The following is a 137215-nucleotide window of genomic DNA, read 5'->3' on the forward strand; positions in this document are numbered from 1 at the left end:
GAGCCGAGTCTACAAAGAGAGGATTCTACAAAAGAGGAGAGCAAGCAGTAGCAACAGCAGCAGCGAAAGAGAGCACAGCCCGGACGAAAACGAACGTGTGGAACGCCGAAGACTTGCACGACGGTCTTGATTCATGTTCCATCGACCACCACCCTCGAGCTTCTTCTTGCGGTCTTGATTAGATTGATCGCGTTTCTCGACAAACAAAGCGCTCGACCCATGTGTTCAGTTCGATGCACGCTGCCGGCGTTCTCAAATGTTTCTCGCAGCAAATGAATTATCGAAAAGAAGCGATCGCCGGAACCGAAAACGTTTCTTCTACTTCCACTTCCGCGGTCCTCTCGCTTCTACCCGCCACCCCTTACTGCTTCAGATCGTGTTTTATTAGACTTTGAACGGTGCTCTCGCGACCTGTTCCACCGAGACGGAGCTTAAAGTTTTGGTCACGCGGAACGTTCTGCTGGCAGCGTGCGTGTGCACCAGATCGTGCCACTTCTTCGAGGACCCTGTACAAAATTCTGTAACGAACCGTTCGCCGGACACGGACCCCCGTTCAGTTGCCGTAAATCTCCCCGACCATTTGTCGCGTAAAACACAGTACAATGAATGGGTTTGCTGTCGACCAGTGTAATCTACGGACAATATCAGCGGCGCGAGCGACGCTCAATCGTTCGATGTAATTATGTTAGCCGAGCGCGTGCGACGCCGAGACGAATCACGTACAAAACCCTTCCGCGATCGCCGCCGGTCGCGGAAATCCGGCGGCGGGATTGCTCGACGGACGGGACTCGACTGGTCTGCCGACGTTTCTACATGGTCATCCGTACGCTACAAAAGTCATAATTACATCGTTCACGGAACGCGAGGTCTGTTGGATCGCTCGGCGTCGACGTCGCCTGCCACGAGCGATCCGACGAATTCATCGGCGCGATTCCACGCGACGCAACGTCAAATTTTCGAATTACGATTAGAGGTAATAAACGATCGTTTGCTAGGCGACAGTCGTATGGTTTGTCGGGACGCGACGATTCTATATTATATATTATATACATAAATTACTGAACGTTTTATTATCATTCGTTGCTGTGGTTACCATTATTGCTGGACTGCGGATCTTCTGCGGTTAGGGCAGGAATCAGCATACGAAGTACCGTGCGCTTACCGACGAAGGATAAGGAAAGCTTCTGGATGTAAAACAAAAGTATTGATTTTATCTTTTTACAAGCTTTTATCCTTTTATTTCGTTTTCTATGGATTTTTATTTGTAATATTTTCTTGAATTGTATGCACTAAATGAAACAATATTGCAATATAGAGGATATGTTATTCGCTTCACTGTGATATGTACTTTGAATTTAGTGAGACATATATTTGTTAAAATATCAATGTTTTCTTGAATGTTAAACGATGTGCGAAGTTTCTTAACTTTCATCGGTACGGACTATTAGAAGAACTGTAACGTTTTAGAGAAAAAAAAACACATTCTCGTCTAGTTTGTTACAATAGGAGGGTCTTTAGTTTGCACGAAGGTCCGCGGTCTATTTATTGTCCTTACTCGATTAAGTATCTAGTAAGGCGTGTTGTTGGACGACATGAGCTCGCGAGGAATAGAAACGACCAGATGGCAATGGATAGCAGAATTACAGAGAGAGACAGAGTGAGAGAGAGAGAAATTTATTGCGGGAGGAGTGTAATGTTATATAAATATATTATATTTATAATATGTATAGAGAGAAAGAGAGAGAAGCTGTCGGATACGTATATGTTGAGTACATGTGTGCGATTGAGTTTTATAAAACTAACCTTGCGTTAAGTGTTCTGGGTTCAGTTAATAACGCGTTGACTGCCGCATCGATTCTCCTGACGGAGGACATCGTTAATTTTAATGAGGTCACGAAGTTACCTTTTCGAACTTCGCGGCTCGGTTAACGGGATTAAGCGTTCTTTGCTTCTGCGTCCCATTCGAGCATTGTGTTACCTTTGAACGGGGCTCAACAAAGTTGCAACACTTCCTCCCCCTCCCGCGTCACTCTTTATACCACTTCTTCCGCGACCCGTGAAAGCCACCCTGAAATATCGTCGCGAGAGAAGAAGCTTTAAAAAATTATTATCGTGTCAGCGGAAATGACACTTCTCGCAAACAACCGCGAATTCTTCTCGTCGAATCTCTCAAGCGATCCTTGGCTGCAAATTATTTGGTCGGCGCGTGCGAAACGTCGGATTTTATTCGCGCGTCAATTTCTGTCTCTCTCTCTCTCTGCCAGCCTTATGCTGTTTTTTACGGGCTCGCTATTGCCGCAGTCTCATCGCGCGCGGCCAATGTTATATTTCGCCGAGAAGAATTTTTTTTAAATTCTCCACCCCCTTCCATTTATTTCGCGTTTCGCGCGAGAATGAATTCCGCGGATATCCGCGTAATTCGTTTACATGAACATAAACCTGGGAATAATGCTGAAAAATCCACCGCGCTATAAATCAAACGTGAACCGGTTGAACGAAGGAAAAGCGCGGCGTTGTTTCGAAAAATTTCGTGGAAAAATTTCGAAAAAACGTGGAAGGCCCACAAATTAACATAAAAATTCGACGTTTCCTACGCGTCGATCTAACGTATAATTTGTGAAAAATCACGAAATTAACGAGTCGTCGTAAAGCGTCTACGACAGAGCAGCCAACGGATTCGCTCGACCAAAAAATAAATTCCGTTTCGCGCAGCCCTTTCCGGCGCCGCTAAGTAATCCTCGACGTTAACGAACTGCAGAATCTAATTAGGAGAACATTAATTGATTGCTCAAACTCTGCCGGGTCGGCCCGTCGCGCGGCGTTCCCCGTCTTTTGAGACCGTCGGTGTAATCGAAGGAATGGAAAAGATAATTTCATTCGTTCCTCCATCTGTCTTCGACGAATCGTAACACAATCCACGCTGACCCGCGCGGACAGAGTGCGAAGTATAGTCGATCGAGGGCTGATCGTTCAAGGTCGCGGAGCGCCGTTCATCCCCCAGCGTCGTTCCTATACAGTGCCTGCAGGCGTGGCCGAAACGACGCGGAACGGGGGCGAGGTAAACCTTGAACAGTCGGCGAGGCCTGGTTCGACCATAGTTCGGTGGATTTTTTTAAAACAACGCAATATATATATACGGAGTATACCTGTGCCAATCGTAGTGATATTTTATCGCGTGCGCGCCAGTGCGACAGTCAACGCAGAAACAGTCTAAACGATATAACTATAAACGACGTAACGATAAACGAAGCCAGGCCTGAGTTACATAGGATCGTGGGTGGACTGAATCGCCGACGAGAGCGAAAACGAAACGAGCGAAAGGGTCCGAGAGAAAGTGGAACGACGGAACGCGTCTGTGAATGAATACGTGGAAGGGATGGGGAGAGGGTGCGGAGGCGTAGCGTTTACGGTGTAAATCTGTGTTAAAAGAAAAATAAAAGAGGGAGGAGACTCGCGTTCACGGATGCAAGTGCCAAACTAAAGTTTAATCGTGCGAGGCTCGTAAGCGTAGTCGATTAACCAATCGCAGACGAACTGCACCGGCAGACCAAAGACGCAATCCGCTTTGTTCGACGTGAAAAAAAAGCAAAATTACACGGAAAATAAAAATGGAAGAAAAACAATAATACGCAATCGTTCGAGCGATCTCACGGCGATCGCGACGAGTCGGAGATTTTTCTCTGAAATCCGATCTGTCGTGCGAGGACGAATCGATCGATCTCTGGTCCTCGTGGATCTCGTCTGCGATCGAGACGTCTCTCCTTCGAGTATCTAGATTACAATACCGACGGTGATACGGCCGAGGATCCAGTTAGTTTTGTTAATCTTTTTAATCTTGTTACACGAACACGTTACCGTCTATCGTGACATACCTTGTTGCTAAGCTTGCCGTGTGATCCAGGATCGATCGATCGATCGACGGATCGGACGGGTGCATGCGTGATAGAGGAATCCCCCCCCCCCCCCCCCAGACGCTCTCTGTACCGAGTTTTATACGTTTACGGCGACGAATTCAAAGCTTTTTTATCCTTCGTCGTATTACGGTGTACACACGCGCGTGCAGGACAAAATCGATGCACACAAGCACGCGCACGAAAGAGAGTGCGAAGGACGCCAGTGCTCTTTGATTCTTCCAGCTCGGTGCTGTCCGACACAATCGCGACCCATGTATCCTGGTCGAGGAAACACTGTCGATTGTTGTTCCCCGTTTCGCCCTAATTAAACACTTTCTATTCTGAAATCTACGGCCTCTCGACGATCACTATCGTTCCCGGAACAAGGTCACTAGACAGCAGGGTGAAAACATCCCCTAACGTCTAGTGACTTTACCGAGATTCCATTGCGAAATCGTTCTACCCAACAACAACGCGAACTATTCAGAAATGTTACCTTCTCTTCTGATCGCAATCGACGGATTTCGGAGTTTACGAATTCGTGGTAAAAAAAAACTGTCAGGTGTCTGAGAGAAGATAGATGGACATTTCTACCTTGTCGCAATTATCGGAGACAGAAAAGGATTTCGAAAATTGCAATGCGGACAGCACTGCGGCTCAAGCTCATTCGCAACGTTTACTTTTCTACAACGAGGCATGTAATCTCGAACGCGACCAGTTGACACGTTGCGCTGTCTAGCTTCGAATTAAATAAACTATACGGGCTTGTTTAAGAAAGAATTTCTGGCAATTGAAAATGATGCGACGTGTCGATTCGTCGCGCGTCTAGGGACTTTACGTTACGAAATATCGCTGCCAATTTTTCTTGGACGTTCACATTAGAAACGACGCCGGTAGAACGATGATTCTGTTTCGCGTTACTGTTCACGATCGACAGCGTCCGACGCGGTCACATGGAACACTGTACCTATACGATGGTTTTTTTCATTGTAAACGTTCACTCGTCCGCCCCGAGAGGCGCGAGGTGAACCGTAGCGACGTGTTTGTATAATCAGAGCATTATTACCGATGTTATTACGTGTAGATAGAAAACGGAAGTAAACGATCTTTAATCTGTTAGTTGGGAGCGGAAGAGAGTCAACGAAATGACACAGACTGATTGACGATCATAGTGCTGTTCCGTTTGATTGACGTATGTGTAACGCGCGCATTCGTTTCGTGCCAATATTATTGTTAGACTGCGAGTCAAAGTCTGATTACCAGGTAATTTCAGTGTTGTTGCGTCGACAGTCTGCGACCCCCGTTTTTGCCCCAAAAAAAAAACCCGCCTGTTGTTACGTTTAGGTAGCATTTCCGGACTCTCTTGCGCTTCGAGGAGTCAGCGGCCAACTCGATTTCTAGGGCGATCGTTGCATCGAATTGGCTTTCTCTCATCGACGAAAGTAAACGCGCAATTAATTACATTTTTCCGGATGTTCGAGAGACGCGTTACACCCCCTATCGACGGGGCTGGGCGTAATGGTAAACACGTGGCTTTTAATCATTTTATAGTAATTACGAACGTATGCATGCCGAGGAGAATGATTCTTGCAGCGGCGTACTCTTCGATATGACTACCATTAAAATACAATACAACATACTGCGATTTGCCTTTGTTTGATAAACCCTTCCCGTAATTGTCGCAATTATTGCATGTTTCATTGTTATATTTCTTTACAAAATTTAAATCAGAAATTGTGCAGACAATATCGACACTAATCATCCATCCCCTTCTGAAAAGGAAGGTTTAGTAAAATATTAAATTTCATGATATTGCAGGCATTTTATATGCACTTTTATAATGGAAAATCAGAAGAAATCCCTAGCATGTTCATAATTGTTTTTCTCATATTCTTGTTCAAATTTATTCGCTATAAACGATTTTTAATTTTATTTTCAATTGCTGAATTTTTAAACAATTGATTCGTGCCGTTACTCCTATAAGAAGCCACGTTGAATCCGGCATGAATTTTTTGCTGCATTTAAAAGCATGAACAGCGCCAGTCCATGCAGTGTCAAAACGCCGAAACTGTTGATGCAACGTGACCGACTGAGATCACTCAGTTCCAAAATCCTTACATAGGAGGCTTCCCCAAATATTATTAACAAAAACATTAATAATAGCAGAATCGAAGCAAAAATATATTAATTAGGAGCACATAATTACACAAGAGAATTTGTTGCATCGATATTGCCCGAAAATCAGACGATAACATTGTAAAGCACAATTAATTAATATAATAGTTGATCAGACTTCAAAATGCAATTAACTACATCTTGCAATGGTTTTATTTATTTTTCTCGTACGATATCGATGCAGTAAAATCTCCTGAACAATTCTGTGCTCTTAGTTTATTTTTCAATGCCCGAATTTTACCATAATTAAAGACTCAGTGATGATACTTTTCAACTACTTAGAAGACATGTAATAATAAGCAAATTTTTCAAATATCTACTTTTTAAAAAACCATGACCAGGAAAACTATATGATTTTGAGATATACATTCTATGGAATCTATTGTTAAGTATATTTTAAGACCAAGAATAATAATCTTGCATACCTAGTTAATGAGTTACTTAATTTTTTCGTCGCTGCTTTGCTAATCATATAATAACTATGCAAACCAAGTCATTGAACTAAATTACCTGATTATTATATATTACTGGCGATTAAATATTACCCTTAAAATATTTCTTCTTGCCATATATAATTTATATCCCAAACTCGTGTATGTTCAACATGGGTGATGCTCGGCACTTTCTCGCAGTCATTGCTTTTAATATCTTATCGTTACGTAACTCAGTCGACAGCAATTAAAAACAACAAATCGAGCGATTAACGCTGCAACAATTCGTACGATTTAGTTTCTTACTTTTTCATTTGTCGCGCTACTTTATGGGACTTACGATCGCTATAAAGAAGTCACCAGATTGCGCTGCCATCTCCCTTTTTGAATTTCATCTGCTAAAGGCACACAGGTTCCTATACATCCCATACATAAGTGAACGAGTTGATTAGATTACAAGCAAGTTACATTTATGAGTGGGCCTAAGAAAATGCAGTTACAATTGAATTTAATAGCTGCCGCCTGCGAAGGTATGGGCATCGGCGTAAACGGGGCCTTACCATGGAAATTGAAGTAAGTCAACACGAATCAATAAGTCATTCAGACAGAATCGGCTCGCGCGCGACGCGTTCTCACTGGCATGTTTCTCTCGCACAGGAGCGAAATGGCGTTCTTTACAACCATGACGTCGAAAACAAAAGATCCGAGCAAGAAGAACGTCGTCCTTATGGGACGCAGGACATGGGAATGCATTCCGAAGAAGTACAGGCCCTTACAGAATCGTGTAAATATGGTCCTTTCGTCGAAGCTTTTGTAATGCCGATTTTTTTTTCAACGCGTAAGCGAAACGTACGATGGAATAAACAATTACTGTTACGATAAATTACGTAGGGACCTTGGGAACGAGGCGATTGTATGTAAAAGCATAGAGAAGGCGATGGAGATGATTTCGCAACCACCGCTGAATGATCTCATCGAAAGCGTATGGGTGATTGGAGGCAGCTCTGTGTACAAGGTAATTTCATTTCATATAATCAACTAAAGTTTTTCGATCGGAAAATACAAATCTCGATTTACAGGCTGCTATGGAGTCGCCCTATTTCGGTCGATTGTACCTGACGCGAGTTAAAAAGTTTTTCGAGTGCGATACGTTCTTCCCTCAAATACCAAACGACATCGTCTTGACGAAGTGAGTTCAATTTAATTTATTTACCCATTCATGATCTTACCAATGCTTTAACCCTTCGACTACCACGTCACCCTCGTATGGATGACGAAACTTTGCCGAGACTTAAAAAATAATTTTTACAATAACCAATCTATTCAATTCAAATTTGCTAAGATATGTGATTTAGTCTTTCATAATTCTTGAGGTTATTGCGAAATGTTAACTGTTTTACTGTTTTCAGAGACTCGGAGGTTCCTCAAGACGTCGAGGAGGAGAACGGAATACAGTTCGTCTACGAAGTATACAAGAAACAATAAACGCACCCCAGCATGATAAGAGAGCTTCTATTTTTCTATCTCAGTGAACGAACCAATAAATAAATTTTATTTTCCACAATAAATTTCGACCTGTTTTCAATGCTTTATTCTGACGTGTGTGTGTGTACTTCGAGGCAAGGAGAAATACAAAAGCGTGAAACGTTTCACTAGTTACGGTGAAACTCGTTTAACCCGGTGGCCACTGCATCTGGCGTCCGCCAAGGACGTGCAGATGCAGGTGGAAGACCGACTGCGCGCCGTTTTTTCCGTCGTTGACGACCAAACGGAAACCGTCGTCGAGGCCTTCCTGTTTCGCGACTTTACGAGCGACCAGCATCAGATGACCCAGTAGAGACTCATCCTGTTCCTCGGCCTTCGAAAGCTGAACAATCGGCTTCCGCGGGATCACCAGGAAATGCACCGGCGCTTGGGCGTTGATATCGTGGAACGCGACGCACTGACAAACAAAATTAATTTTAATTTCGCATCAGTCTAGTTGACAATGTTGCAGAAAACGAACGAACGAAAATGCCTAAAAAAATGAAAAGAGAAGCATAAGACAGTGTTCATTTCGACGAAAATGTCCAACTAGATTCAACAATCGGTAACTTCACAGTAAATAGATAACTATTAGATGTCATATATTATACATAAACTGCAAATCTTCCTTTAAATTCTCATCCCCATAAATTCTTTTACAAAAGTCTAAAGAAGGAGAATTTCTTCCAGCGAACATAGATTAATCGTAGATTTAATTTTTGTTAATCTACAAGTTTAATTGCACTTTAATAAGTTGTATATACTATAAAAACACACAGATCTGATTTTTAGTTATGGCAAAGCTCAACGGAACCCTAGAATTATTATTTGACCTTGTTCCCACGAAGATACTGTTATACAGTAATTTAAATTCTACTACGATTATATTTGCATGGAAATTAGCACTTTAGTGATTGTTATTGCGTCACGATGAACCGGCAAATAACCTAGTACGAAGCAGGAAGATTGGCAATGACGGCGATACGATTAAAATTTCGTTTCGGTGCCTGATTTGTGCCCACATATTTCATTTACCTTATCGTCCTCGTAGATGAAATTACAAGGGATCTCTTTGCGAAGTATTTTCCCAAAAATCGTGTCTCCGCCAGCAGCGGCTGTTTGTGCCTTCTCCACTTCAGTCGCCATCTTTTTCCAGCATGGAGTCGAATTTAGGCGACTGGCGTTTGGACACAACAACTTTTTCGACGTAGATAAGGCAAAATTCAAGAGCAGCTTCATTTCGAAGCTAACGGCTCCCGCAACTGTCACGACGATGACATCGGCGGTTGATTATTATTCTACTGATATTGTGTACCAAAGTCTCTGATTACCAAGTGTAAATATCTATATATAAACAGTTGTAATGGCGTCGACACAAACTGGCGGGTCTTTCAAATGGTAAGATCAGTGATCTCGCAACTCTGGTTTACCTTATCTTGAAATAATATTATTCCACGTTGCTTGATTATGTCGTCGCGTAAATTTATGCCGAAACGCTTTTACGTTTTTCGCGGCGTGGGCCAAGTTAGAAAAATATATGAAATATAAGGAGAGCTAGAACACGAATGTCGATAATAAATATTATTAAATTTTTTTCAGTGTATGTAGCGGACACAGAACGATAAGCGACCGTTGAACGACCTCAGTCTAAGCAGAGCATTTGAAAAGCACAGTTAGCGAAGACACTTTTCCGACATCTTGTGATGTACTTGCTTTGCAACGGCTTCAATATTTGTTAACGAAGGTGTTTTATCAATCCAGAAAGTGGTTCGACTGATTTTATAAAGGAAATATTGCACTTGAAGATCAACCCTATTCTGAACTTTTGACTAAACTGTACGAGGATACTATTCGTGATCTTATGGGTGAGACGTGAGATTAATCAAGAGATGTCTGATAGACTGAACATCCGAAAATCGTCAGCTGCCTCGAAGAAAACAGAAAATGCCACGAACTTATGACATAACCTGGTATACCGCCCTTGTCGGCCGCTCTCAGGATCGTCTGTAAAATCTGCTGAATCATCGTCGTCGCGAGCCAAGGTAACGCAGGTATATCAAACTATAAAAACATCTTTATTTTATTGTACAGTCTTTTTCGAACGACCTCCGCATATCTTTATAAAACTGCGTGCCAGGGTGTATATAAATATCATTAGTCAAAAGGTTTATAAACTGTACGAAAGGTAACGTTGCGTCGTTGAACGTCTTCGCCGATCATTCCTTACATACATTATGGCAGTGTACTTTCTGGTTTCTGACGCGGTAGAACCAACGTGTTCTCCGCCGATTTCGCGACGGGTCCGTAGTGACCCCAGTCTTACAAGAACGCTACTTAAACGCTACGCTTGCTTATCCGTCTAGATTTAATTACATAGAAAATTAAGGCATAGGGTGTGTCCGAATGCTTCACGCGACATCGGCCGTCGGTGAACACGCGGGACCGGGCGAGCCCGTCGATTCGTCGCGTCGACGCGCTACTTAATTCTAAATAAATAACGTAACGATACTGACTACACTTAGCTAACTATGCTAACGATGGGAATCCTACGGCGGTCGGAGCAGATCGGCGTGCAAGGCTCGCTGCGAAAACGAACGCATACAATGAAGTTATGGCCGGCTCTTGTTATGAATTAAATATGACGATGGTTTTCATAGGCGACGACAAAAGCGCGTTTGCAATTGTAATTTCCGAACGGGAAACGCGGTGTTATTCATGAGCGGACGTCCAGTTAGGAAGATCGATATCGTGCTCGCAACCGATTCTATGATCCCATAACGGCGAGGAAAGGAAAGTAACCGTAAGGTGTTCCCGTGCCGCGGTCGAGTCGCGTGACCTTAGCTTAACGAAGGGACGCGGGAAACTCCGATCATCACGAGTCGTCTTCGTCGAAGTACCTGTGTTTGAGCGCTTGAACCGCGGTCAGGCGACTGTGTGGATCGAACGTGAGCAGATACTTGATTAGATCCAGACCATCGTCGTTGAGGTTTGGTATTATTTGTGATAGAGGCTTGGGTTGTCTGTAAGGGAACGCTGTCCAACTGAGGGACACGTTCTCCGGCCATTCCTCTTGCGATGGCATGCCGATTATCCTGAAAAACGATCAGAAAATAATTAAACATATCCGCAGGTTTGTTTCCTGCGAGGGAAGCCCGCAACCGACTTACTGGAAAATCCTATCGAGCTGGTCGCCCTCGCTGGTGCCTGGGAACAGGGGTTGCAGTCGACTCAGCTCAGCTAGTATGCAACCCACGGACCACATGTCTACAGGGGTCGCGTACGAACAGCCCAGGAGCACTTCGGGTGCTCGATACCACTGCGTCACAACCTGGAGATCACATGTCGTTAAGAACGGATCGCTTTATCCTGTGGGAAATCTTGTAAGAGAACAAAGCTATCGACGTACCACGGAAGTCAACCTCATCTCGAAGTCATAGGTCTTCGCCAGGCCAAAATCTGCGATCTTTATTCTACCTTCCCTGGATACGAGCAGATTCTGCGGCTTCAAGTCCCTATGTATGATCCTATGGCTGTGCAAAAATTCGACGCCTCTGAGTATCTCCCTCGACATCCGCTTAACCAGTTCCGGCGGGATGCCTGACCGTGGACACGCGGACATGTAGGACTCGAGATCCCGCTCCACGTGCTCGAACACCAGCCACAAGGTCAGGCCGCGGTCCAGCCTCTCGGACAGACCGTCCGCCGAGGGCAAGTGCAGGTAATTCCCTTGGCAGACGTCCAATAGTCTCACCTACGAGCAGGATGCAAGTTACGATCACGATCCACGCGAGATACGAGAAGAGGAAAGAAGACGAAGGAAGGTACAAGAGGAGATCACCTGTGGGGACCAAGAGCAACGAAGATATCAAGACAACGCGCATGATAGATGATGCAAGAAGACAGCAACAATGTTGTAACGCGAGGTATCCCAGAAGAGGAAGAAGACAAGGGCGTAGATCAAGAAGACAGAAAGAAGATAAGTAGGAGTACCAAGATGAAATAGTGTCTCACGATGCATGAATGATAAATGACTCGGGAAGACTGCACCGGCATGGCTGCACGAGAATCTTGGGGTAGAAGGAAGAAGAGGACCAAGGGCAAAGAAGAACGGCTGTGCAACCCAGAAGAAGAAGAAAAAGAAAAAGAAGAAGAGGAAGAAAGAGTGCGGATCAAGAAGAGAACAAAATGACGAGAGAATGTCTCACAATGTGCGGATGCTCGAATCTCTCCAGCTGCTTCAGCGTGGCGATCTCCCGCAACGTCGATGAGGGCAATCCATCCTCGGTGAGGGGTACCCTGACTTTCTTCAAGGCGACTACCTGTCCGGTGTTCAGGTCCTTGGCCTTGTAGACGGTGCCATAAGCTCCGTTCCCGATCAGCGACAGCTCCTGATAAAACGCGTCCTCGCCGAGCAACGAAGTCTGAATTTGCATGTTGCAGTCCGTCTCAGACTTCCTGCTCGAGCTGCCAGGACGCTCCTGTTGACCGTACTTCATCTGCACGATCGTCTCGAAGCTGCCGAAGTGTCCGTCCTTCGAGGATCCGGGCATCGCCATCCCAGGACCCTCCAAGCTGGTCTGGATCAGTTGTTTCGTCCCGTCCAGCGATTCCTCGGAGATCTCGAAAGGACTAGTCCCCGCTATTCCTTCCGGGATCAGCTCGACGGTGTTCTCGGACAAGGACGCGGCCACCGAGCTGGCCAGCGTCTCCGCGCTCTTCGGATCCTCGTTGCTCAGCTCCGGATCCTTCTCGCAGCCGGTTGCGCCGGAAAACTTCGACTTCTTCGGCGGCGTCGGCGACGATAGGTCAGGTCCGAGCTCGGAGCTCGGACGTCGGGACGTGCCGGCCATCACAACATTTCGGCTTCTACCTGAAACGAACATGATTGCGTCTAGTTCAACGTCACGATTCCTAGGTTTTCAATGTGATACGGTGGGACAAGCTGGAGCAATCGAAGATTTTGGACTGAATTTTTTCGGCAGATTTCCAGGGTCAATTTTTCTGGATCGTGGAAGCGAGGTTCGAAGTTCTACAGTCTAGATTATAGATTTTATGCTTTTGATTGTGATTCTAGGATTTTAAGCTTTAAGTGCTGGGTGCTGGATTTTCATACTAGGTTTTAATGCTCACAAGGGACGATCTTCAACTCGATATTTCGAAACGACCAATCAGAGATCCCTTTTACCATGCGGGAACATTGGAATATTGAAAAGTCAGATTACGGAGAAGCAAAATGAATGGGAAGTGGAAATTTCCTGCGGGTCGTATCAGAGTTTATGGTCGGAAACTATGATCCAAATTCCAGGGTGATCAGGGCGAAGCGATCGAGCGGTTTCGGCGTTAATGTACCGGTTGAGAGAAGCGTACGCGGCGACCGGAATATAGGTGAGACCTGGGGTTTCATTAAATTTTACGTGTGCGATTCCGCCGCGCCGTCTGTTACACGACATCTGCACCGACACCTGCGTTCGTATAATAGCGCTGCCTCATCGTCGTCTGCTTCCCGGAACATCTTGTAAATGCAAGAACGGCCCCATTGTACAGGCTTAACGGGTCCCTTGCCCTTTGTTTTCTCCGGCACGGTGCCGGCCGTCGTCGGCTCGCCCGAAAATTGTATTTTTACCTGGCCGCCGTCGGCTCGCCCGAAAATTGTATTTTTACCTGGCCGACGTCCATGCGGAAAATTTCACGTTGGAAAACGCTCGTTTTTACCAAACCGACTATGGACCTTCCGTCCAATTATTACTGCGTGAACGCTCTTTAACTCGCAATGTTTAATGTATTACAGTATTTAAAAACCTGAATTTTTGTCATTATTGTTATAATAATTTATCAGAGAATAAAGAATGCCAAAAAGGAACCTGAGTACTACACAATCATTTTGGTAGAGTTTAGAATATTTTTTTTATATCTTGACTAGCAGAGTTTTCAATTTTTATTTAATATTAACACGGTTTTACTAACCTTTTCTAATTCAAATCGAAACAGCATCCACATGTTTGTATAAATATATTAAATAAAAACAGAAAATGATATTATATGCACACCCACGTTTTATTGGAAATAAGTCATTAAATTAGAGATTAAGTGCGGAACATCGTTAAAAATTCCTAGAAAATAGAAATAATTTACTTGATAAGATTGAAGCGATAAACTTAAAATTCGACACGGCGGATCTTATTTCATTTCTTTCGTATTCTAAACGCCGTAAGAAAATTCGATATAGCACATAAAAAAACGAACTCCGTGTAATTTCTGTCCACTGTATTGCACGTAACAAAGAACTGGCCACGAAACGAAGTGCAAATACTTCTCGAAAATTTTTGGAACAGATTCGAGTTTCCTCTCGGGTTTCCCGAGGCGACCGACTCCGAAATCAGATGGGAGCGTAGCACGATTACGGTTGCCTCGAGCACGTGTGTTCCGTGGACTGCGGCCGGAAGAGAGACTTGCGCGCTGCCCAAAAACGAATCGCCTAGACCGTCGAAGGACAGGCAATGACGTGCCTCGCTGTGTACACACGGTGGCGAAACGTAATGTAGCTCACAACAAAGTTAAATCAAGGAGTCGTCGATAAAAACACGGCGTGTCGCGCGTCGAAGATTACGAAGACCCCGTGTTCCCGTTCGTCGGTGCGCACGAGGACCGAAGGGCCTCGAATAGGCGAGCCACGCGGTCCCGGAACGTTTACATAGACCATCGAGGGTGTAATAAAACAAGCTCGGTTATCGGGCCCGGGATTTACAAGGTTTATCGTCGAACCGCGCATTCCGGCGTCGATTTTCCGCGCCCGAGTCGCTTTTATCGCCCGAGCGTCGCTCCCTTGAATGAACTCTTCGTTTGTACAACGATAACGCTGGGGCCCCGGTCGCTCCGATTCTCTTTATTTTTCCACGGTTCCGCGCTCCTAAAATCTGTCATCGCGACCATAACCACCGACGACGGTCGCGTCATCGTCGAGGAGGAAGCCGACAGTTTGATTAAATTCTTTTATCAACTTCCTTTTGTGATAAGTTCGCCTGAAAAAAAAAGAAAGAAAACGAGCGCGAGCGGAGGAGCGTTACATCACACGAAACGGTCTCGAAGTAAAATTAACTTCTCAGCAACTCGATGGCCGTCGCGAGCCGCCTTCTCGGAAGGATCTGTGTCTCTTCTCCGGGGCTGGGGGTATCTCGACGGGACATACGCCGGGGGAAATCTGTTCCGCGAAGGGAAAGGTGAGACTTCAGCCTTGAACTTCGTCGATGACGGAGCGAAACCTCTCTAGGAATCGGGAAAAAAAAAATCGAAGCCCGAAGATAACGGCCGACTGGAACGATCGACGATAAGAAAACCCGGTGGCAGAGAGAAGCGCCAACGATCTTACACTGTAGATAAATATCGGAGCCGTTCGGTCGGACACACTTTTCGAGGAATTTTCCGGAACACTGTTGCTCAACGCGGCGACGCGGCCCGGCTCCGTTTCGGTATCTTCTACACGTGTTCGCCGCTGTTTACGAGCTATGTGGCACGGAACGATAATGGTTCCCAAACGCGTCAATCAACCGGCGACGGGATCGCAACTTAATCGTGCCCGTTAGAACGCGGCCAGTCCGGTCGCGTATGAATGAACCGATTCTCGTAAACGAGACCGCCCCACTTATCGACCTCTGCCCGTTAGTTTCTCGACTGGACATAAGGACCGTGAACCTGTTAGGCCGCGCGGCGAGACGTTGCCGTGTATGAACGACGGCTTTCAGCCATTTGGTAGCCATCGAAATCGTCGTAGGTCCTAGAGAATCGTGGGAACCTCGATGCGGTCGGTGCGATCGAACGGCGACCGAGGGCGACGTCCCGGCGCGTTTCGGGACGAAAATGGAACGACGGGGAACGATCGGGGAATTGGAAATTAGACGGTGGGGTCAGGAAACGGCGCGACCGTCTCTCGGTTAGGCAGGAAGCAACTCGTAGACGAGCAGTGTAAACAAGGAGGCGCCAGTGGATTTCGGATTATTCATGGGGTTGACACTGCTATCTGATCGGGGTCTTTCACACGCGAGACGGAACACTTACGCTCGTCCCTCCCCATTCACCTCCGACCGAACTGTAAGACCGTGCCGAAGGTCTCCGACGGAACACGCGAGAGAGAAGTTATATACGCGGCGGGTTCACGGATCGATCCGGAATTTACGACTGGCGTCGCGATGAATGGAGACCGGTTCCGGCTTCGGCTCCGAACACCGAGCCACCACCGTCTCGCGGAAAACGCGCCGGCCGATTACTCCGATGGAGCACGGACGCGATTATTGATTTATCTTGTCGCGGTGACTAATCGACTGGTCCGTCCGTTCCACGCATGGCCATTCGAAAGTTTCGCGTGTCCAACGCGTCAAAACATCTCTCCGCGTGGTTCGTTCGACGTGCTATCTCCGAGCTGGAGATCACGATTATCAAGCTGCGTCGAAGACACACGCGTACACGCAGAATTCAGTTGCTCGTGTTTCACGGAGTAGAAGATCGAGATAGCTCTTGAGATGGAAGTTTGTGTTTGCTTTACGAAGAGTGTTCCAGATGGGTCTGGAAAAGCTAAGCTAATTTGAATTTTGTTAGAGTGCTAACAGAAGGTTGCATCTCTGTCTAAAGGGTCTCGAGTAGGCGTGGCTTGGTCGCCCTTGGCTCCAAGCGATGTCCCAATGGGCAATCTATCAACGTCGAAGATCTGGAAAGGTCTAGAACAGACCGTCACTGGAAGAAAATCTAAGATATTGTATTTCTCGTATCCTATTTATTCCTAAAACCAAAATTTCCTTTGCAACAATCCAACAATTCACGATCAGCTTAGCCGCGACCAAACAATTCTCGAAGGAGACGGAGTTAGCAAGAAATCGTAATTCGACGCCTCGTTTGATTTCGAGGTGTATCACGTGCCCGACCACGTGGCCGCTGACGACGTTTTCTACACGCGCGGTTCGTAAACAAGAAAAAGAGAGCGAGAGAGCGAAGAGGTGCGGGGGCCTCCACCCCCGCCCGTGGCAGACCCTTGTCTTATCTCCGCGTGCCGCGACATTCCAGGTTCTCACGTTCCGCGAGATACGCTACCGTTACGTGACCGGCGTTCTCACGACCGAAAATCCCCGGGGGACCAACCGAGCACGACGAAAAAAAGAAAAACTCTATCCTTAACGATCGAAGGAGGTCCGAGATCGACGGAACTAAAGAGTCCCCGGCGATCGGGATCTAGAAGACCTTAGACTCCTTCTGGTTGTTCGTTCGCCAGGGGAAACGAGCAACAAGTGTCGCGTATCCTCGGTACAGGGGCTGGTGTCGCGGGTAGTTTGCTACGGAGACACGAAGACGAAGAGGAAGAGGTGGAGAAGAAGGAGGCGCGTTTGAAAGCGAACGAGCGAGCGAGCCTCGCTCGAGTGATACTCGTTTCGAAGCGGGTTCGTCCCCGAGAGATACGTACTGGTCCGACGAGAGTCTGGTCTGTTGACTTACCCAGCGGGCTAGGTGCTGACCTCCCACGAGAGAAGATCGGAGCGACGGGTAGCCAGACGGAGGCAGCAGCCAGCGATGCGCCAGGGAACAAAAACAGAAGCGGCTGGCAGGCACTCTCCACGTGCCGGAAACGGTTGTCCGCTGGGGTTCTCGTGGCCCAGGAGGCGTCGCGCGAGAGGCGTCTTTGTTGCAGAACGATCACGATCGCGATCACGATCTCGAGCACGAGCACACGGCCGACTGGCGAGGCAGCCGGTAGCGACGTAAAAGAGAGAGCGAAGAGGACGGTCGGCCACTCGCGAGCGTAACCCAACGGCGACTCGACGAATCGTTGTGCAGCCGAACCAGCAAACGTGCCGCTCGAAAACACGCTTGTAAGCGAACTGCACTGTGGACCGACCTAAAAAGTACTGACACGAGGCGACGGACACGCATACGGGCAGAGTCTGTCGCTGGCCGAACCGTACACAAGCAACTGGCAGCCTGGCTGGATGGCTGGCTCTCGAGGGGACTTCGATCGAGCCGAGTCCGCATCGACCGCTACCGACAGCTGCCACTGGCCCTACCAACACGCTCCTGCTGCTTCTGCTTCGGCTTCTGCTTCTGGCTTCTACTTCTACCTCGCCACATCGGCTTATCCGTATGCAACGGGGAGGGGGAAACGCGACCCGACCCGACCCAACCCGACTCTCGACTCAACTCGACGCGCCGCGTCCCGACGCCGAGCCGTCGCGACCCGCCGGGTCGTACCCGCGACGGTGCCGCGACGTCCACGAATTATCCACTGACGACCGGCGTCGATCGTCCAGGGTTTATACCGTCTCGCCGCCACCCGACGATCGGATTTTCGAATGACTACCTACGTTCCCGGAAATCGCGGCGCGATAGTAATACTACGGCCACCGTGATTCACGATGCCGTTTTACTCACGCTAATCCTCTTATGATGCGACTCACGAGTGATTTGTCAATTCCGAGGAATATCCCGCGGCGCGTCGCCTGTATGAATGGGTTAGAATCATAGCGGCGTCAGTACCATTTCCGAAAATTTTCACTCGCCAAGCGTTGCCGATGACCTGGCTCTTTACGGTTATTATTCTATTGCCCGCGGTCTTCCTTTCTATTTTATGACTCGAGGGTCTCGGCTCGAAAATTTGAAGAAATTCTCCGTTCGAGAACAAGCTTATACTTTCAAAGAAATATTTTTCTTCGGATAACCGTGAACCGAGTAAAGCAAACCACCGCAAAGTACGCTTTTTGAATAAATAAAAAGAAGCACAATAAAACGCTTGATCTTTCAAAGAAATGAACGTTGGCTAAAAAAGGCCTTGAAAATGTTCAGAAAAAAAATTCCCAAAAGACACCGTCGTTTCTCTGAACTCCGGACTGGGCATGAACCCTTAATCGGACTACAGTGTTTGCGCGGTACGTTGTATAAATTCCTCAGAGAAGACCGCCTTCGAGCGAGCCAGTCCGAAAAGCAGCAAGTTGTTACAATGTAAACACCTCGGCCGCACAACGTCTAGTCGAAGGAAGTTCGGCGAAATAGGCGGTACGCAACTCGGCGAGAAAGACAAACTCTGATCAGGAACGTTGCCGTAGAAAGTGCAACGTTCGAGGACGGTGGAAAACTATGAAGAAAATTTCTGTTGGAAATGGAGGGTCCTCCTAGGTAGCCGAATTCCGCCGCGTCCACGTGATCGTGAGGATTCCTGGTCTCGTTCGCTTCGACCGCACTTCCTTCGGATTGCGGCGAAGGGGTACGGGAAGAAGGAGCCGGAGAGTAGTCACGCGAGAGCGTGCGAGAGGGAAAACGAATCGTGAGAGGGAGCGAGAGAGGTCGAAGAAGGGAAGGAAACGCGGAGGATGCGCAAAATCAGAGTTCCCCGGCCTGGGGGAACGAGATCCTTCGGGAATACATACTCTCTGTATACTCACGTAGAGGAACCGCATCGTCCACGCTCCGAGCAATGATCTCTTGGGGCTACGCTCCGGCACCGATCGACGTCCTCATCCCGTAGAACCGACAGAGTCCCGATTGTCACTTCGATGCACGCCACGCGAACTACTCCTGCGGTCGAGGAACGAGGAAACTTCCGCGCGACACCACGTGGCTGTGCGTTCTATCGCGTTAACACGCCGATTGCCATCGCGACCGCTGCACCATCGACAGGTCGTTGTTCCTGGCGGTGGCGCCAGGCAGCGCAACTAATCCCGAAGAAGGAGTCCCGAGGAGAGGCTCTTTCTCTCTCCCGTCAGCCGATCAGCGTCCGCTCCGCGTCCCGAAACATGAATGGAATGCTTCCCCTGGCGGCCGATGTACGCGAGAGACGACGGCTCCGGAATGGAATGGGCCGGGAGAGTCTCCGAGCCAGGGCCGGAACATTATCCGAGGAGCCCTTCGAAGGGCGACCGCCTCACACCTAGCCGAGGGGCTCCCGGGACCCACGCTAGCCCCCTTTTACCACCTCCGACCGATCCTGGCCAGAAAATTTCCCTTGAAATTCGAGCGGCCACGCGGCTACGGACGCGTCAAATCGATCCTTCCCCTCCGACCCCCGCGCAGCCGACGAAAATGGTCGGCATACCTGCCGGAAGGTAGTGGCAGCTGAAGTGTTCAGGTAGAGGGTAGTGGTGACGCGGTCACTGTGCGACGCCCGTTTGCCGTTGCTTTCGTTTCTTTACGAGCCCAAATTCGTGTTCATTCGATCAAATGTTTTTATTAAGAAAATAAACGAAATAATATATATCATAATTTTAATTAAAAATATTAATCATAATTTAAAAAATTATATACGTCTGAGAAATATCTGACGAAAATAAAACAATTTAATAGGTCTTGAAAATAGCTAGTCCGAAATAAAAAAGATTGAACGTGTCTTCAGAATATCAAATCGAAAATTAAAAGAATCAATATCTACTCGACGCTAAGCAAAATGAAAGAAAAATAATTTCGTATGTTTTATTCGATATAGATTTAGTTATGCTAGAAAAGAAAGGCAGGCAGTTGGTCACGGCATAGTAACCGCTCCTACCACCCTCCTACTACCCTACTCGATCTATCGGCTAGTTCGAGAGCCTCCTGCATTCTGTATTCGCTATAATTTCGACGCAACTCCATAGATCGTCGATGCAGATGCTGTCTGTCTACGTTGCAACATTGCTCTCTCTGATTATAGAGAACCGCGAGGAGAAAACGCAGTTTTACTGTACTCAGCTGTGCACGAGTTGCACAAGTTCATTCCCTTGCTATGTCAGACGTCGAGAAGCAAATTACCCGGCTGGGATGCAATTCATTTCGAAAGGGTATTCTTAACCAGTTAGCTGTTTTCGACGAACACACTGGTCACGAGGAAATGACTGTACACTCAATTCTGTGTTTACATGGCAGATACGTCCCATAAAAAAACTGTGTAAAAAGAGAATTCTGTATTTCGTGTTGTTTCCATGCTATTTTTACTTTCATTTGTATATGGTATTATTATATAAGTATAATTATATTATAATAATACTGTAACAATATATTATTATTAATTGTAACTTTATTATAATATAATAACACGCTTTTCAAACGGCAAACCGGTTGAAGGATAGCTCCCGCGGACGATTGTTATCGCGCGAATTAGATTCTTCAAGACGGCGTGTACGCTAATCGAATTCCGAGAACAGCGTCGATCGGATCGCGGCGTCGCGTTTTCCCGCGACATTCCAGTTTTCCCGATCGCTCGGCCGGGGCGCCGCGGCAACGTGGGTCCGCTGATGCGCGCAGGACATTTTCTTTTTGTCGTCCAATTGAGAGATGTCCGGCGCCGCGATCAAACGAGACGTCACTGTCGCCGCGAGGACACGGGAGCGAGACGGGAAATGATTTCGCGCATCTGCGTGTGACTAAGACGGCCGCGCGATGTATAGCGACGATTATGGTTATCTCTGGTGCGCGCTGCTCGTCGCTGGTTATTCGAGCGACGGGGCATATCTCTCGTAGCCGCGTGAAAGGTAATCGCGGGATTTCTGAGAACAGGATTCATCTCTGTGACGCGTCCGACACGCGAGGCGCCGGTGCCGTCGTTCTATCGACGGACCCGTTTAACTTTCGATGAAACCAGCCCCGACGTGGATTACCCGGGCCGAGGAGAATCGCGCAACGGCTGTGGCTGCTTCGCCGCGATAAAATGCAGGAAGCATCAATAACGAGGCGACTCATCTTCCACGGTTAACAGGTTAAATACTGAGCATCGTGATGGATGACCCTCGGCTCTCGCTCAGATTGTTTGTCGCCCTGCGCGAGCCTAAACACTGCCACAGCGGTGAACCAAGGACCTACGAAACGAATTCCATAACTCACGGGCCTGGGCGAAGGTTGTTTCGTATGAAGAGAAGACACGATTGTTCGAGGTCATTCGGTTCGAACATTTGTTTGCTAATCGTTGATATTAAAGTAATACCGATAATAATAGCAGTTTTAAACAACGAATTGAATATAATAGAAGAGGAAGATTTTATTTTCAGAAGCCTATTAATATGCACTTAATTCTTGGAATAATATGCAATAAAAAGTAGTAGCTACATTCGCATTAATTAAACCATAACAGCTAAGCTCTTTCCTCAAAAAGATTTTCCCTGAACAGAGTATTATCCTAAGGATTATCCTCAAATGATTTTTTAAAGCTTCAGACTGGTTTTGTAAAAAAAGAATTATTACTGCACCGATTATGTATCAGATAATTACCGTGAAGAATTCCGCAATTATCTCAAATAATTATTTCGAAACACTCGATCTCGTATTGCTCTTTCAAAATCAAGATTCTCAAAAAATATTCACGAAACAGTCATCGCGGCGACTACTCCAAAATATGCATATGACAAATGCAGCGTCGACGTCACTGTATTGACTCTACCTGGAATCATTTACGTCTGGAGCCGACGCAGCACGCGATCGCGATGAGTAATCCGGAAAAGCGGGCGAATACGTGTTTTCCGCGAACGACGCACAGATTATCGATCTCTTGCCAGCTTGCACGGCTGATCATCTGCGCCCGGTTTTCGGCAGAAGGGATCGGTTTTACGACGGGGCTGTTAACGCTGACAGCGTTTGGGCGAGTCGATGGAACGCAGGTAGTCGCTGCCCGGCGGAAAATACGGCAATGGTCGGAACGCAGGTAGCCGCAGCCCGACGGAAAATACGGCGATGGTCGGAACGGCAGGGAATCTGGTTCCGTTATGTGCCGTATAACAAGGATTCGATGCACCCGAACCTTCTAGATGGTCGGCTCTTTGTGTTCGCCTGCCAGCCGTTAGATTATTGAAGTCGTTCTGCTTGTTCGACCATGTTCCGGAAAAACCTCTGCCGACCGAGCCGAGCTACAGTCCCATGCTAACCGAGAGAGATGCGGGTAGAAATCGCTGAAAAACGAGCCAAAGAGAAGCGTCGGCTTTCTAAAATAAATCTCCGAAGTACCCATTGTTTCATACGGCGAATATTTATAATTAGACAAGTTGGATGACGTTAAGTTACAGTTAAGCTGGAACAATAGCGTTATCCCGCTTTAACGCTAAATTTACGGGGCGCTAAAGGGAACAACGTGACGTTTATTCCCGTTTTTAACGAGCGTTATTGTTATATTTACCGCAAGTAACACATACGTTGAATAAATAACTCACGAATGTATCTTTAGAATCTGAAGGATCATGAATTAACAAAGCCGTCAGTTCAACGCAAGCATTCAGCGATTTATCGAATAGAAGACTCTTACGAAGTCCTAAGTTGAATAAATTATGTCCAATTTTACTGCGGTTCTGACCCGATGAAACGGGGGAAGTTAGAACAGTGTGACAGCCAGGTAACGTTGAAGAACAGGTGACGCGTGGTACTGGAAGAGCGAGGGCCGCATTTACCGATCCATATCGATCGCGAGATTATCGTTGCGCTTTCGATTGGCCTCGAAATTCAGTGGCGGCCACCTGGAAGCCGCGTGCACCTGGCAGGGGAGCCCTGCACAGGCCCGCACAATAATTCGAGCCACGGAGGTAAAGAGCGTGGAGGCGGGACGAGGGGAGGGCACAATGAACCGATTGTACGTCCGCAAGCCCCACGGAATGCCACGGAAATGTGCACGTTATCGCTGCGAACGCCGCGCGCGCGCGCGCGTATCGACCCCGTCGTCGGAAGGCCGTTCTCTCGATTCCGTGAGCCGCTAAAAATAATCCCGCCACTTCAGACGGCCCCCGTCATCGATCCGCTCTAAACCGCGAACCATGCCGATCGCGATCAAACGCACAAACCGGAAGTCGCACGGCGTTCCCCCCGGGTTCAGGAGCTGCAGCCTCTCGGGGACGTCGTGACCGGCGATGCACGATGAACCACTCGCGCGAACACCCCTGAACGCAGGAACCGCAGAGAATGGCGCCGTTTGTTCTAGATGCGTGGTTTTAAACGCCACTTTCGTTTGTCCGTGGGACCCCGAGGTGTGCGACGGGGCCGGCCTCGATCGATTCCAGGCACTGGCTCTGCCGGACACCGTCGACGGGGCCTTATTGTGAGGCCCCCGACATTGTTCACGTCTGAGGCACGGAACGCCTTCGGTCTCGCCAAACTAGACGGCAGACTGGTTTTTGCCCAATTTAGATCCCCCATTGTTCGGCTCGGCTTGGAATGAAAATAGAGAATACGCTCCCGGCTGTGTATTCCGGTCGTGCGTTGCATAGGAAAACGCGGACGGAGGCTGGCTCGGGCTTCGAACGGAATCTAGTCGACTCTCAAGGCCGGCTTGGGAATGCATTATCAAGCCCACCCTTAACGCCGTCGATTCTGCGTTGGATCGATCCTCGAACAATGCTCTATGCGATACGCGATAGAGAAATTGGAAGCTCTCAGGGATTTTTGCATTAATCTCTGAATTTCGGTGCATACGACTCGGTGAACTCTGCGTCCTTTGCAGAGTGCATCCAGATCAAAGATGGTGGCAACGGAGCGCTGCATTGCCGACACCAGGAACCTGTCTTTCCGAGGGACGGTCACGACACCTCCGATTTTAACGACCACGGATGCGCCCGCACCTGTTGCAGCCCGCAACGCGGCGGCGGCGTCGTCGCTTCTTGCGGAAATTCTGCGTCGTCATTGTTGCACGTCGCCGCGTTTGTGTTAATTAACGGTGACAAGTCCCGGGTACCGGTTGAATCGAGCGCAGACTCTATCGAGCTCAACGTTGAATATTTAAAGGTTCGCCGAAGCACGGCGCGCAGCGATTTAAACAATATTCTGTTCCATGAACCGGTCGGAATAATGAAACGATTTTCATTCTATTATTCCTACCCGGATGAGGATGAGTTCCCGGCCGCGTAATTTCATGGATACTTGCCCAGGGGGCTGTCCGTTATACAGAAACGCAATTTTAATTCCCCGGGCGGCGTACGCGCGCGCGCGCGCGCGTGCCCGCGTGTGCGGTTGCAACGCGATCGCTGCGACACGAGAACACCGGGAATAGGAAAAAGCCGCGCCCGCTTTACGTGAGGTCAATGGGTAAATGGAATTCTTTGGGCACCGCGGAGGAATCCTAATCGGAACCTGGAAATAGCTTGCCTTCGAATCGAGCGAGCCAGATAAGATCGTAGAGTCAACGAACCCGAGCCCCACGAATTCACAGCGTTCGATTCCGATGACCAATTAAATTTACAGCCGAGCAAGCTTCCTGCTCGGAGTTCGCGAGGCCTTCTTCGCCGGGTTCCGTTCCCTCTGATGGATCGTTCCAGCACGAAATCTCTCGCGTCAGTTTATTTCTGCTCTTTCGGGGTAAGATCGTTTAGCTCCGGCGCGCGCGCGCAAGAGCGTTTCTGCCGAGCGAATAAGGCAGCTTATCCGCCGAGCAGGAAGATCGAGAGATTACGCGGCAACCAGCGCGCGGCCATCCGTCGCAGCGAAGATCAATGTTGGCCGACCGATCGTGGAAGGCAGTCCCGCGCATTCCAGCCCGGTTTCACCATATCGAGAAACTGGATGGAGGAGGGAACGAGCCGAGAATGAAGGGTCGCGGCCGCCCGAGCCGCCCAACCATCGCAGACGTCCCGGAGAAACTTCTTTTTCCGCGAGAGTCACACCTGTTGAACTTTCATAAGCGACTCTCGCGTTAAATCGCCGTAATCGATTGCTAATTACTCCCCGGCTCTTACGCAACGCGGAGGCCAACAATCTGTTCACGGTGTTAACGAACCCTACAACCGAAACAGCTCTCTCGGCCTTCCAAGCCGAGATCGTTTATCTTCGGACATTTGTTTCCTGGTCACCTTAACTGCTCCGCGAGCAGCCTACTACAAAAACGCGCTACGTTTTCTGATCTTATCGACAGCCTCGAGTCAACGCGCCCCTGGGGGCCTTACGGACGTTTCTCTCGTTGTTGGCTAGCAGATTAAGACGATCTTGAGGGCAACGTGCACGCGCGGTTCTTAGCTACGGAACATGATGATAATAATTTTATAATAACGACCCTTTCATATAAAATTAAGAAAGGAAGAGGCAAGGGATTCTGTATAGTCCTACAACGTGAATAAAATAACTGTACTCCAACATTTATGGCTGTTGGAAGCGCGCACCCAAAATTCAGACACCGCTCGAGGCAATATTCAGCGTTAAATGCTCGACACGGAGCATAAACGAAGTGATAGTCCTCCACCGTTTTTGGCTCTTTAAAAAGACGTACCTAATATTCATAGTTTTAAACAAAGTCCTAACATTTTAGTTTCGTGGATAGTTCTCAGACAGTTTTGTACAGCTTGTAAAATTCAACGCTGAACATAGAGCATAATCTAAGCCGTCCTTCAACATTTCTGTTCCTTGGTGGCCAAAGGTCGGCACCGTTCAAAGCTAAACGCAGAGCCTGATCGAAGAAGTTAACCTTCAGCCGTCTTTAGCAGACTCGCAGCAAGGCGTACCGAAAGCAAACGACCGCGAGTACAGCAAACACGGGAACCGCGGCGAGCATAGCAAGCGTCCGGGCGCGCGAGTCGGCGATGGTGGATTAAAATGACGGAGTACCGTAGCGCAGCGAGCGACCCCTCGAACTTCGCACCTGCGGTCTCGGCCGATTCGGGGCCCGATTAATTCCTGCGTGGCTGCGTTCCACGGAGTCCCGTTATCCCCGCATGCTTTCGTTCGGGTAAACACCCGATCGCGCGGCGATCCCCGCGCCGGATTCCGCACGCGGAAAAGTCCGTTTCCCTTTCGCGACAGGACGCCCCGGGAAAGGGACAATGGACGTCCGGTTAGAAAATAGGCGGGCGCGGATGTGTCCACGGTCCGCTGAGGATCCCCGGGGGAGGGGGGGAAGGGGCCTCGAGCGGCGCGGAAGAGGCGATGAGGGACCGCGACCGGCTCGGAGGCAGCGCGGAAGAGGCGAAGAGGGACCGCGACCGGCTCGGAGGCAGCGCGGACCGCGGCGACGACGGAGGAGCGAGGCAGTGCGAGGAGATCGCGAGACCCGGAGGTCCCGAAAGAATCGAAAGGTAGGTCGAGGTAAAGCCTCGAATCGGCTCGGCGGCCGAACCGGCAACGGAGGAACGAGTTCGCGTTCGAAACGGTTGAACGGAGAGAGGACGCGGAGAACGGCACGGGGAGGTTGGGAGGGAACAGGGAGGGAAGAGTCCAGAGAAAGGGGGACGGAGAGAGAAATTTTTCGGAAGTGGGGGGGACGACACCGGAGTAGCCGAGTGGACGGCGGAGACCAGCATGGTGGATGCCAGCCACGAAGACGTGACGTATACACTCCAGAAGAGCTCGTTGTATAGTGCAGCATGGTGTGTAGCATGGCATAGTTAAAGTGGGAGAAACTGTGTATGACCGGCCTCACCGTAAGCCAGTCCCGTGTGAACGACCGTGAAGCGAACCTCGAGCGAAACTCGATCGAGCCGTTGAAGGTTTTCAGTTCTCCACTTCTTGGTGTCCCTGCTCCTTCTGGCTGGCCGCGGCGCGACGATCCGGCCGGGTCGCTCGAGCAGCACGAGGCTCATTGTCAAGGGGATCCACGAGACACACGAATTCGACCGTGATCCGCCGATTAGAAAGTCGGGATTGTCCTGCTGGCTGGGCTCCGGCGGGCGGGCCGACTCGTTGTTAATAGTGCGCGAAACGCCGCGGTGTGATTCAGTGACAGAGGGGTGAAGTGGCTCGAATAATGGAGCGTGTGCTCGACGATCGGTAAAGGCCTATCTCGGACCGGTTCGTGGGCGGATCAGCCGCGTAGGAGCGTTTCGAAATCCGCCGACGCCGAGTGAAACTTTTCTAATAAGGACACACACACACACAGGTGGAGGACCCGCATCGTCACGGTGAAACGCCGGTGTCGCATCGTCCGACGACTAGAGCCGGAGAACAAGCCAGAAGAACAGAGGCAGAAGTATCATCGAGGGATTAGGGCAGCGCGCGGAAGCCGAGCGAACAACCGGCGTGGAAACCGGTGTGAGACACCTTCGAAGCCGAAAAGCTGACGCGTACACCGGACCTAACCGCGGCCAAGTAGGTCAGCCGGCGTGCGCGAGAGTGCGAGACCGAATCGACGAGAAGAAAAAAGGCACGTCGGCGGGACACGGGGTGGAGGGGCCCCGGAGAAGAATGGCGAGCAGCCGGGGGCATCAAAGTTTCCACGGTGCTCGTCCTTTTTGCTCGGCATAGGCTCGCGATCCAAAATGGCGGCGATCGGCTGGCACCGTGGCACGTTTCACGACGATAAAGACTGGTCCAGCCACCGGCGTTCCTGAGGAGAGATCCTTGATACGTGTCCTTGACATCAGCCGCGGTCTTGATCGACAGGAGCCACCGAGGCCCAACGCTCGAACGCAACAAGCCTGGGAGAGAGAGGATGTCGGGACGCACGAGGCTCAGGGTCCTGGGGACCTTGATCCTCCTGGCGGTCGCAGGTACGTCTAGGATGCTTCCTGCAGCTTCCACCGAGCTGATCCTCGATACCCAGCTTTCTACCAGATCCTTAAAATATCGCGTGACTTCCGCCGCGTGTGGGAGCAACCACGAGAACAGACTCGGCGCATTGAAACAATAAAAGGAGCTCTTATAAGCTTAAGTCCCATTCAGCATTGTTTTCGAATTATGACGAGTTTCAGATCCAACTACCGTCGAAAGATACTTTCTAATAATTTTTGTTTAACTCTTCCTTAACCAGAACGTTGAAAATAATTTTTAATCAAAACTATTTCCTATGTTCTATACTTTCTACGATATGAAATAGTGCTAACACGCTGTATTTGCTCATCCTCGCAACTACTGTCTGAAATGAGCACATTGCGCTCGTACCTGGAGAACATCTGCAGGTTTGTGTTCAAATAGAGGAATCCCATTTCGAACATTTGAAGCGAAGCTGAGCAAATAGAATGTGTTAAAGAAGAAACTCGCTATAACTCGAGAATAAAGTCGAACGGGACATGTGTTAACACGAACTTTCTTTATTGCTTCATGCAATAGGACACCCTGTATTTTTTAAGACATGCAGGGTTGCGTTGGCTTCAGTACGAGTCTAGATTGGGAACGACGATAACCAAAATCTTAATTCTCTTAGTCTAGTTTAAATTTTACCTACGAAGTCGTGCTTCAGTCCACTTTGATAGACTTAAATTATTATTTTAGAAAAATGGTGGCACTCCAGAGTGCAAGATTTTTAAGGTCGTAGAGCAAGGACTCGTGCCGCACCGACGGTCGTTCGGCCTGCATTTGATCCGTTTGAATGCGATCCGTGTTAGGAGGTGGCTGAAGTCCCAATGACTGGGACTATTCGAGGCCCACTTTCCAAGGCAGCTCGCATGCTCGGCGCTAATGATCGTCGCGAATTACGGCTAGAAACCGCGATGGCAACGAATAAACGCGTCGCGGTGCCCCGTTGGTATGCCGGCCGGAAAATGCCCGGGGAATTAATTCCCGAACCTGTTCGATAGGTTCTTTAAAACGAGCCACGCGCGGTCGATTCTGGAACCGGTATCTTGACCTCTGTCGAAAATTTCGTGTCGTTCGGCGAGTTTCTGGCAGCGGCCGCGGCCGCGTTCCGTTCGTCTCGCCAGGCTTCCTCTGCCCGGCTTCACCGAGGCTCCCGTTGCCGACCTCGCATTCCCAGGGGACTTTGCATCCCCCGCGTGGATGGGTAATTAAAGAGATCGAGTAAACGCGCTGATTGTAATTACGCCGCGTGCTGATAACAGCCGATGATTTACCGGCTACGCGGCGCGGATACGTAAGTAGGCGTACGCATCCGGTTCCGGATAAGTTGCCCCGCGCATGCGGCCACCGCGCGGGATTAACTATTTACCATGAGAATCTTGGAAAGCTGACGCGGCGCCGGCGAAGCCACTGCGACGACTATCGTGGAAACATGAAAACGCGAAGGTTCGCCGACCCTACGAGAGCTGACCTCCGTATAAATAATTTGATAGAGGGGGACACCGCTACGAGGTGTCAAGATATGGCTAAAGTTTGGGAATTTTTTAGCAAGAAATTGCTGAATTAAACACTTAGTCTTCCTACGAAGATATAAACGCGAGTCTTAGCTTTCTTTCCCAATTCTTTTTTAAACCAAAAATCGTGCGAGACGTTGGAGTTACAGAAAATCTCGTAGAACACTAATTAATGTCTGACACAGGTATCAAGTACTGGGATGTCCGAAGAAACGTCTCTAATGAAGACGTCTCTAAAGAAAGAACAGCTGTGCTTATCTTAAAAGATAAACATCAAATGCTTCTAAAAACTGAATCAATTAACATAACTCTATGCAGGATATCTCCATAAAGTAAATCAAATATATACTCCACGAAGTTTTATGCCAGCTTGAAAAATATAACTGGAAGAAATTTTGAAAGAAATATACTTTTTGATAAAGTCAGACTTCTTGAACATCATCTTGAATCGCTAAACGTTCAAACATCGCTTTGACATTTCACTCGAATTTTTAAGAAAATAAATGAAAATCGCCTTGTCTAAATCGCTGGAGTAGAAACGGCGTCAAGCTCGCGTTAAATACATACTTTGCAGCGCGAACACGTTCGGCTCCTCGCGGAGAGTGTTAATTACGAACGATCCGACGCGAAGGGAAAACCCCGGTGAAATTTTTCGGCGTTATTTAACGCCGGCACAGACGTCACAGCTGCGTCCGAGAAACGAAACGGCAGAGGAGAAAGCTGGCGTCGGGCGCGACGCGCGTTCGTCGCCTGGCGGCACGTACCTGTTACCTCGTGATTTTCACATCCCGTGGCGAATCGCCATGCTCCGCAGCTCGTTAACGACGCCCGTATATTCGCGTCGCGGATTTCGACGTCGCTGGGTCGTTGGCTTATGCAAATCGAACGCTGTTCTTAGGACCTAGGCGCGGCTCCTCAAGGTCCCGGCAGTCGCCGACACCGAATCACGGGTCCATCGAACCGCCTCGGACGGAATTCTGATCGGTTTCTCGTCGTTTTTTTTTTATTTCGTTTCCGTGTCATCGACTCGCTTGACGCAACAACGAACCGTTCGCCGGTTATTTGCATAACACTCGTCGCGTGATCGTTAACGCGGACGTAGCGCAGGCCGACGAAGAGTTTCGTCACCGAGACTTTCGCCCAGCCGCGTTAGCCGCGAAAGTGTCACGAAATCGTCGCAACGCCGCTGCTGGAACGGAAAGTCGATTGGTTCACCGGTCAGGATTTCGTCCGGCCGAGGGTGACGCGTACTGTATCGTTCCGCGAAGCGTTCGTCAGAACCGAACCATGTGAATCCTCCGTGGTCCGCTTTCTCGCGGATCCGCGATCCAAAACATTCAGGCCAGATCCGAAGGCTCGATAAGGCTTATCCAACGAAAGCGATAGGATCGTTAGAGGAATTATTAATGGCCAATTACTTGGGCGAGCCAGACGATCGGCAACGAGTCTACTGTAATGCTGGAAGCGGATAATGGTTGTCTGAACGCAGGAAGACCATTTCGAACCGGGTGATTCGAAGCCGGATTGGAGCGGATCGATCATCGGATTCCCGCGAGGCACGAGCGGGGCAGGTCGAGTGAACGGCACCGTGAAACACACCTGTCGAATCTCGCAGGGGAGCCACGAAATGTCGCGTTCGCCGGCGAAAAGAATAAATATTGGGCTGGAATGGTGTACCGTTAAGTCTGCCGTTACCGCCTCGAGAGACGGCGCATAGCGCGGTCTACGCTTCCACGGATAAACCCCTTCGACGTTTCTTTCTTCTTGCCACGAGCCAGACGTTGCTGTTAGAATTGCGTCACGGGGTCACACGAGGCTCTAGCGGCTCTAGGCGAATATTAAATACAGCTGTTCGAGCGGGATTCGCGGCTTCCTTGCTCGCTGTCTACACGACGGGGAACACAACCGATCGATTATGCCGGCATCGATCCTGTTCGGCGGTAGCAGGGCGACATGCCCCAGATTGCCCCTGGGGGCAAGGCTCTGAGCAGAGACGTTGATTCCATCGTTGATCTCGTCGTTCGTAGACTACTTTGATATGCCATGGACTTGGCTCGTTTGATTTTGTCGAAGCTGAAGCGACGCCTCCTGGAGTATTTAGGTTGGAATATGAAGTAGGATATCCTGAGTAGATGTGGTGATCCTTGATTAAGAAATCTCAGATCTCTGTCCCATGGGATATAGCTCCGGATGGTCCTTGTCGCGTTTCCTTGAATCTTGAAGATATAGGACATGTTATCTTGACAAGCGAAGTATCTCCTGCGGGCGTGGCCCAGTGGCCCTCGACTCGACCAGGCCCAGAGAATATTCCTAACGTAGAGGGCCTTCAATGGGCGTGGCCTCGTTTCTCCCAATTTCGAAGCATCGAATACCGGCGTAATGCTTCGCGCAGAATGTTCTTAAGAGGTGTGGCTCCGTTGCTCTCGATTTCGACGGATCCGGGCTCTTGCCCCAGGGGGCAATCCGCGCCGATGCTGGACACGAGGGAACAAGGAAACGCGGCCGTGTATCGCTTGCGAGCGGCATTCCACCGGCGTAAGCCAGAGGCCGTTGCACATCGTCGTTGCATACATACCACGATCGATGGTATCCAGAACCGGTAATCATTTTTCTGGACGCGGCGCACGTAAAACACGAACTGTGTTACCTCGTTACCCCGTGAGACGCATGTTTACCGGCAGGTTCACGCGATGTCTCGTCGGTCTCCTATTTTCTCGAAGTCGTTCGGCTGCGAAGCAACGAACACTGTGCTCCCCACCAGCCGCCTCCTCCGTGGCTCACCGTTTGAAAAATCCGATAACTCGCGCTAAGTATCACGGTCGGAAGCAAAAAGTAACGAAGGTGGGATCGGAATGCCTTGTCGAGAGGATTGGATTCGGATCGTTCGCGGTGGACGTTTTATTAATCTCCGGTGATCCATTTAACCGTGGATCAGCTGAACGGGGATCCCCCGATCCAGGACGCCGGAAGATCCGAACCTGATCAGCCGCGGGAGGCTGCATTCCGGCCTCGCCGCGACAGAATCAACGATGCGATTCACCTACATTCTCACGGCGTCCCTGCTCTCGCGTCGGGAAGGTTATGGTGTTCACGTGAACACCGTTACTGCGAACGGCGTCGCACCGCGTGCGCCCGCGATCATCGTTTCTGCGACTCCTTCGCCAGCGAATCGGAAACGAAAGTCCTTCGGGCCTGTCCGCCGACCGCAAACTTCCAGTAGTCACGCGATCGTCCGGCGGATCGATCGATCAAGGGCGCCTCTAAACGACAAATTAGAGACGGGAAACGACCGCCGTGTTCAAAAGGAAACTGCCGCGCGCGGACGGTCCGACGCGATTGATCGCCGGTGCAGCGAGGATCGCTACCGTTTTCTCCGCGCCGATTTACCCAGATTCTCACGCGAGTCTACCAACGCCGGAGAAACGACGTCTGGAGGAGCAGTTCTCGGGTTCACGGTAATGTCAGCTACAACCGAAACCGTAATCTCGACGGCGATAATAACGCGTCCTCGCCGGCGCAACAATGCGCCCGCATTTCCATAATGCGCCGAGAAGTGAATTAGCTCACGCGCCTAACTGTAGATCCAGCCTCCCCGCCACGAGATTTCTGTTGCGCTACCCTGTTAATGTTTCGATAATCGGTGCTCTCTGGCATTGCTCTCCATGACATTTCGGATCGGAGAGATCCAGTTTGCTGTGAAATTGCATCCATGTTGCAATGATATGTGTTTCGACAGAACAGGTGATTCTTGGTTATATAGTTCACTGTAGAATTGAAAAGGAGCTGGACCACTTTACTGTTGTTGAAATAAATTTAAATCGATAACTATATAAATAACAAAATGAATTAGTAAATAAGTAAGTGTATAAATAACTAAATAAGTTAGTAAATAAAAAGGTACATGAAGCAAGACAGACATAAATTGCAGCGGCGTTTCAACGATGTTCCTCGAGGTAACAGCGTTCGAATGCTTTTAATGAAGTTGGACATGCAGTCGATGACGAGATAGGCAGTTGAAAGTAGCCATTAACAACACGAGGAGAATTTTAAAAAGTTAACTCCGCTGCATCGATGATTCTTTTTCTGCTGTTTCCACGCGAGTCGGAGAGGGAGCATCGAGAGCACGGTGCTCGCCGGGTAGAACGGAGCACCGGTTACCTTAATTGCGATCGCGAGCGGGCATTTGTTTGGAAATCATGTCGCTCCGTGCGCCGTCTAATGAGCAATTAGCGGATTAGATCCACGGAAATGAAAATCGTCGTTTTGCAAGAGCGTCTCTCGCGGCCAAATTGGTCAGCGTTCCATCACCTCCGCAGACATCGCGATCGCAAAAATTGATCGAACGCGCGGTTAATTAGCTATCGGCTTTGATTCATTTTTAATGCCGGCATGAACCGCATCCCAGCTGGTAATAAACTGCGTCGAACCTGCGTGATCGCGGAGCAATTAATTACCTGGAAGTTCATCTACCATAAGACACGAATCCATCGGGCGTGCTACGACGGAGCGCAGGGAGGAGGATTTTCCGCGATTGTTTTCAACGGCGGAGACTCCGTGAGGCCGGAATATATTTCGCGAAACTGTCGCTGAAAGTTGGTGAAAGGTCTCCGCGGCGAGGAAAAACGGCGCCGCGTTATAATGTATGCGTGCACTTTCTAGGGAACAAAAGCTTTTGGCCGGCGACCTGTTACTTTCGTCCCGGCGACTCGCGTTCGTTCCAGGGACCGATTCGGCGATCGAAATCGTGCCGGCCGAGACCGCGGCGCGTTATTCAGGACAGAGTGCCGATCGTCATTATCGAGCCGCGGGGATCTATACGCCGGCGGCCGCAAGTATGTAGTTTCACTCGTATTGCTTCGCGCGTCGCTGAATTGCTGCATGGAGATCCCCTCATTGTTTCTGCGGCGTTCGCCGCGGAATTTCAATGCTGAAACTGTAAATACGCGGACGACAACCGTGAAATACGCCGGTGCACGCGTCCGCGAACAGCTCGCAATAAAAGTGATATCGGGATAATTGTAAATACCTGGATCGCGCGAATACAGGCTCGCGAAGATCCACGGGGAATCCGTGGATCGTCCGATCGTGGAACTCGTGGATCGCGGCTCCACTCCCGGACGATCAAAAGGAATTCATACAATGTCGATGAACCTTTTTCCCTCGTGACAAGGCGGAAGAAGAGACGCGGAGATCGAGAAAGGGCACGGAGAGTCCAGTACAGATGAGAGGAGAAAGAGAGAGAGAGAGAGAGGGAGACAGGAAAAGAGAAAGAGTAGTAATTTCATACGCGTCACGTCCACGGTTGGTCAAACCACTCGATACCGGCCTCGAGAATGTCAACCTTTCGAGTACCGTTTGCCTTCCCGATCGGCCATGGATCTTCTCGATTTTTTGCGACTCTCGATCGCGACCCCTCCACTCGCTGATCGATAGCAAGACGTTTCTTGCGGTTACCGTAAGATCGGCTAAGTAAACGATCGATGCACGGTCCGAGCAATTGCGTGACACCCTTTTTCATTCACATGTTAAGACTTTTCTTTAGAAACGCGAACGACTGCGAACTGTCCTTGTTTTATTCTTCTTTCGTATTCAATAAAAATGTAATATTGCGAGCCTAAAGCACAGTAAAAAGCTAGAATTTATTTACTTCGTTACCACGAGCTCGTTGAAAAATGTATGAATACGCTGAGTATTGTATCAAGCAGCAATTGTTCCGCGAGACGTTGCCTCGGTATTGTTAGAAATCGAGAACAGCCAAGATACGCCCCTCGACGCGCAACCACGCCCACTCGGGCCATTTCAGATACAAAAGAGCAAGCCCTGATTAGAGAAGGGTTTCTCACGCGTGTTAAGAGGGTCTTGTTACACCGTCTAATCGCGATGCGATGATCAAGCAGAATTCAAGTTGCCCGCGGAGCGATTAGGGGTCTTCGGTGGCCGATGAGGCGTACCATCGTCCTTTTAAGCGACGCTTCTTCCCCGGTGTGCACGAGCGAGCGACGAAATTTATGCGGCGGATCGCTGATGGGATCGCTTTTCGCAGGTGTGTCGGCCATCCAAAACGATCGTACGTTCTCCCGATCCACCGCCGAAGATATGATCCTAAGTGCGAGCGGGTACACGGGACCGGAAAGGACGTCGAGCGTGCTGCATCGCGATGGATCGCCGACTTTCCACAGGACCGTTCCTGCTTTTCAATTAGAAAGCTCGAAGAGCGTCTCCGGCTTCGACAAGAGCGACGTCAGGTTCGAGGACAGCAGGCACGAGGAGGCGATCGACGAGCTGACGTCCTCGAAACATGTTGATCACATCGACGGGAACAATATAGAGGTCAAGCCTGGGGAATACTATCGGTGGGTCCATTAATCTTCTATCAAACGCGATTTCTGCTGTACAGGTTGTGTACAAATCGCAGAACTTTTGACAGAACTGAGATACAGAGATGATTTCTGTCATATTAAACTTTAGATATTCTATGATAAGGGGAAATTATAGAGTACAGTTCTCGACATAGAAAATTTATTTTGAATCTGATTTTTCTCCATAAAATATTCATACATCTTTTATGATATGCGATTGGACTTTTCTCTTGAGTTTCAAATATTTTAAAAAATTTTATGACCGATTGACTGTATGTATTTAATTTATTCGTATACATATAATGGAGAGAGAAAGGGAATACATGCCCATCCTGAATTACATGATATAAAAAGGTCTACATTTTAAAATCGCTAAAACATAATGACATATCAAAATGAATGAACCAAAATTCTACTAAAAATATCAAATTCAACGTAAATTTCGTCGAAAACCGCCCTCGCGACATTCCCTATAATTTCCTCTCATTCTAGAACGCTTTAAGTTTGATTAAAGAAGAGATCATCTGCCTGCCTCGTTTCTGTCAGAAGTTCTGCCATCTTGACGCAAACTTGGTAATGTTTGCCGTCCGTGTCTCGAGGATTATTAATCGAGTAGTTTGCTCATGCGTTCCCATTACCCTGTTCCCAGCAGAATAGCGCCTACGACGAGCGAGTCCGTGTCGGGGGAAGGACAAGGGGCTCCGCAGGGACCAAAACTCTTGACGGAGCCCCATCAGCTGGTTGGAGCGTCGCCCCAACGGGCACAGTACCTGCAGGCGATCGATCAACAAAGACAGGCTCGACAAGAGATCCCGAGGATCTTTAGCGAGCATGCCCCGCCGCCGATCCTGCAGACTGCGACTCCAGGTCAGCGGCAGGCGAACCCTGACATCCAGGACATCATCACCGGCATCGTCAAGCTTCTAAATGGCAACGTGAACGTCGCCGCTAACACTGTCAGACCTCTACGACCGATCCAAGCTACTAGGTCGGTATATACGCGCTTCTAACAGCTGTCTGTTAGTATCTAATAGACATAAAATAACAACTGTGTGGAATAAATACTATTAATAAGTCACAGATCTGATATTTGCTAACGCGCGATTTCTTTTTTCAGGATCAACAACAGAGGACCACCAAGGATATCCGACGTTCCACCACTGCCACCAGATTTCGACACTCCCGGAATGAATCCTCCGCCACCTCCACCCGATCACCCTTACCCCTTTGAGAAACCACCAGCTCCGGAGAGGCCATTGGTCAACCAGTTGCCACCGGAACGACCTATTAGACCCTTCGTCAATGGAGTCCCGCTGCCAGAGCAGATCGTGCCGCAAGGAAACCGACCATGGAACTGGAATCGACCTGGTAACATCGCCTGATCTTGTCTCTACGTGATTTCTGTCTCCAAAATCTGATATTAATCGATGGTATTGTGTTTTCAGGAGGTAACAGGCGACCGGTTCCACCCTATAAACCTCTACCACCGTCCTTGGACTCTACGTTCCATCGGGAGAAGGACCAGGACGACAAGTACCCTGATAAATCGCAATCGAATCTTCATCGCGACGAGTTCGCCGAGACTTCTACCAAAAAGGAAGAGAACGATCGCAACGAGGCTACGACGAACAGTTTAGAGGACACGACGAAGGTCCACGAAGTGACTAATCAGGACAACGAGGGTAGCAGTTCGGGACAGGACCCCTTGAAAAATCATCAAACCGCAGTTAAGGACAACAGGATAAGCAACGAGAAGACACCGACGACTGGCTCGGAGTCTAGTCAATCGAACCAGGTGTCTGACGGGAAGCACGAAGAGGCTCCGAAGCCCGTGATACCCTTGGAGATCAAGCCGACGAAGTCGTCGAAGATCGGCGGTCAACACCAGACCAACGGGAACCAGGAGAACGAGAAGTCGACGATCGCCAAACCGTCGATTAAACCGTTCGCGACGCTGAACATAGAGACCAGCTCGTCGGTCCAGGTGATCGAAACTGCGACAACGAAGGCTGTTGTTCAAACTACAGGATCTGCTAGCAACAGCTCCAGCAATCTTGCCAGTGCCCCGAGCACCATAACTCTGGAGCCCAGCAAATCGTTCCACTTAGAAAGTTCCGCGAGCTCGTCGAGCGTTTCAACGGAGAGTCTGCCGCCGACTTTCACGAAGGCTGTGTCGACCACGGAGAAGACTATAGCGCACACGCCTGTAGCGAACACGTTCACCAAAAATCCAGGTAAAGTATACCCGAGGGAGAGTGGATCTTCAGCGGCGGTGATATCGCATTCGATCTATAATGAATGCATCCGGGCCGGTCTCTGGGGAGAAGTACGGTTAATTAGTCTCCTTTGTCGAGCTCCTGGCAGCCGTCATGGTCAATTAATTTCCTTTGTAGCCCCCACGGATCGCTATGCCTACCGACCCCGACCTGGAATTGTTCTCGACGACACCTTGGATTACACAGGACCCCAAGGACTGGCCACCCAGCGACCCTACCCACCGCCGAGACATCCGCCTATCGGTGATATTTTTGATGTCACGGTCTCGGCTATCCAAGGACCCGGCGGTGGAGGCTCCGGTAAACATTCGCACGATCTGCTGCACAGAATCTAAGACCGCGAGAACGCTTTAACGACACCCCCCCCCCCCCTTTTTGCTTTGCACAGGCGAGGGTGTCCGCGTGCCGGTAAACGGCGGCGGCGCCGACGTGATACTGACGTCCGCGGTCGAAGGTCAGGGTTTCGTCAGCATCGACGGCAAGAGGACCTACTTGAACCTGTTCGAGAACTCGGACAGGACCGCGACCCAGGTGCAACCGCAGCCGCAGCCCACAAGGACCCAGGCGCCTGCTGTAGTTGGCACAGGGTCAGTGGAAAAAGCGGAACTTGGTATTCTCTCGATAAGCGTCGAACAGACCTTCACGATTGCTGTCCAATGTCTCGCGCTAATGCGAGCGAAGAAAGACACTTTCTATGAAACTTTTACTATCTTGTTCGTCACGTTTTTCTAATTATAATGACACGAAACACGATGCAATTACAATTGTAATTAATTCGGTAATAAGTGAGTTATGGTGTAAACGATTAAGCGAAATGTGGAGCAGTTGAGTCATTAGAAGAATTTCAGGACAGTCATACGTTCTCGTCAATTTAATGAAATTAACGATAGAAGAAATGCATTTTTATTTAACTATCGTTCCTTGCAATTGATTCGGTCAATTTTTATTTTTCATACAGATATGCGGGTTACTTATTACACAGATACTCATTGTCACTAAAAATGATTAAATAGTAGAGTTAAAGTTGGGACAGTTATCGAGAGAATACTGTGCAGAGGTTGACAAGATAATACCGAGTCTTGATCTTCTCTGTGTCTTTCCAGATTCGCAGTGCCCCAGCCAGATCCTCCGACTGCTAGCCCAAGACCCACAGGCCCAATTAGAAGACTGACCTTCCACAGAAGGCCTACGCAACCCCCGGTCAGAATCGACACTTGCATCGTAGGAGACACGAGCACTTGCGACGTCAGCCAGCACGAGGCCTGTGCAACGGTACAAGGAGTATCAGCCTGCCATTGCAAGCCAGGATACGCGAGGTTGCAGCACTCCCTGCCTTGCAAGAGTTAGTATTCCTATGCATTCCATTTGTTAGCTATTCTCACGATCCAACTTCTCTATTCTCTTTGCCATCGAACAAGTTTTTCTCTTCAGCTATCTGATGCTAATTATCCTCTTTCACAGGGATCATTAGTATCGTGGTGTCCATGAGAGTGGACAAGATCTATGACAGAAAGGTGGTCTGGGATCGAGGCTTCACTGACAAAGACTCCGAGCCGTACCAAACCCTGGCCTACGAAGCAAATCGAGCTGTGAGAAGATTGTTTATTGTTTAATATCGATGAAGGAGTGGAAGGTCTCGCTGAGAGTGGACGGTTAAAAAATAAAATAAAATTTAATTATGCTCTATGCTTTTCAGATCGAGTCTGCGATGTCGATGACGCCGTTCTCGGACGAGTACATGGGCTCCTCGGTGAACGGCGTGTACCAAGGAGACGTGAGCCAGGGGCAGGGAGGCGTCTTCGTAAATGCAACTTTGAAACTCACTTACGAGCCAAGAACAATTAGGCCAAGCCTGGCAGGGGAGCTGCAGAGGCATCTGCTCGGCGTTATTCACCGTAGGAGCAACAATATCGGGAACAGCGCCCTTTACGTAGACAGCCCACCTGGATCTATATCGAATCTGCAAGGTCCGCGTCGACACGCATTAATTGCATGCCCCCGACGAAGCCGGCTAACTAACTTCGTAACATTATATTCGCAGACCTCGACGAGTGCGCCTCGTCGGAGTTAAACGACTGCCACTCGTCGGCGACGTGCACCAACAACTGGGGCGGTTTCACCTGCGCCTGCAACCCGGGACTGAAGGATCCGCACAAGGACGACGCGAACGAGTCCGGGAGGACGTGCATTTCCTGCTTATCGACGTACTGCAACAATCGCGGCTCGTGCTCCTATCAGGGCGACCATATGCAGTGCACGTGAGTGTATTAATATCTGGAAGGGTCGCCGAAGGGCTCGCGAGACTCTCCGGCTATCTTCGAGCCAGGTTCTTCAACGGTTTCCGAACGGATCGATTTATGTTCCGCAGATGCACCGGGAATTATTATGGGGCGCAGTGCGAGGTCGACGGAGAGGTCCTGGGTGTTGCAATAGGAGCGTCGGTAGCAGCTTTAATAATTATAGTTTTAACGCTAGTGTGTCTGGTCATGTGGAGGTAACGTATTCGCATTTAGAAGGCTCCGTTGATTGAACGAGTTTTGTGTTAACAATGATTTGCGTTCCAGTCGAAGGTGGTCGAGGGAGCAAAAATCGGTTGGATCACCGGTTTATGGGTATATCCAGGGTGGCATTCCCGGCACCCTTCCTGGGACTCTAGCTAGGGTGGGATCCGTGGGAACTCTAGCCTCTGTTAAACAAGGACCACCCGCCAATCTGCCGCCCTACATGTGGGCGCACTTTGGAGACCACATGGCGACGGCCAACGTCTATGCGGTGAGCTATTCTCGGTGTTCATGTTGTAATATATTTATTTAAGAGACCAAGTCGTTTAGAATCTACGTATATATAATTATAATTAATAATAGTATATATAATTAGTAGACTATAGACCCTTGTGTATCTATTCTGGTCGTAAAAAATTTTTAAATTGGTAAATCGAATGTAAAGTTCGAACTTGGGTCTCGGTAGTTATTAATCTTCGTTCTCTGGTCCCAGACGGAGCCCATGGGCCCCACCAGGCCTAGTTCGGCGGTGTTCGGCTACCCTCCCATCAACGTCCACGGAACGCTACCACCTGTGCCGTTGCCAAGACTCCAGCCACCTTTGCGATCGAGACAAAGACACCAGCCGGACCCGGACAGCTCTGACTCGGAGCCTCAAGACAAGGACAGGGCCGATCTGATCCCTCAGAGCAGCGGATTCCACGTGCCCAGGCCGAAGTCCAGGTCCTCCTTAGCCGTGAGTGTCTCTTCGATCCGATGAACGGCCGTGTACCGTCGCGGATTCTTTTTTTTTTTTAATCGAGTTCCACCCGGTTTCAGAATCAAAGCGGAATCTACAATGACGTGGAGTACGACCAGGGTGACGTGCACCATTTATCGAAAAACAATATCCCGATGTCCACTTACAGGCCGTACTATCGAACGTGAGAACCGGGGCGAAACTAATTTAGTTATAAATCGGTGACTTGTACCAGTTTACTCGAACGAAAAGAACCGGCGGTGTCGGTCCGATCGGACTTGCTTCGCCGGAACGGTTCTGTGTTGTGTTAATAGCGGACTCGCTTTAAGTCATTCCCGGCGTTACTTAACTCCTAGCGATTTAATTGTTATTATTATTATAGATATTTATTATCTTGGCACTATCGAGGTACGAGAGAGAGAGAGCCCAAAAAATGCTGTTAAGTTATCGAGCGAAGGTTGCAATAAAGACGGCCTAGTATTAAACGATGGCTCCTTTTGATTACTACTTAGTCTAACGCTCGTGTTTGCAGAGAATTATTTATGCATATGATCGTCTATCGTTCTACTCGGTTATCGAGCGACGATTCATGGCTAGCCGTGTTGCGTAAACCGTAGGTATTTAATCGACCGAGGATCCTTGTTGCGCGGAGGATCGAAGAGGACAGTGTGCGACAAACAGTATCGTAATTCACCATGTAACTTCTGTAATTGTACATTATATATATTTTTGCAAATTGAATACAATATACATTTGAAAATTCATGCGCGTCATCGTTTCCCTTTTGAAACTCTCCGATGCCCAAGGTGTGTCGTCGTGTCCGAGCTCGTGCTCGGTCGGACGCCGGAAATACTGTGCGCGTAATGAGCAAAAACGTTTAAAACCACTTTGCACTTGTGTGTCTGTTGTGTGTATGTAAGGTATGCGTGTCTCCTCTTTGTGTCTCTTTGGTAACTTCAACAATCGAGTGACCCGTCGCAAGAACGGATCGTGTCGATCGAAAAATCGGTTTCGCGCGTAAAATAGTGTAGCTTCCTGCGTCGCTTGTTAACAATGACACCCTACCAAGGATGAGGAGAGAGAGGACCTTGGAGCACGTGACGATTCTTTTACACAGAGTCTGCAAAAGTACATTCATAAGATTTCAAGCGGAGACGAACGGAGTGCATCCATTTATTATTACAATAACTTGTCGTAGACTCGAAAGACGAAATTTATAAATAGTTTTCTTCATCCGCCGTTTGTCGCGTTCATATATATTTATATATATATATATGTATATATATATATATACATATATATATATTTTATATTTTGTGTGAACATGCGGGATAAAAGATTTGTGATCATCTTAGAGTCATATCGTAAATGTATATCGCAGAATGAGAATGATAAGAAAATACGTCACCGAACGTCGACAAATATATATGTATATATAAAACATTGTATAATTCAACATTTCTCGGCTAAACTCTCTTACCGTATCGAAATTGATATAATATATATATATCATTAAATATATCAATAAATATGAAATATTGATAAATATATATATATATATATGTATATTTAATAATCATCATCGCCGTGATAATGTTAATAATTTCATCTGATATATTTAGCAATATCATGAACGATAGAGAGAGATTAGGTCTTTCTGCCCTCGTTTTCCTATCTCGTTCACGAAGATATGAAACGCTAGAAAGATCGGTCCCGGGTTTACCATATACGATAACAAACGCCGGCGTGCCTGTTCCTGCGCAAGCGACGAGGATTGTTCCCGGTGCTCGATTATTCCTCGGTGATCACATAAGTTTCCCGAAGGTCGCAACTAACCGCGGGGCACAGTTCTCCCTCCGTAAGCGTCCCCGGGATCACCGGCAAATAGGAAACGCACGGCCCTCCCGCGGCAGACGAATTCGCGGATATCACCGGCGAGGGAAAACTGTGCGGACGCGAGTCGAGAATTCGAAACGTATGTCGATGATCAAAAGACAAAGAGAACTAGTGAAAGATACTGGAAGGCAAAGAGTGGACGAACTCTTAAACTATCGACGAGACCGGCGGCCTCGGGTCCTCCCGTGATTCGGATTCGAGAGACGAGCCGACGGCGACGGTCCGGTTTGCGTTCGCTCGTCGGACAACATTGTCGGAGAAAAACGGTTCGGGGAAGAATGATCGCCGCCGGAAGCGGCTCGAAAGAGCGTCTAGATATCGCGTAACAGCGGCGAGTAATAGCGACAGCATTTTCTATCTGCAAGTTTTTTTTTTTTTTTTTCGTTGTTCGCACCCGGGAGCCGGTGAGATACACGCGTTCGTTGACTCGTTTTGAAGACGATCTTTTTTCGATGTGGGCAATTGGTCGTTCGGGGGGCCGCTGCTAATTAAATTACGTTCGCGGTCCCCGGAATCTCGCGGACCGACTCTCGGCGGACCCGGTCCGGATACAATACGGTTTGAAGAGTCGAGACGAGCGAACGCGCGGTCGGTTAAGCATTCAGTTTCGTAGTATACAAACAGTAGACAAGTATAGCTTGTAGGTATTCAAAGTAGAAAGTGTAAAGTATCACAAGAATTACAATAATCGTAATAATGTTACGTTATCTCGGAAAGATCAATATATGTACCTGCCCGGTAAACGTTTGTGGATCGATTGCACGGTAACGGTAAGCGCTTTTCGGCCGCGTCACTGTGTCGGAGGACGCGCGCTTCTTTTAAAACGGTGTGTTACAGGTTGCGAGACGGTCGCGACGCGACACATGTATCGCCGAGGGGAAGGCTGCTTGGGAGCTGAAGGCCCCAGGCCACGTCCCCGGGTGTGTTTCGGAGCAGATTCGCCCGTTAAATACAATCAGTCTTTAGACACAATAACGATAACGATACAATATACCATCGATGGAGCAAAGCCGTGACAAGGATTCCTGTTCACGGGCGGCAGCGGCGGACCGTGATATTTCTGTGCGTACCTCTATGCGAGCGCATTACGCGCGAATAGACGAGAGGACACTTGCGAGAGCCACGACTGCGAAACTTGGAATACGGTCGGATCGTAACTCGGTAGCACACATTGACGGCGACGGAACGGTCTCCGTCGACGCTCTGCAAAAAAGACTTTTAGAACGAGGGGTGGGGAAAGGAGGAGGTATATCAGCATAGCCTGGAAGTATAACGAGCAAATACTTATGGCGAAGACTTTCGTCGGAGGGTGAGAGAAAAGGCAGCGCAGATCACGATTTAATTTAGCGCGCGACGCGGACGACGCGCGGTCCCACTTTGCTTCACCGTCAACTGTTTTTGATTTACATTTTCGCGGAACGCGCTGCGTCCTCTGACACCGGACGAGAGTCGATTCTGGATCTCGATTCTTCGTCCGAGACGCGGCGAGGAAGCGCGAACCGATCTCTGCGTGCATCTGCGCTGCGATTTTCGAGCGGCAACGATCGTCACCACGGAATTTTGACCAGATTTCTCAGCCCGCGTATACAGTTGTGCACGCACCTCTAACAATTCCCTTTAGGCCATGCGACTGATTTTGACGACGGAGATGACGTTACGTCGAAGCGAACGATCGTTACCCTGCGGAAACTTACTTAGCGGTACGCTTTACGTCGCTTACGGCTGTGGCGTGCGGTGCGCCGGTGCGATCGCGGCCGGCCTATGATACCGGTCGAAGAATTGCTCTAAAGTCAACACGATCCCGGAACCGGTCCCTGGGTCGGTGTTAATAAAGGAATCCAAGTTATTCTTGCACGCTGGAAGTGTTGCGGAACAAAAGAAACAAAGATTTCGTCAGTATACTGCTGGTAGAATCGAGATCATCAAGGCATGCGCCCGGATTGCCTCCTGGAGCACTGTGAGCTGGGAAATTGGCGCAGAAACGGAGCAGAATTTGGAACATGGTCCTAGATCGCTAAATCGGACATTCGTCTTCTTTGTCAGTCGGTGACTCAACCCTTTATTTCATTGATACTTGCACTTCCTTCGTCTTCCATAATAGAACAATTCAATTTCTGTTTTTCGTACGTCTTCATTTACTTTCGATTTTGCAGAATGCAAGGGGTGCAAGAGCTTAGTCTTTAAAGTGCCAAACAAGGATACACCCTTGCTTCTGTTCTCTGTTACGAATTTTCCAATTATTTCTTACAAAATTTGTATAACTCCTTTTTAAACCTTACGGAACGATATTAATATTTTCGGCATTAAAGGGTTAACATTTCTGAGCCAACTTCCGATCTCCCGACACCGTCCATACAGTCTTCCATCGCGAGATGAGGACGTTGGTTTATGGAAAGCGTCGCTGCTGCCAGGGGCGATCCGTGGTCCCCATGAAACATACTTGGTGTTGAGATCGGCGGGTAATCCGGCGGCGTCTTGATCCATGTGCCGTCCTCGCGTTTCATGTGATGCCGATCGGACGCGAACTCGCGCAAGTACACGCTGGCTGGCACCACCCTGAACCTCCTGTGATGCTCCGGTTGCACCACGTCGTCCGACCGGTACGTTTCCATCGCGTATTTCCAAAAATGCGTCGGAAACGGCAACGCGCTATCTAAATCGTACACGACCGCCCTTTCGTCGGGTGCGTAGATTAGGATTACGTGGTAGTCCTACGCATAGAACAGAGAAACACGTTGTTGGTTCGCCGGACCATCCCGCCACATCGTCGAAGAAGCACGAGCAATGTCGCAACGATCAGACTGACCCAAACCACGAGCTTATCCTCGTCCTTCCCGGCCCGTTGCCGCCAAAGTGGAACGCTACGCCAGGGGTTGCTCACGAACGCGACATAGCAATGCTGTAATTCCGATCCGTGCCTCGTCGCTACATCCTGACACAGCTTCCACACATTCTCCTCGCTAGAATGACACACGAGATCCTTGCTCAGGCAGGGCCAGAAACTGGCGCACAAGTCCCCCGTTCCTACACCATCCACGCCTTTGTCCCAAATTATGGTAACTTATCCGTACGCTCCTTTCGGATAACTTCATTGCAATCCTTGATTTCATTTAACTCTACGCGATTTATTTTCTCTTCGCTTCCTATGACTCAACTGGACGAACCCTTTGTGTTGCAAAGCTAAGATAGAAATTAACAACTGGACGGCGGATCTTTACGGATCTTCGGTTGCAACAGACACGAGCCAAACAGCAATGCCTGGCTTTTAAAATCATTTCAGTGAACCGAAAATACTCCATACATATTCTCAAATTCTTATTAGTGCTTACGTTAAAATTCTACAAACTTTAGGGACGAGTTAATCTAAATTATTCGAACGCGTTTTATAATACAAAATTCAACAGAATTTAACTCGATTCGAAATTCTCTTTCATAAAGCAACGCGGATGCAAATGATGTGCAAATGGTGTGCTGCCCCTTTGAATTCTCTCTCACTTGTTTCTCTTTTTGAAATAAATTGTGAGCGACTACTGAATCAGCTTTCCTACAAAGACATTATATAAAAGTAGCAATATCGATCATCTAAGGGTTGCAACGAGAGTATGTTCCACGTGTACCATAATCTGGGACAGAGGGTACTTATTCTGCTGGCCTAGAATTTGGGCACGGCTGAAAGATCGGCCGGTTAGCAGGTGAAGCACGACGATGCGACAGCGATGAGATAATGACCGAGAGCACACCGACGAAGAACGATCCTCTGCCGAGGCAAATGGTGCGAGAAGAACCTTCTCGCCGGCGTTCTCCGGAAACGCAGGTGTTGCGAGAGCCTGGGTGGTGAACGCAGGTGGAACGCATATGCAAGCGAACGTGCTGAATGACGTCGGCACGAAGCGAGTGGCATGGATATATTGTGGCCCGCGGATGATCGGTGACACGCATGGTGAAACGAGCACGTCGAAAGCTTTGTGGAACGTCGGATGTTAATGAGGGGCCTAGATATCGGAGGCGGGGCGATTAAGATATACAGCTCTGGCCGGCGTGTTGTTTGTGCGGTATCGTGTCGTGCGAGAATAATCAGGTGGCAGCATGCATTATTAATCGAACAGTGCCGCGTATGACCGTATGTTCTCGCCGATAACGTGGGGGTGAGTAATGGTGGTGGATTTTAGCAGGCAATGAGAGAGATGGAGAGAAACAGAGAGAGAGAGAGAGCGTGAGGAAAAGAGAGACAAATGAATGGCGCGCGGGACATTTGAAAGCCGAGCTGGGGAGAAACGGTGCGCGGTGATTCGTAGGTATTTCATACCGTTCCAAAGATGGCGGCAGCATATCGCACTGCCGTCTCTCTACCACTGCAGCAACGTATCGATCCATCAACCGGGATGGTTACCGCAGTACGACACGCGTTTATTCGCTCGAATCGATATACGATTTCTCGGTGGAAAGTCGAAAGTCTTTCGGTTCGCCGGTTGGTCCACTTACCAGTAGCAACTCGTGTACACGCACTCCGCGGCTTTCGGAAAAAGCTGCACCAGCGGCTTCGTGTGCCCGGCCTCGCGAGGCTCCACGGCCATTCTTTGTTTACAATCTCGGATCGTCTACGGAAACCACACCAGGTAACGTCCGACGATTGTTCCTCGTCGGTGGTCGACGGGAAACGGGGAGCTGTGCTCGTGTTGTCTCGTCGACTCTCGGTGGTATCGTTAAAGCGTCTGCTGGGATTCCTCAGCCGGTGAACCGCACGCGAATCATCGTCGCACCGTGTCTGCACCGGACGATCAATCTCTCGGATCTCTCAGCTTGGCGAACTTAAATGGTACCCGTACATCCGACCAGTCGAAACAGCATTGTTTAACTGCCGTCTGCGAGCTGCCGCCGTGCCGCCGCTCTATGTGCTTGTGCGTAACTGCCTACGTCCGAGTAGACTGTAGCACCTGGGACGCTGCGGCAACACGCACGCGCCAGGCAAGTCGATGATTCAAATCACTCGACTCGCAGCACGGAAAACTTCGGAAAACTCGCTCACGCGTTTTATTCCGGAGAGCGAGAGAGCTCCGTTTCGTCGCACTCCTCTATTCAACCGACTATCCTATTTCCAGGAAACATCCTATCGCCGCCGAATCCTCGGGCGAGCATGGCGCGCGACGCCATTGCTACGGCACTGCGAATGTCTCACAGATGATAGCGATATCTAGATCCAACCGAACGATTCTACCTCTTGCTTCGTTCTAATTTCTTGATCAAGGCTTAGACCAATTGGATTGTAACGGTCATCCTAGGAACATCTTCCTCGCTGAGCTATATAAAAAAACCTCCCCTTTTAAGACGACGAATTACAGATGCCACAGGTCTCGAACATGACCTGGCATTTTACCAAGCGTAAACAGCGAACAATAGAATCCTTTCTAGTATCTTCTTCCACGTGGAAACCAGTTTACCTCAGTTTTGCATATTCTAATACGACTATCCTACCGTACTGATTCCGGTCTTTTTCGGCTACCTTCGAGCTCGGGCGATCGCTAGCTGGTTAAGGGTGTCTCATGCCCTAAATAAACAAACAATTATTGCGTATCCTTCCACGGTCAATTATATCGCTCGTCGCCGAGTGGGGACGTCGCAAAATCGATTAAGTGTATCACATATCTAAAGTTAGTCGAGTCACGACTGACCGTGAACTTTGAGTATCGCAGAAATATATTACGTGCGTCACGCCGGGAGAACCAGTTAGCAGCTAGGGTGGAAATTCGTGGCCATTGCGCCGGTGACCTCGTCGACCGTGGTTTCCGTTCCTAGAAGACAGTCCCTCGACGTTGTGTATTCGTGTTCCAAGGGTATTTCGACGGTAGAATGGCGATGAACGCCGCCAGGACGGTTCTCAAACAGAGGCAGACCGCTTTGTTGATCTGCGATGTCCAGGAGAAGTTCGCGAAAGCGATGCACGACTTCGACAAGATCACGCAGAACTCGGTGAAACTGGTAAATATGGAAAATCCAGTAACGCGTGCACGGTTTGCACGACTCAATGGAATTTAGACCTTCGTATGCTTCTATACTTAACTTTGAAGGTTACCTGATAAGTTCGTGCACACGGGATGCTATTCTTGCCCATTCGAGAATATTCAGCAAAATATTTTAAAAATATCACCCGCGATCCTTTTACCTTGCTTACGAACCTTACCCTCAAAGTAGAATTTTGCGACTTGGTCTATAACATGCACTGTCATTGTTTTAATGTTATCTTTGTTAGGTTAACGCATGCTTTGTGTTCAGATAAACGCAATGAAGCTTCTGGAGGTCCCCATACTGGTGTCCGAGCAGAATCCAAAGGCTCTCGGCAAGACTATTCCTGAATTCGACATTTCTGGTGTTAAAGGACCGTTCGCGAAGACGAATTTTAGTATGTGTACACCAGAAGTGAGTAAACATTAAGAAATATTTGTGAACTCATTCTGATGGTCTCTATAATTTTTTGTTTGGTTGACCTTACAGATAAACAAGGAACTAAACACACTGTGCCACGGTCAGAAACCAGATGCAATTATCCTAATTGGTCTAGAGACCCATGTATGCATAGAGAACACAGCGATAGACCTAAGACAGAGTGGATTCGAGGTCCATACTGTAGCTGACTGTTGCACTTCGCGTACTCAAGAGGACAGACTGCTGGCTTTGGAGGTAGAGGCATTTATAAGTTGCTATTACCCTAGAAGGTGAATATTAAATTAATTTCCTGCTGGTTTACAGAGGATGAAAGGAATTGGATGCCACATAACTACCTCAGAGAACGTAATCTTTAAACTGCTGGGAGGTGCGGATCACAAGGAGTTCAAAAACATACAAAAGTTGGTGAAACAACCAACATTGCCCACAGGACTTGTGCCAAAACTGTGAACTGCCAATAGTAAATATTTTATTGTGTCATAATTGGCCATCGGTACCTTTAAATTCAATATTTTTATAGAAAATGTACAATAATTAAGCATTGCATTAAATATAGATTTCTGGGATCTATTTTTATTCAAACATTAATACTCTTTGGTGAAAAACAGAAGCACGCAGCAAACAAACCAGACTTATAAATACAAAACAAAGCAGATCTAACAATTCAGTTCTTTCCTGTAGAACCAAAGCCACCTTCCCCTCTCTCTGTATTATCTAAAGACTGTAATTCCTCCAGTTCAGGATAATTAATTTTTTCGCAAATCAATTGTGCAACACGGTCCCCTGGAGAGATCTTAAAGTCCTCATTACTAAGGTTATACAGCACTATCCCAACGTTTCCCCTGCATTAAAAGAAAAAATATTTAAAATAATTTATACGAATTTAACGCGCACGTGCACAATCGTCCTTCTAGATCACGCCATTTTTTTTCAACCCTTTCACGCAACATTCGCTTCAGATACACAATTAATCGCTTAAGTAATCATTCCTCAACCTTAATAAATATTTGCTTTTGCGAACTAGTTAATTTCTCTGGAAATAATTGTTAAACAACTCACCGGTAATCTGCATCGATGACGCCACCACCAACGTCGATGTGATTCTTCCATGCCAGACCAGATCGTGGAGCAATCCTTCCATAAGTGCCTTCAGGAACTTCGACTTGTAAGTCTGTTTTGACTAATTCTTTCCCATGAGCTGGTAATACGTATTCGTACGCACTAAACGATTCAAGAAAGTATTAATCATACTATTCGCATTACCGGCTTTTAAGTTTAACCTACGTACCTTCTCAAGTCGTAACCGGCTGCATGTTTCGATCCTTTAGAAGGAGCAAAAGCTTTGTCAGTAAGCTTTGCGAATTTTAACACGTTTGCACTGCTCATTATCGGCATCTTGAAGCTTTACAACCTTTCTAGGCAACGTTTTTAAGCAGACTGTGAGGACAAAGGGCAACGGTCTTCCTTGTAACCGGCTTCTTTTCCCGCGGTTTCCCTACAGGTTCCAGCACTACAAGGATTGGTTGAACATCTGTAAGATTTTAAACTGTATTAAGTTTTTGACAAATTAAAATAGAAATTAACGTGATAAATTCAATAATAATCATTCCTTTGAATATCCATATTTTTATACAGCAAAGAAAACGTTTTTCTCATTGCTTTAGGCACAAGTACATATTCGCGCATCCGGTCCGCGAAATTTGAACCTTCTACCCTTATTCTTTCGCGTAGGATCAGTATTTAGTAAAGTTTTAATTGATTATTGTCAATGTTAATATTCAAATGCTATTCAATACTATAGCATACATCTGGAGTATTGTTATAAATTATTGTAAAAACGTTGTATCCTATTATAATCGACGGGCGAGAGTTATTATGCCAAACCAGCACAAATTATTATTGTACCTTGAAAGATCCAATCAATGATATACATCAACAATTGTATGCATTCTGCGACTTATAATACAATTGTTGTTATTAGAATGATTGGAATAATTCGATCCTAACTTAGACGTACCTTCTTTATCTTTCCGTATATTCTTCTGCCATTTTTTTATCTACGATAATCTACATTATGGCGTAGAGGACTTGATAACATTTTTTGTCCACAATTTAGTTCCAATTCCTACCACCAACTACGTGGCCATCTCGTTCTGCTTCGAATCAGCGGCTTGGACTGTTCATGACTAAAATGGTTCCCATCTCTCTCCTACATATTTTTCATGGTCACACTAAACTGCAAAATTAATTAAAAGGAATTAGAATTTTATAGGATTCTTAAAACACCCATTATTACCCCCATTATTACCCCTAAAAAAATATAACAATCAAAGTCTTCATGGTAAGACGATGTTATATATCCCCCTCCCCCTTTAGGTATTTATATGCGTGCATGCGATACAGCTGTGTAAATAATTGGTAGAAATCACAGCGTACCAGATAATTTTCGAAGATTATCTCCGAGAACCCTTTCTTGCAGGCTTTCGAAGCATTAACGGTTTCCAAAACGGGTGTTCTGGAGGTAGGTCGTTTCATAGATGGCGTTTCCGTGAACACCTGTTTAGTGTGGTCAGCTTCTACACGCACCTCTGTCCTTAAAAATCGTCGAATATCGCTCGTGCTGGAAGATGGTGGATCTAAGCGACGGCCCGTTCGAGTACAGCGTCAACAATGTTGTCTTCGTGGTGCCTGGGATTGTCGTCGTCGGTCTTGCCGGTAAGAAATCACCCAGAATACCGCGGCACCTCTCATCCAACGCTCGTGTAACAGCCTCTCCAAAACATATGGTTTCCCGTCAGGACCTCGTAACTGTATCGCATCGTCTACTCCGGGACTTCGTTTATCTTCCACGATCTATATCCGATATAGGATTTTCCTCCTCGACGTCATCTTCCTCGAGTTTCATTCAGAAAAACGTGGGAACTCTTTCGAAAATTGCCGACCGGCACTGTGCGATGACAAGTGCTCCGAGGCAACAGGTTTACTCGATTAGGTCAAGCATCCGAACACGTGATCCGTATTCGTAGATACGGGCTGATAAGCTTAAATTCGGGATTAGGGAAAAGTCGAAACCATTTCGAAGTTTTTTTGACAGTACCACATAGAACTATCGGACGCTAGATTTCCCCGCCGCCGAGTCGTTCATTTCTTAAGAAAGTCCAGGTGAAAGTATCCCTAGAAAGGGAGTCGTTGGACGGTTTTGCTTCGAATTAGCGACGCTTCGTCGTCTTAACGAGCCACGTAGCTAGTTTCTGCATCGAATCAAGGCCCGATGAAAATAATCTTGAACCTGGGGGGCAGCTTCGACCGTTCATAGCCGAGTTGGCAATTAGGGTAACGTGGCGTCTGGGCTCTCCCCGGTACGTCGCACGAGGATGCGTAACGCGCCTGCCTAACGCGGTTCACTCTACACGTTGTAAAGGTCATGTAACGTCGGTTGTCTGGCCGATTCGTGGCCATCCGACGAACACGTTGGAAGAGGCCACGTTGGCCCGACGCTGCACACCCACCAATGAGATAAGAACCAGCTGCCGAGTCGGCCAATCGGTGGCCGTGTGTCACCCCGACGTTTATCTTCGCGCGAAACACGAGTGATCTTTCCAGTGATCGATCATCTTCCTCGGGAGCGAAATCGTTTCCGTCGTGTTGCGGCCCTCCGACATTTTACCGACAATTTGATCGACCAGGTACGACAGTGACTCAGTTTACGATATCGAGATAAAGACCTAGATAATCGAGCGAAGCTACTCGTCGCGAAGAAATCAATGTAACGATACTGTGCTGGCATTATTACTCGCCTTTCCAGCTTGCTCTTCTTCCTTTTGCAAAGAAGCATACGGCAATTCTTTTTGCACGAAAAAAAGAATAATAAAAAACGTTATAAATTCGATGCCTAGATCTTGTGATAAGAGAAATTCTAGAGCTTGTTCGCGAAGTCAGTTTTCCGATGATATTGGACACGTATCCACATCATTGTTTATCTTTTCGCAAAGAACTACATCCGATATCGAGATCGCTTGATAAGGAGCCTTCCGGATGAACAATAAGATAAGAGGTATTTCTGTTAGGAAACAATCGGATCCACGTGTCGATTGTTGTTCTCGGGGAGAAGCATATGGCGGCAATAGCGTCAGTGCGAAAACAGCGTTATCTAATCATTGGTTTCGCAGTGTGGGTCCTTGAAACGGTCGCTGTCTCGAAATCTCGTGTAATCGGACGGTGTTTCTAATTAGGATGTGGATGACACTGGCGAGCGGTCTTCAGGTGGCAGCGTCCGCGGTGGATGACGCGCCGGAAGTCACTGTCGAGGACTCCGTGGACCCTACCGGGATTCCGGGGCTCGACAAACAGCTCCCGACCCGGGAACAGCTGCTCGAGATGCTAGATTCGATGACAGGCTTGTCCGAGGAGGAGAAGAACAGTATCAGGGACGACTTACTAGAAAGTCTGCGAGTGGAGAGCTCGGGGCCGCTAGTTGGAAACGACTTGACTATGCAGACCATAGTCCTGTTGTCCCTGCTGGGATTAGTCGCCCTAATTTTCGGTAAATATCCGCCCGGCGGCAGGTCTCGTGCCAGGCGACGCAGGCTCGGTTAGGGTAAATTCCTCTGTCGACCTGGTTTCGTTAAACTGTTTACCAAACACTTGTTGAGCAGAATTTTCGGTTGGTCAGCAGCGTTGCATAATTGCTTGGTAAATCGGCACGGACAATTGGTGCCATGCTACTCGTTATCTAATCGTCCACTTAACCGGCACCCGTCAACAATCATTAATAATCTTCGCACCTCCTCGGTGGAACATTAGTCTTTAAAGTGTCTTCGAAAGGTCCGCGCGCTTAGTTGAAACATGGAGCAGATATTGAACGCTTTGAAGAGCAAAGGCGTGATGACGGATGGCCTTCAGGAGAGGTTGTCCCAATTTTTACCGGACGAGGCCAAGGAGAAGCTGTTCCAGCTCTTCGAGAAATTTAAAGCGTTGAACGCCGAGGAGAAAGAGCAGTTCATCGATACTGTGTTCGGAAAGGTGCAGCAGTCCGTGGAGCAAGGAATGGAGCTTGAAGAGAGCCCCTCTTTTTTGCACACTCATTCGTACACGATTTTCATTTTCGCGGTTCTTCTGATAATTTTGGTTATCGGTACGTGCGGCAACCTTGTGACGGGTTCTGTCCCGGCTTCGTTTCCCTTTCGATCGAAACCGTTGCGGCAACGTTGATAATCGAACCGATCGTGCTTATGATTACAGTGTTCTTCGTCTACAAGCTGTTCAAGTGTCTGTCGGAGCGGGAAGCGAAGAGGGAGGAAAAGAAGAGGCAGAAACAGCTGAAGAAGAAGAAGTAGAGGGAGCCGAGAAGTCGCGGGTGGAAGATCTACAGGGCGACGCGTGTTCTTAACCCGTTACGGAGACGCGTCGCATTGTTTCGAGGATGCTCGCTCTTGGCGTACGGCGCGGGACAATTTTATTACCGATTTATTCTATTTTGTTAAATAAAAGAATCTATTTATGAGTAAATATCCTGTTTATTCGACGGTTCCATGAAAAAAACAGGCGCCGCTTGGCACCGGAGCAGTATTTATTGTGCCGCTTTGTGACGTACATGGCATACGTGGAAGTTCCTAGTGAAATTATACAGCATGCAGTTCACGCGATCGAACTTCCATTTCCTATTAAAAATACAGAGACATCGGTCGGCTCACCGTGAACGCGGCGACCAATCAAATTGTTCCAGCCGATCACGATAAGAAACGATTTTCAGTATCATCGCCTGTCTCGCGTCACCGACCGATCCTAACTTACGACTTAACATTTGGTAAATAGATTTATAATACTTGATACGAGTTTTCCCAGAACCTCATTCACGAGGATGATTTTTTTTTCGTAACCCTGCGATTTGTACTACGGAACAGAGTGAACCGAGAGATAGACACCTTCCTTTCTTCTCGATAATCGTTCCCGTAATTTCCCTAGATAATTGTCATAAAGCGGTAATTAAAATAAATCCTATCGATTCGCCGTTGACGAAAGGAAAGCAAGGCACTTGTGGCTTCTCTACGATCGTTCTGTCCTAATTAACGAAGCGCCTTATTTCGCGAACGCCACGCACCTTGGAGGCGCGTCAATCGTTCGCCACTTATACGTCTACGTAACATCGTTTATAATTTGTAGAAACAATGAATATTACACTTTGTGTAAACGGAGATCGTATTCACCGGCGCGCGGTCATCGATCGATGTAACATGAACTAGCGACGATCGGGTTCACGTCGCCGGTGAATAATAGTTAACAACAACAATAGTTCGTAAACTAAGCTCGCGGAGTCGCTATGTGGCACAAGAATTGAGTAACCGCGGTATAAATATCTCCTAAATACCTTCTTTTTAACCTGAAGTTTCGCCTTACACCCTACGAAAGAAAGTTAAATCGAGTTTAGTGGAAAAAAAGTAATACATATGAAACGTATATGTAATACATAATAGAATACGTATTCTTGGTAGGACGCCGCGCTTGTTCACCGTCGTAACGTAACCATGCCGAAAGCTTTCGATGAGTATTAAGTGAAAATTTCATGTTTCCCCATACCGTCGCGGTGTTCATGCGATAACCAAGATGCGCTTACCAATGCACAACCGAATTCGAATACGCGATTGAGCAGATCTCTGTGCGCTTACTCGACACACTTCTCTCTACAACGAATTTCTTTCCTTTCTCTTCGAATCACAGATACATTTGGCAATGTGAGACTCATAGGAAAATTCTACAACCCAATTACGAACGCGACGAGGGCTTTAGCAGGAGCTTGTAGCGCTCGCTCGCGTTATCTGCAACAAAGAGAAGTCATTAGTGTTATGATCATGGGAAAACGAAACATCGCACTATGAGGTAAGAGACACCCAAAAGCGGCTTAAAGCTATGTGTCTTAATATTATTAAAAAATAATATTCTCCATTTCTAGATCATTTTTTCTATGCACTCGCGTTGATTAAAAATATATTCTGTAACTTATACCGTGTTAACATGACCTCATATACAAAGCCTTATTGCAAGAATGAAAAATTGTGAATATAAGAATATGATTTCATCCTGAATATCTCTGTCGCCGCTTTTGGTCTCTTTCCGCCCACGGCGCGCCTCCTAAAAGCGGACCGGCTTACCTTTGATGGTCTCCACGAAATACATGCTCTCGTCTTTCATGTTCGCTACTAACTCGTCGGTGACCAGAACGTGGATGCCCTGTGGACCGAGGAAGAGCACCGAGTGCAGTCTTTCGTGCGGCAAGTTCAGTGTGTTCAGCAGCTTGTTCATCAACGCGCTGCTGGTCAGACTGTCCAAGTACGCGACTCTCCACAGGGACCCGTTGTCCTCCAGCGCGAAGTACAGGGTCAGCTTCGGTCCGGGTGCTTTCGAGTGCAACGCGTTGAACAATCGAATCCCGTCGACCAGCCCGCAGATCTGTATCAGATCGTCTCTGGAGAGTCGCAAGATGTCCGCAGCTGAGAAGCTGGCGAACGTGGACTCGAAGGCACCGAAGCGTCCTGCGCGGAGCCACGTGCTCATCTGTGCGGCGTTTGCGTCGGGAGACAGTTGAGCCACGCATGATGATCCCTGTGCAAGCAGACCAGTCGGTCAGATGTCGAGTCGATCGACCGATCAGGAAGAGGAGTCTTAACCCTTGAGGAAGATTAGCGAGGAGACACGAAGAAATCGTGGATTAATGCAGGATTGTATTTGTGAAGAATAATCTGCGACAGCAAGATTTAGGGTACCAGAACAGCGAAAGATGAGTCTGAAGAGTCAGCTAGGGGTATCGAAGTCAGAGGTTGAAAAGAGAGTGAAATTATACAGGGGTCTTGAAGCAAGGAGTTGAAGAGACAGACTATAAAGTAGCGCAGGATCTTCGAGTCGTTAGTGTCGATGAGTGTTTGACAGGAATCGAGTTAGGGTATCGGAATAACGAAAGGTGAGTATCGCAGAACATCGAAGCAGGATGACGAAGAGACAAGAACGAAAATTTGCATAGGATCTTAGGATTGAGACGAGATGATTCGAGATTGACAGGACCAGATAGGGTATCGCAAACGTGGGTGATCGGCGAGGTAGCAGTGTTAAATAACCGGGGTTGATTAGGGTTCACTTGGAAGAAAACAAACTTCGCTTTCGATGCAGGATTGGTCCGGGAGAATGGCCGCAGGCGATGGCAGAGCCGGTGCAGTTCCCACGTTCTCTTTGACAGCATCCGAGACTGGAACCAACGGCGCGATACCAGAATTGGAAATCGAGAGCGCCAGCGGTGCGACCACCGGCGAGGTATTGCCGCTTATGGTCGATCGTGATTGGGGTGATCTACAAGAACAGAGCAGTTTTTAAGCGGGACGTCTCGCGAGCATTCCACGATTTACATTATCCGACATGGTTCTAAGTCCAATTATCGTGCCTTTGATCGGACCCGGCCGCGACCTCGTGAAACATTTAAACGAGTTTAATGCATTCGTTAACGAGACGCATTGTCGGGAGCAGAGGCTCCGCGGGGATTGATGTTCGCGCCTCGCGCGAATTAGCGGCGGCTCTTGGACGAGACGAAAGCGATCCGGCTAATAGCGGACAGTTTAGTCTACAGGGTGGACCTATTTAGAACGTTGTTTCAGCTTCGGTGGTCGCGACTATACATAGAGAAGGTCCTGGCTGAGAGCGGCGTACCGATACCGCGGACAAAGCGCGAACAACGTCGTTTAGTCGTTGACCTTAGCAGCCGTCCATATCATTGGAGGGTTATATAAGCACGCGAGATCCGATTGGCACGCGAGCCAGCGGGATTTTCGAAGGATCTTACATGGATCGACGCTTCGGCCTGAAAATCAGCTTGGAGATCCGCCTGTCGCCGATCCTCCTCCTGTTGTCGTGGGCTTTTCTTATTGTGACGCTGACTAATCCGCCGCGCACGAGATTGCCTCGTCTCGCTCTGGATTCCGAAATAGAATGAATAAACTTAGCCACCACTTCCACTTGCCGGGGCCCACCGGTGACCGTTACCTCGTGCTCCAGAAGGTAGGCAGAGACATTGCCGCGATATTCGGCCGTGGTACGGATGGCCCAGCAGCTCTTCAAATTCCAAATGGGACAGCTCTTTGGCATCTCGAGCACGCGTCGCTTGAATTCCATCTACGTTCCCGAAACGATCGCACCGCACCGATCCTATCTCGTGCGAAAGCACGTGTCTCTCTCGAAGCCTTTCTTCCGTCTCTTGACTCTTTCTTTCATGAACCCAGCCAATCCGGCGGCTGTGCGTACTCTCGGGCAGTCCCTGAATGCCTTCCCATCCATTCGTACGATTTCTGTTGGAATTCGATCGTTCTCTCTGCCCGCGTCTCTCTCGGTGCTCTACATCTCGGGGTCACCGAATCACCTGGACGACGCCAAAGTCCCGATATCGATTCCGGAGAGATCCGTCGAGCAGCGTAGCGCGCGATCGACGACTGGCCGCGACGAATCGATCCTTTGTAAGCGTCGATGTGCCAGGAGGTGGATGGCGGATACAATCGGTCTGAATCGGATTGCTATTGGTACCTACTCGCGACCGGCCCGATCCGGATCTCTCCAGTCGCCGGCTGCTGCGTCCGCAATCGCCGCGGTAAAATTCGAAACGCGAGAAAGACCGCCGTATTCGATTCTCCCGGCGATAACGTACCCCCGACCTTTCCTCCGGCAGTGCCTTATCGCCTCTTATCGATCACTTTCATGCCCCGTGTTATTCCGACCGCGATTCCCGGCCGGCTCTCTCCGTCAACCCGTGCTCCCTTTCGGTCTGGTTGCTGGCATTTGCGAAACGGATCCCGATCGGTATGCGGCTGGTGCAACGGCCTGCGCGGCGCGTTCGCGTTCAACCCGACAGATCGCTCGAGTGCATTTTTCCTCTTGCTTCCTCCGTGTCACTCGCGACACGGCTAATTGAAAACGAAGCCAACGAAACGCCGCTGAACGGCTCGACTCGGACTCGACCCGGCCCGCAGCAAAAATGCGCGGGCAAATCGGTTTACTCTTCCCAGGTGTATCGTATTACGTCGGCCGAGATTACGAGCTTGCAAGCTTCGCGGCGGAAGCTTCTCGATCCTTCGGAGACGGAGGAGGGGGGTGAACGAGGGAACCGGCAGTTCCTCACGGAGAACGTTCAGTTCAAGGCTGAGTCGAACCGCCCTGGCATCAGCTTTCCGGCGGCCAGGCTGCTCGTCATCTGATGAAGTGATCCTGCCGCGACAGGAGCACCCGGCTGGCCAGGAACTCGCGCGCGAGCACGCGCTGCTCGACGTGCTGCAACAGCGACTCGAGATCAAGGATGCTCTCGGTGCGGCGAGGGGTTTGCGGACGAACAGCCGGAAATCGAGTTTCTACGCCGGACGAGGGCATTCCAACGGCGTGCGGGCGCTTCACTCTCGACTCGACGACGCTCGATCGATAACAACTGGGCACCAGTCCTCTTGGCTGGAGAACGCGATTGCAGTTCGTTAGGCGAGCGCTCGAAATGCGGCCTTCCACACCGAAAATTATCGCTGATACATCACACGTGCACGGTCCAAAGTGCGGGTCCCGTCTTATCTTCCGAGCGAATCTCTGTGCCACGGAACGAAGAGATCGATGCCCCCGATCGTGTCTACGATTTCCCCGGCTTTCTCTCGTTCTGTTTCGCGCTCAGATTCCGCCGCTCTCTTTCTGTATTTCTATCTCTGATTCTCTCTCGTGATCTAGGTATCCGGGAAACGGTGTTCCGGATATTTATTTTTAAAGTCACGGCCGATGCAGGGATCAGTTTCTTTCACCTCGGTCCGCAGCTCTATTCGTCGATGGACGCGTACCAAGTCGGTTAACACCAGTTGTTGCACTCGTTTCCGTGCATCGTGCACGAGAAGAGCTGCTGCGGTCGCACGTGGGACGATGATCGTTTGACAGTTGCCACTTGGTCCCTGGATCCCTGGGTTCTATGGCCGGATGCGGCTGAGGTCGCAGCGACCGACAGATTTCGTCGAGGGTGTCTCACCTTGGAAGACAGTCGCCGGTCACCGGTACAAGAGTCTATAGCATGCGGCTTCTTCAGCGGTAGATCATGTCTGCGACGATCACTGGGTACCGATTCCGCGGACTATCGTTTGGATCACTGTGTTGCTCGACGCTCGATTCTCCGTCGCGGGCCCGTCCCTCGATCCCAAGGTGGGATAGACAGAGAGCGAGATCGGCTGTGTGTGTGTGCGCGCGCGCGTGCGACAGAAAGAGAGACAGAACGACGGAGTCGGGAGAATGGAGGAACCGGAAGAGCGCTGTCTCTCGTTGGGGAAGACACCGGTATCTATCGCGGAAAGACGAACGACACGGGACTCGGTTCGGTGCAAATGGCTCGCAGTTGAACGCAGAGAGAGAACCGGAGCGGCTGCGCGGCGACGCGTGTATCGTGCGCCGTTCTCAATTTATTTGTCGTCGTGGCTCTCTCTCTCTCTCTCTCCCTCTGCCCGGTGCACATCGTTGTCGGCTCTACCAGACGCCGGCTCGTGCCAGTTCGAGCCAGTTTCGCGACTCCCGTACCGCGCCGGCATCTGACCCTCTCCTCGCCTCTCCCTTCTACGAGCCAGCGCTCCCGAGAGAGAGCCGAGACCAGTATCGTCCATTGCCATTACCATCGCCAACATGCTCCTTGCCGCCACCACCGCGCGAATCGCCTTCCCCTTCTTCGACGGATCGCGATTCATCCGCGGTGTAGGGATATCCAAGGTGAGACGCGGCAACGCAGCATTGCATTTCTACGGAGCCCGCTGCATCATGCACTGCCGACGCCTTGGCTCTACGACTATCCCATGTCTAAAGTTGGTGCGCGGGAGATGCGCTTTTATTCGCGGACGATCGCGCTCGATTTATACCATCGATCGCACCTGGCGGCACCTCCGGCGATTTTTCTGGCCAGGTTCGAATTGCGACCGACTTTTGCAAATTGCCGGCTTCTCTAAGACCGATTAAACCCCCGGGCACAGGCGAGGCTGCTGATTTAAGCGCGCCGAGAGGGGGCTAAATTGTAGTTAACACTTCGCAGTCGAGCACAAGTGGAGGCGTGGCTTTGCGTGACACGAAATGCAGCTTAAATTACAGCCGACCGCTGCACTCGATTAACAAATGTCTTGTTGCAAATGCAGACCGGACTCGGTTCCTAAAGCTTCGCTAAATTGGGGGTCGTTGTGGTCTACTCGGGGAGGGGGGGCTGAAACTTTGTTCTACGCAGAGGCGTAATAAGCGGGGGCGTGGTTTGCGTGACGCGAAACGCTGCTTAAATTGTAGCAATCGCTGTGCTCGATTAACAAATGTCTGTCGCAAATGCGGGACCTACGATTCCGAAAGTTTCGCTGAATCGGGCGTCATTGAATTCCGCAAAGAGACTACGCTGCGATCATCACGGGGCTCTCCGAGTATAAGTGGAGGCGTGGCTTCGAGTCACGAAAGGGAATTAATGGTACTTCGATCGCTCCAGAATCTCTCTCGCCTCTTTTCCGACGCGGCACGAAGGACACGCGATTTCTCATTCGTCGTCCACAGCGACTATTAATAGCGTCGGCGGGAAAACAGTGGTCCCGCGGCGAGAACAATGCTAAGAGCATCTCGAATCATCTATGACGGTGGTGGAGGCGTAGAAATTCAGAACACGAAACGAGCTAATTGTTGAAAATCATTCAGCTGAGACCGGATTAGCTTAAATTACCGGCTCGCTCGGCGAACCGATCAAGGCAGCGATTACACAAAGCCCATGGCAGTCGTAAAAAATTATCGCTCGTTTCCTGGATACGTTACGTAAAGATCCAATCGAAAAAACAGCCGACATATCATCGATAATACCATTGATAACGAATGATCTCGATTCGGTAGATAAAGGGAAATAAATGGTACTCACATTGCCTCGGTTGGAGCGTAGGGGCTGCCGCCGTTCTGGGCGATCAGATTGGACGACGATAAAGACTCTAAAGAAATCTGTAATCACATCCGGGGAAAAAACCTGTGTCAATAGTCCGCTGCAGTCGATCGTCCAGATACCACTTACATCGGAGAGGACCGTGCAGTCGTAGCTGGGCTGGTACTTGTCCTGCTCGTGCGGTGGTCGCCGCAGTATCTTGTCACGGTCCTGTTTATGCTTGCGGTCCGCGCCCTTCAGCTTGAACACCTTCACCTGGCAAGAGGCGGCATGCAGACGAGGTCCACCTGGCAGCCGAGTCTCCACTTGGATCCGGAATGGCACACCTTTCTCACCACCGTGCTTCTTCGGCGTGAACTCGGTGCTGATGCAGTTCACCTGAAATCAGAACGGTTCGCAAGGTGTCAGTGTCATCCTCGACCAGAAAAGTGAATAACAATTGAAGACTAAGAGATGATTCCGTACCTTTATGTAGACGCCGACCTCCTTGGTAGGGTCCCACATGAATTCCACACTGTTGTTGGACGGGGATGGTTGACACACGTCCACCATGCCGTAACTTAGGGGAACGTCGACCTCCAGCAGTCGTTCGCCTGGTCTGGTCCGCTGCCAGGCTATCATCTGCTCGCGCTCCGTGTACTGTAGCCGCCTCTCGTGGAAGCATATGCGGATCGTCGACTGAAACAAGAAGGTCGAGTGGCCCTTTAGGGGGACGTAGTAGCACTGTTTGGGTGATGTACATCTTGCAAATGTCGGCGACTCGCGATCTCACGCTGAATAATCGTTTCCAACTTTCGTCGGTTCAGCTGAAATTCTTTCGAAGCCAGCGTGAGCCCGCTGAGTCTATCGGATGAGACCAGCACGTTTTTAAGATGTCGCTACCCAAACACTGAGCTCTTCCTGGCCGTGTTTCGTGGGCGTCTGGCTAAGTGATCAAGTACCTTCAGGATCTTTCCACGGTAAGCGGACAAATCGCCCAGCTTCTTCAGCTTGATCTCATAAGACTGGCCTTGGTTCAAATAGGTGAGCGTCTCCTCGTTGACCTTGGTCGCGATGCTGGTCGCAGCGGCGAGGACATACTGGAACCTGCCGATCAAAGGCTATCGTTAACACTTTTTACTTGGTCTTATTATCTTTTTCTATCAGCTATCGCATTACAATTACGCTTGCGATGGAAACAACTTCTTCCAATGAAATAAATTAAATTATACGAGTATGGAATTTTACTTAGGTCCTCTACGCGTTAAAGGACATTAACAGCACCACCTACCGACAGTCCTCGTTGAGCTCGTTAACGTGCTGCGAAGAGGACACATGGTTCCCCGAGGAAGAGGTCGGCGGATACTCCTCGTTGGAAGAGTACAACAACTGATGAAGACTGGCCGTGGTCTGCCCATTATTGTTGCTGTCCGCGTCGACGGGGCCGCTCGCATTGTTCGCTGGCGCCGAATTGATCGTTCTTTGCGACACATGGTTCAAACTGAAGCAGAGAGATGCAACCAGACCGATCAGTCCCGGTATCTACAGAGACTGTTCTCGGCGTTCTCAGTCGTCCTTCACTCACTACGATTCATGGTACGCCGGAGGCGGGACGATTAGATGCAAACTATTGGGTCTCATAGTCGATGGCGAAGGATCGTCCGATCGATCGACGCCGCGAGCAAACTTCTCGGAAAGTTTCACTGATTCCGCGAAAGGATAAACGCAGCTACGCGTGGGTTTCGTGATTACACTACTAATTGGCGGCAATTTAGAGAGAGACAATTTAGTCATTACCGTCGCGGCGTCGCGTTTCGCGTGGCCCTCTAGAGCATTGGCCTGGCCCCGGAGCAGCTAAGCCACGCCCGCCGCACGCAGTTCACTGTGCAGGTTCACGAAGCTTATTGAAACGACGAGATTAAAGAGTTTTTCCGATAAACAGACCCAACGAGCAGAGCTTCCCTTGGCCTACGGTGGCCTCCAGGTCACCCTTCTCGCTTCGACCGACGCGGGGAGACGGTCGCCCGTCGATACGGAATCCGCGAGCCCGTGCGATAAGATGATACTGCGTGCTCGAAGAATTGCGCCGACTGTCGGCGAGTCTCGTGGGGAGTTACGTTTTTCGCGGATCAGAAAACAGACTGGAGAACTGCAGTGACAGAATGACGCCGCCAGATAACCGCGCTCGGATTCCCGTCAGAGTAAAGGTCTGACCTGCGTGCCATTCAACAGATAGTTCCGCGAGGAGCTTCTTCGATAACGTGTTTATCGGGGCCGAGTCTCTGCGGGGGACTCTCCTGGCAAATTCCGCTGTCGATTTTCTGCTCTTCCTTTGGCAACACTGATTTTTTTTTTTAACCGGAGCCGTTGACAACACGTTAATCGGGAGGCCAATAAATCACGACTGACGCTTCGCTTTTCTGTCGGCCGACTAGCGACGACGACGTCGGCGCTGAACCCTGCTCCGAAGGATGACAGGTGACAGGCGGGGAAAAGGTCCGAGGATATCTCAACGCATCTCCGGGCTGCGGAATCTTGCGCATTGATATTACGATCTTCCAATGAAGCAGCAGCACTAGGTTTTTACTTTTCTATGTTCCTCCGCGTTATTTGAGAAGCCGCGCGCTCTGTTTCAATTCCCGAGCCCCGCCGTGCTCTCTACAATCAACATAGCTGTTTAAATAGACCGTGTTTAAAGAACTGTTTCTGCAGTGAGTTTTTCGAACAACTTATTTTTACCTTTTCGACGATCTTTTATATTTTGTATTTCTCTTTTTCCTCTCAATTTTTTTTTTTGTTGGTAAATTTTTTCAACCTTTTCACAACGAAGGTGTTTTTCCAGTTCGTACATATAAAGAGATATTATTGTATATATTATTATCTGCTAGTTAATCGTTCCAAAAGATTAACCGGCGTTGAACTCCGAACAATCAAGCATATTTATGTGCCCATGAATTTGCATGAGTTTCCGCAGTCCAGAGATTACGAAACCGCCGCGTGCTAGGTAGAGAATGCGCGAAGGAAACCGCGAATAGTTTTTACATCGACTGTGCACGACTTACTTGGAATTTTGCTGGTTCTCCGGGGATGGTGCTTCCTGCTTGAATACCGTCAGCGATGGCAGGGCGAGCAGGGCTTCGCTGCAAGTAAATCATACTTTCTATATCATTTTCATCCATGTTTACACCGACCACGCAATCCCGCGTTTAATTTAAAATCATTTATTCCTCTACGAGAGGGTACTGGATGACTTCGCGAATTTTTTACCATAAAACTACAGTAGCTTTTATGATCAGACTTTAGTTCGCTGTTTGGTAAATCTTTCCACGGTATCATGAATTTAATTTACATTGGGGGAATAAGCATTGAGCTTGCTGTCAGCGATTCGGTGCACTCTTTGTTATAGGAGTGAGAAAGAACGAAGTGGATCGAAGGAACTGAGTCATCGAAATAGCGATAAAATAGATCGTAGAGCTGTTCTTATGTCCATTTACACGTGTAAACGAGCATAAAGCTACGCGTAAATAAATACAGTTATGTATAAAGCTACGGATAAATACACGTACAGCATGTTAAGTACGTGCCAACATTAACAATGTTGATAGATGTCAGGGTTTACGCTGCCGCGGGACTTGGCAGTGGTCTCGCGTCTGATGGACCGTCTAGCACACGCGTTGATCGAGCTCCAAGTTTCTTTTTCTGCCGTGTCGGCAAGTTTTTAAAGGGCCTGGGGATCAGCAGTGCTCGATCGCGGCCTGCTCGACGACTTATTATTTCGGGCTGCGATCGAAGCCGCGGCCGATAATAACCGATAGATTCCGGTTTTTGTTATCGTTGCTTATTGATCAGGGCGCCATGACGCAATCGGTCGAGGAACGATCAAGCATAATCTATTCGGAGCACCCGTGAACGTGAGTAGGTTTCTCTGTTCGCCGACACTGTCCGGCCGCGTAAACTCGCGGCGAGAATCGAGTCGGGGCGATCCGTCAGGTACCTTTGAACTTTCCTTGCGCGTTCCGATATCAGCGACGACTCCACTTTTTTATCCCCGAGCGGCGTGTATCGTTGTGTACGAGCGTCTTCCCGCGTACTCGGAGATAGATCTCGGCAAAAAAAAAACCGGCCTGAACCAGAAACGAGGTTACCGCTTACATAAACCGTATTTTACGTAAACCACCGGGAAAAAAGTTATCAGCGATTTCCTCGTACGCGCGACGAGGATCTCTCGCGGAAATTCAGAAAATTCCGAAGACAATAGGAACGTTCGGATCGACGCGCAGGTATCGCGCGAGCGCGCCGTGGGAGGGGAGAGACGGCTCGAGTACCGCTTTGATAACGATTGAGTAGCTAAGGTCAACCGAAACCAGACCGCACCGGTTCACCGGTGCAGCGAACGAGTGTATCAGCTGCAGCAACAACGCGGCGCGATAAGACACCGCCGAAATTGTTCCCAGTGACTCTTCGTATTGTATTCCCATTAAATGATCTTTGAACCCTTTCATCGACTCACCTACTTTTCAGATATTGGTGCATGGTGCCCTCCGTCCACGGACCGATCGAATCCGACACTGACACACACGTCTCAACCGACTACACTCATGGTTCTACGAACACGGCACATTAAAATACCGATCCGTTCGAATTTCACCGGTTGTACGACGCGCACGTGCTCGGCGAAGGCTCGCGGTGCTTCTAAATAGGAAGTACGGCTAGAAAGTGGAAAGTGATTCACCGCAGCGGACTCAAAACGCCCAGAATAACTGGTTCCACGTTGGGGAACGGCTTCGGGGTTCGGACCCGGATGGATCCGCCTCGCGATCCACGTGTTTCCCGGCCCTTTTCATTCATGAAGGGACGATGATCGAAGCCGTGGTCCGTACCACGTGGTTGCCGAACGTCAGCTGATCCCGGCTAGCGCGGCCGTACCTCGCGGTCCGCGTTCTCGCGTGCGTTTGCGTTATCTGCCGGTGTGGATCGTGGTTTTTCGGCAGGAATCGATCGAGGAACGATCCGGCGAGGTGTCCGGCACCGTTTTTGCCGATCGTGGAACGGTTTCAGCGGACCTGCCGGCGGTCGCTCGACGATGTTATCGCGATCGAGATGGTCGAGAGCGATAGCCGTGCAGCATGCCGCGGAAAACTAGCCCGATAAGCATCGACCTGGTCGACCGGAACGCGCGAGCAGACCGATAAGGGACACCGTTCGGAGCACGTGGAGAAGAGAGCCGGAAACGCGCCGAGAGCAACGGCCGAGACCTTTGGATGCATTTAAGAAGATTCGAGGAGGATGCTCGGAGCGGAGGGTTCGCGTCTCGCGATTCGACCGGTATTGCGGATTCTTGGAGAGACTCGGACGTCTAGGATAAATAGAACCGGGTGTACCTCCCAGGGGAATGCCTCGGCTCGGCTCCAGGATCTAGACGCACGTGTCTGTACGCGCGAACACTCGTCAAGCGTCTACGCGTCTGTGCCCAGCGTGATTTCGCGGTGCATGCCATCCGAGCGACGAAACACCGACAACTGTGTCTGGTTCGAACCGGATTTCTCGCTCGCTCGACACACGCTCCTTTCCCACTACTCGCCGAGCACGTTTTAATCGGGATTCGATCCACGCGCGGATGCGGATCACACGGGGAACCTACTTTATCGGCTACGACTAGTTCTTGCGCTCAGTTTCTTCGTGATCGACCACTGGTCGCGCTTTAACGTTCGTCCGATCGTTTATTGGAATGACGAGTCTCTCGTACCAGTCCATTGACTCATTAAAATTCGGAGCAATTGGGCCACGCCCTCTCAGGGTACTCTAGATCATGCATGTGCAGAGATTATACCTCGGAGAATTGCGCTAACTTTGCTAAAATTCACAGCTACTGAGATACAATTATTTGAGACATTCTAGACTATCCTTTCACAAAGAATGCACTTAGTACATTGTCTTTGTTCGTTATTGCAGTGAAAATTGTCCTCTGGAGCATTGCTCTGGCATTAGAAAAATCGAGACTATTGCCACAAGTTGACGGTGGATTTTATGCAGTTATGGTAAAGATAGGGTACGAGAAATACAGAACACTGACGAGACAAGGAGAATTTACCGATGTCTTTAAATCGTTTTTAATTTATTAAAACCGTTAAAAGAGAGTATACATTTTTACTTAACTCTCATTTTATACAATTCATGTGGACAGTTTTTATTTCGCATAAAGATCCACTGTCTGGCCACAAGGATCTACAGCAATCTAATATAGAAGACGGTAGTATAAATCTGACAGGATTTGTTCCAGAGCATTGCTTCCAGGACAAAGAAATCCCTGACGAAATACTTTCCTGAGACGATTGTCAATGATGCTCGGTCGTGACGCCTGTCGACGTAGAGGCTTCTACAATACTTCCTCTTTTACGTCGAGCTGGGGCCACGAGGCGAACATCGCAGCTCTATATTGAGATTCGGAGCCAGTGAAAGAGTATTTACCTCATGTTGTAGGAGGCAACTGCAGTCGCGAGATCTGATGCTGCCAGTGCCGACAGGGACCCATCGAAATCGGCTGCCAGGTGTTCCGCCAGCTCCTCCACTTGGGTAGACCAACCTTGTCCCGAGCCGTTACTTCCGACGGATCCTGCGAACGCGGGAAACATTCAGTTCCATGTATTCTACACGGTCGAGCCTAACGGAGCCTAGCATGGAGAAGGACCGTTCAATCTGATCTCTCTATCTCTCGAACCGATTCCTATTTCCTACCACCTTGCGCGTTGGCATAATTGATGTAGAACTGATGATGCATCGCCTTTATCCTCGACTTTGGGTCCTGGAGGCTCGAGACGGCGCCACGGCGTCTGCTCTTCAATGTTACCGGCGAGTATCGTCGGCTCTGTAGAAACGGTAGCCTGGAGCTATCGAGTTCGCACCACTTCATTCTACCTAAACCACGAAAATCGACAAGGTACCGGACCGCCAGCCGTGGAAATCGCGAAACCAGGAACGAAGCGAACTCGCGACACCACCGTCTAGTTTCTTTCGGGCGAAGTACTACTATCGCTCTCGTTATTCTCTCTCCCTTTCTCTCTCTCTCTCTCTCTCTTGATTAGAACTTCATCCGCGATACGCTGTGTACTGGTCGGTTATCGGTTCACGAGACCACGTGGTCGAAAAGGCGTCGAACAAGTCGATCGAACCAGCTCCGCGACGGTTTTTCATAGATCAGTCTCAGGGAGATCTTCGGTGTAGAATCAGCCGCGATACCCCCCACTGGATCTGTCGCAACTTTGCCGCGAAATCGTGGATCGTTGCTCCCAATTAGGCGTAATCAACCACGACGTTGCATCATGCGTTCGTGTAACAACATTTTGAACTTTGGCGAGGTACGAAGGGCAGCGCGGCAAGACTCACGAATCGTAAGACATCAGTAGTGCTCCGAGTTGATCCTACACGATCGGTTAGCGGAGTAAACAACCGTTCCGTCGCAGCAGCTGCCGGATCGAGGTAAGAGGAAACTGTCGTGCCTACGACTGTGTATCTGGGGTCGTTCGGACGCGACCTCTCGCGAGATAGATCTACGCGCAGAGCCGAACGATATCGCCGACTTCGCGACCGAGTGTTGCGATCATTACGACGCGCGGACGGAATCGATTCGAGGCACGTCTAACCCATTCATTTACAAAAGATTTCAGCTGGCGAAATGGCCGATCGAACCAAGACGGGCCTAACCCCGGTGAACCTTGAAGGGAATACTAACCATCTCTTCGGGGATGCTTCTTCTCGAGTTCCGTGAGCTGTTGCAGCGGCTCTCCGGCCCGTCGTTTCAGGCCAGTTTGCTGGCAATTCGGGGCATGGTCCGAGGATGGACTGAGATGCTCCGGCGACCCGCTGTTCGAACGTATCTGGACGCCGTCCTCCGGAGAGTTCTTCGGTGAGTTGTACTTGTCCTGCCATACAGAATTTTGCGGACTGTGATATCCCATCGACGCCTACAAAACGTTCCACCACCATCTTGTCAGTTCACGGGACGCGGGCTTTTCGCGGGAGCCAATGAGATGAGACAATGGAGGGACGGACGAGCGCGAAGATGACGACGATGACGAGCGTCGGCGAGCCGAAGCAGTGGCTAGAATTGCGTCGCGTCGGTAACCCTCTCGACGTGGATTAGATGCTCGTGGTTTTAAATGGTCTGAGCCAAGTAATTAGCAATTCCATGGGACAGTTACGGTATAGGGGCGGCGGGAGGGTTCAGACGCGAGAGAGGCAGCCAATGACGATTAAGACGGCGAGGATCGACGCAATCTTTCTGACCACTACTTTGCATGTTCGTAGAATGAGCTGATTGGTGATAGAGGAGCGTGGACTTACGTGCTGAGTAGCGATGGGGTCGCATCTGTTCGGACGGACCGGGGACAGCTGCTCGTACGGGGGCGACGGCGTGTTGGGAAACCATATCGTCCCGTTCAAAGCATCTGCGCCGCCGTCCATGATGAATTGTAGCTCCATTCAACGGCCCTAAGTCCCGACGCACTCGTACCAGGGTTCGTTTCCCGTCGCACTGCTCTTCGAACGTGTCGATCGTCTAGATCCTGATCACGGTTACGGATCGTTCTCGGCGTTCGAGCGTTCGACTCTTCGGAGAACGGTTTGGTAAGGTTTCGGTTGAAAGAGAAGACGATAAGTCCAGATCCTGGTCTGCTCATCGACGACGATTCTCCGCGACGATACTCCGGGATTCATCTAGACTTGCTGTGCTCCCTTTCGACGTTCGAATCGCGCGCGCACATTTCTAGGTTGTGAAAATTCTTCTAGTTTCTCGTCTAACCAACACGTTCTCCGTACCCGGCGCGGACCCCGCAATTGCCGCTGCTGGATCCACCTGAAGGTCCCGGGACTGCACGGTGCATCACTCGACTAACCGTGAATTCAGCGAGGTTTTCGCGGCACGCGTGAGTAATCCTTAGAACATCACGAAGAAGCTGTTGTACAATTTCTTGATGCCAGTGGTCTCGCGCTGTCGATGCGTTTCCAATAGTGCGCAACCCCGCGACTTCAGGGACAAGAAACGCGAAAAGACGACGAACGCGTCTTCGAATACCATCGCCACACCTTGGCTGCAACGCATCTTGTTACCGATTTCCGTCGAAACACGAAGCCGCGGGAAAGAACGACGGTCCGCTCTCTGCCCTGCTGTCGAACGTATCCTCGATCCTTCCGGCACGATGGTTCCCGTGAAACGAAAGTCGTGGTTAACAACAACAATTGGTCACTTCGGCAAAGCAACTTCGTTCTCGATTCTGTCCTTCCGAACCTGATCGAACCTCTGTGAACGCTGGCGAAAACCGTTTACGTTATCCTCGGTAAGCTCAACGAACGGTTGCTCTCTCTCTGCCGTGGTGTCACTGGACACTTACAAAATATCTTGCTAGTATTCTAACGACTATGCCTCACACACTTGATAGTGTCTTGGTAATCGAAGGCCTTCGCCTGGCACGTCGTCACCACATTTTCAGGATCCTTCGCTCCATAGTGCCGATGGAAACAGAAACTCGGTCCCGGAAGAAAGGCGAGGCTCTGCGCCGTAAAACCAAATCGTATGTGTGTTTCGCACCCCGACGTTTCCCAAAGACCTCCGGATCGGCGGGAGGGGTGGGTGACCCTACGGTGAAGGCCAAACCAGACACTATGCTTCCGCTATTCCAAGACCGACCGACCGACCAACTTCCGGCGCTGTCTCGCTGCCTCGGCGGCTCGCTTTCTCCAAAACGGTTCCGGCGTTTGTCCAGGTGCTAGACGATATCAGTGTCTCTCAAAGAGTAACAACCAGTAGAAATGGGCCATCCAATTGGCGATCGAGACTGCAGGTGTTGTTCGGGGATCTCTTATCAAACGTCTTATCAAACGGTGCCCGATAAAAACCGCCGTGAGACCGGCAGAGAGGAACGCGATCTTCGCCGGTGGATCCCGTCGGTTCGCGTGTGACGAGACTCGCTTCAACGATCGCTCGATGATACTCTCGTTTCGTGATCGATTGCGTGGGCGTCGAAACGCATCGGCCGCTCTTGTGGAGTCACTTCCTGCGCTGTGCTCCGCTTATGCTCGCGAACTCGCGCTGCCACCGCTGACCGACTTCGAGCAACTGAGATGGGAATCGGACAGGCGGATGTCTCTCGGATCCACGGGCCTTAAGAACGACGTCGGACAGCAAATTGCGCGACACTGGCGACGTTTAAAGTTTTCAGTCGAATGCTCCGGCGATGTCTTCTGTCTAAGAACGATCCGGGTATCTGATCCAATCGCGACCGCTTGTATTAAAAGGCTGACCAATAGTGTCTACGCTGGAGGGTCGACCCGACCGTCAATTGGAACCACTCAGCGCTGATGAGCAAAATGTGACTCGGTTTACCTCGTAGAATCGTCCTGTATACGGTCACGTACTGGATTCGGATTCTGATTAATACCTGACCCCCTCCAATTGGCTAACGGCAGTGTTATCGCAGTTCGATCGCACGAAAGTTTTTCCCGAATTCACGTTCCAGCACCGAGCCGATTCTCTCTCTGTCTCGGCCCGCCTAGATATCTCGACGGAGGAGGATGACGATGCTCGCGTCTCTCGATCGTAACGTAGCCGCGTCGCAACAGATGTCTGTTTGCCACGTGGATTAATTAATCGCGGAGATGTTATCCGCTGATACCGACGCGGTCGTTTTTCGCTGGGAGCGACGGGTTCGCACGCGCTCGCTCGCTCTCGAGAGCACGAACAACAGGAAGCTGCAGATTGCTCGGAGTGCCGACGAACCTTCGGCGTCGATCGACCGCTGTATCAGCCGTCTTTTCGTTGCTTTCTTCCAGGTTGCTGTTATCGCAGCCACGTGTCCGTCTGCCCGGGGACCAACTGTTGTAGGCTCTGTTGCTAGAGCGCCTCTTTGGCTTGCGCGTGTTTGATCAGAAATTCTAGCCCGCTTTGCGGTGGGATTACGCAACGCGACGAGAACGAACGGATTCTCTGATCCGTCGTGCGAGGAGCACGGTAGCGATCCCTTCGGAGATTCGTTAACTAATGTCGCCGTAGCAGAACCTGAAACAACAAAACCAATGTACGAACGGGCACACCGACTCGCGCCGGCGAAGGAACTTTCCACGGACGAGCTCCCACGCAACGTTCATTTATTCCAATCGTTTCGACAAATCAAGTTTCTTTACAGTCGTCGCAACAGGGTCACGGCTGCGCTGAACAAATTCGCGACGGTCGAATATGTTGTTATGCTGCAGCCCGATTGCCCCAGCGGGCATATCCGTGGCTCGCGAAGCAAATAAGCCACGCCTATTTAGGGCAATACACGCGAGGAGCGAGAGATTTTCCGGTGCTAGATTTTCACTCTAGATTTAGACTCTAGGCTGAACTTGAAGGGATATTCTTGTAGCTTCAATCGATCTGAGAGCATAAAAGCCACGCCCACATAGAATAGTCTATGCGTAGAGTTAGTACAAAATCGAGACTACACCTAGCTATGAGATGAGTACTTTCCTGAGAAAAGAACCAATGATCTATACAGAAGAAATCAGGATGTTTAAAGCTCGATTTTCAGGGTGTATGAAATGTAGGAACTAGTGCTCCAAGGCACTGATTCGAGAGCAACGAAACCACGCCCACTATGCACAGAGTGTAGATGCATTCGGCTGGCAGTACATCGGAGCGCCATCCATGCAGCCGGGCAATCAACGTTCGCTTTCGTTGTCCTCGCTTCCCGGCTCTCTACTCAACCATGGATCATGCATTCTCTGAGCGCGCACATCCGTTCCTCGACGGAGAGAGAGCCGGGCCAGAGCAACGGGCTTAGAGGTCTGAAGTTTCGTTGATTGAAGTTAATTCCGCAAGGTCATTATTATAGACGCACTACCCGTTCCAACGCAAATTAAACCGTCCGCAGCTTCTGCAGGAAAGATCGCAGACGCGGGAAGGATGGTCCGTCGTAGGACCTGCGCACGTGTGCATCGTTCCCGGCGAGATCAACGACCACGGTCCATGTAGAATCGTCTAGCGGCCTTGTTTCTCGTCATCGCGCGGAATGCGTGCACGCGACGCGTCGGATCAACGAGTTTATTCGCTTGCGCGACCGCCGTTCGATGGATCGAGGGTTCGACCGGCTCGGATCCCCGTTTTAGGCGGTCTCAGCACCGTACGGGACCCTTCGGCGTCGTCCCGATCATACATCATACGTCATACATTAAAACGAGCTCTCTAGTATTCTAGCCGGCGAAAGCGCACGCACGCGAACGGTTAACGAACCGCCTTGACCAATTAATCGTCGCTCGCGTGTTCGCTCTATCTTCGAGAATCTCGCGTCAGCCGGAAGCCGAACGGTCCCCGGGCTGTGACGGTTTTGCTCGCGGTCGTCTCAAGAGGTGAATCTGCGAGAATGGCGGTCTCAATTTCCCGCGTGCGCCGTGTCATTGTGTAAAGGCCTGCCGTAAAGTGTTAACTTGCCTCGTGCACGTGGAAACCGCCGCGGACCCGGACACATCTCCATTCCCGCAAATTATACCAAGACGCCAAGGTCGTTACGTATCTCTGTCCCGTAATGGACGAACGCACGTTCGCACCACGTGTAACATCTCCTGTCTCTGATTGAAATTATAAACCGGTCGTTACATCCACGTTACACCGGCGTAGATCACCGAGCCGTCGCCGCTATCGGCGACTCGATCAGCCGTGAAACGATGCAGCGAATCGCATCCGAACGGTGCCGCGACCGTTTCGTCATCGGACTTTTACAGAAATACGAAACGGTGTCCGCGGTGTCGCTGGAAAATGTTCATTAATCTCGTGGATGAGTCAGTCGACGTTCCTGCGCGCGATTTCTTGCGACGCCTGGCGACATTCCTCTTCCAGAATGCCGCTCCAAACTTGATACCGGTGATTCAACCCGGGCACGCTGTGCAGGACCGTTCTGGAGCCTAACACCCCCGTGGTCTCGTTGGCGATTCCGTAAAATATTCTGGAGACCCTGGAATGCACCAGCGCCATGGCGCAGAGGGGACAAGGCTCCTTCAGCAAGAAGATCCAGTAGCCCGTGCAGAGATACGGTCCACACTTTTCCAAATTCTTCTCCAAATCTTCGGAGTTTACTTTCGAATTGTTCTTCCTTCCAGGATGAATTACAATCGTCAGGGGTTCTTGCTTCGGCAGAGGTAAATCAGACAATGCTTCCGGAAAGCGTAGGGGTGCTTCTTCGACGTATTTCCTTTTGAGCCACTCCTCCCTTGCTGCGTAGTTCTCTGTGCCATTTTCATCAATGAGCTTCGGAGATCGATTAATGATATGCTCTGTCTTCCCGCCCAGTTCCCAAGCTCCGCCTCCTTGAAGTTTGGCAACAAGATCCACCGCCAACATAGCTGCGTGCCACATGGGATGCAGATCGATCCTCGACGCTGCTATCGCAAGGATCCTCCCATCTTCCGGATCGACGATCACCGCGCTGCCGTTGCAAATCTTGTTCCCCGCGGCTTCCAATCTGGCAGCTTTCACGGCAACGTCCATGTACCCTTCGATCAGATCCAAATGGTTCTCTGTAAATACCGATCCATCGATCAGTCTCTCCACGTTGGGATCCGGATGGAAGTTCAGCGGCCAGACCTTGGAGGCTCGAACCGCCTGAGCTTTGGTTCTCGCAGCTTTACTCGGCACCTTTATCGTTTGGAAATCGTCCTCCAACAAATCTGTATCGAATCCTTTCTCCCGCAACGTCGTCTTCAGCTCGTCTTGGGTCATACGGTGTCCCTCGGGGGATCCTGCGGGTCTCAGAGGCGCCAGGAGGAGCTTGTTGGAGGAGCAACGCTTCAGATGACCGAATCCCGGCAGAATCGCCGATATCTTCGGTATCGCGGTCGAAATGTCTTTCTTCTGCTTGAGGAGACCCACGTAGACGTCCTCCAGCAGCGGATCGTCGGTGAACTCCGAGCTTAAAATCGGCTTTGCTATCCAGCCTCTAGCCTTCTGTATTTTCTCCTCCTTGGAACGCTTTGCGGTCGCCATTTCCCCTGAAAAGACGGTGTCTTCACTTTACGTCGGACCTTCTCTCTTGCTTAGCTAGTCTTCGTCTTCACGGAGACTGCGGGACGCGACAGGTGTCATGGGGCATCGATCGAACGGACGGACCGTATCACGGTTCATCAATTGGGACCTGCGTTGTCCTGCACACGGTTGCGATCGTACGATCCTCGGTCGAAGATATTAAATGTCGATATCGCGTTGATTAGCTGCACGTCGGCTAGATACGCAGCCAAGATCGATACGGGCCGATTAACAATCACGGCGATAGCCCGTTAACGATCCGCAGGGGACGCTTTCTCGCAGAGTAATCACACTTAGGCGGAAGAATATCCGCGACGGACGCTTTGTGGGAGAGTCCGTTGCTCGTTGCGGTGCTCTTGGTACGGCTCGCAGGAGGAGAAGCGATTTTAAATTGCTGTCAAGTTGGGCCATGGTCGGATCGATTGTCGGAGTTAGGCGCAATTGTCCGACGTCGATCCGCGGACAGAAGGAGCATAAGGTTTTTGTTGCTATGCCGGTGGAGCCGTAATCGCTTTTCAATTAGAACCGAATCTGTTCTCTGCGTCGCGAACTATAGATGGCTGATACGTGGCCATAGTTTTAGCCAATTAAAAAATGCAACGAAGACAACAAAGACAGCAAGTAGCATGATCGCGATAAAGTCACCCCAAATCGAGTTACCAAGGGTTAAAACGAACGGTAGCCAGAGAAAGTTTGGCGTTAACTGCTTCGTTCGTTTTCTCGACTATTACGGAAAACACGAGCTCGCGAGAAGCGTGTGCTAATGATACGACCACGGGCCCATTATCTGATAACGAGATAACGCCTCGAGTTGGTTTATCGAAAATTTTCCGAAACTGAAAGTTCAAGGCCCTGTAGAACTATTCGACGGCCACGTTAGGGTATTGCGGAACCGAGGAGCGATCGATGCATTAAAATTCTATATAATTCGTGATGCGTAATGGAAAGACAGCGGCGCGTTCATTCGCAACGGAAATACGAACGACGATTGTTAGGAAATGAGTTCTTAAAGCGCATTAACCGGCGGGAGGGAAATATGCCACGGTCAGATGATCTGTGAATGGATAAATGAGTGGACAGGACAGATTAAATTATAAAACGTTCATAGGGTAATGGCGTACGGCGTTCACGAGGTTATTGTTGAAGCTGGTCATTAGACGGGCAATAATTTTATTATATCAACTAATCATCGAGATCTCTTAACAAGCCACTCGATACTCGAAAATAATCGATCTCGACTCCCCAATATCTTGATCTAACGAATTTTAAATCGAACACTAAATCTACAACATGTTTACCCGTGCGAAACATCACGATAAACGAAATTCTGCTCAAAAATATTTTTCCAAAATCGTCGCGAAAACAGCGACGCGACCGTGCGACGTTTGAATTTCCCGCGCCGTCGCATACGAGCAGATGGCGTCGGTCCATTCGCGTGAAGCGTGTTCCTTATATAATAGAAAAGGAACAACAAGCGGGTGCGAGTGACGCAGCATGCGTAAACGAAGACACCACAGGGGAACGTACTCGATGATTCTAACTCGACGCCTAATCGATCGGAATTGACGCTGAACCGTCGAACCGGCGAGAAAATCGAGTTTCCGATTATCTCGGGTCGGTCTGGTTTTTCAATGGGTCCGGTTCACGCGCCAATATGTCTTCCCCCCTGGCCTTGAAACAAGACGTGACACGCGTGTCCCGCATCTTGTCAACACAAAACAAAACGGAGCAGATCGCGGAACAGGTTCGACGCTGTTGAACGGCGTTCGGCCAAGGCGGTGACACGCGTGCACACGTGGTCGTCGGCCTGATTTTTCCGGAGCTACGTCCGTAACCATAACTTCTTACCTGCTGCTGTGAGAGAGAGCGTGAACGTTCGTTTCTGGTCTTGCTCGAGCCTGCCGTTTCCTCCCGGCAACGATAGACGATTAATAGACCTGTCCCAAAAAGCTGCAGCTCGCCGAATCCTCTGATTATCCTGGACACGGTCCACCGTCACACAAATCCCACCGTAACACACGTGAAAATATCCGCGGAGATCGACGTTTAGAGGAGGTCGACCTATCGAGATTGCGAGTTATCGACGCGCGCGCGCACCCTCTGCCGGCTATTCGGGAACTATTCGAACTGGAGGAGGGAGGACGGAGTCGAAGCCGCGGAGATTCTCTTGAAAATGAATTCTGGTGTAAGTGGTGATGAAGTAATTAAGACGAAGAATTGACGCTATCATTATCTGGCTGACCGAGAATATGTTCGGTAACTGTGTTCTGTAGAATCTGGTAAGTATAGTTCGTTTATCTTAAGAACATCGTTAACTTGCATCTCGGGCACCGGTTATAGAACTTTCAGTGTACATATTCGTATTCTTTAAATACTGCGTCAAATGAATTTGTAACGTTAAAAATAGTAAATTAATTGTTCTTTTAAAAGATTACCGTATCAGATCGAAAGTTTTAAGAAAAGTGAAGTGCACCGGACATTCGATTGAGTTCCCCGAGATCCTCCCCCTGGATGATAGTGTTACCAAAATGGAGTCTGGAGTGAGTAACAGATCAGCATTACTCCGAATTGAACATATGTTGAAGATATGTTATTAACACTGTCTGTAGTCGTGTCTGTAGTTCGCTATGGCACGGCGTAAGCAGCTTATGGTTTAATTCAGCCATGTGCTGTCTTAAATAACAATCTAAAATCCCACGACTTAGCTCCAGCAATTATATTAAGAACGTATAAATAACATTTGAGGTCGTTGAACGATGAGGTACAAGATTCGATTTAGGATAATTTGAGTTCTTAAAGTATCGAGGATTTATTTATTCGTGATATAATAAAATAATTTCGCAGCAACTATTTCCCGCCGTTTCAGCGGTGTGCTGCGAGATCTCGCTTCCGCCATTTTTGTTTCTCGCGCGCCCTGAGCGTCGAGAGTACGAATTAAAATTTCTTTAGGCGGATGAACAAATTATCTACAATAAATAGAGTTTGATATTGTTTCAAAACAAATTGTTGAAACAGAAACTAAAACTTAACTATATTCGGAAATAACACTTAGCTATCTTTAAAAATAGTACTTAGTTATTTCTGAGAATAAAACATAGCCATCTTTGGAAATAAATCTTAGATGTTTCTAAAAATAAAACTTAGCTATCTTTGGAAATAAAACTTGGCTATTTCTAAAAATAAAACTTCGCTCCGTTGCAGAATGAAACAGAAATCAGCGACGACAAATCTCGAGCGATGATGCTCGCTGCGAAAAAAAGAATTGAATAATCCATTCGAGGACTCAGTAATTAGCTTATAGTTGTCCCACATTGTGGACGATCGCGTTCACATTGAGATCGATGCTAGTACGTCGAAGCGAAACTTTTATGCTCCTGTTAGCCGTTATTACGATTAGTTAACGAGTCCAGAAGACGTCGGTTATGCGATCCATAGACGTCCAACGTAAGCGCAATGATGGAAGGGTGGGGGTAGGGATGATCGGCGTGCAGCGAGGTCATTGCTGCATATGATTATGATAAATCGCGATGTCGCCCGTGGGAAATGAAAGTCGTTTGCCTTGCGCAGGTGGAAAGCAAGGGAAAAACGGGGGGAAACCGCGAGTTTCGTGTTGTTAATTACGTAACGGTATAATTGATCGGTCGAACGACCCACATATTAGGAAACCGGTCCGAGTTCGTTGAATTCGATCGAATCGAGTCGCTTGGCCGGACCAAATGATCGATGACGATTGCGCCGCCACTTAGCGGGACCATTCAAGTGAAGTTCGCATAGGTCTCGAAGTACCTCAGGAATGTGATCGCTGCGTCGTACAAGTACTCCATTTGTTTCTAAAAAGAACGCAATTAAATACAAGCTGGTTCGATCGCGATATTAATAGCTGTATTTACCAGACTCTGGACGAAGCCATGATTGGATCGCCTAACCGAGCGAATGGCCAGGCAAACATCGCACTCGCGTTCCACTGCCATTCTCTCTAACAGTATACTTAAGGCTAGATAGAGCCCACAGCCAGTCGTAGCATCGCTGGAAACGCCTTTCGTGTAATATCTGACCAGATCGTGTTCGAGTTGACGGTGAAATACTTACTGGCAGAGGATGGCGGTGGGCCCGTTCCCTCTGGCAATTGTCTCTGTGGCTTGCCACATTGTCGTCAATGCAATCGTCGACGGTGGATCTTGATATCTGCCAGCTTTCCATTCCGTTGAAGTCACTATCGTCACTTCTTGCTCCGCAGCCGGCGTCTGCGACCGAAGAAAGATCAGAACGCTCAGCTTTTCGAGACCGGCTTAGCTACTTACCAACGTGTCGTCGACCAGAGTTAGCTTCTGCATCGAATAATAATTAGAGGCAATAGTTTTCTTCGTCTTGATGTTTATATACGGCACCGGCGTGAAGTCCGAGCTCGGAACGAGCGAACAACATGTCTGAAATATGATCTACGTGAGCGAATCGAAATCTTCGATGTTAAAATCGTAAAGGATTATTGTTGGAAATAATCTGACCGGATCTTCAGGATCAGGAGGTTGCAATGAAACTATCAATTCGATTTTATACTCCGCGACCATTCTCCAAAAATCACCAAGCGTCTCGGGCAATGGCAATTGCGTCGCTATGTACTGATTCCGCATTTTAACGCCGTCGACGTACACCGCGGATATATAATCGCTGTCCTCGTCAGTCACTGGGTACCTCTTCAAGTACACCCTGCCAATTTTCTCTGCAAACGAACCACCACTGTATCGTCAACGTATCATTAGGGGCGGTAATCCGGTTAGAAATCGTTCTGCACCTGAAGCTAATTCCGGGAATCTGTTCTTGGCGAGATTGCGTTCGGACAGGGATATTTCGCTGGCGGCGGGTCTGAGAGCTTCGTCTTGCCAGATTGCCTTTTCTAGACTGCAAATCAGCTTTTGCTTTAGGTCAGCAATAAGTTTCTTAGATTTCAACAATTTTTGTACGAGTACAAAAATTACAATGCGATTGAATTACAAATGAAGTTTGACTATTTATAATGAACGTAGGGATTGATACCTCTTCTGCTGAATGACCAACCCTTTCTTCAGCTCTTCGATCTTCATGGGCAAGGCCTGGTCACAGGGCAGAGACGTAGAAATCGAGAGCAGGCACTCGAGCAGGGTCAAATGAGCCAGCAAGTATTGTTGCTTCGTGTCCACCATGTTTGCCCTTTGGCTCCTGAGAGCCACAGTCTCAGCAAACACATCGACCACCTGAAAATCCAATTTGCTGTAATATTATTATATTCGAGTCTATTTTTCGAGCATCGTTTACCCCCTCTGCGGCAGCTCTTCGCAGGCATATGTCGCAGAGGATTATGGTTCCAGTTCTGCCTACTCCTGCGCTGCAGTGGATCACAGCTGGACCATTTCCGGGTGACGTTGCCAACAGTTTCTTCATGTATGTTACCACCGAGTGCGTGGACAGTGGCACTCCATGATCAGGCCATGCAGTATAGTGCAGATGTTCGATCTGGTTAAGAAGTTATTTACGACCCATTAGAAGGCAGTGGTATTAACTATTCTCGAATTGTAGAACATCTTAGGGATTCATTACCTTTCGAGTCTCCTGTCCTTTAGTCAGGTGCAACATGCGGAACGTATAATCGGCGTAAACGGTGTGTTTGGCATTGAACACGACCAGGTCCCCGTACTTCTTCTTCTTCCCGATTTCCGGCCAGTATTGCTCGCACTTCGTCTACAAAATTCAATTGATTTGCTTGTCGGTTCCGTAGAGCGTAAACAATCGTTTGACAGAGACACGAACCTTGTCAGACTCGATCACATTCGTGAGCATGCAAATGATCAGGCTCTCCTCTTGCCAGATCATCCGCCAGAAATCGTTCACCGTAATCGGCTTCGGCCCCTGAGTCGCTATGTAACAATTCTCCTTCTTGTACCCATTGATGTAATTCGCGTTGATGTAATCCGAGTACGGATCGCCCGGCAGTTTCTCCAAAACGACTCTGTTCTCATCGTCTGGAATTCGCAAACGACTTGTCAAAGATCCGTCAGATTTAAAATCAATCGGAGGAGGATCGAGCAGGTTGCTACGCACAGGCGATGAGGTTGCTGTATCGATTCTTCGGCTTGTTCTGCGGCAGCTTGCCGTAGTCCCACGGTTTGGTCTGGCCCCTGGGCAACGGCTTCCGAAAAAAAGAGCAACTCAGTCAAAGCAATCTGCAACATAACCTGAAAAGGCTTACGTTGTACTGATTGTCCAAGAGGCCCGACTCGATGGCTTGCTTCACGTAATCCTCGAAGTCCTTCACTTTCACCAGGGAGCTGCTATTATTTTCCTTCTGATTAGAGACTCCGGAGGTAACGAGCACCACAGAGTCCCCGTACACGGAGGTGAGGCGAGTCGGGCTCGGTTCGGCAGGCGTGACAAGCGTGGTGGTTACAATCTTGTCGGATTCATGCGGTTTCTCCTCCTTCTCGAGGCTCGTCGCATTGCTAGCCAGGCACATCTCATCTTGCTCGACCACCTTCTTCAATAATTTCTTCTGCTTTCTGCGCAAGAAATTCCAAAGTACAGGAACGAGATCCATATCTGCGAGACTATGCCACGAAGCACAGCTTTACCTTCGATAGAGATAGAGACCGGCGATTATGAAGATAAGACTGACGAGGACTGGGATAAGCCAGGCCACGTCGAATCCCTTCGAGACCTCGCCCACTTGTACATCTAGCTCTTTCGCGATTATAACTTCGTCGTTTTCGTACGTGGGGTCCAGGGAAACCGCTATCACGTAAGACTGCCGTTGGTGCAGCGAGCAGTTGATCGCATCGTCGCGATACTTCGTGCCACCGACCGTGAACGGTTGTTTCCCAGCGAATTCGTGCGACTGTTTAAAAGAGAACATCGCTACAGTAAAATCATTCAAATTGTTTCTCAGCCAGGTGATAGGATTATTCGACCATCGATAGCAAGTTCTATACTTACGGGAAACGTGGCGGCCCACCACGCTGTGTCATAGCAATTGATGCGTGCCTTTTTGCAGAGGACGCGAGCAGCGTTCTCGTTATCGTTACAAATTCGCGAGCCTTTAACGACCACGTTTATCACACTGTTCGTCGTGTCGTTCAAAATCGTAGGGATTTGCAACAGTACCGTCGAAGTCTTGTTATGGACTTCTACAGTCGGCTCACTCGCGAACTCAATTGCCGAAGAAGTTTTCACACGATCGCTTATCTTAAAGCTCTTTGTACCACGAATCGTCTCAGCTACGATGTCGATGTTATAGAGAGACGACGGCATTAGGTGCAGTAGATGATCGTACCGAATTCGGTACTCGTCCACTCGATGTATGCTTTGGAAGCTGGCCTCCTGTGCGCTCGTTCGGAGGTTCGTCGATAATCGTTCTATACTTAGGATGAACTGCCGAAGGCGATGACCTGTCAACCACGGGTGGGTCCAGTTCACGAGCACAACTCCTTGAGGGAGAGCCTGGACTCCGTGGAATTCAGGTACGGTAGGCAGGTTTTCAAGGTCGTGCGTCTTGGGAGTTATTGCGTTGCTTTCCTCCGTAACGTTCTCGTTCACGGCTGACACCTTTAAATATCTCTATAAAATTCGCGACCGGGCACGTGTTAATCTTAGAATAGAAAGATATATGTCTAGGTCGATGTATGTAAAGGGCGATGTGACAGGACGATGTTACCGGAAGATCAGAGAGACTCACCCGAATTTGGCCTTGGGGTATGGACATGTTGATCATCGTACAGATAAAGTGAGGCCACAGAGCGCAACGGGCTGTTGGCTTTATTATACTTTCGCCACCGGCGAACTTTACAATGTAATGCTGCAACTTCCCGTTGAGGGGTGGCTCGGGCTCTTTCCATCGTAGGTTGTACTGAGTACAAGGTGGGTAGTCATCGTTTAATTCGTTGATCTCGTATACTTCCAGGTCCCGCACCGGTGGTGGAGCTATTCAAAAAATGATCCTATTATTGGATTATCGAAACATGTTATCTGCCAGTACCTTTCGCTGGCGTGGTGAAGCTTTTCTTCCGATAGGCATCTTGGTTGTGCCGGGAGTTTTTCTTTCGGATCACGTAGATCTTCGCTTCGTACTCCTCCGCGCCGTGAAGTTTCTTAGACAAATCGAGCGTCGAGATTTGATGGGCAATGTTTTCCGTGGTGGTCCAGTTCGCCACTGCTTCGCTTACGCCGTTGATGATCACTCTGGTCGCCAAATTGCCGGTGATCGTGGTGCAATCTTCCGGCCGCTTCCACTTCAGCACAAATCCATCCATTTGGACGTCGTCGTATAATTCGGTCGGATTCTCTGGATCGATAATGCATCGATTACTCAATGATTAGGTTGTCTAATTTACTAGTGGGTTACCAGCTTCATTGGTTTTGAACGTATGCTCCTCCTCGTGGCCGCAGAACAAGGTGCAGGCTGAGATTTTTGCAACGTGCTCAGCATACGGCGGCAAATCGTAGACTTCTATAGTCTCTTCGCGGGGAAACAGTGTCCGGTTTTTCGTCGGAGGCGTTTTGTCCCGCTTGTTGCAGCCCATATATTTGACGGTCTGAAAATTGCGGTTTAATTAGGAACACAGTCGGTTCTTTCCGAGCAATTTTCATTACCTCCAGATCGACTCTGTAATTCCTCAGAACCCCGTTCAAAGTCCGAGGAGGATCCCAAGATAAAATGACACTGTTCGGATTCGCTTTGCTCTTGATGTTCCTCACTTCTGATGGCGCTGTCGATACGAACAATAGTGTCAACCAACTCGTTAATTAAGCGTCTGTTTCTATTTACCTGCTTCGAGAGTTTTCACTTCTTGCGAAAAGTACTCGATTCTTTCCTTGTCTTCTCTGAAGATCGTGATCTGGTAACTGGTGTATGGCTTCAGATCTTGAAATTCGTGCGGCAGGTCCTTGAGAGATTCGTCGTAGATTTTGTCACCTGTCTCGCTGTCCTTCAGCGTGAAATTGTACCAGCTGGACGGACAGGAGAAGTTCGTCGTAAGTCCTTCCCAATTCAGTGTCAAGCTCGTGTTCTTCGATTCCACTTCGAAGCTTTTGCTCTCTGAAATATCGGTCTCGCGTTGACATCGAGCAATCGTGATAAAATTCGCGGTTTAGTAATGGCTTACGGTTGCAGGGGGTCGTGAAGTCCTTCCATTCGCCGAGAATAGTTGAAAAGTCTTTCGGCCACAAATTGCACCGAATACGGTACGACAAACCAGCATGCAAAGCTCCGCTGTTCCCGGTCAAATTGGTGCCGTTGTTCGATATCTGATTGTCCACGTGGATGTTCTGATCGACGTTACCTTTCTCCTAGCGAACGCAGAAAAATTATTCGTATAAATTTTTCGGTTCGGTTAATCAAGGTTGCGCTCCTCTTACCTCTAATTGAAACGAATAAGCGATTTTCACCATTTGATACTCCTCCTTCAGCGGTATACTAACGCGAATTGTCGTGCTGTCGAGGAAAAGGATCGTCGGCGGTGGAAGCGGATCGATACCTGCGAAGAACGAGTCATTTATTATTTTTTTATTTTTAATTCCTCGGTAACCCGTGTCTGTTAATTCTCCTTATTACCCAGTTGACATAACGGCGGAATTTTGTATCCCATGGAATAGTCACAGCCTTCCGAGCACTTCCCAGTTCGAATATCGCAGGTGCCCTCGCACAAGCCGCAAGTATGTCTGCAATTGTGTCCGTAGTGGTTCTCGTCGCAAGCTGCAAAACAAAACCTGTTAATTAAACTAGAACAGTGATTTTCGTGTGGTCGGTGCAGAAATAATTGCAGTTCTCATTCTAAAATTGTTACTTTTGTCGCAACGAGATCCAACGATTCCTCGTGAACAAGCGCATCCCTCTTCCGTGCAGATGATGGCGTCTTTGCAATGCTCTTTGAGCTCTAAGTCATCGATGCAGCTGATGGAACAGTAAGGACCCACTTTGTCATTTGGGCAGTTTGGGTCATCTATTCAAAAAGTAGAATTTGAATGGGCGATGCTATCTGTGGTTTCGATTAACTATTACCGAAATCCAAGTCGGCATTGACGGGATCCAAAGTGGATAAGATGTTGTGCTCTTTGTAAAAGAGTCTCTCACAGGAGACGTTCTGCCAATGATAAGGATCCTTAATAGACGATTCCCCGAATATGGTTGAAATTCGTACGGAACCTATACAAACATCCTCATCAATTTCAACTACGTTGCGAAACAGCCGCCGCAGAAATTTTAACTTTCGTCGGCCGAAAGAATTTATAAATGTGTTCGAAAGGTGTGTCGTAGGTTCTCCCCTTCAACCTGTGCCCCCTTAAAACTAATCTTCGCACCTGCTGGTGGACACGAGCGAACATTTGCTACTGCCCACAACGGATCCTGCGATTTCTGTTCGAGCTCGGAGACCATTTCCAGTTTGACCGCCGAGTACTTGGTGGACAGCGTTTTGTTGAACCTCGCGTACTGCCACGTGGGAAGACCGTGAACACTAGCATTTCCCGTGACGAAACCTAATTTCTGCCGGACCGTTCCCGTAGAAGTATCTATCAGTGACAAGTACAGCCGGCAGTCTGCGCACAACCCGACTGCCATTTCCACGCAGAAGTTGCCAGCGGTTACAGACAGCTCGGGGCTAACAAGTTTTGCGTTGTTCACAGTCGTGCGAAGAAAGTTGTCTGAAATAGACCTACACAGTGAGACGGATTCCTTCACTGTTGTAGTCGCAATGAAAGGAACACGATTTTTATCGACAGATCATGAAAGCTCACAAGTGTGAAATCGAATCAACGTCGCCGGCACGCTCCAGAAGAATAAAGTGAAACTGGTATCCTTTGCGTCCGGCTCAGCTTCGGTGTCTTCGTACGTCAGAATCCTCTTCTCGCTGTCGTAAACCGTAATGTTTTTCGTGCTCTGGTCCCAAGTCACGACGAACGTCTTCCACTCGACCGGGGAGAGCGGTACGTGCTGTTTCACAGATGACAATTCGCGATTAGGGACACAGAGGTCGAGGTGTTGTTCTAGGATCGAATTAGTCGACGAAATTACCGAATGATTTGCTCTTAACACATTGCAGTTAGCATCGCTCGAATATTCCGGCGGCTGTGGCATGCCTTTGCTGCATTTTCGTATCGCGGACCTGTCGTAAAAAGTCGGGACTTAGCGTTATTCGAAGACACTTCTCGGAGGTTTTACGATGAATATTTCCCCAAGGTTTCAAGCTGCGACAAACGCTTGCCCGAACGTTGGAGAAATATGATACAGTGAAGATGTAACACTGACATTTCGTTCTTCCATCCACCAATGATTATCCAGTAGCAACTATTCTTCTCATATCGAGTGCCATTACAGAACAGTATGTAGGCATCCTTCGGTCCCCTAACGGAGATCGGTAACGCTTCCTTACTATTCATCGTGCGAATCTTAATGTAACCGGACCTATCTGCCGCCTTGTGGTCTTGGAATCCTACGAAACGTAAACATTGAATCTTTCGCTCGCATTCGTCGATCTGTTAAATCGAACCTTCCCATCGAGAATCGAACACCGGCCCCATGTGCGTTTCTATGCTGTGTGTCAGATTCCAATCCGAGAGGGTCCAAGACTTGGTGCAATCTCTTAGGGTGTCCAATTTGCAGTCCACGAAATTCGTTTCTGGTGGCTCGTTCGGATTTTTGAAAGCTGGAATTTGTGTATACAGTAGAACTCCATTTATATGAACCTGTCGGGAGACAAGATAGTTCACGTAATCAAGTGGTGTGAATAATTGGAGTCCACTTGTTTTCCACCACTATGATTTTTCGTTCATTTCATAGGCATTCGCGTTCGCATAAGGGGATTTAGTTCAGAAGCAAATAGGCTTACACTGTGCTTTGCCCACGAAAATTGTAAAGCACAGTGCAGTGATGAACGAAATGAAAGTAGAACTCTCGTTTGAACGCATTGCTCTAATATAAATTAGGAAAACTAAGGAAGCCTTAGCTATCTCCATTGCTAGGCCGCGGATCTTATGCATTTCTAGTAAGAACGGCCGGGTCAAGTACAAAACCGTGAGGACATGAATTTTGAGGATCTGTTTATATTTCGTGTTACTTCTTGAAGCGGCTACAAGAGGATAGGCATTTTTTGCAGACTTTTCTTGCGATTAATTTCGACAATATCACGATTGCATAAACATCCGCAGACTGCTCATCGCAATTCCCATGGACAGAGCGCGCGTCGGCGTTCGCAAAGGAGGTTGACCATTGGTCGAGCTTACCATTGTCGATGTATTCATAATATGTAGTCACAGACAAATTACGGTTCCATGTCAGAGCCGCGCCGTCGTCGTCCGAAACACAGATTAATCTTCTAGTATTCGACTGCCGACGTATATCAAATTCATCCCCTCTGAGGACGGTCAATTTTCCAGAAACAACATAGAACTGCACCGCGAGAAGCAGCACCTCTACCGCGCTCATTGTCCGATCGAAAAGAACAATCGTGTTCCACTATCACCCAGAACGAACGACACGGTTTATCCTTGCGCGATGCTAAATCTTTCTAATCGCAAACAGTTGGATATTTCGTTGCGCCTCATACCGCGTAAAACGAAATTCTGCCAAAGGAACTGGACTTCCCACAAATGTGCGATAAGCGGCGTATCCGGTAGGCTGCGGACAATGCGACGCATAGTGTTTCATTCCGTAGGACAGAAGCGAAGAATACGATGCGCGTGATCTAAAATGTCTTGACTATTTGAACGCGGTTTGCGAAAGCGTCCACAGTTTTTGCAGAGTGTACCAATTTCTGGTCGAAACTGCAACTTGAATTTCAATGCGAGAAATCGATGCGTTTCTTCGATCGCCTGCCGTAAATCCGGGAGAACGGTTCACTGAATCGGACACAGTCTTCGCGGTGTTTGTTTTAATTGCCATTGAACAAATCGGTACAAAATACAGAGAGCCCAGGTACATACATAATGAGCATCGCCACTAAACGTTACACGTATATATAATCTACAAATTTATTTGGCTTCGTTGTATAATCGCATATAGACGCTTCTCTATCGCATAGACAGCATATTTTCCAGACTAGGATCTTCTTGCTTGATCAACGCTCGCGGTACCCTTTCTAAATCAGCCAAACTCAAAAAAGTACAGTCTCGATGGAAACTTCGTTTCAAACGGAGACACCGCTCTGCATTCGCAGCAGTTACATGGCACCGCGAGGTTTAATAGTACATCAGCGTTTCGAATACAAAGATCATCGGGTAGCTCAAAACTTAAGATTACAAAGTCAAGGCGACAGACGGGGGATCCAGGAATGCACCCTCCTGTGGCGTCCAAGGTTACATCTGGGCGCCAGAAGCGCGAGCAGTGCTAGCCCGGCTCCCAATAAAGAGACTCCGCAAAGTGCTCCAGCTGTGACATCGTGCAGAGGAGTGCCAGCTTTGGGAGCCTTGGCAGCAAGCAGTAGAAGTCCCGCGCAGCTCAGCGCCGAGAGTCCTGCGAGTCCTAGTCCGGTCCAGGTTTTTCTCAGGGATCTGCAAGCTCCTGCCAAAGTGCAGCAAGCTCCGCAGCCGGCCGCGCTGTCGTAATAGTACCTGAGGATCGGCATCGGATTAGACGCTGGCTGATCCGGTTTTATATATCATACGAACCTTCTGCCTTGCGTCCAGGATAAATATAGCGCCAGACCGCAAGTCAGGATGCCGACCAGCACCAATAGAAGCGGCGCGTTTCTCCTATCGTTTTTCTCCAAACCGCTGGCCAAGGTTGTGTTGGCGTCACTGTGCGGCGGCGACAACGGCGGGACCTGCGGAATCGCGTAGCGTGATTAGATCATCGCCGCGTCTTCCTCCGGTTGCGCCATCCAAGTTGCGTTAACCCCGAATGATTCAGTGCTCCGAGCTAGCTGGATATCTTGTTTGCTGGAAGGGAAGTGCTAATGCTGCTTCTCCGCAAACAAGTCTTCCAAATGCTCCGGTAGCATAGCCTACTGATTTTAGGTCATGAACGATTGCTCTCATCTACTGTAGCACGATGCATCGGAAAGGGTAATCTATGGAGTGGATTGTTCAACCAAACGACGTCTCTAGTTGAGACCTCAGGTCACGAGGAGTTTGATACATCGACGTATCAGAGATGATAGCAAACGTCACCTTTAATTCAGACTTTAGATTGCAGTCCCCTACTGTGATGTATCATCATGGAGTGTATTCACGCGACACGTGACATCGCTAACCGAGCAAGTAAAGCTAGCTCCCTTACCACGGCGGTTCTAGCGATGAACGCGCTCTCCACGCTTTGATAGCCGCTCCTCTTCTGTCCTGCGGGTATCACCTGATATCTCGGCGAACCGGACACCATGGGCACAGACTCGGGGCCGCTTTCCACGTAGCCGTACCGAGGCGGTGGATCGCCGTGACCCATCGACGCAAGGTCGACCGGGGCCGTGCCGACGTATCGCAGTCTCCCACAATTGCTGGCTGGACAGAGGTCCTGTCTCGAGGTGTTCTCTAGCAGCGGTAGACATCTTCGAGCCGAGGATTCTTTGTTGGGGGTTGAGGTCTGAGGCCCCGAGGTTGAGTACGTTCTGTTCTGCGGCGTTCCTTGTGGCGTTGATCGACTGGGGCTGAATGTACGACCTGAAAATCGAAGGTTGTAGAGGAATTGTAAGATGATTCAGCCATTCCGTCATACAATCGTTCGTTGATTATATAACGTAGGATTTGATTAGAGAGAACTTCTGCTGAACGTTTGTAAATCCCACCTGAATCTCAAGTGCAATTTTCTCTGTCTAAAACAATTCAGAGAACGTTTTGAATCGGGATAAAGGAAGTTAAAAAATTTTAACATTGAAAGTTTTTCTAGTTTCCCGGTAAAAATAGGAATTTCGAACCCTCTAAACTACCCTAAGACACATACCGGTTGGCGAGCCACCTGGAGTCACCGCCCTCCTTTGTGGTGTTCCGGTTTGACTGAAGGACTGCTGCCTTCTCGGAGAGAAAGTTCTCTCTTCCGATCTAGATCTCGGCTTCCTGGGAGTAGTCAGAATCTCGTGGAGCTTCTGGGTAGCTAAATTGTTCCTCGGCGAGATTTCGTGCGGGTTCCTATCGGGCAACGCCGGCGCGTCCTCCTCTTGCAGAGGTACTCTGCAGTAACGACCTAGTAACACGTAAAACCCGTTAAATCGAAATTCTCGTTGGCCGGCGTTAACGAGCGTCTCCCGTTTTATCGCTAAATCAGCCTCACCCTGCGGCGTGTTGATGTGTCGGCGAACAGGCGAGCCGTGCTTCGCCCAGGCGGCGTCCTCGTCCTGGAACTCTTGGTCACCCGGTACAGCGGCGTACCTTCCGGCGTTGTTCCGGCAGACTTGCATCTGCGTCTCCCTGGCATCGTCTTGGTTGGCCGCCGTTGCGGAACGCTGTTGCACCTGCTGGTGTGGAATGAAGTCGTACCTGGAGGAGCCCCTCCTCTGCAACGGGGCCCTCTGCCCCTCGGGTATGTACTCGTACCTCGAGGTTTGATTGTAGACCGGGTGATGCTCCTCCACCGGAACGCTGGCATATCTGCGGTGCGTTGCGTGGCTCCTGTCCTCCTCCAGATAGCAATACCGCTCCCGGATCCCGCAGTTTTCGATCCTGCTAGGCTCCGCCGGCCCCTGGAACGCGGGGTTGCTCTGACCTTGCAACTGCAACGGCGGTGGCGGCGGCGGCAGTTCCTCCACGCTTTGGAACTGCGGCGGGGGCGGCAAGTCGGTCTGATCCTCGGGGATGTACTCGGATTGCCGGCAAAACGAGGGGTTGGTGTAGCAGTGGACCGGGGCAGGATCCGACGCCTGAGCCATCATGGTTTATTGGTTCGTATCGCCTCTCGCGAGCGACTCGCGTCCGGCTTGATTAATGCCTTTCGAACGAGGCGTTTTTGCTCCGCTTGGCAGCCACGAGGCAGCGGCCTGATAGCACGCGTGCGGCCCCGCACAAGTAAATGGATGATTCTCTATTAAGACACACGAGCGGCCAACATTCGCGGCTAGCTCCAGCGTCGCGGTCGTTTAAGCGCGGCTTCGACGAGTCCCGATCGTCACGTACAGGCTGCTGACGTAGATGCGGGGCGACGACTGCTCCGTGGAGGCCACGGCCGGCTGCAAACTTTCCGGATGCGAAATCTCCGCTGCTTCGAACCGAAGGGGTACCGAGCGAACGTCCAGAAAGCAGTCCCGGATCTGCTTGCACATTTTCAAACTATCCTTCGCACATTTACACACGGCACATCCTCCGGCTACTGTCTTCCGTGTGCGGCTCGAGAAATTCCTCCTCCGGAAAACTTGCGAGACGCGGCTCTTCTTAATGAGGATGTCGAAGATATTCCTCGAAACGTTCACGAGAGTCCGTGGGGGCAGAGTCCAATGCTCTCTCCAATTGCGCTCGATCCGTGCTGCACGGACGCCTGCAACAAACTGCCACATGAGTTCCCTTAAGAGCAGATGCACGAAGGGCGTTTCTCCATGCGTTTCGAGGCCGGCATTGTGTGCGTCCGTGTGCCATACTACCTGAAGGATTGTCAGGGGGTTCGCATAATACGGGCCCGCTGTCCCACCGTCGGGTGGGGGCTCTCTCGGTTTTATACCGCGTACCCTCCAACGTTTTCTATGGCTACGATGCCCTAAGATGTCGTGGAATTTACGTGACCGCGCTTGCAGCACCCTTCGACGTCATTTAAACTTTAAATACCTACCGATATCAATTTTTTTTAGTTCCAATTCGCAGCGATTTTAAACTTCATTCGTGCTCTTTGTCATTGCTACAATTTCATTTTTCTATATCCTTCTTTATCCTCTTTCCATATTCTCTTCTATCCTCAAATAAACCCTGAAAATAGTCACCAGTTTCGGTAATTTCTTTATAACGCGAAACATTCGATGATACTTCACTTTCTATACATATTCTTTAACGTTTCAGGCTACATCAATTACTTTCTCGTTACATTTCATCGGCGGGTTTAATCGGTGTATAAGCTAGCGCTCTTCTCCATCGATCTGGAACAAAATATAAGATGAAGCTTTCTTCGTAACAGAACCGTGGATCGTGTGAAACTAAATGTTACACTTATAATACTTTTCGATAACATTTAACCATTAGCTTTATAAAATAGTTGTCGAGAACCATCCTTGTTTTAACGGTTCGCTCGAGGCTCTCCCGTTAAGTGGAGCGATTATCGTGTCTTGAAGTGTGCACGCATCTAGCAATCTCGACAGTCTCAAACAGAGCAGCCATTAATCTTTATTTAGTTCTATGTTCTGCAAACGAATGCGCGGTAACTAGTGTTTATTTAAGAATCCACGATCCGGTATCGAGAAAGCTGGTGCTTCTTGGGGAGTCGAAGATTTCGAACGTCGAAGTCAGATTTCGTTATCGAAGCGTTATCGTTACGCCGAGCTTCGTATTCGAAGCTGCATTTCGGTGATTCTCGGGGGCCGCGCGCGTCGCCCAGGAATCAGGAAGTCCCAAACTGTGAACACATGTGCGTGTGCGCGCGCGCGCGCGCTGTAAGAGAACTCCAGTCGAGGGCACTATAGATAATTTTCTGGGCAGCTGCCGCGACCGTTGGGACGCGTGCCCCAGTCGCAACAGCTGCTCCAACACAAACGCGTTACGATCACAAACGCGCTCTTTATCTTTCACTGTTCGCGCGCCGAATGCACCGCAGCCTGCGTATGTACCGGTGCGAGCGCGGCGTTAACGGTCGAAAAGTCATTTTAAGAAACAAGGCATCAAGCCCCGATCCGTTCAGGCGACCGGCGTGGTCTTTTGAAATCCGTCCGAAGCGGCGCGCCGTTTTCAGACACCATAAACGATATTTCATAAAAAGGGTGATTGTTTTCACGCTCCGGCGAGCCTGATTTTTCCATCGACGCGCGGGAGACCCGCGCAAAAAGGTCGAAAGGAATGCACGGTGAAAATAGAGTTTGGGGGCATAAGCGGCTACGTAGAAACGTATCAGCTTTCGTTTCGATCAGCGGCGTGCGTCGCGGGGGCTCGTTTACATAAGCGATAAAGATAAGGCCGGAGTATCGCGGACAATAAACTTAATGCTCGTTGCCGCCGCGGCGAGTTCGGCGTCTCCGATTCGTTCCAACGGTTTTGTTTTCGCCTCGATCGACCGGAGCCGTTGCTCGTTACCGTTCCACGGTATTAATCGTCATTGTCCAAGAAAGTGTAGCAGATTTTCCGCTCGAGCGATTGATCGATGACGAGCGAATTCCGCTCCGGAAGTCCGAGAAAGTTCACTTTTCTCCTTTCTTGCGGGACGCGGCGGTTTCGCCGGTGGCTGTTCTTCTCGAAATTCCCACGAGCATTCCCGCCGACGCGACGCGCCGCGCCAAGCGAATCGAGGATCGATCGACCAACGGAAGATCGATTCGGGAAAGCGCACGTGTGCGGCCGTTGACGCGGCACGCGCCGAAACGCGTGTCCCGCCCGATCCGATTCCCTTTTGTCAGCCGCTGAGTCATCGAACCTCGTTCCCGTTTTGCCAGTTAATGTTCATCCCGGCCTCGTGCCATTAATCGCGGGGACGGGGCGGAGGGTTCATCGAAAGGTTCGCAGCGCCGATGGCCGTCGAACGGTTCGAACGCAACTGCACCGATGATGCGGCTACGAGAGACAAAACCGTCCGCCAATTCCCGCCGGTCGGACAAAGGTTTAGCGAGGTACAATTGACCCGGCGAACTGTATTAATCCGCCTTTTAATTGGCCAGTAGATGCCGGCGATCCTCCGCCACCTTAATTAGCGTCGTCGGCGATCGTTTCGCAAGGACTGCTGGGCCCGTGGATGCCGAGACTTAAGCTGCCGAACTCGCGTTCCGCCGAGAAAATCGGCGGCGGGCTCACCTTTGTCTCGTTGTTTGGCAACAGCTTCGCGGAAAGGTCGACTGCCGAGCCCGTGCGCGCAAAGAATAAAGGTCAGAGTGATCCATCGTGGGACTCGGATCCCCTAAACTCGGCCTAGCAGAGAAGCGCCGACGCTTGTAAAAAGTATTCGAACACCTTGCAAATCGCGATAACTGTTTTAAAACTGGAGTCGTTGACCTGAATTCTTTTAAATGTCAATGGGACAACGACGAAAATACTATTCTTTCAGTTTACTATTACTTGGAGCGACAGAAATATAAAATCTTGAATTGTTCAATTTGCTTATCGCGACAAGGAACGAAAGTTTAAAAAGTTCGTTTTATTGATCTCGGTATTTTATGTGCATACTTAACATTCCATCAGAGCTAGCTGACTTTGCTACCAGTTGGAAGCAATTGAGGATCGTGGAATCTGTTGTTTCTTTGCGGATTTTAAAGAAGAAGAGATATAATCTTTTAATTTAATTTTTACAGAAATAGAAAAATACATATAACATTGTCAGTGATAGAGTAACAAGAAATCAGCAATTTAGGTAGCTTGACTGAACAATGTAGTTTCGAGGGAAAGATAAAATTTATCTTTCATATTTAAATTTTAAAGCATTTTTCGACTCCACTAAAAATTAAATATATCGATGTCCACTCATCTAAAGCCTAGAGAAGAAACATTCGAGGCGCAGAAATATTTGCGTTGACACCTTCCAGTGTCTCCAAGAAACCGCAGGTGCGCTAATCCTCGTAGGACGTTAGTCTAGGTCCTAAACAAACCAGCTAGATCTCCCATGCAAAGTCTAGCTACGCCTGCGATACGATCTGGCCGCGGCACATCCTCCTGCTCGCGATGCATGAGAACTGGAGCACAGACTTTACATAATGCCCGACTTATGAATATTCTGCTCGCTGACAGACCGTTTTTTCCCATCGGCACGACATCGTTCCGCGGCCGCGGAAAGTGCTGTGAGGAACGCTTGGAACAACGCGAAGGTTCATCTATCCGCCGTTGTCCCTTTCACTGCGAACCGGCCGCGTGGGAGGCCGGTTCAGGATCTCATAGCAATTTCAGCGCGAACTAGTCTTCGCGGTTCAGTCTCTTGCCGAGTGTCTCCCGCGGATAGTCTGTCCCCGTAAATTATCCGCCGGCGACTCGATAAATCTTCCGGACGATGTCCGCTTCATCCGCGTCGCTTCTGCAGCGTTGATCGCGAGAGGGCGATCGTTAACGAGCGATTAACAGCGGCGGACCGATCGGGTCGGACGCGGTGTCGTCCGACAGACCCAGAGAAACTCGATAGGAGAAGTAAAGTGAGACGTCTCGGCGGCCTTCGTGAAACTCGGCAGTGCTAATCGCGCGGCTAACTCGTGACCTATCTGCGCGAGGAAGAGCATCGCGATCGGATTAACTGGAAGATTGATCGCAGGCCGATCAGATCGGTTATTAAGGGAACCGCGGCTACCGGATCGGTGATTTCCCAAGAGATCGAGCGAAGGGGAGGCAAGAAGCCAGTGAAAACGGAGTCTGAGAAACGAGCCAGCGAGCCAGCGAGCGATCAAACCAGCTAAGCTAGCTAGCGTGCGCAGCGCCGGTGCACGCGTGCAGCGGCATAATTGAATCGCCGCGTAATCAACCGGCGTTGCATAATATTCACCGGCTAGGAAACCGAATGAAAAATAGCGACGCCGGGCCGGGTTGTTAAACCTCTGTGTTCCATGTTCTCACTGATTGGATGCGCCGCGGATTTTCGTTCTCGTTCCATTGTTGCTGCGATTACGCAACCGTCGCGCCGCGCCGCCAAGAAATCCGCGCGACGCGACCACGAGGATTTCAATTAGCTCGGTGGCGGTTAGCATAATTGGCCGGCAGCACTCGGCACCGCCAGCCAGGAAATTATTGGGGACTTCTCTTCAAGTGGACGAACGCGTCGGAATTATCACGACCAGCGAAACCAGTCTCGATTTACCTTGTCACGAGTCGATTCTCCTATCGCGCTACTCGACTCTCATTTACCTGGGCGCGTTCCATGTCACCCGGTGCGTTTCGTTCACGGTCAAGTGCTCTTTGTTCCGAAGTCGACAGGAAGCGACCGGCGACTTCCGTTGGTGGGAACCGACCGACTTGAATATGCGCGTCTAGGACGCCGTGCGACGATGCGATCGCGAGACAGGTGCGCAACTACCTCAGGCGTTCCCCTTTTGTCCCGACAGTTTCGGACAGTGCGGTGTCGGTCGTGAGTATGTCGAGCGTGGAGCTCAAGCTGGCACCGTGCTTTAGAATCCAGGCCTGAGAAGACGTAGGAGCAACTCCTAACCTAGTCTCCTAGTCGCGAAGGAGCATAGACGCTCGCCAAACAAGTCTGACGGGTTGAAACTGCCGAGCATCGAACATTGGATCAAAGATCAAGCCAAAGAAGATGAAGATCGCGGAGCTAGGAAAGGCGTCGTGCTTTTGAACCGAATCTGAAACTCGACGAAGCAACCTCGAACTTGATCTATTGGTTTGAAATTCAAACAATCGTAGAGAAGCTTAATTAGTCGCCAAAGGGCCAGAGGAAACAATGATGGAGAACGTGTACGTCATAAAGGTGAAGACGAAGCCGCCCATGTCCTCTTTGTACCCATCAGAGCGACGCTACTCGGCTTCGACAGTAGGAGGACTGTCCTTCGTTCATTTCGGCCTAGGAGCCCTTTCGTTGCTCCTGGGCAGCCTGGCGCTGTCTCTCCAAGGGCCTATCCTCTCAGCAGCCTGCTTGGTTCCCTTCGTGACAGGGGTTCTGGCTTGGCGAAGATGGTACATCGACAGGAACATCGCCATCTTCTTCTACGGCAGCTTGTTTTCATTGATCGCGGCGATCCTATGCTTCGTCGCCACTGTCTTCGACATCGCAGCTGCTGCCGAGAGCACTGCGAGACCTCTGTGGTCCTTGGAGCAGATCCTGGATCAGCATCCGACCCGCACGGAGATACATCTGAGGAACGAGACTCTGCTCAGCGAGATGACCACGAGGGAACAGGAGACGTTTAATGTCACCGACGCTTACGACCAGTTGGCGAATGTCACGCCCGGGATAGTGATAGATAACATGTCCAACATATCTGGGTACATCTTGAGAACCTCGACCAGCGTTCCGAGCGAAATGTCAGCCAACGGCACTGAAAGTCCTCCGACAACCGAGACCAAGGAGAACGTAGAACCGAGTAATTTCACCGAAGAATCCTTGGAGTCTATAAAGAGCAAAGTGATGTCCTTCTGGAAGAAGAACTATCAAGATACGTCGCATGCCAGGATCCTGCTGACGGTGAACGTTCTGGTCGCGGCGTTGCTGGAAGCATTCTGGTCGGTTCTCAGCGCCAGGATCGCGTTGAGAGGGATGATGAACCGCCTGCCGGAGTCCAGCTACTCTCAGGACGGCACCGGACAGGCTAACTCGACGGGTACAGGAGGCTTGGGGAAGAGAAAACTGCCGGCTCCGAGACCGGACATCTTGGACCACGATCGGAGACTCTCGGAGAGCTTGCAGAACCTCAGCGCTCTTCACGGTTTGAGGAATCCGGGACCAAGGCTGCCTTTGCCGGAGTCTAGCAGGGAGTTCAGGGAGAGGGTGGAGAGGTTCTTGGCGAACCAGGCTGCTCACAGAGTCGTCGAGGGATCTTGTTCTTGAGCAGAGCAGCTCGAAGACGACAACGCAGACGACGAAATCGTCTAGGAACGATGGACTGACATCGACTATATCGATCTCACACCGTAGACTAGCAGCACCTTAAGACATTGTGCAACGAACTAGTAAACTCCGTAGGAATTCCCGTCCCTCTCAGTTCGCTTGCTTAATTAATCGCGACCGAAACGCATTGTATACGAACCGCGAGAGCGAATCGGATCTCGCGGAGTCGGCCGCGATTGCGACATCGTCGCGGTCGATTCAGATACAGTTAAAGAACGGTTGTTACTCGCAACGAGTCTTGATTCGCGGTCTTCCGGGAGATCCCCATCAATCGCGATCCCAGAAAATGGTTAATTGCGATTTATTCACCTCCGACGATGAGTTGCCGGAGCCGCGGCGTTAATTAAACTCTTCCGTCGGAATCGAATTAACTGTTGCGTCACGATCGCGGATTGAACTTGAAGCGCCGAAGACGTATACATATAAAGACACGCAGACACGCTGCTTGGGAACCGTAGTCCCGTTTCCGTGCAGTGGATCTAGATCTCGAGCCGAGCAAAACTTAGCTCACAATGGATTCGGCCTTTCGTACGCGCGCATATACCTCTACGTGTTGCGAAAGTTCAACGATCGTGCAGCTGCTTGCGAAATCCCATAATCTGATATTGGCCAACGCGCAGAGCGCGGGAGTTTACCGAGAAAACCGCTGACAATAGAGCAACGCGTCTATAGATCCCGCATTCCCCGTTAAATGCTTACCTGGGCGTGTTTCTGCGACATATAACACAGCGAACGCTGTCGCTGACTGTGCCCTCCGATTCGGTCATCCAGATAATTTTCCATTCGGTCTCGTCGCGTCTCCAGCTTGCGACTGTGTTCTAATTTTGGGAAAACAGCGTCGAGAGAAGAGGGGGAACGGAGCAAAGAGTGTGCATGTGCGCGCTCCTCGAGTTTATTAGCCCTCGACGGAGTCGCCTTGAGGAGTTATGGGAACCTTGACCGACGGTTTCTTTACAAAACGAAGCTTTATTTCTCATAATGATCAGTTACATCGTTCGACTTGCTACGTAGATCGCTCTTAAGGTACACTTTATCGAGTAAACAACGTTAAACTACTCGGGCCTCAATCCACGCTCGGGTCCCGGCTAGAAAATATTCATCTGCCTCGCTGGTTACGCAACGAGCGGCTGGCAACGGCGATAAACGGTTCGACGATAGTCTAATCTGTCGTCGCCAATCGTGTCGATTCGATCATTCGCTAGTACATCTTGGTCCACCTGAATTTGTACACGGACTGTCCCGCGAAGTCCGCGCTGTTCCTTAAAATAAAAAGAAGACTCGTAGAAACGGGAATGTAGACGTGAAGGTCGGGGATCCGTCGCGAATATCAGCTGCGCCGGGACGGGTCCATCGATTTGTCTCCGTAGAATCCAGCTGACCGACCGTTGAATGGCAGTGACCGGCCAATTAGCGGATTCGACGGGACGTTCCGGCGACACTGTAAATTCGAACGCGTAAATTGTGAACGGCTGTTGCAACGATTAGCGGCTAAGTGCGAAATCGAGCTGACATCTAGCAAGGTATTGGCAAGAGTAAAGCACACGTTTGTACATGGACGTTTCTAACGAAAAGTCGAAGGAAAGGCCCTACCCCGTTACGAAGCAGCGCGACTTCCGGGTACATACTTTCTTGCCAACGGAGCGGCCTTTCCTCCGGCGTTTCACCTATCGAGTTAATTACTCCCTTTCCTCTTCACCGTGAGTACGAATTCGCTTCGGCGCACATCGATTAATGCTACAAACAACACGGGCGACATCGCTTAATTAACAAAAATACCTGGCTACGCAGGATTGCCCGCAAATTTGCCGACGAACCAGCGACGCGATCGCGACATCGTTCGCACAGATCGATTGCGCGGGCCACGATCTGCTCCCGGAGCTCGGTAAGTGGCCCCTCGTGGGCGGTGCGTCGCGGCAAGTGGGCGTGGTTTAGCGCTCCGCGGGCTGACCGGAGCCCACGCCCGGCTTAGATCCTAACGATTAAGGTTTACGCGTGTCTTACGCTACAGCACGAGAAATCACATCGCTTGCGACTCTACGAAGGACCCGGTGGTCCTACACTTCGTCCTCCTTCGAAACGCAATAAAAGACTAAACGGGCACGGTTCTCCAGTGATTCTATCTCGGAAATCAAAGGACGAGTTGTACTGTGAGTTCTGTTTCGTTCGAAATTGTTCCGCGGCTCCTTCGTCGAGCATCGGAGACCCTGTCTAGACGGATTTGGTTCTCGTGACTTTTCAGGGCCTCGTTGCTTCGAGTTCTTCCTGGACGCTGACAGCGAAGTCTCCGACACTCGGCAGACCTACTCGTAAAGCGATTACACGTTCACCGGTCGAACATTGTCGTCGGACTGCTGCTGTTCGCCGCTCTGCCAGCCAGAGTCCAACGTGGTCGAATCGCTGAGACAGCACTGAGGCGTCTCCTCCTCCTGGCTGCTTCTATAGTCTCTATAGTCTCTGTCCCTGGCTCTGTCGGTCTCTTCCACTCTGAAGTATCCCGACGTAGCTGGGCCCTCCTGAAGCTGCTCGTCGTCCTTCGACGCGTAGTACGAGTATCGTCCTTGCTGGATCACCTCGTACTGCGCGTCGGGAGCTAGGAACGGTCCTCTGGCGGTCCTGGGCTCGTCGCTATTCGCATAATTGTCGGACGGTATGTCGCCGCTGTCCGATGGCAGCGGGAGAGGCAGTCTGGACCGTTTCGACAACTGTCGTTTGCCTAATCGAGCTGCTAGGTAGTCGACGCCTTCCGAGTGCTCCGCACCTGCAAGTTCGTGGATCGTTATTCTTGCATTCTGATAGGAGAATCAGGGACTATAAGAGCAACGCCTAATTACGGTAAGGTGGTACCAAAGACGTAAGAGGTATCAAGAGTATCAGTCACTTCGGGAGGCCATGCTAGCGTCACACGTTATAGTAAAATTTGAGGCTTAAGCCACTTTTCAGCTTATCGTGATGTTAGTTATTTTACAACCTAAAATTCCGTAGTTGAGATACTGCTTACATATAGATTGGAAACAGTTGACCACTCTAGAACCGGTCATTGCAAAATTCAAGCGTTAGAACGACTTCTAGTCGTCTTTGGATCCCTTGCAACTTGCTTGAGACACATATATACGTGTTTTCCACGTGCGTATAGTAAGACTATCTTGGATTGCTTCACGGCCTCACGTCAATTCAAAGTTCAAGTGCAGTATCTCAATTAAGAAACATCTACCAGCACTAGCATGACCTATCAAGATTGCGAATAGTCTACGCAGCCACTGTTTTTGCATTCCATGTAGCAGCGGATTCTAGGATCAGCGGAGGTATTTATGGACGCCAGGCAATTGGTCTACCTTCTTTTTCCACAGCCAGGTCGTAGAAACTACTTTCAGGGCCGCAGCAAGAGCTCACATCGCCAAAGTACAGTTCGCTCTCGGATTGCTTGGGCCCTGGGTTCGCTTCCTGTTGAAACGCACCGTTCTCCACTCCCTTCAAGGGCTTCCTGATCCTCCTGCTCTTCATGGTGCCCTCGTTGACTCCCTCAGGGTCGGTGCTGTTCGATATCTCCTCGGCATTCTCGTAATTATCCGAGGGACGCTTCGCTGGCCTAGGTCTGTGATCTGGAAGCCCAGATTTTATTTTATTTTATTTTTATTTTTATTTATTCACGGGCCACTGACCATTATCAGATAAAACAAAACGAGTCGGAACAAAAAAAGGTAGACCAACGCCGTGTACATGGCGAAGAAAATGTAGTGAACGCGTGAACGTATAATTCTGATACATACTGAGTAAATGGCAGGAATGGTTAAGGGGTTGAGCAATCTATACGCTCGCGATCCGAGTACATTGATATTAATAGCGAAGGAGTCCAATTTTAGTGCTACAGTTATTGGAAAAGTGTATGGGTACGACAGGAGGGATCGTTATCTTCAACGCCGGTAATGTAGATCTGTAGAGGAGTGGGGGAGCATTGTTACTTTGGAAGGAGCATTGAAAACAACGCACGAGTGGGTTAGTCACTATTCCGTGAATCGCTTTGGAGCAAGAGTTCTTCTTAGTATTGTAGAGTTAATTCTAAAACGAGACATTAACGCACAGCAGTCATAGTCAATTTTGGAAGCAACGACACAAAGTATTTTCTGCTGGACAATTTGTAGCACAAGGAGATCATTTTGACCCTTTGCACTACGATTTGCTGCAATGTTTAAACATTGGTAAGAGAGCGGTAGAATTTGACCTCAATTTAAGACACTGATACGATATTGATAGGACAAACGGTTAATAAAATCGACCTCCTAAGCTCCTCAGGCATCCGAGACTTCCTCACCTTCATTGTTCTCGAAGTTCTCTATCCGTTTGGCGATCCTGGGCCTCTGCTCGGCCACTTGGGGTCTCCTGGCGGGGCTGTTGGGGTCGCTGTACGGCGGCGGCGGTCCCCAAAGCGGCACAGGAGTCTCCAGGACGCTGTAGGATGCTGTGCTCGGCGTATAAGGCCCGTTCTGAGTGTTCAGGACGGAGTAGGGCCCGCTCGGTTGCGAGTTGAGCACGCTGTAGGGTCCGTTCGCGTTCTCGGCGTTCGCCTCCGTCTGCCTGGCCTGAGTGTGAAAGCCGTAATTGGAGTCCGGGCTCGGCGCTGGTCCCCTGGATCTCGACCAAGGCAGCCGCCATCTTCTGCAAGATTAGAGACGGTGCTGCATTTCTTACGGTAAAAACGCCGCGGCGGAATTTGATGCTCGGGCGGACGGGCCCCGACGTTTTTCCCAGCGGGTAAGAATTCGCAGCCGCGACGATGTTTCTCGGAGATCGTATCGTTCCGTGTATATCGAACCGCGGGGCCGGAATCGCGGTTTTTATCATCGATCTCGATGGAAACGCGAACACGCCGTCCGTCATAATTTATTCGCCGGGAGCCGTCTCTCTCCGTTTCGCTCCCTTAAAAGTCGTCGGCGGAATGCGGCTTAATTGATGCCATACATTAACGGATTACCGGAATACAATGCGGCGCGGCGACGGCGGTACCCGGGCGGCTTGTTTACGAGTTTGTTGTACCCCGTGTAGAATCGTGACGATCGTGAATGAAATCTATTGAATATGGATCGTTCCCGCTCGCGAACCAGCACGTGAACATCTGAATTGCATCAATAACCGCTCAATGAAGCGCACCGCGATGCAGAAGTACTGAAATTGCTCCGACGACGACGACGACGACGACAACGACAACGACAACGAAGACGATCGAGCGTAATCGCGGTCATTACGCAATCGACCACGCGTCTCTTGAGAACAACTTTGTCGTTATTCCTGGAGTCGATGCGACTTTAACGACGCGACATCTCTCAATTCCGCGGTGCCGGTCGTTTAACCTCTGTCGAGGCGTCGGAACCGACCTTGGACGTGGGAGATCAGAAAACCCATCGATCTCCGAGGGGTTTCGGTTGCCAAGCCGATCTTCGCGATTGCCTCGGCTCTCGCTGGGAACGTCGACGCGATTCCCGTCGATCGCGCGAACGAACCGTACCTGGATGGTGCCAGGTCTGGATTAGGCGTGTACAGGTTTCCCGGGGTCTGGGCCCACCACGGACTCGCGCCGCCGCAATCGTTGCAGCACCCGCAAGATCCTGTCGGCGGTCCCACGGTGCCCCCCTGGCCGTACAGCGATCTGCATCTCAGCTCCAACTGCTCCCAGTACATCTTCTTCTTCTCGTGACTCAGCAACTGGTAGACCAGCATGCAGGAGAATATGCAGGCGAGGATTCCGGCGACCGAGACGCCGAACAGGGCTCTCAGGCAAGCGTGGAGCGCGCCGTGGACGGCCTCGCAGTGCGGCGTGCCCTCGAAGAGCACTCCGGGGTCTCCTTCCGGGGCTCCGTAACACGTGCACGACCTGGCGCAATGATAACAATTGACTCCGGGGTCGTTACGGAGTTAACAGTCGCTCGTACCTTGCTTTGACAGTGTACACGCATTTCCGTAGACCTTGCAGCCGCGACATATGGATGACGGTGGTGGTGACGGTGACCAGTACGCAGACCAGGGCGCACACGACGCCGACGGAGCCGCAAACTTTCATCTAACCGACAGGAAAAAAAAAGTGGCAACGGTTAGCTCGATGGTGTTCCGGCGGGGGGGACATGTTTGGATGATAGGATTGCGTGTTCTACCCACCAGAAGCCCGTATCTGTGCTTCCGCCTCGCGAGCAGCATGGTGAACAGCCCCATTAAAATTAACTGCAACCGCGCATTGAATGTAAATGATTATTTGCTACATAGTTCGTGAACGATTTCGAAGAGCCGTTAATCTGTACGGATCTAAGGTTCTCACCATTATGCCAGGAATGTAAGACGGTACAGTCTCAAAGAGTGCTAGGCTGGCCGTGTGGGCTGAAAGGACCGCGTGCACCGCCAAAAAGAGACTGCCGACCGCGGCGCTCAGCCCGCCGCACAGACAACAAAGGACCACGTACTTCTTGCAGCAGCCGCCCTCGCCGGTGTGGCCTGTAAAATTAAAATCGGTCTGAAACGGGCTGATAGCAAGCCAGCGATAAACGTGCCCCTCTCTCTCTCTCTCTCTCTCTCCCCGTTAGTTCTAGCCACAGGAATCTACGGCAAAGAATATTTTCCGTGGATCGAAAGACGGCGGGGCCGCCGAGTTCCGCGACGGTATCTCGCGTCGAATCTTCGTGTCGCTATCGCCTCGAAGGATCCCCCGTGAAACACGAAATAGCTCGATGCTCGAAAACGGAACCCCCTTTGTGAGCAACTATCGACTCTTTTCAGAAATCGTCCCGCACGACTTATTCCAAAGCGAGGCGCCTCCGCTTCCCGGGATAATGATTGTCCTCGCGTGAGAACCGGCAACGAGCTGCGATCCGACCACAGACCGAGACGTGCCCGCGATCCGAGTTTCTTCGAATCTTCTCGCTCCTGATTACCCTGCTCGATCCCAACTAGATCCTCGAGTCGCACGCAAAACGCTAGTTCCCGAAATTGCCGACTACGGCCGACCAAACGAATTCTTCTGCATTTTTTGGTAATTATCCCGGATGTGGAGAGTCTTCCAACAATCTTTCGGAATGTGGCACGGTTCGATTCCGTGGCAAAGAATTCTTCGGGCAACGAACGGAGCCGCTACTACGGGGATCGAAATTGTCATTATTCGCGTTAAGCATCGGACAAGTGGCGAGTTTTTAGTGGCAGAGAGAGAGAGAGCCGGCTCCATTCTATCGGCGGCCGGGCTCGACTTTTGTTGTCAAAGTTCGCGATTCAGCCGACCACGCTGTATTGGAAATTCCGCCAATGAATGTCGAACGATAGAAGCCGTCGGTGCTGCGTCGCTTCAAAGACAATGGCGAATTCTCTATCTCTCTCCGCGAAGAGACACTCGAGAGACAGAGGGGGACAGAGAACTTTTTAATCAGGTTCCCCATTACTAAGAGAAGGGTACCGGTGCCTTTCTGTCGAGGAACAAGCGGTGGGATCACCTTCGGTAATTAAAAATCTAATTATTTTTCCGTCTAGCGGCGGAGTCAGCGTTGCGTTACGCGGCTGAATTGAAATCTGAAATAATTCTCTCTCTCTGTTGGAGAACGCTCGAGGATCATCGGCGCCGCGGACGCGTTCAATTTCTGTCGTCGACTTCTGAATGAAAATTCCATGACAATGGGTCCGCTCGGCGAAACCTGCTCTAACTTTTTGACAGTCCTAACCCATTGTCAGCGCCAGAAAATAGACCCCTAGGCCCCCGGAACAAAACCGGAGGGTTTCTTCGAGAAAAACTGGCCTCCTTTGGCGTCACTTTGTGTCAACGAAGAGGTTCCCAAGACCCGGGATCCCCTTTTCAATGAGAAAATCCTTTTCCCCGAGACACGCAACCTCGGTTTAACGCGGTCCCTTTTGAAAACTGCCCGAGAAAATCGTGGACGACCTGCAGCTATTCCAGAATACCTGACGCAGTTCGGAGCATTGCAACCTGAGCTACCTGCGCCGATGCGGTCAGCGTTTTGGAAAATCGAGGCATTTACGTTCGACTCGGGGCAATGTATCGCGATCTGAAAAGGAGCCGTTGGTTTCCCGATCCCACGGATAAAGCGACGGTTGCCTTCCATTCGCGCGATCTCTCAGCGTCGATCTAACGGCACGAAAATCGGAATAGAATCCTCAAGAATCTATCGAACCACCATCGGGTTACGGTATCGAGCAGGCGTTTATTAAGGAACTCGTCGATACCTATTTTTACGGCAACCTTTCCTCGTCCACGTGACCTTCCACGACGCCGCAGCGTATTTTTTCACGGGCAAAAATAGAATCGGCCGTAGTAGAATACGTTGGTCGCGGAGGTTTTCCGTGGCTGTTGCTCCCGCGTAACCGGAGCGAACCGACGACAAATTCGAATGCCTACTCGCGGCGATTAATTACCAAGAGACCGAGCCGATCCATTAAGCCTTACGCGAGCCGGCTAATAGCGGATTATACGGGCTCGGATCGGGCCGGGGGTTGGAGGACCGATTGATAAATTAACAAGAAGGGTTAATCGGCATACCGCAGGGGTGAGGGTAGTGCGATCTCGGGAAGTGCGCGTGGTTCGCCGGATGCGGCAAGTGGGAATGAGCGTGTGCCGCCATTGTGAACGGATAGCCCTGGTTATCCATCTCCATTTCCGTGCCTAGCCGGCATCGCACTATCTGCAGCACTGGGTACCCGTCCATCTTCCACGAAATATCCTCCGGAACCGAACGGGACTCCTCTCGCCGCCACTTTCTCGTCCTCTTCGGCTTAGCACGTGGCCAATGTTTATCCGCCCGGTAAGCGAACGCGACAACTCCACGGTCTTGTCACTGAATAATCCGGTCGGCACACGAGGCGAGAGAGATAAATCGACGTACCACGGACACGCATCGACGTCTTCGACGCTTATGGTCTACGTTTGCGCACCGCGTGTCATCGCGAGGGGATCACTTGCCAAGGTCAACTCTCCCGAACGCACTGTCCCGTCGATCGATTCCGCACTGCGATCTAGAATCCTCGCCTCGGCTAGGAACGGTTGCTGGCCGAATGATTCCAAAGTCACCGGGGCGACGCCTCTTCGTGATCACGGTTCACCCTTGTGGCCCGTCACCGCACAGCTTAGATCACCACGAACGAATGCGACAACAACTCCGGGCTGCTGCACGAGATCAACGTTGACCCGCACGCTGGGGTGTCCCACAGGTGGTGGTGGTGGTGGCGATTCCGGGGGCGAACGGCAGCCTCCGGGATTTCTTTGAAAGGACCTCCGGGTCCGCGTTCCTCCCACGTCCATTCACTCGATTCGATGCCGCCGACCGTAAACGTGTTGCAGCTTGTTGTTCGATTCGTGGTATTCTTCGACACGATGCTCGCTTTGGCTCCCTGGCTCCTCTCGGTTGCTGCGAACACCGACTGGTCGATATCCCGTCACGATCCCAGCGACCCGGCGCGGTCGAGGGTGGAAATTCCGCAGGGGTTGCGTGCGGAATCGGTCAGCAGCGCTTTTCGCGCGTCGATAACCCGCCACTGATAACGCGGGGGGAGTAGAGCTCCCATATGGCAATCTGGCAGACGATACTGCAGCGACCGGGAGATCATCTTCGGGGTGGATCGCGAACGGGGGAGCTAGGGTCTTAGTTTAGGGCTGTGAGAAAATTCGGCGAGAAACGACGGAAACTTTTGAAATTAGTTCGGCACTGATCGAGTCGAACACGAGGTAGCAGACGAGGTCTAAGATAGGTCTTCGGACTCCGAAGAGATGTTCCACTACCTCTAGAGGGAACTACCCCATTTAGACGCGTTGCATCCGGCGATTCTGTTAAATAGACGCTCGCAAATTCTATTTGGATACTCACATTGATTGGCAGACGTTGTTTCGTACCGCCTGGTCGGCCTAGGGGGTGGTCTAGGCGGCAATGCTGGCGGTTGATGCGTTCTCGACGCCACTTCAACGCTGGCGTCGCTCTCGCCCTCTTGCCCCCTCTTGTTCCCCGCAGTCTGCATCACGTGGCATTGACACTTGCTCTTGGAAGGAGCCGACACCTGAACGAATGACACATTCTTACACATGCTGCCCGGGGCTGTTTCGTTGCATGTCCCCGAGATTCGCGGACTTGCATCGGAATTGTACCTGTATCGAGTCGACCCCGATGAGCGAGGAGTTTTTGGTATCATTGTTTTGCGAGTGCTGATGCCCGTGACTATGAATGTGGCCATGATGGTGGCTATGGTGCTCGAGACTGGACGGTGCCCGGTCCCTCTGTCTGGAGTCGGGGTGGCCCGGGTGCAGCGCGTGCACTTGCTGCAGATGATGATGATGGTCGTGAACGTGGTCGAGTCGGCTGTGCGTTCTCGTGTTAGCGTTCGACGAGGAGGACTCGCAGGATATGCCGGAGCTGACATGATGATGGTTCACGCTGGAGTGTCCGGTCAAGCTGCCAGACGAGCTGCCGCGATGATGACCGGCCAGGGGTGTGGTCGACAGGCTGCTGTTGGCGTTCACCGCGTGCCGATGAACCGCCGGTGAACCGCCGTGATTCAGCATGCTCGAATTCGAGGACGCGCCGCTCATGGCGCTGGACGTCCCGTGATGATCGCCGGCGAACCCCGGGTTCGTCGGATAATGACTGCTCAGCGCCGCGGCGCTGGCCAGGCGATGATGACTGGTCGGCGAGGCTCTGTGAGCCATGCCGGAAGACGCGTTCGGATGATGATGCGTGTTAGGGTTGCCGACGGCGGCCTGGCTCATCGGATTCGGGCCGGGTCCGCTCAGCGGACCAGGATTCCCGTGGACGTGGCCGGCGAGGCTCGGCGCCAGGTTCCCGTGATGATGGCCCGTCATTCCTTGCGGTCCGTGCGGATGATGCACGGTGGCCGGCCCGTGGTGATGGCCGATGCTCGTGGCCTTCGCGTTCCCGTGGTGATGATGAGTGTGCTGCCGCTGGTGCTGCTGAAATCCCATCAGCCCCTCGGCCCCGTCCAAATTCCCGCCGCTCCGGAAGTTGTCCGTGCCGTGCTTGTGGACGTGCGCGTGACCGTCCCCGTGGAAATGCCCGTGGACGTTGCGATCCGCCGACGCCGGCTCGTGATGGTGCTGATAAGGATTCAAGACCTGCTGAATATTCTTCAGCTTATCTTTGCCCGGCGCGGCCTGCTGCTTTGGCGATAACCCGGCCGCATGATCCTCCAACTGCTTGTCCAGATCTTTCGCGGACGCTTCCAGCAAGCCAGCGCTCGCCTCCAACAAAGGGCTAGGGCTCGAAGTTAGGCTGTGTTGGTTATCCTGCAGGCCGCTGCCGGATTCCTGAACTCGCCTCGCGGCCTCGAACGCCAAGTTTCGAGAGAGATCCAAGTTCCTCGGGCTGCACGAGAGACCGTGCTGCTGCTGCTGCTGCTGCTGCTGCTGGCCGTGCCTCGACAAAATCGCTCCCTGGCTCTCGATCGACCGCGGATTCGGCGACAGGCCCGATTGATGATCCATGATATCGACCGACCTACTGTTCTCCAAATTGATCTGTTGGCTTTCCTGGTGGGACAGCGGACTTTCCAATCTCCTTATCGGCTCGAAGGCGCTCTGGAGAGCCTCCAGACCCCTAGGGAGTTCTTGATTGTTGGAAATTCTTGTGCTTCCCACGGCCCTCTCCGCCCTGTCCCGTTGCGCTCTCATCGAGTCCATGCTGCTCATCGCCGAGCATTGGCAAGAGTGTTGCGGACTTTCCGGAACGTCCAGGTCGGTGGTTAATTGCGGCTGGGACATCTTTCTACCTGAAAGCCACCGTAACGCCAAACAATTACTGCCAAGATACCAACCGCGGTTACGAGCGCGCCGTACGACCGACCGGCATCTTCTATTTCCGATAAGCCGCGGTTCATTTCGCCCTGCTATTTATCGCGCGCGGATATCGAACGTCCGTCCGCGGCGTTCGCCGGCACGTATGCGCGATCACGATCGATCATCGTAGAGTAGAGGATCCGCGCGGAGTCGGTCGCCGTGCATTTCTCACATCTCGTCGAGAGGCGATTTATTCGCCGTCTAGCCGCCGCCGCGGCTCCTCAGCTTGATGAATCGTTTCGGATTACAAAACAGCGGGAGACAGCGTGTAAGCACCGTGTACGCGTGAAAAATAAACGCGATAATTTCGTCCCCGGAAACGTTTCCCTTGCTGCGCCGCAAGTCCGTGCGCGCAAAACCCGGGACACGTGGGAAATAAAGCGAAGGACTTCGACGGCGCGCCGCGTTAAAACGTTCCTCTGGTAGTCTTTCGATTCGGCGGACAATTTGTTGTCTCCCGTTGCGTGGGCGTGGCCTGGCCCGAAGTAGGCGAGGCCTCTTAGCTCCGAGAAGTTGAACGGAGGAGCGGGATCGCGATTATCGGTTCTAGCCGGTATTAATGGACCGCGATCGCGGAGGATCGTCGTACGCGGCGGGCGGTTAACGAACAAACGAGAGCCCCCAATTACTCCGAAGACACGCGGACGCCGGGCGCGGCGTCGGCTATCGCATCCGTTCTGGACGCGGAAGCTCGCCGAAGTTCGCCGGCCTATTAGCGCCTTCCGTCGTTAAAACTTTCGAATGGCTGCCGAAGAACTTATATAAATATCGTCGGCGGGCATTAGGCGTTTCTCCTTTTGAAATTCCCGAGGAGCCGAGGCCGCCGCTCTCCTATGGCCCGGGCCATTGTAGTTATTTAAAAGAATCCCCGCCCTCGAACTCGCGGGGCGCATCGGGGCTTGTTAAGAAATTCTTACGAGTCTCGGATAATAAGCATCGGCCGGAAAGCATCGTTACGTATCTTTCGGACGCTGGCGATCGGATCTCTTTGCCGGCGAGTCTCTCTCGATCTCCCGCGCGCAAACTTTTTCGCCGAAGGAAACGGGAGAGGAAGTCGAGGGGGCCGACGGCGATCGGATTCGACGACCGGACTCGACGGGACTCGACGCGACGCGGCGGACGGGAAACACGGACACCGTTACGTTATCCTGTCGGTTTTATTAGCCATTTAGAAGGGCTCTCGGGCCCTATTCGCGGCCGCTTTAAAGGAGAGGGATCTGCTTAGCCGTAATGGCCCGTTCGCGTTTCACCTGCGAAATCGATCGGCGAAACGACGGCTACCTTAAAGCTACGGGTCTAGTTACCGCAAACCAGTCCGAAGTAGTCCCAGCGAGTACGGTCCGGTGACTCTCCCCGTCCATTCGCATTCTTCGTATCTCGTTATGCGAGTGCAAAGCCACCGAAGGCCATGGTCAAGTTCGATGCCGACGGCGTTGCACGGACGCGGCTCACTTTTTCTGTCGTTCGACGATCTTACTCCCTTCTCCATCTCTCTCACTCTCTCTCTCTCTCTCTCTTTCTCCGTCTATCTCTATCTCCCTCTTTCCCTCGTCTCTCGTCTGTTCAGGATCGGAGGAAAGAATGGGAATACTCCGCGGCACGTGGATTTAATTTCGTTCACGCAGAACGGAGCCCGTAGAGCGGTCCTCGCCGCCCCCTCCCCGGTTGCCCGGTTCCAGACGGCTCTCGTCGGATGCCTGACCGGTAAAAAAGATTCTCGCGTGGTTTACGCGTGACCGTGAAACTGATGTAACCGACGAGGGTAACCACCTGGCCGGTGTGGCCCGAGCACCGGAGTCATCCTCGCGAATGATCGATCCCTCGGAGCGAACCGGAATCGGGACGAGAGACGGAGAAAGCTGCGCGTAGATTAACGCGAACGCGACACAGCGGGCTTCTATCGGACGGTTAGAAGCTGTTAATTCCTAGTTCTGAGATAAGCTATCGCAGCCGAGCTTCCTCCGGATACCGGTTCCTCGTCACGGATAAATGGAGCGGTGTGTGTCAACAGGTTCGAGCGCGAGCTGATCTAGAAATTCCACGGTTGTCGATCGACCCCGAGCATCCTGGCCGTCGATGCTGTATCCCCGTGATCGCGGCCAGGCTTCCGTGCTACACACGCACACACACGCACACATACACACCGTGAGAAAAGAAGGATTTTCGCTGGGCCGCTGCGCGGTCGAAGTTTCCTGCGGGCACGTCCCGTCCGCGGTTCTATGCCTAGGCCGCGATATCAGCGTTAAGAGAGCAAGATAGCGGCTCACCTGCACGATCGAATATTCAAGCGGTCCCGTCTGCTCTCCCGGGTCCTCTCAATCACTGTCTCCCGGTGACGCTCCTTCCGCATGCCCGACGATCTCAGCGCGGATCTGAACACGAGGCTGTGGTCTATTTTCGCCGCGGGCTCCCTGTTCCTTGGTCTTCCCACTGGAATACCGGGACACGCCGCTAAGCGTGCGCATTTTCGAAACGTCGATTCGGTGCGGCCACGCGTGGCGCCAAAAAAGACGACCGCACGCGCGCACACCGCGCACACGATCACCGCCGTCCACACATACGCGACGGACGAACCCGAAACGACTGCGCGCACTTTGGGGAAAATCCGTAATTTCGGCTGGCAGATCACAGACGCGCACGTATCACCCTGTTAATCCGATTCCATCGGGGCCTGGTGTCGTGTATCGCACGGTCTCCCACGGGCCAGCGGAGAGAGCGGCCACCGAAGAAAGGAAGCGACCGCGGCCGGGAGAGGATAGCAGCGCAGCGCAATATCGTGAGAGACTGAGTCCGGTGCCTTCCACCTTCACTGGCAGCCGTTCTGCCTTGGAATGTGCCTTTGCCCCCTCGAGCCCCTCTTCGCTCCACCGTGCCGCTCACCGGGCCCAGGTGAGGGGCCCTCAGGGCCCCGACTCGAACGTCGCCGCTCCCCACGCGTCCCTGCCCCACGCTCCTAGCCAGCCTCGTACCCAGACACCGTCGATTCGGTCCTGGGACCGCGAATGTCAGGCCCACCCACTCGAGTGAGCTACGACCCGACCAACTGCATAGTCATACTGCATCGCGGGGCCCCACGGACGATCGTTGCCGCGGATTGCTCCAATTGCTCTTCGCAGAAACGAAATCCTCGCTGCTCGTATCGCTTGGGCGAAAATTTCAATTCGCTATTACGGCCAGTGAAATTGTAAGTGGCGCCCTTTCAACCAGTTAGCTGTTACGACCTCTTTCGAAACTGTGTACACAACATGTGTCGCGAAAACCAAGCGACGAGGAGTATACCACGAATTCCAGGACACTATGTACACTATTCTTTTTATTCGTATCTCTTTTGGTCGTTCGTTTTGCTTCGCCTTGACCTCCAAATTTGCGAATATTTTTCTACGCAGTACTTCTTTACACGATTTTGACTTGAAAAGGTTCGGACAAATTAATTCAATTTCCTATTCGTACGATTTAATTCTATTAATCGATTTATTTCCATCAACCACAATTTTAAAAATTAATTCGGTATTATTTTTCTGTGTATACACGCGCCGTCATTTTTTACATTCTTCCAGAAACGCCTCCACCCTATAAAAACAGAATTTCTTGTATGCCCATAGAGAACAGCTAACTGGCCAAGGGGCCGTAACGCAACACTGTCAATAGTCGCCTAGATTTATGACGTTTCCAGGTCGACGAATGAAAAATCGAGATCGGGGGACGACATTCGTCGGTTAGGTACTTTCCGAGGACCCGGACAAAGGTTCACGGACGACGGCAGGCCTAGGCGGTATCCGAGGCAGGTACTCCAGCTCGTGGTTAGCTCGGTTCATAACCGTTTAGAGCGTAGGGGTATAATTTTCAGGGAGGAAACAGCGACGCGATTCCAGCGTGCTCGAGGGCTTTCTGTTCTATTAGCGCGATTGTTTCGAGCGTGTAATGGCGGATAACCACCGCGAGCCTGATTACCCTTAAATTTAGTTATAAAAATTCCTCGCCGGTCGCGTGACGACGAGAGCGGGAGGCTTCTTATCGAGCGAGCCTCCATGGGAATTTTAGCGGTCTCTTACCGTTCGATGGTTCTTTAAGAACGTCCGCGCGACGAATAAATTAGTTGCTCGGGGAAAATTAGGATCGTAGGCGCGGGGTGGCTCTCGGGAGTTCCTAAGTCATACCTCTCGGTCGAATTCGGAGGGACTTCGCGAGAGGAGTCCTCCGGGGGGGAAGCTTCGTTGACCGAAGGGAAAGGGGACGGTGGTTCGAGGGCCACCGGAAAAGGCAACGGTCAGTGCAGGGTCCCGTGGGCAAACAAGAGGCCCTGAGGGTGGTTCCACGATGGTTAATCGGAAGGGTCTGGCGTTCCGTTTCAAAATATTTACTAATGCGCGGGACCGTGAAGAAACGGAAGGTCAGTTTTCGGTAACAATGTAAGCAAGGTACCATTCACGGTGAAACCTGGAAGCCGAAGGTAACCGAAGTCTCATCTATGGGAACAATCGCGATCTCTGAATCGAACGGTGGACACAATGGTCGTTGTAGATGCGTAGCGGTCCGTGCAGTCGATATTCTTGCGGCGCTGTTTCCCCTTCATTTCTTTTTCTTCTTTCTTTTTTTTTTCTCTCTTTCGATCGAGAAGGAAATATTTTGTCGCGGCGTCGAGAGTTCGTAGAGGTTTATAAATATCCGCGGTGGAAATTGATAGCCGCGTTTGGCCATTACAAGAAGCATTCCGCGAGAACGAGAGCGCAATTACCGGACATCGAGGAGAAAAGTGCCGCGAATATAATTTATTCCGCGAGATATTCTTTGATTGCAATATGGTCCGTGCTCTCTTTATTCGCATTCTTACGGTGCTCCCCGTAGAAAGAAAGAACTCTTCGGGCACAATGGACAGCGTAATTAACGGTCAAAAGTTTTTAGCTTCATTAATTACGCGAACACTTCAAACGATGCCATTATCATTCCGAGAATGCTGCAAGCAAAACGGTTCCCTGTGCATAATGTAGTTTCGTTTCTCCACGGCTTCGAGGGCCATTTTTTCTGAATCAATTCGGGGGCAAAATAAGAAATACGAGTGCCTTAATTGTGACGGTGTCCTAATTATATTAGAAAAAAAGCTGCCGGCGACCCGGCTAAATAATTGTCGTTCCTTCTCGACGCTCTATTCCCGCCGGAAATTGTTATTAACAAACTGACGGGAACGGAAGCTATTTGGCAATGTGGCGTAATGTTTCGTAAACCAGTCACGCGATACGGTCACTATTTCTTTTCAATGATATTTCCTAATTAACGGTATATTTTTTACAGAAAAAAAGCAATCGCGCGGACTTGTTAAAGTAACTCGACAAACGAAAAAAATTAATAGAAATTCAGTGGTAACCGGATCGATGATTCACAGTGGGTAACCGAGTCGCGGAACTTGTTTCACTAGACGGCATTGAGATGGCGGCACAATAGCCCGCCGACTGTACCAACATTGAACTTGTTAATTTCTCATTAAAAATCATAATAGCAACCTAGAATATTTTTAGATTTCCCCTGTCTAATTGGATATTAATTAATATCTCTGAAAGATCAAAATTCATCGAAAACAAAACGATCCTGGAAATTAATCAATTTTCAGTTAGCCAAATGACCCTCTCGATCGCGCGAAATTCCAAGCATTTTATGTAATTGTAATTCGATTTCTATTATTCGACGCAAACACCTGCCTCGTTTTTCCATCGTACCACGTCGCGTTCCGACCTTTATCGATGATGATTCGTGACGAGGTGACCCAGGGCCGCGGCTTGTATGTATATTCTTAGAGTACGCTCGCCGGGAGAATGTCGTTGTTGACGTTTTTTTCCCTCTCGTTAAGTTCGACGATATCGTTGGCTACCGGCTGGCATACCTCAGTCCCCTTTTCTCTTTCGGACAGATACGTGTAACACGTGTGTTCGGCACGGCCGTACTCGCCTCCATTTCGTAGATTATGTTTCGATCGTCCACCGAATATTTTAAGAGACAGTTTGATGGAGACCTACAATCTTAATCGACCTATTTTTCCTAACTTACACCCGGGTGCCTCGGTGACGTTGATTCCTCGCTCACCATCTTGTCCCTCTCGATAGTGCCGGCCCGTACCACCCTCCATGGAGCAGCCACCATCATCTTCTCTCGGTAAGCTTCGCATCAATCATCTTTCCATTCAATAATCAACTGCTTCGAACCCTTTGACAATGCATAGAGAAACAAAGCGTCCGAGGGTTTATTATTTCGGATTAAAACGGCCTCGGAAATAATTGTTGGTAACTGTTATATACGCGTCGGTTCTGAAGAATTTTGTAACAAAATTGGCTAAATTAAATTCAGAACATTAAATGTGAATGGAAAATAATTTTTATTTCGCATAAAGATCCTCAGTCTGGATCTCGCTTTATTTTACATGATAGATGTACATTAAATTTCCTTTTAAAAAGTATCGCGTTTCAATGGGTATAATATATTTAAGGAGAATTGTATTACTTTTTTCTATTACTTTAAACTTTACCTTACGTTTAGTGTACGTAAACGCGTAGAATTCAGGTAAACGAACACGCCGACAAAAATGAAATCTTCTCCGACTCCAGACTTTTGCGCGGAACTCACGAAAATGACTCGCAAAAAGACCCGCGCCGCACGGATACGAGACATTTTCGGTTTCCCATGCTCGACGAACCAAATCCGATGTCGGGACCGTTTTCAATCCCCGTTTTTCACAAACCGTACTCTAATTTCAAGTCGGCGCCGACCAGAAACTAGTCCGCGGACTCTATAGCGTCCCGGCCGGATATCCCGAGCAAGGGAGCACTGTAAATATCCGAAATTGCCAGCAACAGCGAGAGCTTCAGCTGGCGCGTAGTTCGGCGGTCCCGATCGATTTTCGAAAGGGAATCGAAGCAGAAAGAAAACGGCCCCAGCCTCGCCATCGATTCGTTCTCGTTTTTTCCTCCCCCCCCCCCTCCCCCGCCCCCCTCTTCCTCCGGCTCTCCTCCAGACCGAAATGCCGGAGAATTATGAGCGGGTTATGGTTTTACGAGGGGTCAACAGTTCGGCCAGGAAGCCGCGAGTCAGGAGCCGGAGGCCTTCGTATTCGGACCATTAGTCGAACGCGGCAATTCGTCAAATCGGGAGAAATGTAGTATCAATAACGTCCCGCAGCTGCTGCCATCGAAGCATGCATTTTCCTGACGCGCAAATTGCGCGCGCACAACCTCTCTCCTCGAGCCTACACGAGCGACAATTGTTTCCGATTTTCCTGATTCCTCCACCTCCTCCCACCCCTCTCCGGGCCCTCTCTTTCTCTCTCTCTCTCTCTCTCTCTCTGCCCGGGATCGCGAGCACGAGCCGATCCGTTTTTGTCTCGATGTTTTTTCCAGTTGTTTTGCCGCCGCGTAATCTGCCGATCGATCCTCCGATTGATACCGTCCTCCCGCGAATCTTCGCTTTTTTCCACCCCACGCCGGTGTAACGCGCTTTTAATGACCGGCTTCCACCGTCGCCGAACGCATTTATTCGGTTACATGATGGACTTTTCCCGACGACGACGACGACTTCGCGTGGTTCTCCTTGCAACGGAAATACACTCTGTTCATTCTTCGATCGCGTGGCGGTCCATGAAACAATAATTCATCGACAAAACTTTTGAAGCCATTCTTCAACACTATTCTTACAAAACCCACGTCAATCATAAATCATTAATCGTTTAATTTCCGATTATTCTAATAGCAATTTATTGATTCGATAATTAATTTTATTCAGCCTCAGAATAAATGTCTCGTCGTTACTTTTATAAAGTATACTGTAAAGTGGTTGCAGTCAGTGCTCCGTAAATCTCGTGTTACAAACCGGAGGAAAATGAACGCGTTTAGGGCAAAGTGTAAGGTGTAAGTTTATCAAAGGCAAGAGCTCTGACCACGGTCGTTGCAATCGTGGCGGCATAGTTTAGGAAATAGGCAGGGTGGTATATCGCCGATGGAATATCAATTTCTGGGGAACTATCGTATGACCCAATAATTGGATGATCCTCGCAGCATCACGATCAAATCGAAACGCGGCTGGAAGGCTCGTTTTTCATGGTTAGCGGCCGGCTAAACACGTGTCCAGATCGAGCCACGCGTCACCGTTAATTTCCTGCGGTTTCCATTCCCGAAATCGTGCTCGACGGAAGTCTTGGGCCGATGTGTGATGTTTGCGGATAAATCCTCGTGGCCTGCCAGAAAGCTGACCCCATCTCGCGCGTCCCCGATCTCTCTCTCTCCCTCTCTTTCTCTCTCTCTCTCTCTCTCGTTCGCAGTTCGACCCTCTTTTTCTGGATTCGTTTCTCTCTCTCCCTCTACCTCTCTCTCTCTCTCGCGCGGTCTATCTTGCTCTCTCCCTTCGACCGGTATCCTCGCTAAATAATAAATACGAGAGGGTTCTCCGGGAATACCCCGAGGGTGCCATTAGCGGGGTACAGGCCTCGGACCACCCTCTCGCACCCTTCGGAGCCGTCCTCCGGCTCGCACCGACCCCCGCAGCTCCTTCCACGACCCGAAACGCGAGTCTAATACACTTAGAGGCGAGACGCGGCGCTCCTCGCGTCTATGGACGGCGGTTGCGGGGGTTTCCAGGGGCGAGAGAGGAGGGAGGGGTGGGGGTGGCGCGCAGAAACGGGGGCTGGCACGGGGTGCGAGGGTCTCTCCGATCGCTTTATGGAGGCTGCTTTCTTTTCTTTCCCTTTCTTTTCGTTTTCTTCGGCTCGCTTGACGAACGAGCCTCGAATAGACGAATGTCTTAAAGTTCACGGGAAGGACCGCGGGGGCGGATCATATTTTCCGTCGCGGCTGCGGCGGCACCGGGGGGGAAATTCGTTTTCATTTTCTCGTGGCCCCCCGGTCTCCTTCCTCACCCGCGGAGGACGTTCTTTTCTTTCGGACTGTTTGCCAGCCGGAATCGAAGCCGCCATCGGTTTTTGGTTTGCCGGGGCTCGAAGACGGGCCGCGATTAAACCAACGGCGAAACGATCGAGCCGGATTCACCCGCGGAAGGAACGAGTATCGAGCGGAAAACTTTTAATCAGCCGCTTTCGTTTCTCTCGGTCTTTGGTCCTTTTTCCCCGTTCCTTCTACTTCTACTTCTTCTTCTTCTTCTTCTGCTTCCTTCTCATTCGGCTCTGTCCTCTTCCTTTTTCATCCGATCTTTTTCCACGGTCCGGTTTGGTGTTCGTTTCGGTCTCGGTCAGAATTCGATGCAAAGAAACATTGAAACGGCACGTCAGCCTCCGGATATCTGCGCCAGGCTTCCTGTAGATCTAATAGGGCGAGCCCGGGACGCCTGGAAAACGTTGACCACTCGCTCTAGCCGGTCAAACGGTTAATCGAGGCCACTGCGAACGCCAGCGGTTCTCAGCTGCTCCCCGCTTCCATTTACAAACTCGCGATACTTTGCAAACTTTCTCTTCCCGTAACCACGCTCTATCTTTTTTCCTCCCTCTCACTCTCTCTCCCTCTCTCTCTCTCTCTCGCTCTCTTTTTATCTCTCGTTCCACCTCGTCCGGCTTCATTAGGATAAACTTAAGGAGGCTGCAAGAATATTTCCCGCGCCACAAATAACAATCTTTTATCCTGGCTCGGGGAACAAGTTTCCCAACAGCGCGCCATCAATTTCCCCGCGGATTAATTCGAACAGCTCGAATGCACCGCTAAACGCGGGGCAAAAGCGACCGCCGTCAACCCGGCCTGTGCTCGCGTCTGTTTAGGAGACCGGCCGCATACGTGGCAGGTCCTTGCGCGCAGGATGGATGCATCGTCGTAGACAGGATCGAAGGACACAACGCATCGGGAACATGCAGCCGGGGAAACGCTAGGCGGCACGAGGGGTAAGTATCAATAATTGAGCACCATGGGGGTGGCTCCGGTTGGCCATTTAGCGGTCGAACGAAGGGGATGGTCCGCGGATACCCATGGTACGGGGATATCGGTGGATGTATCGCACGGCGAGGCCTGCTATCGACATGTCGACGATGCCAGGCCGGGGCTGTATATTCCACGATATAGGAAACTATCCTAGCCGCGATCATGATACGCGAAAATACCATCTGTCATACGGGGGTGCGTGCCAGACCCTGTCCCAGCGGCCGACCACCGCCGCCGCCACCCACTTTTCCCTTTCCGCCACGGATTTTTACTCGCCGCCTTTTTCTTTCCCTTCGCCCGCCGCTGGCTGGCACCGTCTTTCTCCCTCTTATCTGTATTCGCCCCGCGTTCCTCGAACTTTCTTCGGCCGGAACGACCGCCCCTTTGTTGCGGAACGTGTTGCAACGTTTGGAAAACGAACCCGAGTTTGTTCTCGAGCGTCTGCAATTTGGAATAAGTTCCCGGCATAATTAGCCCGGTCGAGCGACGAAGCTGATCCCACGGACGAGCCGTTGAACGCGTGGAAATGGCCAGCGAAACCAAAATGCTCGTTATTGTTGAATTGTCAGCGCAGGTATCTTTTCTCGGACAGATTCGTGTGACTTCGTACGATTTCGACGTGTTTAAAAACACGTGCGAAATTCAAAGTGAAAAATTAAACACTACCGACGGTAGCACTGTTCTTAACTTATTTTTCGTAATTTTCTTACTGTCGTGATAATAAAATATGGCGTGAGACTTAATTAAAAAATTCTACTATTCTTTGCAGCTCAATGAAATAATTATAGAAAGAAATACTTCTGAGAGCTCCGAAATCTTTTACACGAGTCTAACACGTTGTCATAATAGCGCAAAGGATTAATAGTAATTAGAGTCGATTGGCAGGAGACTGACAGACAAGAAAATGACACCAGAGGTTTCTCTAAATGATGGTATAGTTTCTCGTTCGACTTCGATCGGGTCTCCGTGCAGCCTAGCATAATCGGCAGCCGCTCGGGAATAAGTCCGCCGTCGAACCCGTCCTCCAATTAAGAGGTCCGATCGGCCGGATCGCGAAATAAATTGCGATCGTCGAAAAAGCGTGGCTAACCCGGGGTCCTATAGAGCCCGTCGTCGCGTCGAACAATGTGTACTTATCGCGAATACACTCTCTAATTGAGTGCCGAGTCCATTGTGCGCGGACTGTTCGTCTCCGATCCGCGATAGAATCGTGTCGTCATCCGGCTGGCAGAGCTATCGGAACCGAATATTAACGCTTCGCGCTCCCGTAACGCGCGCAGCGTTATTAAAAATAATCCAGCGCGAGTGGCTGTCCCAGCGACTTCCGCGATAATCAATAGGCTATCCCGGTGCCGGTTTTTCCCGCGTGCGAAAACAGAGAGAAAGCTGGCGGATCACGGGGGTACGTGTGTGCACGAGCGTGCACCGTCGTGTCGCCGTAGACTACTCGTCGGCGTTGCCGGTCGAGAGCTGTTCGAGGCGTGTTCACCGTCGAGGAGCGCCGACTGGAAAGGGTGAAAAGGGTGAAAGTCGATCGGTGAAAATTTCACTCGACGCGGTCTGGTGTCGCGGCACCGCTTCCGCGTTTTAACCCCCATTAGTGACCCAACCACCGAGGCAGTCTAGGTCCAAAAGCGGCGCGGGGAGACGGAGAGGACCGCGCGCGCGGTCCCCGGAGCAGTTTGGAGTTGTGCGGAGCAGCTCCGTTACACGGAACAACTTAATGTTATGTAAAAATAGCGGAGGGTTTCCCGTGCCGCGCCACACTTTCCCTCTTCCTCCGGCCGCCTCTGTATATTAATGCCGAGAACGCGAAGCGGCGCGCGAGCGCGCGGCCAGACGAGAGCCAGTCGAACCTCGAGCAGATGCTCGCCGCCGGAATATCTAAATAAATCCGCGCGCGTCGGCCACCCTTAAAATCCTCGAGTCGAATAAGTAATAACGCTCGCAGAGGCCGACGCGGTTGTTAGATCCGTCCCTTTTCCGTATTCCATCTTGCCCTCGCCTGCATAAGCGAGCGCTTAGTCCGATTTCGGGACTTTAATTGGCCCGGGGGAATTCCGCTGCGTGGACTTACTTTACGAGGAAACTTTTCGGGGATATCTCGCGGCCGCCTCTCCCACCCCCGCAACACCACTTGGAGACCGGCATATTTTTTTCTTGTCCCTGCCCGACAGCACAACCGGAGAGAGAGAGAGAGAGAGAGGGAGAGAGAGAGAGAGCCGTCGCGATGAGATACTCTTTCTCCGTGGCGAGATTTAATCAGTTTCGCCGTCTCTGCGCCCGATTATGCAATCGCTTTGATGCAACTTTGCCAACGAATCTACCACCGCGTCTTACCACCGCGAGGAAACAACCCTTTGCGCACCTGCGCAACTCTGCCAACTCCAGACGAATTAAATTCGATACTTCTACTAGACTCTGTGTGCCTTCGAGATTCTTTCTCCTTCGTTTCTCATTTTGGATGCCTGTAATATTCCGATGCACTAGTTTGTATATTCTACGCGCATTTTATACGAGCGCCGCAAATGCGGGTATTGCTCCTCGTATATTTTTGAAGATATTTCATGTAGACTTATGAGGTCTTCCTGTAGCATAATAATTTATTTTAGTAATTCAATTACCGTATCACTATGTATTATAAATTACTATCGAAGCTACCAGTGCCTTAGTAAAACGTTACAGCAGTCATTTTTCATTTTGTATCGTCCTCTATCATTTGATAAAGTTTGACGAGTAAGAGCCAGAAAGTTAAAAAATTGTTCATAGCAAATATTTTCAACCTATTGTATCCCAAAAATTCTAGTCGAATTCGTTACAATAAAATTGTGTCCGACGTAGCACTGAACGCGTGAAGAAAAGGTCCTCGTTTTAATGGACATCGCCCCTCTCTCTCTCTCTCTCTCTCTCGATGAAACGGGGCAAACGCGATTGAACAGGTGTTCGCGCGCGTCCGACGAGTCCTCTAATTCGTCCGAGAACGTCGGAAAGTCTTGGGCCGCATTCCCCGCATGTTTTATGCATCGCATCGCCTTGCTCCCGAGGCTCGAGCATCATGTTTCTTAATTGAGAGGCGGAAAAACGATTTCGAGCGACTACTGTCGCGCCCGGAGAGGGCGGGAAACACGCACTGCTGATGCACTTGCGGGGGCCGTAGGAGAGACGTCTCGCGTCTTCTCGGAACACTAATCCCGCGCTCGTGGAGGAACTTCCATGATAAAACCCGGATACGAACACCCCCGCCCCTCGCCGGGTTTAATACAAAGTTGTAAAATTTACGGGGCTCGTAATCGGGAGTGACTTTTCAGAAGACTGCGTTTTCTCTAGATACGATCATATCCGGTCTTTTCCGCTCGATGGTGTGTTGTTCCTGTGTTCACGGCGATCGGCAGCGTCCTGGTCTAATTTCCAGAACGCGACACATCAGCTATTTAGGTGGTCGTGCCCGGCGGCTCGCGATTTGTGCTCTGCGCCGTTTTCGTATGACTCCTGGCTCTTATATAGCGCGGGAAGCTCTCGCCAGGAGGGAGGGAAAATTGTCGGTCCGCCTCGCCGGGGACCGATAATTTACTGTATAAATGTATTCTGGGCAAGGTGAGGCGAACCCTCGCCGCGGCGTTAATGTTCAATGAGCTCGTGGTGCAGCCCGGCCCGATCGTTCGATACAATTTTTATTCGGTTCAAGCTGCGCTGCAGAAACCGCGGACCCTCCGCGTCTCTCTCGCCCTCCGCCGTCGCTCCCTTCCTACCTTCCCCCTCCCCCCCTCCCTCGTTACCGCAATTACACCTTGTTCAAATGTGTTACAACCAGACCGTGCGCTTCACACTCCGGATGTTTGACTTTTCCGCGCAAACCGCGCGAGAATCAACCGATTCGATCGTTCCCCGTTCCTATTAATTCATTAGCCTCCCCGGTGACTCGGTCTCCTATCCGTTTCAATATTTTCTTAGCACGTCCATTTTATCGAACGATGTTCTCTCGATTCTCATCTTTTTAATGACCCGGACGAGCTGCGTTAACCCTTTGCAATCGTAGACATTTTATCTCTAAATGCGAAACGGTTTCTCGCACCTACGGTATTTTCATTTTATACGATTTAATGCATTTTATGCGAATGATGTCGAATTTTTTGACTTACATAGTAGTTGCAGTTTTAACAGATTTTTGAGTACAGACGAAGCTCCAACTGATTAAGATGGCTGAAACTTTTTTTTAAAGGTCCAGATCGAAATAAAATTGCATTTCCGATGATCTTAAAAATAAATCTTTCAAATAGTAAATAGACTGTAAATATTTTTTAAATAGTAGTTACATATAAAAATAGTATTTTAAATACATGTTATTATCGCTACCATTAATACTATTTAAAAAAGAACCCCGGTACGAACTAGACATTGGAACGGCGAAAATCCTTTCAGCGCGTTCGATCCAGAACTTGGTCGGAATTCGGCGAGCTATTTCGAACGTTGGTCAGTTTTTCGGATTTTTGTGTGGCCAGGTGCGGCTCCATGGGTGCTCGGTGGCTCTTGAAGAGCAATTAGCCTTCGGTAATCGAGGGCTCTGGCCGGTTTTCGTAGGTAGATTAGCGGGTCCGTTGTACGCGCGTGCAAACACGCGAGAGGCCGTCCAGTTGATCGCAACGACAGGACGATTTACGAGGTTTCGCAGGGCCGGCTGTCGAGCAGATAGACCGAACGTGTCAATTACGATAAAGCTCATCGGCGATCGATGTATCTGATGAAATTATTTAGACGGCCGCTGTCAGGCAACGACGCGACGCGCAGCGCCGCGGCCCAGCCGGGTTTACCACGATATTACACGGGCGTCGCGTCGCGTCGCGTCGCGTCGCACCGATTCTATCGCAAATACAATTACTCCGGCTGTAAATACGTCCCCGCGTCTACTTTATTCGCGTACGGGCAATTACCGTCGAAAATTCAGGGTCGGCGGGGATAGTCGATTAAAATTTTATTACAAATTCGCGCGGCTGTAAAATTAATTGTTGATCTTGCCGCAAACGGGCCGACAACTTTATTACGCGGGCGAAACGACACCGGTTAAAAGGATCCGCTTCCGCTTTTAGTTCCCTCGGAAGTTAGGCGGAAACTTCGGATAGATGTTCGACATTCTTCGAGACTTCCCGGGGCTCGGCTCCGTCGAGCTCCCGCCGTGGTTTCCCCGGAGTAACGGGACTCCGACATTGTCAGTTTTTCAATGTTCAATTCCGGAGTTCTTAATCGAGCGGAGGTTCCGCCGTCTCTTTAACATCTCCCGGGCCGGAGCCTGTAATTTATCGGCTGGCGGTGGTGTTCGGGTGAACTTGTTGACTCTTCGGCCGGTCTCGTAACTTTCTTCTGTTTCTCCCGCCTCGCGTTCAACCTTTCGCCTCTTGTCTCCTCCGTGTATCGCGGTCGTTATCCGAATAAACATTTATCTTCTCCTCGAGCCGCCGCAGTTTCTCCTCATCCGATAAATAAGTATCGCAATCTTTGCCACTGTGATACTCCGGCGCATGCCAACCCCGCAAATCATTGCCCTCCGTACTGATCGAGAAACCATTGTCCCTCCTCTTGTCCCTTAACGGCGTCGCGCTGCTGCTGCTGCTGCTGCTCCTCTCCTTGTCGATCTCGGTCAGCTTCTCGAACAGCTTCTTCGCCCGCGATCCCTTTCTCATGTCCTCGCCGAAAGCGACTTCCTCCAGCTGCTCCTCGTTCGCCTTCCTCCACGACTGCTCTTTGTTCAACAGCAGAATCTCGTCCTCCACTTGGTCCTTGCCCGTTATCGGCTCCACCTCCGTGACTGTCCTCGTGAATTAGAATAAAATCGGGATACCTTAGCATATTCGACTGTCCGCAACAGCGTACCTTGTTCCGTCGATGCGCTGGAGCACTTCATCGATACGATTCCCGAACTGCGCGCACTGGAATCGTTGCCGTCTTTCCCCGATTCGTCGACGAGCACGTCGATCGACAATTCACTCCTGTGCGAAACGAATTGTATCGTTTCTTGTAGTTCAGTTTGATAAGCAGCGCATGCTTCAATATTTATATACCCCGTAACGAGGTATTATTTTTACGATATGTGAAAGGAGGTAGTATTTTTCTCACTAAATAATCATCACAAAGATCGTACAAATGAAAAAATGGTAAAGACTTGAAAATCGTGGTTAAAATAGTATCATGGTTAAATAATGTCAGTTAGCAAGATTCCGCGACAGTTTACAGGCAACCGCAGACCAAATTGAAATTGTCACTCCCGACCTCCCCCACGTACTTTCCCGTGCTCTGGTCCTCAAGGCTCTGTTTCTGATGGCCGCCGTCGCTCGTATCGATCATGTCCATGGAGCTGTAGATCACAGGTGCCTCGAACCCCTGATGGAACGGGGCCCAAAAATCTTTGTCCAAGTAGTCGCGTTTCTGTCGCGTCGCGGCAGCTTTGTGGCCAGCGCTCTTGTGTCGCGGCTGATCAATAGCACTCGCAGCTTTGTGGCGTCTCCCGCGATTCCTTTCACGTTTCCTTTTCGCTCTGTGCTTTTTACGACGCTTTGGACGTTTGTCCACGCTCCTGCCAGCCCTGCGCCCTGAAACCCCGTTACGCCGGCCTTTGTCACGCGGGCGGGAACACGCGCCAAATTACGTTACACTCGCGCAACCTGCGACATACTGTCTCGGTGATCGTCCCCGTCGCTCTTCTTAACCAGCTTCTGGACGTCGACGTTCGCCATCGGCGCGAATTTATCCGATTCGTCGAACGTCTCCTCGTCGGTCGTGTTCACCACGCCTGTTAGGTACTCGACGACTTCGGTGGTCGAATCCGTAAAAGACTCCGTAGAAGGCTTCGTAGAAGACTTCGTGGATGACGGCGACTTCTGCTTGGACTCGACGTACTGCAACATCGAATTCAGCTGTTTCTCCTGAAACAAGCAAGAATAAGATTTTAGCATAATCTCTTTTATAAGACAAGTGATACTTGATACTTGCCAAATAGTCGCGGACCGATTGGACCTTCAGCTTATCCGCTTCCGACAAGGCGTTGTAGCCTTTTATCAAGTCTCTCATCAAGCCTAGCTTCTTCTGCATCTCTTTCAGGTCTGCCTTCAGCTTCTCCTCGCTCGGGCCGCTTTGGAAGAGGAACTTTTCTTGCGGGAAGCGAACGACTGGTTCTATAGAGTGCACCAACGGCACCGCTGTCACCTGGAAAGAACAATAGGCGGCTCTTACAAATTCTCTCGGTTAATTCCAAGGCTGAGGAGACGTTTCAATGCCTGGTTCTGTGTTGTTTCTCCGGGGTTGACTTCCAGCATCCAAGCTAGAAACTCGGCCAGATCGGGCGGCAAGGACACGCACGTCTTCCTCTCAACCTCGTCGAACACCAGCCGGTTCAGGAGCTGCATGACTTTCTTCATCAGCTCCTCCGTGTGTTTGGTCTAACGGAATTGAATCGTTTCCTTTCGTCTCTGGCAGAACGAACGATAAGAGTTTACTGGGCTCTCTCACCTCTGTGTCGTCAAGGACCTGTCGATACCTCTTGTTGGTTGCGATAGCGACGTCGGTCTTGTAGTTTCGATAGAGCCCCGGGCCCAGCGACGCCTTCAGGTCCTGGTTCTCGCGCACCTGGACAATTTCGTCGGAGATTCTTTACGTGAAAGAACGCGCTCCGACCGAAGATCAGGGACTACCTGATTGTAAACCTGCTCCACAATCTTCCCCGCGAGCTCACCGTGAAGGGCAGCGTCCATTTGAGACTCGTCCTGGACGTTGTCCGCCGCCAGGAGCATGGACACCATCTTCCTCTGCTGATCCTGTGCGTTCTAAAAAATTTCAGTCCAAATAAGTCGGTTCGCCGATCGCGACAGCGTAAAATAGCTTTACATTGACGTCAGCCATTTTCTTGCGATGCCTCTTCTCTTGAAGATGCTGTTGACCATCCTGGAGCGCTTTCGCCTCGCCGTGATCAGTTCTACTTTTCTTAACTTCCGCGTGATGCTTCAAGTCCTTCGGCCCTCTTTTCTTGTGCTTGTTCTTGCGGTCCTTCGCCTTCGAGTTCTCGGAGTGTTTCTTGCGGTGCCTTCGTTTCCTGGTGTTGCCCGACTTCTTCTGCTTGTGTCCCCTCTTCTTTTTCTTCTTCTTCTTCTTCTTCTTCTTGAGTTCTCGAGCCTTCTTCTTCTTTTTCTTGTCCTCTTTCTTCGCCTTGGGGCTTCTGGCGACCTTCGTGTAATGCTTATAATCGACCGGTTCCTCTGGATAATTGTACTCGAGGTCAGTGTCGGAGTCCGAGACCTGCAGGAGATCCACCTGCTCTTGATCCCGCGCATACCGATCGCGATCGGCACCGTCAAAGAAGTCCCGACGCTCGCTAGCATCGTGAAGAGGATCTGTCTCCCGTCTGACTCTGGTATTGTCCTTTATCCCTGAAGTCTGCTTGCTCGGAGCTGGATCGACGCTGAACCCGACCTCCGAACTTTTAATTTTTGGATTGTTCGAGCTGCTCCCGAGCAGAGAAATTTCCGTGGAGGAGGACTTTTTGGTTACGTTGGACCGCGAGTCGACGTCTTCGATGGTCTTCAGACCTCTGCCCAGCCTCACAGAAACGTCCTCGTCGAGATCGTCGACCCAGTCCGACGGCTCCACGAAGGACTCGTGCAGATCCCGCGGGCTAATTACCGTTTGTTTCGGCCGATCCAGATTTTGGACTTGTTCCCGGCGGAACTGGGCTGCCGCTGGCACCGGATATTTACGGGTTTCGTAAGGGGACCGCGAATCTGTGTCAATATATTGCCGTCGGCCTGTTAATGACCAGTCCGCGGCGTCCTTTGCCCCGACCGCGTCGTTTCCGCCTTCTCCGTTCACCTGCGATTCAAGGTTTATAGAGCGAAAGGAAAGTAAGTCGGGGCAATAATTTATCGGGAACGCTTTGGTACGGTTTTTCACCTTTTGTAGAGGCGGCTCGCCGTCGGCCCCGATACCGCCCGGTCCTCGTAACTTTCCCGCGGTGCCGTTCGCTTGCTCCGACCCTCCTTTAAACATATCGTCCGTGCTTTTAAGGGCGAAATAATTACTACGGGAAACGTTGCTAGCGGCCGGGCTTTCCAGCTGTTGCGACGGCTCGAGCGGGTACGACTCCTCCGTCGTCTCTCTGCTCCTCGATCCGTCGCGCGCCAACAACAGTGGCAGCAAGTTCGGGCTCGAGTCTGTCACGGTGTTAAAACATTGATATTCGTACCTCGCCGCGTCGTGGATGACACTAAAGAGTCCACCGGATGCGAAGAAATCGCGCACGCGTCACGGCTGCTGACAGACGCAAGTGCCACGGATATCGGAAGAGAGGAATGAATACACTCGTTAATTATCAAATTCAGGGGTGAAGTTTGTTGTGATTCGTGTCATTTTTTTTAAACAAATTGTCCCGGTTCAGTTTGCATTTTTATATTAACACATTAAGGGCGGGAGTCGTAGTGCTACGATTTATGTCGACTGTAGCTTAAAGGTAGGAGTCGTATTAGTACGGTTTGCAACCTCATTGCGCAATCCATGCCCAATCCATGTGCACTTTACATTTGTATTTAGTATGTTTTGTGGTTTGAAGCGTTACCTAGCATACTTTCGTCAAGATGCCCCGCCTTTAATGTGTTAATAGGTTATTGGAATAACGACGTCGTTATTCGAATAACGAGTAACGGTGAGGATACACAAGATGTTATAGTATAATGGGCAATGGATCTAGTGTAACATAACGGCGGAGATAAAACCGCTTGATTAGGGAAATAAGAGAGTAAGAACCAATCGTGCGTACACGAATTTCAACTCGACACGAATTTGACGTTTACCGGAAGCTGAATTGTCCTTTTCTCTCGGCTCCACAACAAGATTAATCGCGGGATCCTCTTTGTCCTCGAGCTCTTGGTACAGTCTCTGATCCCCCTTGATCCTCGGCCTGATCTTCACCTCGTCCTCGCTCCAGTCGTACAGCTGTTTCATCTCCTCGTACAGCGGTTCTACGCTCTCCTTTCCGTCGCTCCTGCAAGGTAAGAAACGACCGAATCGCGAGATCGTAACATCCAGATGACAGCGAAGACGATACTTGGGATCCATGCACTGGTAGTCGTCGATCGATCCGGGAACCTCGTCCATGCTCATGACGTACTTCATCGGCCGTAGTATAGCTTCGTCCAAGAGGTTCATTTCTTTCTCTTCGCGGCGCACGTTTGACCTGAGCAAACATCGGCCAATTTAGCACAGACTAAACACAGCCTTCAGCCTGATCTAACCTGCCTGATTGGTGCCGCGATCCGTCCTGAAGCACGTCGAACGTCTCGACGTTGGACAGGCCCGAGGTCTCGATCGGTTTTGGTGTCGTCACGGTCTCGTTCTTTACTTCGTCGGGTAGATAATACTGTACCGGTGTCTTGTTCTTCATTTTCTGCTTACGCCTCCACTGCTTCTCCATTTCCTTCTCTTGCTGATCGTCCTTGACCGGCGGCGAAGCGGCTTCTGTCGCGGTTGAAAAGTCAGTCAGCATTTTAGCGGCCTGCGTCTCTCTCTCCCTGTCACGGTGGTACAGCGGAGCGGTCGACAACGAGAACGTTCTCGAGATCCGACTTCGCGAGACCATAGCGGTTCTGAACTTTCGACGATCAGGAAGCGCTCGCGCGTCATTTACCGAGCCCCAGGTTCGAGACGATCGCGTTCTGCTCGGAATTTGTTTTAACCGGTTCCTGGTCGCCAGTGGCGTCGCGAACTTGTTGCTCGACATCGTCGTCGTAGTCGTAGTACGCGATGAACTCAATCGGTTCGCGTCGCTTTCTCACGCTCTCTCGCTTCGTCTTCTTCTTCTTCCCCAGCTTGTCCGATATCAGCACGTTCACCTTCGCCTTCCCCTTATCTTTCATCGCCGACCGCAGAGTCCTCAGCGACTCCACGCTGTTCTCTGCGACAAGCAACGCGCGTTAATCCTCCGCGAGGACTCTCGGATCAGTCGCCGAACTTTATCGCGGGCTTTAAAGGGTATATTCCGATGACGGGGTCAAAGGGGACCTTCCTTATATATAAAAAAATATACTGTCACGGCGTTAAGTTGAAAGAGCAGTTTTTGACCCATTTTCTCTAGTTAACGATTTATAGAAATTCCGAGAATAATTTGAAATAAAAGATATACGATTAAAAAGAATTGATGAACGAACGCGAACATAATTCGTTCCATTTCGAACGAAGAGGTCCGTCGTCCGAGTGTTAAAGAAGCGAAGAATCTCGCGAAACACCGTGTTCAAAGTGATCAAACTAACGAGCGCGTAAAACGCTCAGCGACGGGAACAATCTTATTTGCGAATTCTGGAAATAGCGAGGAGCCGGGGAAAATGACTTACCAGCCTCTCCAGCCTGCCGCGTGTCCTCTTCCATGTCGTAATTCGATTCAGCATTCTCAACGTCGTCGTTCGAATACTCCACGTACTGCAGTATCCTCCGGCCGAATGCATCATTCAATTTCAGATCGGCCACGCCGTCGGGAACTATCACTATTTCACGATACTTGGTCTTTTTACCTCCCTCGTATTGTTTAAGATCGTCGCTCGGCGCGGAGGAGCTGACGTCGGTCGGAGACGCGGCCGCCTCGGCCGGTGCATCATTGTTCTCGGTCAATTTCCCTTTCGTATCCTCTTCTGGCTGCTCCTCGCGGCTCTTAACTTCGTCTCCGGCATTTTCCTTGCCCAGCGACGTCCCGTCGGTGTTTATGCCGGTCCTGCCGCCGGTAGAATCGTCGTAGAATACTCGAGGGCCGTCTTTGTCCCCATTTATCGGCGATTCTTTGACAGTTGCCGCGTTCGTCGGCTCTTTGCCGTCGCTCAAGAACGCCAAGCTATCTTTAAACATATCTCCGTTTTGTTTGCCAAAAATGCCGGCTGCCTCGTTCAGCGGAACGACGTCGTGCTTCCGATCCTTGGCGTCGGCCGTGTCCACCAGAGACTTCACCTTCACGTTGTAGACGGTGGAGACCGTTTTCTCGGGCTTGCCGGCCTCGTTGCCCAAGACCAGCTTCTTCCGTACGTCCAACGTGTTCAAGACGAACGGTGTCTCGTCCTTGGAACCGCGGCTGTTGCTGAACTGGATCGTGTCCTTGTTCTCCGACTTCAGGAGAATATTAATATTTCCCGATTCCGGGCTCGCCCGCCGTTTCTGTGACAATTTCCCAGGCTCGCTCTCATCGGACCCGAGCGCCGCCTTTGTCAGCTCGCTGTCCTCGCTCAGACGCCCCTGAGGTTCGACCACTTTGATCGCCTGTTCACCCTCGGCCGAGACGGTCTCCTCGGTTTTCTTCGCCGCCTCTTCCGAGCTCGGACCGGCCGAGCTCCTACCAGCCTGCAATCCATTCGAGGCTGGCCCAAAGGTTCGCAAAGAATTTCCCACGAGATCCTCGCCCTTTTCCTCGATCCGCGGCGACCTGTCCTCCATCGCGTTCGAATCGCGCCGAGACAGGCCTCGCCTATTCCGATCGCTATCCGAGCTGAACAGAACATTGTCGAACATCGCCTCGTCTTTCTCGCAGCTGACGCTCTTCCGCGGAATCTCCGCGTCGTCCTCGTCCGAGCGATGCTTCTCGGACAGAACCCCTTTGCTGCGTCTCCGCTTGCGCTCGTGCAGCTTCCTCAGGGCCTCCTCTTCAAGGTACGGCACTCCAAACCCCGCGCGATAAAACAGCTTAGGGTTGCTCGCGCCGTTGCCACCTTCCGTTCTCTTCGTTCTCCAAGCTTTCCGGTTGCTCCTGTCCTCGAGATCTATCTGCTCGCGTTTTCTCAAGTCGGCAGACGGTGCCGAAGACTCGAAATCGGCTGAAAGCGATCAGCGAATGATATTCGAGGTGCGGGCGGATCAATTGGAATTGGAACGGAAAGCGAGGCGTTACCTGCGTCTTTGTCGTCCTCGAGCATGTCGTGCTTTTTCTTTCCACGGACTTTCTGCTCGTCGACCTCCTCGTCGGCCTCCACGTTCCTGGCGGTGTCGTGAACCTTCTTGTCGGCCTCGTTCAGGCTCTTCTTCAATTGCAACAGCGTCTCTTTGAGCGCCTCCAGCGACGGCGACGCTTCCCGGTCCTTTACGCCTTTTGAAAAGAGAGAGTAAGATCACTCCATTCTTTAAGGATCCGCCGAAGATTCATCCAGCGCGAGAGTTAACGAACCTCTGGCGAGGAGATGATTCCTCGGATCGACCTCGTAGTCGCGTATCCATCGATCCCTCCGCTTCTCCTCGTCCGGCTCTTTCGAATTCAACCAGTCGCTCAATGAGCAGATGTCCTCTGTCTTGGTCCAATCCTTGGGCACCGTGTTGTACAAGGGTTCGGCCGTCTTGATCTTTGAAGACGGCTCTCCTGACCCTGGCACACTGAAAGATCGCGCGCAGTCGAAACTGTTTGATTGTGTAACGAGTCTATTCGCGGACCTCTTGACACCTAGCGGGCTATTTTGATGCGAGCTAGCTTAAACGAAAGCTGGAAGCGTCTGCTTTAAGATAAGAATTATTTAGATCGCGATAAAGTAATGTTATCGTTTTAAAAAATTAAAAGGAATCGAGGTTTGTCATCGTGGCGTTTACAAGATTTAAAGGGGAAAGTTTGGATATATTTTAAGATACTTTTCTGTAGAGCTATTATTATGCAACTTAGCTCAGATAAAAGCTGGAATTTCTTTTTTAAAACAGGGTAGTTTTGGCAGAAATTGTACAACAAATCCGTGGTATAGCAACGAATATTCGGCACTATATCTTTTTACAAGAAAACGCGAACGGACTTGTTACACAATCTAGTGCAATAAGCTTTCGGTTATCGATTTCGTACCCATTTTGCGAGTCGTCGAGGTCCAAGTCCCTTCGAAACATCGAGCTGTCGTAAGATCTCTTCTGCCTCAATTTACCACCGTGATGATTCTTCGCCGCCGCGGCGGGTTCAGACACGCGCGACACCTCCGACGGCGACCTTATCGAAGAGTGTGCCCAGATCGGAATTACGGCGAAGACAACGATTCAAACACATCTTTAATTCATGACGCGGCAGGTAGCTAACACCAGCCCTACGAATCGATTCCGGAACTCACTTCTGCCAATACTTGGCGCGATTAGCCTCGTGCACGGCCTGATCTATCCACTTGAAGTCGTCCTGTGCTCTGAGAACGTTCTCCAGGAACCTGTTCAACGCCGCGCTGTTCCCGGTGTTTGCCTTCGACGATTGAACACCGCTGTGGACTCGATTGCTCTTTCCCTGCGCGAAGAGAAACCCGACTTGATCAATGGGACAAAGGGCTTCGTCGCAAAATTGCAGTCGCAACCTGTTGTCCCCGCTGACTGATTCCCAGTCCTGGCGAAGTTTCCGACCGTTGCGCGAACGGCTTAAAGCTTCATCTACATCTACAAGACTCGACCTATTAGATCTTTAAGCGACGGAATCGAATCAGGAATGACGGAGAACCGACTACGAAGAATCGAATCTGTAGTGTTTGAGTTTTACGAGAGTTTGGTAACGAGGTCTTCGCGAGGACAGATCTGAAGTCTACGAACGCGTTCGTAGGTCTGATAAAGATTACATATTTTTTGACAGTTTGAGACTTTATCTGCTTGCCCGATGCTCTATCTATTAGATAATAGACTCCTTAAGCTGCACCATTGACCCTAAAGTAACAAATTAAAAGAGTTTGATTTCAGTGCTTGATAGAGAACTTTGTTAGACCAAGCCTATTATCTTTGATTCTTCTTAGCAAGGGGTACATATTTCTCTTTAGTTCAAAGCTTCATGTTCAAGGACTAACCTATAGAGCCCTTGATCTATAAAGTACATAATTAAATCAGAACTGAAGCATAGAAATCGAAGCTATAGAATTCGACGTCTACGATAGATCCAGATCTCGTCTCTTCGAACACCTCTGCAAGCCAGGCAAATATTACACATTCGTTCGAAATTGCACCTGGACGTCCAGCTTCGACCAATTAGATCCACGAGCGATAAAAATCGCATCTAAAAAAAAGTTCGAGGTCCGTGAAAGGCGGAGACGTTCGCGGGCGAGGACTGGTGGGTGTCTGAGGGGGATGTTACGCAGGGAGCCGGGCGGTGTCCTGTCGCTGACAATTCTGCGGCTGTAATAATAATAGCGGGCGCTCGCGCGGTGTCCGTTACGCATCGTCGTCCTTTTTCCAGCGCGTACGACGCGGCCAAGACAATGGGATTGCACGCGGAGAACGCGCGGGGCAGCCGCGGATACGGGCACGGTGTTATTAAAAATTCACTCCCTCTAGCGGCTGAAGTGGCCTCTGGCAATCTGCATCTCATTCCCGGCGGGCCCTTGTGCCAGCCAGCCATCAGGTGGCTGCCAGCACGCGGGAAAAAGGGGTGGAAAGCCTCGACCGTGGAAACGCCAGACCCGTAGGAAGGAAGGGTGCCGCCGCTGCTGCTGCTGCTGGGCTGTGCCGGTGCCTGCTGCCCTTACCAGCCACCACGGTTGGCCTTTTCGCCCGTCGTTGTCGTCGTCGACGCGCGGTCGTCGACGTGGTCGTCGGGTGGTCGAGGCGCCGAACGAAAAAAAACAGAAAAGGAGAAGTCTTACACCCAATTACACGCGGCATTTAACTAAATAAACACTCGCCGCCTTCGTTTTCCAACCCCTGCCCGTGGCCTGTCGCCGGCTCCCGCTGACATTTTTCTCCGTTTCCACGGACCTTAATGAAGTCCCGCTTTAATGTACTTTACTTTGTACCGCTTTTTTCGGGGACATTGTTTGCCCTGGAACGTTGCGAAGATTTCGACCAGCCCTT

The 137215-nt window shown here is 50.1% G+C and overlaps 14 protein-coding genes and 1 long non-coding RNA gene across 20 annotated transcripts; 6 read left to right on the forward strand and 9 right to left on the reverse strand.

The window, feature by feature from the left end:
• Window positions 1-6765: 6765 nt before the first annotated feature.
• Dhfr (dihydrofolate reductase) lies at window positions 6766-8037 on the forward strand. The gene is made up of 5 exons (XM_078176746.1): window positions 6766-7072; window positions 7157-7312; window positions 7391-7514; window positions 7579-7688; window positions 7909-8037. Exons 1-5 carry the CDS (start codon window positions 6972-6974, stop codon window positions 7982-7984), a joined length of 567 nt encoding a protein of 188 aa, XP_078032872.1. The 5' UTR covers window positions 6766-6971; the 3' UTR covers window positions 7985-8037.
• A 30-nt stretch (window positions 8038-8067) lies between these two features.
• On the reverse strand, window positions 8068-9348 carry Hint1 (histidine triad nucleotide binding protein 1). The gene is made up of 2 exons (XM_078176747.1): window positions 9059-9348; window positions 8068-8441 (listed from the first exon to the last, which is right to left on the reverse strand). Exons 1-2 carry the CDS (start codon window positions 9260-9262, stop codon window positions 8172-8174), a joined length of 474 nt encoding a protein of 157 aa, XP_078032873.1. The 5' UTR covers window positions 9263-9348; the 3' UTR covers window positions 8068-8171.
• A 297-nt stretch (window positions 9349-9645) lies between these two features.
• On the forward strand, window positions 9646-11548 carry LOC144467691 (uncharacterized). 2 transcript variants are annotated; one of them, XR_013493710.1, is made up of 2 exons: window positions 9646-10074; window positions 11154-11548. It is a non-coding gene; the product is annotated as an uncharacterized LOC144467691 (long non-coding RNA). The 2 variants fall into 2 exon arrangements; XR_013493711.1 differs by having other exon boundaries at window positions 9646-10065.
• On the reverse strand, window positions 10078-17894 carry LOC144467690 (cyclin-dependent kinase 4). Its single transcript, XM_078176605.1, has 5 exons — window positions 17501-17894; window positions 12229-12893; window positions 11430-11774; window positions 11191-11351; window positions 10078-11115 (listed from the first exon to the last, which is right to left on the reverse strand). Exons 2-5 carry the CDS (start codon window positions 12871-12873, stop codon window positions 10896-10898), a joined length of 1371 nt encoding a protein of 456 aa, XP_078032731.1. The 5' UTR covers window positions 12874-12893; window positions 17501-17894; the 3' UTR covers window positions 10078-10895.
• A 10452-nt stretch (window positions 17895-28346) lies between these two features.
• Pwn (calcium-binding EGF-like domain-containing protein pawn) lies at window positions 28347-42006 on the forward strand. The gene is made up of 15 exons (XM_078176828.1): window positions 28347-28404; window positions 35987-36296; window positions 36955-37290; window positions 37420-37670; window positions 37748-38536; window positions 38696-38878; window positions 38967-39165; window positions 39682-39920; window positions 40040-40167; window positions 40275-40545; window positions 40620-40836; window positions 40947-41072; window positions 41143-41350; window positions 41573-41815; window positions 41899-42006. Exons 1-15 carry the CDS (start codon window positions 28347-28349, stop codon window positions 42004-42006), a joined length of 3666 nt encoding a protein of 1221 aa, XP_078032954.1.
• Window positions 42007-42526: 520 nt separating this feature from the next.
• On the reverse strand, window positions 42527-51594 carry LOC144467857 (protein N-terminal glutamine amidohydrolase). Its single transcript, XM_078176837.1, has 5 exons — window positions 51444-51594; window positions 51215-51376; window positions 46521-46674; window positions 46155-46425; window positions 42527-45570 (listed from the first exon to the last, which is right to left on the reverse strand). The coding sequence occupies exons 1-5, from the start codon at window positions 51548-51550 to the stop codon at window positions 45431-45433; spliced, it is 834 nt and encodes a 277-aa protein (XP_078032963.1). The 5' UTR covers window positions 51551-51594; the 3' UTR covers window positions 42527-45430.
• Window positions 49045-50721, forward strand: LOC144467855 (isochorismatase domain-containing protein 2). Its single transcript, XM_078176834.1, has 4 exons — window positions 49045-49690; window positions 49985-50128; window positions 50204-50389; window positions 50459-50721. The coding sequence occupies exons 1-4, from the start codon at window positions 49562-49564 to the stop codon at window positions 50603-50605; spliced, it is 606 nt and encodes a 201-aa protein (XP_078032960.1). The 5' UTR covers window positions 49045-49561; the 3' UTR covers window positions 50606-50721.
• A 2147-nt stretch (window positions 51595-53741) lies between the features above and the next one.
• On the forward strand, window positions 53742-55663 carry LOC144467856 (uncharacterized). Of its 2 annotated transcripts, XM_078176835.1 has the most exons (3): window positions 53742-53841; window positions 54388-54698; window positions 55397-55663. In XM_078176835.1, the coding sequence occupies exons 2-3, from the start codon at window positions 54389-54391 to the stop codon at window positions 55489-55491; spliced, it is 405 nt and encodes a 134-aa protein (XP_078032961.1). In that variant the 5' UTR covers window positions 53742-53841; window position 54388; the 3' UTR covers window positions 55492-55663. The 2 variants fall into 2 exon arrangements, with proteins under 2 accessions (XP_078032961.1, XP_078032962.1); XM_078176836.1 differs by lacking the exons at window positions 53742-53841; window positions 54388-54698 and adding an exon at window positions 54706-55289.
• A 19-nt stretch (window positions 55664-55682) lies between these two features.
• Window positions 55683-71989, reverse strand: Gem (transcription factor CP2 like gemini). 3 transcript variants are annotated; one of them, XM_078176831.1, is made up of 12 exons: window positions 71406-71989; window positions 70795-70984; window positions 69534-69678; window positions 66128-66205; window positions 64357-64566; window positions 64028-64172; window positions 63552-63788; window positions 63216-63464; window positions 63069-63145; window positions 58300-58492; window positions 57304-57754; window positions 55683-56970 (listed from the first exon to the last, which is right to left on the reverse strand). In XM_078176831.1, the coding sequence occupies exons 1-12, from the start codon at window positions 71541-71543 to the stop codon at window positions 56918-56920; spliced, it is 2166 nt and encodes a 721-aa protein (XP_078032957.1). In that variant the 5' UTR covers window positions 71544-71989; the 3' UTR covers window positions 55683-56917. The 3 variants fall into 3 exon arrangements, with proteins under 3 accessions (XP_078032957.1, XP_078032956.1, XP_078032955.1); XM_078176830.1 differs by having other exon boundaries at window positions 63552-63764; window positions 70795-71026; XM_078176829.1 differs by having other exon boundaries at window positions 70795-71026.
• A 174-nt stretch (window positions 71990-72163) lies between these two features.
• On the reverse strand, window positions 72164-79161 carry LOC144467854 (putative inactive tRNA-specific adenosine deaminase-like protein 3). 2 transcript variants are annotated; one of them, XR_013493729.1, is made up of 2 exons: window positions 78961-79161; window positions 72164-74115 (listed from the first exon to the last, which is right to left on the reverse strand). XR_013493729.1 is itself a non-coding variant. In XM_078176832.1 (2 exons), the coding sequence occupies exon 2, from the start codon at window positions 77071-77073 to the stop codon at window positions 75874-75876; it is 1200 nt and encodes a 399-aa protein (XP_078032958.1). In that variant the 5' UTR covers window positions 77074-77078; window positions 78961-79161; the 3' UTR covers window positions 74137-75873. The 2 variants fall into 2 exon arrangements, 1 of the variants encoding a protein (XP_078032958.1); XM_078176832.1 differs by lacking the exon at window positions 72164-74115 and adding an exon at window positions 74137-77078.
• A 735-nt stretch (window positions 79162-79896) lies between these two features.
• LOC144467943 (uncharacterized) lies at window positions 79897-89557 on the reverse strand. The gene is made up of 30 exons (XM_078176970.1): window positions 89356-89557; window positions 88623-88778; window positions 88382-88565; window positions 88148-88238; window positions 87871-88066; window positions 87436-87777; window positions 87137-87280; window positions 86922-87077; window positions 86690-86830; window positions 86494-86612; window positions 86241-86424; window positions 85904-86173; window positions 85729-85844; window positions 85481-85670; window positions 85115-85420; window positions 84815-85059; window positions 84076-84696; window positions 83715-83977; window positions 83336-83642; window positions 83188-83275; window positions 82897-83108; window positions 82687-82827; window positions 82405-82602; window positions 82147-82343; window positions 81905-82011; window positions 81618-81832; window positions 81414-81539; window positions 81202-81356; window positions 81003-81138; window positions 79897-80942 (listed from the first exon to the last, which is right to left on the reverse strand). Exons 1-30 carry the CDS (start codon window positions 89555-89557, stop codon window positions 80868-80870), a joined length of 5883 nt encoding a protein of 1960 aa, XP_078033096.1. The 3' UTR covers window positions 79897-80867.
• A 430-nt stretch (window positions 89558-89987) lies between these two features.
• LOC144479063 (uncharacterized) lies at window positions 89988-92935 on the reverse strand. The gene is made up of 5 exons (XM_078197560.1): window positions 92333-92935; window positions 92006-92245; window positions 91349-91725; window positions 90739-90893; window positions 89988-90681 (listed from the first exon to the last, which is right to left on the reverse strand). Exons 1-5 carry the CDS (start codon window positions 92928-92930, stop codon window positions 90375-90377), a joined length of 1677 nt encoding a protein of 558 aa, XP_078053686.1. The 5' UTR covers window positions 92931-92935; the 3' UTR covers window positions 89988-90374.
• Window positions 92936-97107: 4172 nt separating this feature from the next.
• On the forward strand, window positions 97108-101257 carry LOC144467822 (uncharacterized). The gene has a single exon (XM_078176783.1). It carries the CDS (start codon window positions 98546-98548, stop codon window positions 99647-99649), a length of 1104 nt encoding a protein of 367 aa, XP_078032909.1. The 5' UTR covers window positions 97108-98545; the 3' UTR covers window positions 99650-101257.
• On the reverse strand, window positions 101254-111452 carry LOC144467821 (uncharacterized). The gene is made up of 9 exons (XM_078176782.1): window positions 109827-111452; window positions 109552-109738; window positions 106014-106186; window positions 105857-105919; window positions 105634-105761; window positions 105210-105575; window positions 104019-104362; window positions 103042-103308; window positions 101254-102467 (listed from the first exon to the last, which is right to left on the reverse strand). Exons 1-9 carry the CDS (start codon window positions 111450-111452, stop codon window positions 102025-102027), a joined length of 3597 nt encoding a protein of 1198 aa, XP_078032908.1. The 3' UTR covers window positions 101254-102024.
• A 15349-nt stretch (window positions 111453-126801) lies between these two features.
• LOC144467907 (uncharacterized) lies at window positions 126802-131563 on the reverse strand. Its single transcript, XM_078176899.1, has 9 exons — window positions 131549-131563; window positions 129106-129228; window positions 128924-129040; window positions 128682-128853; window positions 128408-128640; window positions 128091-128340; window positions 127701-128007; window positions 127292-127407; window positions 126802-127226 (listed from the first exon to the last, which is right to left on the reverse strand). Exons 1-9 carry the CDS (start codon window positions 131561-131563, stop codon window positions 126802-126804), a joined length of 1758 nt encoding a protein of 585 aa, XP_078033025.1.
• Between the last annotated feature and the right edge of the window lie 5652 nt (window positions 131564-137215).

Source organism: Augochlora pura, chromosome 3 (assembly GCF_028453695.1).
Source record: "Augochlora pura isolate Apur16 chromosome 3, APUR_v2.2.1, whole genome shotgun sequence".
NCBI lineage: Eukaryota > Metazoa > Arthropoda > Insecta > Hymenoptera > Halictidae > Augochlora > Augochlora pura.

What these genes read in the sequence shown, in the direction of transcription:
- LOC144467854 (XM_078176832.1), bottom strand. Translation starts at nt 77,073, where the DNA reads ATGGCGACCGCAAAGCGTTCCAAGGAGGAGAAAATACAGAAGGCTAGA.
- LOC144467857 (XM_078176837.1), bottom strand. Translation starts at nt 51,550, where the DNA reads ATGCCGATAATGAGCAGTGCAAACGTGTTAAAATTCGCAAAGCTTACT. An exon ending in GCCGGTTACGACTTGAGAAG is followed by an intron (nt 51,377 to 51,443) that starts GTACGTAGGTTA and finishes TGAATCGTTTAG; the next exon opens with TGCGTACGAATACGTATTAC. An exon ending in GTCATCGATGCAGATTACCG is followed by an intron (nt 46,675 to 51,214) that starts GTGAGTTGTTTA and finishes GTGTCATTCTAG; the next exon opens with CGAGGAGAATGTGTGGAAGC.
- LOC144467822 (XM_078176783.1), top strand. Translation starts at nt 98,546, where the DNA reads ATGATGGAGAACGTGTACGTCATAAAGGTGAAGACGAAGCCGCCCATG.
- Gem (XM_078176829.1), bottom strand. Translation starts at nt 71,543, where the DNA reads ATGGAGCTACAATTCATCATGGACGGCGGCGCAGATGCTTTGAACGGG. An exon ending in AGGTCGGCGTCTACATAAAG is followed by an intron (nt 63,465 to 63,551) that starts GTACGGAATCAT and finishes TTCTGATTTCAG; the next exon opens with GTGAACTGCATCAGCACCGA. An exon ending in TTTCGTGGAGACCATCAAAG is followed by an intron (nt 56,971 to 57,303) that starts GTAAGCCGGTCC and finishes TCTTTGTTGCAG; the next exon opens with ATAACGCGAGCGAGCGCTAC.
- LOC144479063 (XM_078197560.1), bottom strand. Translation starts at nt 92,930, where the DNA reads ATGATGGCTCAGGCGTCGGATCCTGCCCCGGTCCACTGCTACACCAAC. An exon ending in ACACATCAACACGCCGCAGG is followed by an intron (nt 92,246 to 92,332) that starts GTGAGGCTGATT and finishes ACGTGTTACTAG; the next exon opens with GTCGTTACTGCAGAGTACCT. An exon ending in TCATCGCTAGAACCGCCGTG is followed by an intron (nt 90,894 to 91,348) that starts GTAAGGGAGCTA and finishes GCGATTCCGCAG; the next exon opens with GTCCCGCCGTTGTCGCCGCC.
- LOC144467821 (XM_078176782.1), bottom strand. Translation starts at nt 111,452, where the DNA reads ATGTCCCAGCCGCAATTAACCACCGACCTGGACGTTCCGGAAAGTCCG. An exon ending in AACAACGTCTGCCAATCAAT is followed by an intron (nt 106,187 to 109,551) that starts GTGAGTATCCAA and finishes TTAATTTTACAG; the next exon opens with GCCACACCGGCGAGGGCGGC. An exon ending in CCTGGCTGTGGAAAAAGAAG is followed by an intron (nt 102,468 to 103,041) that starts GTAGACCAATTG and finishes ACGAACTTGCAG; the next exon opens with GTGCGGAGCACTCGGAAGGC.
- Pwn (XM_078176828.1), top strand. Translation starts at nt 28,347, where the DNA reads ATGTCGGGACGCACGAGGCTCAGGGTCCTGGGGACCTTGATCCTCCTG. An exon ending in CACGTTCACCAAAAATCCAG is followed by an intron (nt 38,537 to 38,695) that starts GTAAAGTATACC and finishes TTTCCTTTGTAG; the next exon opens with CCCCCACGGATCGCTATGCC. An exon ending in CCTACGAAGCAAATCGAGCT is followed by an intron (nt 40,168 to 40,274) that starts GTGAGAAGATTG and finishes TATGCTTTTCAG; the next exon opens with ATCGAGTCTGCGATGTCGAT.
- LOC144467907 (XM_078176899.1), bottom strand. An exon ending in TGGAGCAGGTTTACAATCAG is followed by an intron (nt 129,041 to 129,105) that starts GTAGTCCCTGAT and finishes GAAATTGTCCAG; the next exon opens with GTGCGCGAGAACCAGGACCT. An exon ending in CAGCGCATCGACGGAACAAG is followed by an intron (nt 127,227 to 127,291) that starts GTACGCTGTTGC and finishes TCACGAGGACAG; the next exon opens with TCACGGAGGTGGAGCCGATA.
- LOC144467943 (XM_078176970.1), bottom strand. Translation starts at nt 89,557, where the DNA reads ATGAGCGCGGTAGAGGTGCTGCTTCTCGCGGTGCAGTTCTATGTTGTT. An exon ending in CTTATTCGTTTCAATTAGAG is followed by an intron (nt 86,425 to 86,493) that starts GTAAGAGGAGCG and finishes TGCGTTCGCTAG; the next exon opens with GAGAAAGGTAACGTCGATCA. An exon ending in GTTCAAAACCAATGAAGCTG is followed by an intron (nt 85,421 to 85,480) that starts GTAACCCACTAG and finishes TTATCGATCCAG; the next exon opens with AGAATCCGACCGAATTATAC.
- LOC144467855 (XM_078176834.1), top strand. Translation starts at nt 49,562, where the DNA reads ATGGCGATGAACGCCGCCAGGACGGTTCTCAAACAGAGGCAGACCGCT. An exon ending in TTAGTATGTGTACACCAGAA is followed by an intron (nt 50,129 to 50,203) that starts GTGAGTAAACAT and finishes TTGACCTTACAG; the next exon opens with ATAAACAAGGAACTAAACAC. An exon ending in ACAGACTGCTGGCTTTGGAG is followed by an intron (nt 50,390 to 50,458) that starts GTAGAGGCATTT and finishes GCTGGTTTACAG; the next exon opens with AGGATGAAAGGAATTGGATG.
- Hint1 (XM_078176747.1), bottom strand. Translation starts at nt 9,262, where the DNA reads ATGAAGCTGCTCTTGAATTTTGCCTTATCTACGTCGAAAAAGTTGTTG. An exon ending in TCATCTACGAGGACGATAAG is followed by an intron (nt 8,442 to 9,058) that starts GTAAATGAAATA and finishes TTTGTTTGTCAG; the next exon opens with TGCGTCGCGTTCCACGATAT.
- Dhfr (XM_078176746.1), top strand. Translation starts at nt 6,972, where the DNA reads ATGAGTGGGCCTAAGAAAATGCAGTTACAATTGAATTTAATAGCTGCC. An exon ending in GAGGCAGCTCTGTGTACAAG is followed by an intron (nt 7,515 to 7,578) that starts GTAATTTCATTT and finishes CTCGATTTACAG; the next exon opens with GCTGCTATGGAGTCGCCCTA. An exon ending in AACGACATCGTCTTGACGAA is followed by an intron (nt 7,689 to 7,908) that starts GTGAGTTCAATT and finishes TACTGTTTTCAG; the next exon opens with AGACTCGGAGGTTCCTCAAG.
- LOC144467690 (XM_078176605.1), bottom strand. Translation starts at nt 12,873, where the DNA reads ATGGCCGGCACGTCCCGACGTCCGAGCTCCGAGCTCGGACCTGACCTA. An exon ending in AGATGAGGTTGACTTCCGTG is followed by an intron (nt 11,352 to 11,429) that starts GTACGTCGATAG and finishes TGTGATCTCCAG; the next exon opens with GTTGTGACGCAGTGGTATCG. An exon ending in CAGCTCGATAGGATTTTCCA is followed by an intron (nt 11,116 to 11,190) that starts GTAAGTCGGTTG and finishes ATCGTTTTTCAG; the next exon opens with GATAATCGGCATGCCATCGC.
- LOC144467856 (XM_078176835.1), top strand. Translation starts at nt 54,389, where the DNA reads ATGTGGATGACACTGGCGAGCGGTCTTCAGGTGGCAGCGTCCGCGGTG. An exon ending in ATTAGTCGCCCTAATTTTCG is followed by an intron (nt 54,699 to 55,396) that starts GTAAATATCCGC and finishes TTATGATTACAG; the next exon opens with TGTTCTTCGTCTACAAGCTG.